At 43.6% G+C, this 144,179-nt stretch overlaps 1 protein-coding gene and 1 long non-coding RNA gene across 4 annotated transcripts; one reads left to right on the top strand and one right to left on the bottom strand.

Annotated features, from left to right (window-relative positions):
* Nucleotides 1-39,316: 39,316 nt before the first annotated feature.
* On the bottom strand, nucleotides 39,317-80,927 carry LOC105236739. Of its 3 annotated transcripts, XR_004626214.1 has the most exons (8): nucleotides 80,818-80,927; nucleotides 78,052-79,579; nucleotides 75,288-75,361; nucleotides 67,744-67,790; nucleotides 49,778-49,828; nucleotides 48,966-49,097; nucleotides 42,684-42,829; nucleotides 39,317-40,408 (listed from the first exon to the last, which is right to left on the bottom strand). It is a non-coding gene; the product is annotated as an uncharacterized LOC105236739 (long non-coding RNA). The 3 variants fall into 3 exon arrangements; XR_002142263.2 differs by lacking the exon at nucleotides 39,317-40,408 and having other exon boundaries at nucleotides 42,466-42,829; XR_004626215.1 differs by lacking the exons at nucleotides 39,317-40,408; nucleotides 78,052-79,579 and having other exon boundaries at nucleotides 42,466-42,829; nucleotides 80,818-80,909.
* Nucleotides 80,928-131,862: 50,935 nt separating this feature from the next.
* On the top strand, nucleotides 131,863-140,876 carry ANKRD1 (ankyrin repeat domain 1). The gene is made up of 9 exons (XM_019797554.2): nucleotides 131,863-132,016; nucleotides 132,677-132,856; nucleotides 133,710-133,847; nucleotides 133,975-134,082; nucleotides 135,303-135,401; nucleotides 136,810-136,908; nucleotides 137,127-137,225; nucleotides 137,362-137,460; nucleotides 140,002-140,876. The coding sequence occupies exons 1-9, from the start codon at nucleotides 131,990-131,992 to the stop codon at nucleotides 140,110-140,112; spliced, it is 960 nt and encodes a 319-aa protein (XP_019653113.1). The 5' UTR covers nucleotides 131,863-131,989; the 3' UTR covers nucleotides 140,113-140,876.
* Nucleotides 140,877-144,179: the final 3,303 nt, after the last annotated feature.

Genomic DNA, 144,179 nt, shown 5'->3' with positions numbered 1-144,179 from the left:
GGTTCCTCTTCTTGCCTGCCGATCTCTGAACACAAGAAGCCCACAGGGCTCATGTAGCAACCATAGCTTGTAAGTCAACAAGCCCCTTGTGGTGTCCCTGGTGACAGGGTATCCTCCTTGGGTATCAGGATTCCTCATCCTGCAGAGCCTAGAGATGCAGGGATGTGGAACATAAAGTCCCCCAGAGTGTCACTGGGAGAGATGGTAAGTGAAGTCATTTCTGCTGATATTCCTTGGCTCCCCAAGTCATGTATTCTTCCTAACTGGAGCTTAGTGTCATATAAAGGTCTCTGCTTTAATGTGTATAGTATATTCAGGAGGATGACACCCCATTCTCCTGGGCTATTGTTGCCTCTGGGCTGGTGTTTCACTTGTACCATCAGCAGGCAATTCCAATGCCTTATCAGAATGGCAGCTTCTGGGTGGTGGGGTATGTGATACAACCAGTGAATCCTATGGCCAAGGGCCCATTCCCACACCTTCTGTTTTATAAAGTGAGTTCCCTGGTTGGATGCCACGTTTTATGGTATTCCATGCAGTGGGTCAGACATTCTGTAAGCTCCTGGATAGTGGTACTGGCTGAAGCTCTGTGAGTAGGAAAGGCAAATCCACACTTAGAATACCTATCTGTTCCTATACAAGGAACCACTTGCACTTCCAGGAAAGAAGGGGCCAATGTAGTCAACTTGCCAACAAGTAACTTTCTGGTCTCCTCTAGGAATAGTATCATACTGGGAGCTCAGCTTTTGTTTCTGGTTGTTGGCAAATCGGACATGTACAGGCAGTAGTAGCTAGATGAGTACTGTAAGTGGGGGTCTGTGCTGTTGCGCCCATGCGCAGCTTGAGAGGCAGACTTCTAAGAAGGCTACCAACGATCCCTGCCTTCTGGTATTCATACTCTTGTATAATTCCCTGTCCTTGTGTGTGGGCTGGACCTAGTGACCCATTTCAAACAAATAGAACACAGCAAAAATGATAGGATGTCACCTCAGAAATTAGGTTATAAACGACTGTCACTTCTATCTTGATGGCATTCTCTCTCTTTATCTGGCCTCTACCTTGCTCACTCTGATGAATCCAGCTTCTGTACAGAGAGTTCCACGTGGCAAAGACCTGAGGCCTTTAGTCACACAACCTGTGAGAAACTCAATCCTGTCAATAACCATAAGAGTAAGCTTGGAAGCATGTCCTTCCCCAGTTGAGCCTTGACATGAAACCACATCCCTGACTAACAAACACCTTGGGATGGTAGCCCGTGAGAGAACCCAGATAAGCCATGCCTGGATTCTGGATGTATGGAAACTGAGATGATAAATGTTGTTTTAAGCCACTAAGCTTTAGACTACATTTTTAGTGCGCCCATTGTGCCAGGACAGGGATGGCCGCTAACAAGGCATAATTGACTAAGAGAAATTGACTGAGTCATTTTGTCTGTTTGGTTGTTTAGTGCCTCTTCTACGGTGGATGTTCTCTGGTGGGCGTTCACATGTAACGCAAAGATGTTCAGAGTTTGTGCTCACTTCCCACAACGAGCATCCACCTGCCTCCACTCTAGACATCCTGGTTCAGTTTGCCAACTTCTTTCCTCCAGTTCTGTGGCCAATAAGCCAGGCTATTTGCCACTGCCCATGAGTCCACACGTCTTCTAACCTCAGGCCCATTCTCCTTCCAGAGTGGAGGAGCAGGTGCCCTGCTTGCAGTTCTCTTTCTATTGTCATTCAAGGCTACTGCTGAGTGAGGTCGTAGAGCAGTTGCCATGCATTTTTGGTTTATACCCACATACTGAGCCAACTCATCCACACACAAAGGTCAGGCTTTTCCTTTCGCCTTCAACTGGCCTTATGGGATCAGCTACACAGCCATAGTTATAAGCTGAGGTAGGAGCATCTGTTCAACTATAACGGGTGGCATGAGTTCTGGGATACCTGTTTAAGCTTGTTTGTGCCGCTCTCCTGTGCTTGAACCCAGAGGTAGCCTGGACCTCCCGCAGAGACCTTATCTGCTCCAGGCCCTACTCAGTAATGGCCCAGTCTATGGGCTGGAACAGTATTTTCAGGTATGGAATATGTTGCCCCCAGACTCTGAAGAAACCTCCCAGGCATTGTGCTTTCTTGTTTTTAGTAGGGATGCAAGACACAGAAATTTGTCTTTTATTTTGGAAAGAATGTTTACCATAATCTGAAACTAGGATCCCTAAAAGCTTTACTGAAGTGCCTGGTTCCTGAATCTTCCAGGATTTATCTGTCACTCTTTGAAGCACATCTGTCTTACCAAGTCTTGTATTCTTCCTAACTGGAGCTTAGTGTCGTATTAAGGTCTCTGCTTTAATGTGTATAGTGTATTCAGGAGGATGACACCCCATTCTCCTGGGCTATTGTTGCCTCTGGAAGTCACCTCTTGCTTATCATGTCATCAACTTAATTGGTCAATGTGATATTGATAGTATATCAATATCAATGTGATATTCTTCATATTATCCAGATGGTCTAGATCTCTTTGGACTGTATTATTACAGAAGGCAGGAGAGTTAACATTGCCTTGGAGCAAAATGTATAATGTTGCCCATTCCATTTGAATGTGAACTGTTTCTAATGGCCTTTTTAAACTGGGAATGAAAAGCATGCATTTTCCAAGTCAGCGGTTAAATACCACAGACCTGAGGCCATATTTATTTGCTCCAGCAGTGGTACTATATCTGGTACAGCAGATGTGATCAGGGGAACTATCGGTTGCACTTGCAGTAGTCTATAGTCATTGCCTAGGATTCATTCAGCTTCTGTAGGGGCCAGACTGGGGAATTAAATGGAGATGTGATACAGCCCACCATCCCTGCTACACCTTGAGATCTTTAATCTCCACTATTCCCTCCAGGATGCAATACCATTTTTGATTTACTTATCATAACCAGAAATTTCTGAGACTTCAACTTGACCTTCTCCATTATGACAGAGACCAAGACCAAGGATCCAATGTAGGAATTACATCAACTGTCAAGTGTAATAATCCTAATTATACATTTGGGAACCGGAGAAGTGACCCCTACGTGGACCCAAGTGACCACTATATGGATCCGTGGACCAGTGTACTCACTCTAAGCCATATTTTGGTCAGGAGTCCACTTATTGCCTTATGCTCATGCTCTCCCACTGCAAACAGGGAGGGACCCATGATGGTGTTTCAATCTTTGGGCATCATTGACAATTCATATCCTGTGTCCAACAGTTTTTGGAAGGTCAGGCTATTTCTCTTTCTCCAATGCATAGTCAATCTAGTAAATGGCAATAAGACTCTTTGGGGAAGGACTTGGGTATCACTACACTGTATACTTGCCCTAGTCTTATAGAGTCCTTCTTCCCAGAGATTTAGTCATTTGTCAGACAACAGGTTTTGAATCTGAAAACCAGCTCAGGTGTGGCATCTTGGCAAGGTTGTCCTGACCTTGTATTGGTGAGATGGCCCTAGCCTTCTGCTCATTCATTCTCCCTCCCTTTGATTATATATATTTAATGAGCACTCGAGTTGGCTGCATATCTATTTTGTTCCTAGGAATGCTGACTTCTATTCGCCGTCTCCATGATGCCCTCTCTATAGTTAAGGCCCTCCAGGCTGCCACTCTGTTCTTGTCAGTTGTCATGATAATTACAACCACCTGGCTTCTGGTGGTTAAGCACCACCACCTGGCACTAATTGCTTTGGAGGAGCCCAACATCCCCACAGCTATCAGTGAGCCAAGTTCTGCGACAGACTCTCCTATTGTCAGCCCCAGAGGAGAGCCACCACTGAACCACTGAGTGATGCTGGTCATGTCCCTCTCACCAGCACATTCTCAGTGGCCTTGGTAAATGGTGTGTCTTCTGATTGGCCTTCTGGCCTCACATAATACACCCATTCCTGCAAGCCCACTTCCTGGAGCCTTCTAATTTCTTCCCCTATGTCTGCCATGGTACTCAGGCATTCCAGTCTTTCAGCATGGGCCATCACTTTCTTCAGGCTTCTAGAAATCACCCTAAGAGCAAGTTTGTATTGCTTCCTGGAGTGTTTCTTGTATCTCAAGAGAGTGACCCAAGTCCAAATACTCTCCCTTATTCAGATTTATGTTCCAGCCCCCTTGATCAAGCACCAAATCTCATGTTCTAGTGTCTTGGGGGTTATGGTCGCTTTATTCCCTTATCAGGCCTAGTCTGTCCCTGGCTGGGTTGAGCTGTGACTTAACCCTGATTGTAGCCTGATGTCCAGGACAGGAAGAGGGAGGCTACCTGTTGCCTTTTGGGAGAAAGCCCTCTGTATTGTTTTCCTGCATAAGCAACATGCTAGCTCTTGAATGATCGAGACGAGTCACCCCTACAGGCTCAGAACATTCAGAGGAGTCTAGGGAATATCCCATGTGTCGTGTCATGATCTCAAGTTTTGCCAACCAGGGCCTGACTTTGGCATAACAGCCCTGCCTTGACTGAGCATTGAATGGTCTTTGAAGTTCAGTAGCTATTAAATCCTGGGCTTCACTTTTAGCTTTTCTGCTCACCCACAGTAAGAGGGCTCCTTTGCAGGGGCTCCCTTCTTACTTAGTTTTAGTTGCTAACTGTTCTCAACTTTTCACTATGCTGAATGGAGTTAGAAGTGCAAAATATTTATTGGGAAGTAATACCTGTGAAAAGAAAAGGGGTCAACTCAAGATTATGTAGAGAAAGCCATCGGACCAGGATCAAAACACGACAAAAGCTCCACTAACCCAGCAAGAGTACCTATTAACACAGTCTGAGATTGAATGAAAATGGGGAGACCTCTGTACCACTGCCTTGCTCAGTCATTGGCTGGGGAGTAAGGTAACCAGGTATTCAGTTAAATTTACATTTCAGATAAATGAGGATTTTTTTTTTTTTAGTATATCCCATGCAATATTTGGGGAATACATATCTAAAAAAAAATAGTCACTATTTATCTGAAATACTAATTTACTTAGGTGTCCTGTGCTTTTATTTGCTAAATCTGGCAACTCTAGCTGGGGGTCACCCCAGGAAGTGCACACTCTCAGCTACCATTGTTTCACTCAGCCATGGCCTGGTAGCCACCCTGAGAATAGTGTGACCTTAGCTTGAAAGCTGAGGGGGACCTGAAGGTGCTAAGTGCTGGAGGCTGTCAGCTAACCATACTCCCAGTAGCTGGGCAGCAAGTCCTTTCTTGAAGGGAGAACAGAGCAGAAGATTTCTGCACCTGACACATTTATTTTCAGTTTAACTGTTGTCTCCCATCGCTAGAAGGAAGCCCAGTGAAGGCGAGAAAATTGTATCTCTTGTTTATTGGTGTATCTCCACGCCTAACACAGTACATGGCTCATGGTAAATGCTCGATTATGGCTTGCCAAATTGAATTGTACTTAAAGCTTCAGAGACCTGGGAGTATTTAAGGAGCACAGAAAGAAGTCCTCTTGTTCTGTTCCAGAACCACACTCCGAGTTCAGCCGACCCTTCGATCACTTCCCACGTTGTGTATGCAGTCAGCAGAGGTAACAGGTGGAAGACCGGCTTAAGCTGTAGAGTCTGAGTTCACAGCCACTGACTTCTATAGCAGAGCTAATTATTTATGGAATTAATTAAATGCTTTCTAAGTAAGTAAAGAAGGTTCTAATTGAGGAATTTCAAGAGAGACCTCATACATGAAGGTAGGTATTTGGTGCTAATGGGTTGTGCTGTGTCTCTCCACGTATATGTCCCACACAGGACCCCAACCCAACAGACCCTGAACAGAGCTGAGTATCGTTCTGGGGCTGACTCTCACCATATCTCTCCTGTCAAATAAGCCAGGAATCCTTGCACCACCCAATTCCAGCAGGCAGTTTCCAACCACTGTGTAAGTTCTGCAGATCCCACCACCTTTCCTGTCTCACAGCCATCACTTCCCCTCCGTCCTCACTGCGACCTCGAGTTTAGATCTGCATCTCTTACCAGGATAAGAGCCTGCCAATTGGCCTCCTTGTCTTTGGTGTCACCCTCTCTCCAATCCATCTTCCACACAACTGTTAGGCATTTAGCTCTAAGATTTCAAATCAATCACATCAAATCAAATCAATCAAATCATGTTATTCTCTTTCCTGAAATCTCTCCGTGGCTCCCCTCCTTTTGGGATCATGTCCAAACTTCAGCTATTACTCTGCATGCCAGCAAGGTCTCCTATTCCATTTTTAAGTGTGCAGTGGAATGATGTCACACTCTTACTTTACATACTTTTTTGACTCTCCACGGATGATAGGACAAAGTTCAGCCCTCTGTGCATGGACTGCAAGGCCCTCTGTGGTCTGGACATGCCTTCATTCACACCATACCCTCCCTCGCACTCTCCGCTGCGGCTTGCAGTCCCGTGAACATCACACTCTATCATATCTGCCAGCCTCTGTCCAAACTGGTCCCTTGGCCTGAAATTACTCTTCCTCTACCCTTCTTGCTACCTGGATCAGCACTGCTCAAACTTTCTTGTGGCATCAATCACTTGAGACGGTGTTAAAATTTGGACTCTGATTCATTAGGTCTGGAGTGTGGCCCCAGATTCTGTGTTCCTAGATGCTGATGCTGCTGGCACGGACCACCCTTTGAAGAGCAAAAGCCTAGGCCACCTGTTTTTCAAACCCCAGGCAAAGGTTATCATCTCTCTGAAGTCTTTCCTAAACATTCTAGGAAGAATTGACTGCTTTTTTTTCTTCCTGAACCTACAGTTCCCTGCGACCTTTGTCAAAGCACTGGTGACGTTGCATGCATTTTCATGCCATGTGTGTCCTCCTCTCCTGGACTGAAAGCTCTGTAAGGGCAGGAACCATGTCTTCATCCTTGGATTGCCAGCCCTCAGCACAGCACCTGGCATAGCTGGCCTTCCATAAAAGTTCGTCAAGTGAATGAGTATAGAGTCATCCTCAGAGAAATGAAAAGCGTATTTACATCTAGGATTCCCTTTCTCCTCAACTATCTGATGTAAGACTTGAGTATACGGAAATAGAATCCTTTGGCGGCAAATGCTCAACCCAAATTTGCTTTCTCAAACTGGCTCAGGTAGCTGGGAGGGAGGGACACTGCGAAGCTCACAGAACTGAAAAAGGGATTGACAACCAGTCTGCAGGAGGGCACGGTGCAGAGACACCAGCGAGCTCAGCCACAGGGACCCGGTAGCCTTTCTCTTAGGGGGGGCCATCGGTTGACTTCACCTGATCTGCCTTCTATGTGTCTTTGATTTCTGCTGGTCTCTGCTTCTTTTTGTGTTGGTCTTTTCACTTCCTACTGCAGACAGGCCTATTCCAAGCTGTCAGGCTCTGGGCCCTCGGAAGAGTCAATTTAGCCTCACTGCAAAGAAAGCTCTTGCACACACCCCATGGCCATGGTAGAGTGTGTGTGTGGGGAAGTGGAGCTGAGCGGTGAGACGTAGTGTGTGTGTCTGTGTGTCCCTGTGTGCTCGTGCATAAGGGGGAGGGAGGGTTGAGCAGCAAGGCCTGTGGACAGAAGAAATGAAATGAAAATTTTGCTACTTTACAAGGAGTATCTACTTTAGTCAACCAAATCACCTACAGTTCAGAAAAACTGTCATCAACACAGGACGGCAAATTGGGAGGGAGACAGGTAGGAAGACAGAGGTGGGGAGGCAACCCTCCTTTTCTCCCTTCTACCTCCCACTAGTGGTGAGTCCTGGTGCCACGTGTTTGGAGTGTGGAACCAAATTTCCACGCATCTGTATCCTCTCCGGGACAGCAAGCCATCACGGCCTCGGTTGTGTTCGCAAACGGCACTAACGAAGCATTTAGTAAGTAATAAGGCCTGACTTTGAATTACCTACTAGTTTTGGTTTTCTTATACATAAAGTATGACTAATAATAATACCCACCTCCCAGAGGTGTTGTGAGGTTAACATTTATTAAGTTAAAAGCAAGCATGCAAAGTAAGAACCGTGTTCCTGCTTCGAGGTTCGGAGAGGTGAAGTAACTCGCCTTAGATCACACAGCTTGTCAATCACAGAGGAGGATTTGAAACAAAGTCTGTCTGATTTCTGCACTTCTCCCACCAGATCCATAGAGACAAATCCCTGGAGTTCCAGGTAGAGAGAACTGCTGTCTCAGCCTGCCGCAGCCTGTTATTACACAGGAACACAGTGTGACCACAGCGTGACCGGGAGTCACTGGGAGGGAGGAGGGAGGTGTAGTGAAAGGTGTTTGCAAGAACCATACATAGTAATAATTCTATCAGTACAATGAAATATTTGCCCCTAAAAGAAACTACAAATGAGGGGATACTCCTGGAAGTATAATTTTTTTAATACTAGAAATAGTTTACTTCAAAGAAATGCTTCTCCATAAAAAGGAAACAATGTAGCAATATTCCACATTTAAATACAGAGATTTGCTCTGCAGTTGCTCCGTTGCCAGTTTTAAAACTCTGAGCCAACTCCCTCCCCATGTCACTATCTGATCCCACTCGCTTGGCTGGCTCAGGAAATGCAAACTAATATTAGCCAGAGCAGAAACATAGCTAGCAGGATTAACTGGTTACTAAAAAGAAATTACACGATGCACACTCAAACTAATGAGGAAAACTTGGGTGATCATCCACCCATTTACATGAGCTCCATCAGGGTGTCTGTCTGGTTCAGGTTCACACGATCTAGGGGCAAGTAACATGCTGTTCTTCCTCCCCTCACTTCCTCAGGAGGAGGACAGCATTATGGCCTGTCCACTCTGGCTAACAACTACAGCTCACCTTATTCTTGTAACTGACTTCGAGACCAAACCAGACCAAACCAAACCAAACCAGACCTACCCAGAAACAAGATGAAGAAGAAGAAAAAAACCAACCAACCAGAAATGTTTTCTTTCTTGAACCCTGAACCGGGTTCTAGGATTATTTTTACACATCTTACCTATTCTAGAACCATTTTGTCTTTGTCATTGTCTTAATCTCTGTAGCTATATAGAAAAGAAATAGTGAACGTGAACACACATATATATATCTTACACTTTTTTAGCCACCCTGAAACTATTTCTGTAAACATCTAAGTTGAGGGGTTTGTCAGTGTGACTGCCGACGGAAAGACAGATGACTGGAATAAGAAGTTGTGGTCCATATATACAATGGAATATTACTCAGCTATCAGAAAGAAGGAGTTCTCAACATTTGCTGCAACATGGATGGCACTGGAGGAGATAATGCTAAGTGAAATAAGTCAGGCAGAGAAAGACAATTATCATATGGTTTCTGTCATCTATGGAACATAAGAACTAGGAAGATCGGTAGGGGAAGAAAGGGATAAAGAAAGGGGGGGTTATCAGAAGGGGGAATGAAACATGAGAGACTGTGGACTATGAGAAACAAACTGAGGGCCTCAGAGGGGAGGGAGGTGGGGGAATGGGATAGACTGGTGATAGGTAGTAAGGAGAGCACGTATTGCATGGTGCACTGGGTGTTATACGCAACTAATGAATCATTGAACTTTACATTGGAAACCGGGGATGTACTGTATGGTGACTAACATAATATAATAAAAAAACATTAAAAAAAAGAAGAAATGATGACAGCGGTCTCCACACCCCTGGGCACACAGAGGCATCAGGCAGAGGCCACAATCTTGTTGTGTTTCAACTCAACTGATCCCCAAAGCAACCCTATAAGGTAAGGCTCTTCCTTGTGCCCATTTACAGATGGGGAAGTCAAGGCTAGGTGATCCTGCCTCAGGGCATCCAACTAGTAAGTTCCGAGCAGTGCTTTCAATTCCTCTGGCAACAATGAAAGGATAGCTAAAACTTACTAAGCCCTTATCTTCCAGGAACGCTTACAGGCTCTACCCGTATTAACTCATTTAAGTCTTAACTCATTAAAGACACTGCCTTGTGAAAAGGGCCTTTGCTGAGCCGTTTTCTGCCTGGAGAAGTAGAGGACGCCATGCTTGTTGCCGGGGTCAGGATCTCTGCGCTTGTTTCCGAGCGGAAAATCAGTACACCCCCCAGGAGCAGGGGCCTCAGGGCCCAGGAAGTTCAGTCAGTACTGGGGCAGCTCCAGCCGTCTCTGGCTGCTACAGGACGCCACTGGCCCTTGTGGATGTGAAAGGCCAGTGCATACCAGTGCTGGTTATATTTACACAACGGGCTAAAATTAGCTGGCATGCTCTCCTGGCAACCGGCAGGATATAAGTCTCCCATTTTATCTAGTGATGCTAATTCTGGCAAAACCAAAAAGGGTCCTTCTGCTGTTCTCAGTGGATAGGCATTCGACAACAATAATATCCTTTTCCTTCCTCTTCCTCTTCTCTACATTTTAGGAAATTTCAAATATAAATCCAGGCTGACTTTGGGTCAGGACAAATACCTACCAGCATAGAAACCTAATGGGGCAGGGGTCCTATAAGCAGGAGAGTTTAGGGACTCCTCTGGGATGGAACAAAAATAAAATAGAAACATGTCACTGGCTGTTTTCCACCAACATTGGAAGAGCAGTGAACTTAGAAGGGCACCAGTTGGAGCACTGGCATTGTGCGTGCAAATGGAACATTCTGGGGAGGGCTGAATGAAGGCCCTGGACTCCATGGTAAATAGCACCCAGGATGGAAGCAGACTGAGATCCACCCTGGGCTGGGATTGTGAGTGTTGCCACCTCTTTGAAGTGCCTGCACTCTCTCTTGAAGCAGAGTTAATCTCTGTGGGCTCAACATGAAAAAGTAATATGATCAAGTAGTGATGTCTACCACGCAGTAACATCAGGACGTGTGGCAGGCATTTGTGATACCTCCAAAGGATCCAGTGGCTGGGAGAGGGAATGGAGTAATAAGAAACCAGGCTGGGGAGTTAAATAGACCCAGACTCAAGCCAAATGGTGTCCCTGGGTAGCCTGTGAAGGTAGCAGGGAGTTGGCTTGAATTTGCTGCTCAACCCTAGACTTGTCCTTAAATTGTACTATTGTCTGGGGGTACCCAGGGGGCTCACTTGGTTAAGCCTCTAACTCTTGATCTCAGTGTAGGTCTTGATCTCAGGGTTGTGAGTTCAAGCCCCGTACGGGGCTCCATGTGGGGTGGGGAGCCTACTTTAAGAAAAAATTGTACTGTGGTCTCAATGTTTGTGTTCCTCCCCCAATTCATAGGTTGAAATCCCAATGCCTGATATGATGGTGTTGGGTGGTGAGCTCTGGGAAGTACTTGGGTGAGGAGGGTAGAGTGTGCCATCATCACCAGTGCCCATCTCCATAGTTCTGAATATTTGCAATATGTTGCAAGACTGAATATATTCCTACCTTTTAATGGATGATTTTAACCCATTTACAGCTGTTGATATGACCGATATGTTAGAAATTAGTTCCTTCATATTGTTTTATATTATATGTGGTAGGAAGAACAATGACTGTATGTTTTCTGTTATCAGAGCTTAAATAGAATCTTGCACCGTGTAACTGTTTTTTTTGTTGTTTTGTTTTACTCTATCTTTGTGTTAGTGCCACACTGCTTTGATTACTTTAACTTAAGAATATGTCTTTATATTTGGTAGTTTAAGTCTTCCAACTTGCTTTATTATTTTCATTTTTCATTAAATATGTGAACTGCATCTTAGTTCAAGTGACAGATATATACATGCATGTGTACACGCACACATGCACACATATATAAATGGCATCTTGAGCCCCTTCTCACAAGATCATTGTAATGGTTCTATGAGTTCATGTAGATTAGGACATTTTGCAGGAACTCACTCTATACTGATTTCCATACCTCACTTCTCTATAAGAACCTTACAACAATATACCTTCATTTCTCCTTTCCCAGACTTTATGATATAGTTGTTATACATTTTACACACATGTGTACACACACATATTATAAACCCCTATACTACATTGTTATGCTTTTTGCTTAAACAATTATTCATTAAAAGAGATTTAAATAATAAAAAACTTATATGTTGACCCATGTAGTTACCATTTCTGAAGCTCTCCTTTTTGTACATCCATATATCCATCCAGTATAATTTTCCCTAAGTTTTCTTGTAATGTGGGTGTGCTGGTAATGAATTCTTCCAGCTTTTCTATTTCTGAACAAGGTTTTATCTTACCTTTGTTTATGAAAGATATTTTTTTCTGGGTACAGAATTCTAATTCAAAAGTTTTTTTGATATTTTAAACATGTTGCTCCCTTGTCTTCTCATGCACCTTGCTTCTGATGAGAAACCTGATGTTATCCTTTCTTTGTTCTACTGATTTTCTCTGCACCACTAATTCTGAGCAATTCGATTATGATGATCCTTGGTGTACTTTAAAAGAAAATTTCTTGTGCTTAGACTTTGTTGACCTTCTTGGATTTGTGGGTTTATAATTTTCTTCAAATTTGAAATATTTTGGTTATTATTTCTCCAAATTTTTTCTGTCCCTCTCCTCCTTTGGGGACTCCAATTACACTTATATTACTTATTTGAATTGGCCCACAGTTCACTGATGCTCTGTTCACTTTTAAAATTATCTTTTCTTTTACCCTGTGCTTCATTTTGAATAGTTTCTATTGTTCTGTCTTCAAATTCACTAATCTTTTCTTTTGCAATGTCTGATCTGCCATTAATCACACTCAGAGTATTTTTTCGTTCTCACATTGCAGTTTTCTCTAGAAGTTGGAGTCCTTTTAAAAAAATCTTCTACGTCTCTATAGTTAACTTTTCAAACATATGGAATGTAGTTATAATAGCTGTTTTAATGTCCTTGTCTGCTAATTCTAACACCTGTGTGAGCTCTAGGTTGATTTTAATTGATTGTTTATTCTCCTCATTACGAGTTATGTTTTCCTGCTTCTTTTCATGCTTGGTAATTTTTTATTGGATACTAGACACTGTGAAATTTACTTTGTTGGGTGCTGGATATTTTTGTATTCCTATAAATACTCTTAAGCTTTTTTTTTTTTCTTCCTAGGATCCAGTTAAGAAATAGTTTGTGCTGGGATTCAGTTAGAAGTACTTTGGTCTTTTGGCTTGCTTTTAAGACTTATTGGGCAAGACTGGAGCAATCCTCAGTCAGGGGCTAATTTTTCCCCACTACAGGAGTAAGAATCTTCTGTGTACTTTACCCAGCATTTCATGAATCATGAAGTTTTCCATTCCGGCTTGTGGGAACAGGTTTTATGCCTATGTGTATGTGATTGTTGGGATGTTTCCTTCCTCAGCCTCATATAGTTTCTTCACATGCATGCACTGCTTATTAGCTGAATTTTCAGCGGGTACTCGCTAAAGATTTTTGGAGCTCTCTGTATGCTGCTTTCTCTTCCCCAGTATTCTGTCTGCAAACCCTAGCTGCCCTGGTCTCTCAGATTCTAAGCCCCATCCTTCAACTCAGGGAGTCTATTGCACTCTGTGTTTTCCTTACCCTTGAATTGTAACCTGTGAAGTCTCTCAAATGAGGACGCCGAGACGATCATAGTGCTTATCTTGTTTGTTTCCTGGCGCTGAGGAATCCTTTATTGCCTGATGTTCAGTCTCTTTGAAAACTTACTTCATATATTTTTGTCCTTTTTTTGTTTTATGTGGGAGACTAAATCTTATTTCTACTACTCTGTCTTGGCTAGAGTCAGAAGTTCCAATCTAATGTTAAAAGATATCCAAGACACAGTTCTCATGGAGTTTATGTAGCTATGAATTGTCTCAGGTAAAGGTCTAAAGGAGCCTTTGGCAGCATTCTTTGGGGAAGGCAACTAAGGATGGTTCTAAACCCCTCTCTCAGAAGACTCAATTCCTCTATACAAGCCATTGCTCTGTTGTACTCATTCTGAGCTGGGCTTGGATGAAACTGGTGCCTCAGCTGAGCTGCTGCTTTATTTAGAAATGGCAAGTTACTGTCAATTTATAGAGACACTCTACCACCCACCTTGGGAATTTAAAGGGAATGATAAGATTCAAAGACTATCAGCCGACTTCAATCAGCAAAGCTCCAAGCCATCTCTGATGTATTCAACTATAAGGGTTGGAAATTCATACACTTCTGAGCCAAAATGAGATTCATGTTCAATGTAAATAAGAATTAGTCTGTGATTCTGCAGTTTTGCTTCCTGACCTGGCACCTCCTGCAAAAATAGAAATGTCAGCGCCTGGCGGTGGTGGAGCATGCCAACTGATATTGTGACCCAAAGGACCAAGAAGGCATTGGCTCCACAGCCAGCTGGCAGGCTGCCATTGCCAGTGGGAAAATCATTCCTGTGTGATAAGACAGCAACAAATGCTTCCCTGTGGCTGTGATTAAAGCAGGCTGTGCATTATGACAACACTGCTTCAAGCTGCACATAGCAGTCATTTTTGCTAAATATTCATATGCTTATTTATACTCTCCCAGGCCTTGTCTGAAATCAGGGAGTTTAGAATTTCAGGCACAAACTATTTCCCTTTTTGGGAAGAAAAATTAGTGGACACAGGCATAAAGGACTTGAGAAAGGGATAGAGAAAAGGAAAGGTAGATGATTCTATAATCAATCTTCAGAAGAACCATGTATTTTTTCTGCATGCTTGGTAGAAAAGAGTTGCTCATTGTGTAGGGCATGTAACGATGTAAGCTCCAGGCCTAGGGGGCTGTACTTTTTTCCCAACCCAGCAACTCATAAATGCGTGTTGAGTGAATGAATAAATGAATGAATAATCTATAAAAATGTGCAAGGTCCTCTAGGGCAGAGACTAAAGGTTTTCTTTGTAAGCATAGCATCTAAGCAGGGTTCCCGGCACATAGAAGGAATGCAGATACATGTTTTTGGATTAGTTAATAAATGATAATAAGACAGGAAAGAAGAGAGAAAGAGAAGAAGGGAGAGAGGGAGAAAGGGAGGGAGGGGTTTAAGAACAGACAGCTGGGCTGGCCACCCTGCTTCCTGGGACCAGTGCACCTGGCTGCCAAAAAGCAACTTTGTCTTCTCCACTGTTTGTTACACCTGCCTTGGGGCCATAAAAGCTCAGGCCCTGTGGTTAGACTCTCCACAGTTTGTTAGCCCTTTGTAACTTACAAAGCATCTCAATGGTTTCCAGGTGGTACAGACCACTAGGAAATTTCAGTGTTTTACCTTGAAAGGGATCTCTTCCCTCCAGGCTGGTCTGATCCTTGTCACTTCTAGTCCTTCTTGTGCCCTTCCCTAGCTGGGGATGGTTTGTAGGTCTATGAAAGGGAGAGAGGGAGAGAAGAAGAGAGTGAGATGCTGGAAGTCAGCTTCCCTATGGGGTCTCTGGAAGTCCACCTGTCAGCATCTTTTGGCTTCCACATCCCTTCCTACATTCTTACGGAGCTCTGTTCCTGCTTATGTCAACATAAGAGCCTACGGGCTTAAAGCTTCAAGGATTGAAATGAATACTGAAAGTTTACAGTTCCTTGGCAGGATTATGGAAGGGGAGTATGGGCATTTAATTCCCCTTTATATTGCCCCAATAAAATTGACGGAAAAATTCTCTTTACATTCCTCCTATGTGTAATAAACTAAGGACTAGTTTGAGAACAAAGCCTTGGTCTCTGTCTTATTTCTGCCTCCAGCTCACATGTATACGTGGGCAAGTGGCTTCCCTGTAGGCCCTGGCTACTCATCTGACTAATGGGAGAGTTAGGCTGCAAGGTTTCTAGAGTCCTTGCCGGCTGTGGCTCTTCTGTAATTTCTAAGGAAGGCCCTGACCACCGCCACATGTCTGTGATGCTGATACCCTGGGACTCACTGCTCCAAGAGGAGCTTGAGATGGAGGACACTCTGGGTAACTACCGTTCCCAAGCTGCACTATTTGTTTGCATCAAGCTTAGCACTTGGGGAAAGAGAAGGGTAGTAACCTGGTGGACATCAGAGGCACAAGAACTAAGGAAAAGACTACTCAGCTCTAGAGCCACAGTCCCTTGAGACCATGACAGTGTCTCCTGCCCTGCCTCCTCAGTCTTTCTCACTCTGCAACTCAGGTTTACGTAGTCCTTGAGCCAAGGCAGGGATTCCCCTGGGATAAACACACTCTGGTGTGACTCTTGGATAATAATAAAAAATTATGATGTATCCAATGGAATCTACATCCACAAACTCATACACATTTCTGTATTGTCTTTAAAATGATATTATATCTATCTCAGAGTCCCCATTCAGCCAAGTTAATGGGAAATACATCTCAGTTCTTACTGAGGTTCCATCTGGATTGCCCTTGGGTAAAGTGTTCTCGGGTCTTCTGGTGGCAGAGTATTAGCATGACCACTTTGCTAATTGACTGGTTACTGCCAAGACCTTCTTTGTCCCAGTCCAAATATTTCCTCACCTCTGCATCTCTGTCGCCCAATCATGATATACTATGATGAGCTCCAGGGCCAGCAAGCCAGGGTGCAGCCCCCCAGGGCAGCACGCACTCATCTCCCTTGATACTTGCTGCCTCCCAGGACTCTGCCGGAGGGTGGGCTGAGGCTTCCCACTGTTTGTGAATCCCGAAGGCCTCAGTCCTCTTCTCCGGAAGACAGAGTTCTTTCTCCTTGTTCTCAAGCCCCTCCTCAGTCTCCTGGAAACATCTATTCAATGTGTTTAGGTACTTAAAACTAGTAAAGACTTCAAGCAATTTCTGTTTTAGGTCTTCAGGAAAAAAGTGTAGATGCTAGAGAATGTGTTTTAATTAGGGTATGGACTCAGTTATTATGATAAAAGACACAAATGTGCGATGATGACTTGAATAGCAGCATGGAGGGGAGAAGTCAGGGCAGCTTATCTCTTCCATCGGCTTCTCTCCTCCACGTGGTCTTGTAGGGATATAGGCTCCTTTTACCTGCTCCTTCCACTAATTCCCAGGATGGTGTCCTTTATCTGCATGGCCAGAGCTGGGTGAACTCCATATCTGTGACCTAGCCCACAGGAAACGGAAAGAAAGGAAGCCCAGAACCTATAACTTGTCTTTTAGGAGATCATCTAGAAGTTCTCATTCACTTGTATTCCCAATCCACTGACTGAACTAATTCATAAGACTACCTGTGGCTGCAAAAGAAAAATAGTACTGAAAGGAATTCTAGTACAAAGAAGAAGAGAATCTATATTGGGGATAATTAGGGCTATCTGCTTAAAATATAAGGGAAAATATAAGGAAAAGAAACCATAAATTTACATTTTCACAAGTTATCCTATTAGTATCATTAACAGCATTATCATTCCCTTCTCATTACTGAGGACCAGTTATACGCCTGTCGCTTTGTGAGGTTTACATGTATGTAGTATCTCTAATCCTTTACAGTCATTCTGTAAGGAAATTATAGCCCTTGAGTTATCTGGGGATCTGTGGTGTCTTTTTATTGTGTGTATTTAGAGAAGTGAAATTACTTCACCATATGATTTGAGATTAGGGTCTGCCACAAGAGAAACCTGGATGAGATTCAGAAGACAAATGACACTTCAGCCATTTCTACACCAGGCACAGTGGCCGATCCTTCATGTCGCCAATGGTCTGCTGCTCCCCTTGTTGGCACGGGGCAGCATCCAGGCTTCTAGCTCCCCCACTTACTGCTGGATTTTCTCCTTCAGCTTCTCTGAGGCATGGGCCAGGTGTGTGTGCAGCAGCTCCACGATGAAGGGTACTGGCTTTTCTCATAGATCACTCATGTTATCAAAGTCAAGGTCATTTGTCCTCATGGGTTCCATTTCAGGGGTTCTCTATGGTCCTTGCTCTCCCCATTTCCTGTCTTCCCTCCCTCCCTTCCTCCCTCCCTTCCATCCTTCCGTCTCTGCTTCCCTCTTTCCTTCCCTCCCCCCCCTTCCTTCCTTCCTTCCTTCCTTCTTTCCTTCCTTCCTTCCTTCATTCTAGCCCTGCTGATCTAGAGCTCTGGTCCAATATCAGACATAGAGGCAACAGTAAATATAAAATTGTCCAACACATCCTACCATCGTATAGTCTAAATACTCTAATAAATTCCTTACCCTATAGCACTCATGGTAGTACCTCTCTGATAAAATCCTGACTAACATAGACACTTTGGTTGCAAGCAATAAAAAAATCACCTTCACATAGCCTAAGCATGTAAAGGGTAATTTATTTTAAGGATGTGGGAATGTCTCATGGAACCCAAGGATGGGAAAGCCATTGGGTCCCTGTGAAGATCTTCGATAGTATAACCAACAACACAAAAATCCTTCCCTTATCCCGCATTCCGTCTTCGAGCCTCTACCTCATTGTTGAGCTCCCCTTCAAAAACAAGAGTTGTATACACATCTTCCTGAATTACCCCCACTTTCAGTAATTCTCCAACACTTGGAAAATCAGACTCTAACCCATGATGCCACCAAACTAACACTGTTAAGTGCAATGTACATTTCCACACCCTTGAGTTACCTGAACATTCAGCACTGCTGATGACTTGCTGTCTGGCTGGATGCTGTGATGTACTATCCAGAGTCACCTTTGGTGAAGGACTTGTTGCCCCAGCTGCTGGGAGTGACGAAGACAGAGGCTTCAGCTGTGAGCCTGTTCAGGAAGGTCCTGAGCAGTAGAGAGGTCCTGGACCAAGATCACACTTGTACTTCGGTAACTCCCGTACAGTACAATTGATATCGGGTAGCGTAAAGCCCTGGCTCCCCCAACTAGACTCTGAATAGTCATTCTAGCTCCGGAGCACCCTGTGGGATGAGCCAAGGTGCCTTTGGCTCTGCACTGCCGTTCAACTTCTCTTTCTTTCTTTTTTTTTTTAAAGATTTTATTTATTTTTTCGACAGAGATAGAGACAGCCAGCGAGAGAGGGAACACAAGCAGAGGGAGTGGGAGAGGAAGAAGCAGGCTCTCAGCAGAGGAGCCTGATGTGGGGCTCGATCCCATAACACAGGGATCACGCCCTGAGCCGAAGGCAGACGCTTTACCGCTGTGCCACCCAGGTGCCCCTCAACTTCTCTTTCTACTCACTCCTGTCTCTTTCCTTTCCTTTCTGTGGGTGTTAGACCTAGAGAGACTCCTTTGATACTGAGTTTTGTTCCAGAGTCTGCTTCCTGAGGAAATCAACCTGACACATCTTCCTCTTCAAATGCTCCTTCTTTGGCTTCTGTGATTCTACTTTTTCTTGGTCTTTCTCCTACTTCTCTGTCAGTTCATATCTGCTTTTTTTCAGACTTCCACAGTTCTCTGCCTTTAAATCAGACTTTCTCATTTCTCTTTCCAGGTAAACTTATCCATCCTGTTTTCAAAAGCCATCTATGTGTTCATGACTTCCCTCTGATTTAAGTATCCAGCCCAGACTACTCTTCTGGGCTCTAGCCTTCTAGGTCCAGTTTCCTCCTTGACATCTACACACGGATGACTTATAAGCACCTCAAATTTGATGGTTCCAAAACTAGACTATTTTTGTCCCTCTGAAACCTGTTTCTTTGCCATAGTTTTCCAACTCAGTAAACTGCATCCTTCCCATGGGTCAAGTCAACACCTGGTTCCATCCATGACTCTCCTTATCCTTTACTCCCAGCAACTGAGTTCAGCCAAGTGCTGTCTCTTATGTCTAGTTATAGCCACACAGCTGGTACCAAGGTCCCCAAATTTCTCTAGGCTTTCTGCCTCCTGGGTCCACTATAAGAACAGTATGGCAAGATCCATCTTGAGGCAGGCAGGTGTTGAACACCTGGGCAAAGCTTGGTCATGGGCATAGCCTGGGTCAGCTCCCAAAGTGCCTTACTGGGTTTCTAACAGAGGCACAGAGAAATAAAACAGGTCAGAAGATCCTTAATGCATTATTATCATTCTGAAGATAAAACTATATTCCTCATATCATTTTTATAACTGAATATATCTATATACATATATACTTTGTACTAATATAAAAAATGTACATTTCTTTGGTGGGGGGGAAAGAGGTGCTTTGCTTTGTCCACAGTCCTTAATCTCTGGGAATCAGGAATAAGAAAATATTACAGATTTACAGCACCAAACCAAACAAACAAAAATACAGTGCAAACCTTTTCTATAAACAATGTAGTCAATCAAATATTTACTGAACATCCACTTCATACCAGGCACTCTGCTAAGTGCTTTGAAGGAGCTCAGTGATGAATAAGACATGACTCCTGCATGTTCACAAAACAGTTAAGAAAACAAAGCACAACAAGTGAACAGTTAAGTAATAAGAAGGAATTAAGTATTAGGAGTTTGTTTATATAAAGCACTGCAAAGAAATTACATACTAGGATTGCTTCTAAGCAATGCTCTGTAAGTAATTATAAGTGCAAGCACTGAACGATGTGAAGAATCCTTCTATGGTTTTCAGTCCGGTTGGATATGTATCTTAGTGAACATCAGCGCCTCAGCTATTCATTTCCATGGTAACTGGAAAGTCTAGGAGAGTGATCACATTAATACTTACAAGGTAATTAGAATAAGAATAGAACTTCCTGAGGCTATGTATGTTGCAGGCCCAGGCAACACACTTAGCTAGTATTATCTCATTTAAATCCCACACCAACCCTATGAGGTAGCGACTAACAGGGAGGCTCAGAAACGGTAAATGGTCTCACCTGGTGAGAGTGGTAATGAGTAGAACTTGAATGCAGGTCTGTTCGGCCATAACTCACAGTTCAAAGTCAGGATGGGAAGCGGTCTCATCTCTCAGCACCTCCTTTTGAGAGGAAAGAATGAACAAAGACTTAAGGTGAGTTATACAGAGAAGCAGGTTGGTCGGAGACCAGGGACGCAGAGGGACTTCTCTCAGGCGCATTACACCAACAAACTTAAAGGGAGAAGGAAGAGTTTGTAGGTGCGGTGTGTGTTTACACACACGTTGCTAGAAGGACATACTTTCATCCAAAAACACTTATGAATATGGGGCTGGTGTGTGTTTCATTAAGTGGATAAAGAAGGGAACATGAAAGTTTGTTATTCCTGACTGTGGCGGGAGAGTGTATGTAAGAGTGCTCTAAATTTTAACAATGAATTTACAAACTTATGGAATGATCCAGAAAACTGAACTTTAGTTTCTAAAAAATGAGTGAACTTGGGGTGCCTAGGTGGTTCAGTCGGTTAAAGTGCTGGACTCGTGATTTCAGCTCAGGTCATGATCTCATGGGTCATGAGATCGAGCCCTGCATTGGGCTCCAGGCTCAGCCAGGAGTCTGCTTGAGATTCTTTCTCCCCGCTCCTCCTCTGCCTCTCTCCCACTCACTCTTTCTCAAATAAGTAAATAAATCTTTTTAAAAAATGAGTGAACTCTTCCACGGGAATCCATTATCCTTCTAGCAGAATGTTCTTAGGAACCCCCAGGAGCAGTGGCATGCTGCAGCTGACTTGTTCAAGCTTGCGAGAGCTGACTGTTACATTTGCGGGAACTTCTCGAGCAGGTTGACATCATGTTGGTGTTGGGAGTATTTTACACCATAGAAATCCATAAATGCTATAAATCCCCCAGAGAGCTGGTTGGCAAGAGCAGCACACCACTGCCTAGGGGCAACAAAGTTTTTAATTAGCACCCCTTCACCTCCCCAGGAACCTCGGTAGACCTAAACGGGAAAGCCTGAGCAGAGCTGGTGTAGAAAAGGAAGAGGGAGAATATAGAAAAAGAGTTGGAACAGGTGGTGAAGGTGCCACAGAGAGTGATTCCTGCATATGGCTGCATGTCAAAAGGACGTGGAGAACTTTTACAACAGAGACCTCTAGATCCAGGGAAGGTCCTAGCCCACTTGACAACTGGAGCAGATTAACACCCCCCATCATTTTATGATGAAATTATTTTAATAGTAATTATGAAATAATTGGTAGTAACTAATTATATAAGATGTATAAGTCATGTTATAAATAACGTATGTATGACATATGTTATATATAATGTATATATAATAAAACAATGGTGGCTTATAAAATAACACTTTTGATTCATTTTTATTTTATAAATAGTTAACAATTTAAAAGAAGAAATTTTAATTTAAAAATATTATTCAAGGGGCGCCTGGCTGTCTCAGTCAGTAGAGCATCTGACTCCTGATCTCAGGGTTGTGAGTTCAAGCCCCACATTAGGCACAGAGCCTACTCAAAAAAAAAAAAATTATTCAGTATTATAGTTCAATTATGGAACAAAATTTGCCCATCCCAAAATATATGTTGTACTTTATAATTTACACTATTTACCATCTTAAATTTGGAACACAAATAAAAACTCCAGGTGATTATATCAAATGGCAAATTTGTTTCGTCGCCTTGACTAAGACTATTACCATGGGTTATTCTGATTTATTTAGAATGCAGGAAAATCCAGTACTACAGGTGTTAAAGACACAAATTAAACCCCAAGCAAGCCTCTGACTTCAACTGTTAGAAACTTTCTCTGGGGGTGCCTGGGTAGTTCAGTTGGTTAAGTGTTTGCCTATGCTCAGGTCATGATCCCAGGGTGCTGGGATCGAGCCCCATGTGAGGTTCCCTGCTCAGCAGAGACTCTGCTTCTCCCTCTCCCTCTGCCCCTTCCCCAGCTCATTCTCCTCTCTCTCTCTAGCTCCGCTCTCTCTCTCAAATAAATAAAATCTTTAATATATATATACATATATATACATATACATATATACACATATATACACACATACGTATACATATATACATACATATATATAACTTAAAGCAAGTGCTTAGAACTTAGACAAAAAAAAACAAAAACAAAAACCCCACAACAACCAATCAACCAAACAAACAAACTAGATTTTGGAGAAGTATTTGATCACTGACAATGTTAAGAACTGTTAGCACATGGTGATAATAAAAAGCAGGCTGACTCTTAGTTGGTTCTATGATCGTCCTTTAAATTCTCTAAAAGACAATGCACCCACTTCTTGCCTGCACCTGGGTGTACTCCTCTGGCCACCTTGCCCTTGAGGGGTCAAGGTTGTACTGCCCTCCTGCCATCACTTAAATCCCACCTCAAGCACAAATTTTCAGAATCTTCTTGGGCGGGGAGGGCCCCAGAAGTCTCTATTTGTGAAAAGCTCTTCTATGTGATTCTAATGATCGGCCAGGTCTGGGAACCACTGATACAGGAACAAGAGAGACAGAAACACCTATGACTCAACATCAAAGGAGGAGAAGAGGGAAGGCTGGGGTGGCTGAGGCGCTGCCCTAGTCTCCAAATTCTGGAAACCCAGCAGCATTGGCTGGCAGATAGACTCTCATTGAGAGTAAACATGTTAAAAGAACCTCCAAGGGCAACTATAGAAAGTTCTTACATTGTGTCATGAAAGATATTTAGCCCACAGATATTTACAGGTTAAAACAAGAAAACATATCCTTTTATTTAATGATAAATTAGGAGTCTATTTTTTTTACTGTCTTTCTTTATAACTTAAAATTTTTCTATCAACTGTTTCCCCTTCTTAATTGTCCTCCCCTGACAATCTCAAAAAAAGCCTATTACTAAAAATGTGAGATTTTTAAAAACTTGTTCGATGTTACTCTTCTGCTGGAATACCTTTAAAGGGCTTCCCACCTTACTCAGAGTGTATGCTACACTCTGGGTATAGCTAGAAAGCCTTATACTGTGCCCCCCTCCATCCCAGCACCGCTACCTCTTCTGATTGTGTCTTCTCATTCCCTCCATTCCAGCTGCATTGGCCTCTTGCTCGTCCTGTCCTCCAATTCATTAGGCATTCCCACCTCAGGACCTTTGCACTGGCTTCCCTCTGCCTGGACCAGTCTTCCTTCAGGAATCTACATGGCTCCCTCCCTTACCTCCTTCAAGTCTGTGTTCAAATCTCTCACCTGATATAAGAAAGCTTCAATTGCACTAACATCATGTGACATACCATATATTTTATTTGTTTACTTATTTTCTGTCCCCTCTACTACATTTTTGAGGGCAGAATTTTTGTGTATTATGTTCAGTGCTAATATCTCCAGGGCCTGGATTCTGCTTTGCACATGGTTGGCAGTTAATAAAGGTTTATTGAATGAATGAATCAAAATGCACACAATCAAAATCAAATAATAATAATAATAGACTTATTTAAAAAACCCTCCTTTGCCACAACACTTTTTACTCAGTCAGATTTCCAGAGGTAACCACTTAGAACGTTTTAAGCCATGTTTTCTTTGAGTTTACTCCTAGATCTCTAAATAACATGCTTCTCTTTATATTGTCTATTGACCCCCCTGCTATGGTGGAGCTGAATTTGATTCTCTTGCACTTCCCCTTTCCTCATCTCTGTGTTTATTTAGGACAACATAGTTACTATAACTATTGTTAGCTCTTTCTTCATCGATGTATCCATTACAATGTGGTTACTATTGTTATTTTTAGTTCTTCTATTGATAATTCTTTAACCTAGTTATATTCTACCAGGTTTCCATTCAACTCACAGTCGCTTTGTCTCTTCAGGTGCTATCATGAGGACATTTAGCTCCTTCCTCTCCTCCTGGCCTTTCTCCCAGCTGCCCTTGTCTTTCCTGAGGCAGTCGTGTTCATCCCCATGATATGACTTGAATTCCGTGTCTCTTCATGGGAATCTTCAAAAGGATCTCTAGGAGGGTGTGGCTGCTTTTAACAGACAAGTTACTTCACCGGGTCTCCATTTTAAATTTGGACAGAGACAGCAGGTTGGGATTTTGCCAGGAGAGGGGGGAGGGCAGGCGATGCCTCAGGGAACTCGCAGGGCAGCCTTTGTGGTGGGTGCTCCAGTCTGGGGCTGGCCTCAGTGGGACACGCCCTGTCACCTGCTTCTAGGCACCACCCGTGTGTGGGTGGGAGGGGCATACCTCTCAGGAGAGGACTGAGTTAGCCAAGTTCTCAGGACCCCTGTGTCGATGTCCGTCTTTCCTATGAGAAACAGAACCGTTAGGCCCAAAGGGATGGGCATATTGGCAAGATTAATATCCTGCCTCCTGGAAGACAGACATAAGAAACCAAAGTATAATCAAAGGTAGCTTGGTGTGCATAGAGTCAAAACAAGGAGTTGGATGAAAAGGATGTGAAATCACAATAGACACAGAGAGCCTGCTCAACTCTCTCTCGAGGGAGAAAAGGTTCTGTTGACGTGACTATGGGTTCTCACGAGCTGTCGTCTGTGACGTCCTTCACTGCCACTGCTTCCTTTCTGCATCTCCAGCACTGATTAATCCCCTTTTGGCCAACGGATATTTTAAAATTTTCCATAATTCTCATTACAATCAAGCCCCATTGTTCTGAAAGCCATTCTCCCCAAGGTAAGTTAGCACATCTCTATTAAAATAATTTTCTGAGAGCTATCTTATTTCCCTCACTCCCAGATTCACAGCCAGTCACATCACTATTGCCTTCAGGTAAGAATATAATGTCTATTTTCTATTGATTGAAGGCATCCTGGAAATTCAGTATCTCATAAATATAACAAACTGAGCGTCGTATTTCTGTAGTAAGCACATTTCTGAAATGGATGGGGGCATTTCTGCGACAGCCGGAAGACTGGTTGGATGTCAGACCAAGTTCATGCTGGGCCTGAACATGTTTATAGCTGCTGTGACTTAATGATTTACCACCAGATGCTCTATCGGATCTTAAGGGGAACTGCACAAAGAATACCAGAGTTAATCAACCATGTACGGGGCTTAGGGTTTCTTTTGAGTTGTTTTCTGTTGTATCGAACTCCATAATAGTGTAGCTTATGATACAACAAGATGGAAGGAAGGGATTAGATGAAAAAACCTAAAGGGAAAACAAAATTAAATACATTCATTCAGTTATGGAGCATTTAATTCATATTTATTGAGCACCTACTATCTGCCAGGACCTGTACTAAATCTCGTAGACATGATAAATGATGAATAAGGCAGATTGTAATATCTGACCTCATGGAACCAACAATTCAGAGGACAAGATAAAGTTAAACAATAATTATGCAAGTAATTAAGTTATTATAACTCTGAAAAGTGCTATGAAAGAGAAGACCAAGGGCATTGGAAATGGAAAACAGGAAGAACTGATTTGATCTGGGTTAGATGGAGTGGGTTGGAGACCCCATTGCTAAGGAAGTGGTATATAAATTGAGACCTGAAGGATAGGCATGGGTAACTTGGCAAGAGATTGGGAAAAGTGTTTCATGTAGAGGGAACAGCATGTGCAAAGACTCAGAGGCAATTAGGAGCACAGCATATTGAAGGAATTGCTAGGCCAAGATGGGTAAAGAGTATCCATCAAGAGACTTATTGGGTAAGATGAGCACTGGAAAGCAAATAATAACATTCCTAGCTGGTAGCAATTATACTGTTTACTGGATGGAGGAGTTATTGTTTAGTTCATGTGTGTAGAATTTAGTTACCTTTTCAACAAGGAAAAAGTCATTATGTTAGTCTATGAGATGGTAGATCTTTTAGGTAAACTAATAATTTTCATAGCTAGCACTTAATCTATTCTACCTCATACATTTTCAATAACTTAGAAATAAATACTTGTGTAAACCAGAATGCCTAAAATTTTCTTAGTGGATGGATGTCAGTTAGACAATTAGGTCATCCCAGTTTAAGAGGGCTTCCTTCCCCTTTTCTGTCTCTGTCCTTTGGAGTTCTTCCTGGTTATCAAGGTGACCCTGACAGTTCCAGTGTGCCTTCGAAGGATATGTGTCATTTGTGAAAGTCTTTTACCAAAAGATGAAAAGATCGAAGAAAACAAAGCTTAGATTCCCAAACTGCTGGTGGTCTCATTGGATTTTTTCTTTTTTCCTATTTTCAGTGAAAAAGTATCACTTTGTATTACATCCCACCCATATCCTTCTTGCACCAGTTCTTCCTGCGTCAAATCTCCCTATACTGACTCATGCACTATTTCCAGCTTCAGTTGTCATTGCTCCCATCCTTCTGTAAGGATAGGTAAGGGTCTGTCTTGTGCAGTTGTGTCTGGTTGTATCTACAGGCATATGACTGAGGTATGAGGGTGTATAATCATGTGCAAGCACAAAACTATTTATGTAGATATGTGTACATACATCTGTCAACAAACGGACATGGACGTTAGTGTCCCGTGATTATAACACTGTAGGGTTGCACTGTCCCATACGGGTAACCTATTTAAATTCACTAAAGGAAAAATTCAGTGCCTTTGTTGAACTAGCCACATTTTAAGTGCTCAATAGCCACATGAGGCTGGTGGCTACCATGCTGAACAGAGCAGATGCAGAACATTTCCGTTCATTGGAGAGTGCTATGGTAGGCGTCTCTTTTACCCATAACACAGTTCAGATTTCTTAATATGGCTTCCAGGATCCAGACCCAGCCTCTCCTGACCTCTGTCACTGTCTCTCACCATGTCTCCCCTCAAGCGCTCTTTTCCTGTCATGCTGAACTCCCTTTAGTTCCTTACCAGGTTTCCAACACACTCTTAACCCTTGCTAGAATACCCATTCCCCCCTCTTGTCACCTGTCTCCTTCCATCCTTGGCTTATGTCACTTCCTCAGGAAGTGTTCCCTGGTTGGGAGGCTCTGCTGTGTACACCTTATTTTTGCCCTATATTAAGAGCAGTACTGGGGCATCTGGGCAGCTCAGTCAGTTGAGCATCTGACTCTTGGTTTTGGCTCAGGTCATGATTTCAGGGTCCTGGGATTGAGCCCCCTGTTGGGCTATGCTCTCAGCATGGAGTCTGCTTGAGATTCTCTCTCCCTCTCCCTCTGTCCCCCCTCTGCTTGTGCTCTCTCCTTCTCTCTCAAATAAATCAATTAATTAAAAAATAAAAACAATACTTAAAATACACAAACACACAAAACCTATTGCTTGCTTAATTACATCAGCTTCCTTGCTAGAGTGTAGGCTCCCTGAGGCCAGGGATGTGTGACCGTGACTGTGCCACTTCAGCTCTGCAGGGTCGCGCATGCAGCTGGCACTTCATGCATGTGTGTTAAATAAATGCATGTCTGGGGGTGCCTGGGTGGCTCAGTCAGTTAAGTGCCTTCGGCTTGAATCATGATCCCAGCATCCTGGGATCGAGCCCCACATCAGGCTCCTTGCTTGGTGGGAAGCCTGCTTCTTCCTCTTTCTCTGCCTGCTGTTCCCCCAGCCTGTGCTCTCCCTCTCTTTCTCCATCAAATAAATGAATTTTAAAAAATAAATAAATGCATGTCTGCTTTGTCCATAACTTTGAAGATGGGAGGGTAGGAGACTGCATCCATAGCTACAATGTACGCTGGGACAACTGTGTGTGTACACTGTGGGTGTACCAGGCCACGGCCAGTGTGCATGAAAAGCAGGAGTGAGCAGTGAGAGTCTGAAAGGAGAAGAGCAGATGGAGAAGCAGAGTGATAGATAAAGAAGAGGATTCCCTCAGAAGCAGGGCAGAGATTCTTGGCAGCCACTCCCGATGTGCCTCCCCTGTAGTCAGTGAGGAAGAGGCTATAGGTGTCAGAGGGCCCAGCGTGCACCTGCACGCAGACTGCATCTATGGCCCTCATCCCCTACAGGTGGTCTTTGCAGTTCTGCCCCGGGGAGCCCGGACGTTGGTAGCATCGCCCATACACAAGTTTTTGTTTTTAAACCTTACTCTCTCAGTGAAGCAGATATAATAACTTAGTCCTTAGAAATTCATTAAAATCTCTTGATCTCTTCAATGATTAGCACCCCCAAATTCCTTAGAGTGTCTTTCTTCTGCCCTGTGTCTGCCGCTCTATTCCCTGGGTCTCCCTTCTTTTCTATGCATGCGTAGTTCCGCACAGGCTCCCGATGAGGCACGTCCCAGTCCCACAATCCTGGAGGACTGAGGTTTGGGTGCTATCCTAATCGCTTTTCTCATGAGAGCCAGATTTTCCCCGTTGTCTTCATAGAAAGTGGGGGAGGGGGAGCCTGGGTGGCTCAGTCGTTAAGCGTCTGTCTTTGGCCCAGAGTGTGATCCCAGGGTCCTGGGATCAAGGCTGCATCGGGATCCCTGCTCCCCTGGGAGCCTGCTTCTTCCTTTCCCACTCCCCCTGCTTGTGTTCCCTCTCTCACTGGCTGTCTCTCTCTGTCAAATAAATAAATAAATAAATAAATAAATAAATAAATAAATAGAAAGAAGAAAGAAAGAAAGAAAAGAAAAGAAAGAAAGAAAGGAAAGAAAGAAAGAAAGAAAGAAAGAAAGAAAGAAAGAAAGAGAGGAATAAGGGGCTGAGTGAGCAAATGTGGAGAGAGAGAATGTTGGGAACTCCAAACATTAATTTTTATCCCCTTGCATGTAAATTGTAGTGTGTAAGTTAAAATTTACAGAGTTTATCTGCAGAATGGCTTTACTTCCAATGTTCTTATAAAGGATTGAGCTAAAGGATTCTCTTTAGATATTAGGGGAGGAGCTTAAGCAAGTTTACAAGCATTCCCCCCCCCCCATTTTTGCTGTCCTCTGACAGCACAGAGTAAATAACGAGGGTTTATAAAACTGGTTCCCTTCCAGGGTGCAGGCCAGTCCACGCAAAATGAATGAGATATGATTTTATATAAACAAATTAAGGGAAAGGACAGTGACTCCTACAATGCCTGCCACCCAGTAGGGCTCCATGAAAAAGCTCAGGAAAGAAAGAATCCAGTGCCGTGCTTTTCAATCCCAGTTGCACACTGAAAGCATGGGTGACACTTGGAAAAATATCATTCTCTGGCTCTTGCCCTCAGAAATTCTGATGTAATTGGTCTCAGGTATGGCCTGAGCACTGGCATTTTTAAAAGCCACCCAGGTACTTCTACTGCACAGCCACGGTGTGGAAATAACACTCTGGTCTAGAGAGAAACTGTGAGTCCTTCAGATCTTTACAAGGATGCCAAATCATCTTTGGCTTAGCCATGGAGTTGGGAGGTCTGGGGCCAATCAGTTTGAGATAAAAATTTCATTATGGAATTACTCTATTGGATGTGATCTGCTGTGTGTGTGTGTGTGTGTGTGTGTGTGTGTGTGTGTGTAACAAATTTCTTCTGAGCCCTTGAAGTTCCCTGTCCTCGGCAGGGTGCTTGGAAGTTTGGGAGTTTTCCCTCAAGTAACCCTGTAGTTTTACATCCACATCCAAAGTGAACGTGGCAGTAATCATTAGCATAAATCAGCAAGCAGAATGTAGCAACCGATACAGAAAGGCTGGCTTGATAGTCCTCAATGACATTTTTATTTTCATATATCCACTAGGTTCAAGATTTGTTTATTAATTCCGTAGCAGGTTAAGGGAATGGAGGCAGCTGGTATCATTTATTCATTTATATTTTCATTTAACAGCCATCTGCTGAGTGTCTTCTATGTTCCAAGCTCTGGTTAGGGTTGGGGATAAAATGGTGAATGAAATTAACACAGTCTCTGTCCTCTGTCCAGGAGGAGACAGAGACAAGTGGATGAGAACTGGCACAGAGAGAGAACGTGCAGGATGCTGTGGGAGCACGTGGTTGGGACATCCAGCCCAGACATCGTTGGAACATTGAGGGCTGGTGATGGTGAAAACCTCCTGGAAAATTACTCTGGCAGCCATGGAACAAAGCACTTGTATCCCCCTTGAAGAAGGGACTTGCTGTTCGGCTCCTGGGAGTGCAGTTATCTGACAGCTCCCAGCTGTGAGGGCTGTTGGGCTTTGCCCCAACTTTCAGGCTGAGGCCATGCTCTTCCAGGCAGGGGGGACAGCATCGTCCCCCCTCCATGCTACTGTGCATAGGGTGCAGTGAATATTAGTAGGAAGAAGAGAAGAAAGGGGTAATGGAGGGATTGTGGCCAAATCATGGAGAGTCTTGGAGGCCATTATGAGAATGCTGGCCTCTACTCAAAGTGATGGAGTGGGGGAGGGCATTAGGTGGGCAGTGATATGAGTCGATTTATGTTTTATGGTATCCTTAGCTTCTGACTTGGCTCTAACCTGCTTCCTTGCCTTGGGGCAATAATACCCACCCCAACAAGGACCTGGCATCTAGTAAAGCAGTACACCTTCTGGGTGACTCCTAGTCTGATAGCTCTCTGCAGTTAAGAGTTCCAAAGAAGTTGAAGATTTTATTTCTGACTTCAAGAATTTTATATTCTCAAGGATGATACTACGTGTGTTTTTATGCTCCAAAATTGTGGAGGTTATCAAGCATCAAGGCCAGGAAGTATGGTGGAGTATAGTCCAGTCTTTGTAGAGTGATGAGTGAAATGACTGTTTTTTTTATCCTTGGAAGAGGAACCAACATTCCTACTTATCCTCACCTTATATTTGCCTACCCTGATTTGCCCAATCTGGTGATCAGTGAGCTTGGCAGGCAGGTGGCCCTGGGAAGGTCCTGACTGGTATATAACCCTAAATTTGGAGCATGGTTGTCTATTTCCCATTCTCTGACTTCTGTAGATTTCCAGGTACACTTGAGCTGGGCCCAGAAGCAAAGAGTCAGGCAAAAAGGGAACTATATAGAAAAAAAAATTAATTCTTCCCTGGAGGAACGATTTTTCTGTTTAGAGATAATGAAGATTCCATGCTCTCCCCCCCCCCCCGCATTAATTATTCTTCCTATGATTTCACTCCCTTAGCTGATCTTAGAGCTGTGTTGAGAAAGCCCATGACTTGGTAGCTTCCTGTTTAGCTTTAGGCCCCACACCAGGCCTATATGTCCTTGCAAACTCACTTTCTAATAGATTTCTTGGCAACAGAACAACTCTTTTCGATACCACCTGTTTCCAGGGAATGCCAGTATCAGGAAGATAAATGCTGGAAGTGAGATAAAATCTGTTCTAGTATGCAGTTATCTTCTCTATCCAGGAGTCTGAGCTAACCTGGCGTTGGCCATTCTTGGCCCCAAATGTTATAATGAGGGCAACGATGGTGAATGGTACTGTTACTAGAAAAATGGCTGGAACTGACAATTCACAAATATTTATGGTGAAGAGACATGTAAAAATATTTAGCATCACTAATAATCAAAGAGGAAAGAGGAGAAGGGGTGTAGGACAGATAAAATCATTGCAAATAAGCAAAATGACTCACTATAGGCAATTGGTTAAATCCAGATACAATGGAATATCTTGAAAATTTCTGTTTATAAAAACATGTTTATGGGCATCATAAAATGTTCACAGGACACAAAACTATGTATGCAAATATGTTCTTAACTTTAAAAATAAGAGCATTTGCAAAGAGGAAAATATTAAAAACTAACAATATTTGTTTTGGGGTGGTATAATTATGGATTATTTTAATTTCCTCCAAATATTTTTCTCTAATTTCCTAATTTCTAGAATAAATATATAGCCAGGAAAACCAAATAAAAATAAATTTTAGGAAAAAATAAAGAAAAGGGATATTAAAATTGTACTACTCACATTTTTTTCCTATAGTGTCATTTTCACAGAAAAAAAATCATTTGAGAACATACTTCTAGGAAGTCATCTAATGTTGCTGTTGGCTTTTTCTTGCAAGAGTATGGTGTGATGGCAATAAAACATTTTTCATGAAGTTATGATTTAAATGGTTAGACAGTCTCAGTTAATCTCAGGCCCAGTTATAGAGTTTAATCATCCTGTCTCTTTTGGTCACCAAGGCTAGAAGAGTGGAGGTACAGCCACTGTCATTCTTTAGTTAGTGCAAGTTGACACACTAAAGGACACAAATCCACCCTCTTCCTAGCCCTCTACCATTTTCAGTGCAAATGAAAAAAAAAAAAGGGGGGGAGGAGACTGAAGAATTATTCAGTTAAGATGATAGAAAATAAGGGTGGAGAGGAAAGTAGGGTGGAGGGAGGCTTAGGAGAGCATATATGAACATGGGAAGATCTGGGAGTGAGGGAAGGGCCATGGTGAGCACTGACATTTACTAAGCTCTTCCTCTGTGCTGGGCTCAGTCCTAAGCGCTTTGCTTTGGTGACTCCATTTACTCTTTATGGAACTTCTTGAAGGAGGTGTTTTCTTCACTTCATAGATGAGAACATTGAGACTCAAAGAACTAACTTGCCCAAGGTTATACATGGTAGTAAACAGTGGAGTTGGAAGTCAAACTACCTTCATAACTCATTCTGAAAACGTGTGTGTGTGTGTGTGTGTGTGTGTGTGTGTGTGTGTATACGTGTGTGCCTGGTGAACACACCTTTGCCAACGGAGTTTTCCCCATCCAGTCACCTGAAGCTTGGAGAGGTGAAGGGACTCATCTGTGGCCATGGAGACCGTGCTAGAACACAAATGACCTGATTATCAGTCTACGTGGATAAACTGCAATTTAAACTCAAACTGTCTGGGCAAAAGCTTTGGAACACAGTGCAGGCTTTAGGTGCTGGCAGCTGTTACAGGAGAAGAGTCCTGAAAAGCAAGAGAAAATATGGAAGACAGTGCCTGTGAGGAGCTGGTCCAGGAGAGACCTCTGAGGTGTGCTGACCAACAAGCATCAACATCCATGTGGTAGCTCCTGGAGGACCCAGGATCCCCACTTTCCTAGGATCTAGGAGTAGTTCCTGAAAGGGCAGATCAGATGGTATAAGTGCCTCAGGACAAGGAGAGCTGAGAGAAAGTCTTCAGCTTTGGGAGATATGTAGCAGTAAATGAGATTGAGAAGAAAAATTCAGACTCAGGGAGCCAGACAAAAAAATATCTGGGCTAGGAAGGGCTGGACACTAAAGTTTCATTCATCCTGACCCAGGCTTCCTTGAGATTTGTCCCAATACTCCCACATTGTTGTAAAGTCACTTCTCCAAATCCATGACCTGAGTGTGAGGCTGCCCACGGTCAACTTGTAAGAAGGGAGATGGAAAATAAACAGGCCAGGGCTGCAGCCCCATGATGGTGGTCTCACAGAGGGTCATGACCGTCTTCTTTTGTATCTTTCTGATTGTTTTTTCACAAGACCTGGCCCTCTCTTCCACTTGAAAACAATCCATTTCCACTAATGACAGAAGCATCACAGAGAATGCTCTTCAGGGAGGCTATGTGGTGAGGATAAAAATCAGAACATTTGAATCCCAGATGATCGAATGAGTCATTGTCTTCTGCACTATTGCAAGATTGAGTTCGTAGAGGGCAAGGCCCATGTTTATCCATCTTTGAATCCCCCATAGGGCCTAATATGGCATCTTGCTCACAAATATGAATCGAATGAGTGATACCCAAGGTGCCTTTCCAAAGTTGGGTTGGAGAATCTACAACCAATTATCCTCCAGATACAGCCTGGTTTAATTATTCCCAGGTGATTTCTTTGGATTTGTCACATTGAAATGCCTCAGTCTTCCATTTGCCTCTTATCTGGTAAGTACCAAGAGGTTTTCCTTTGGTTGGTTTTCACCCTCTGAGGCCAAATCTAGTCATCAGAGAAAGGTCCCTGAGAAATTTAATAGGTTTTGCCATATCTGTCTGATGCAGAGTTGGAGAAGATGGCAGAGCTAGATACCTCCAATAACAAACACAACCCAATTGCAAATACATTTACAAATGGGTCACTTTTACTTTTGGCACATTGTTTTTTTCATATGCGGAGTTGACACTATTGGCCCTTCCTCAGTAAGACCTAGATTTCAAGTAGTTTTTGCACAGTGTGATAGATTGATCTGCCCAGATAGAAAAATGATGGATAGACAGGAAATTAGACCATGGACAGAATCACCACCACTTTCTGCCAGATCTTCCCCAGGGGGTGTCAAAATGGCATCCACATTCTAAGTTCCCTTATTTGTTCACTATAAGTATCAATATACATTAAAGGCCACTTATACTTATTTTTCATATTATTAGAGAGCCAAGAATTTCTTGAACACCTACCATGAGCCAGGAATTATGTGACACCCTTTACGTGTAACCCCTCACTTTTGCATTATTCTATTTTATAGTAGAGGAAGGGTTTCACAGAAATTACATAGATTGTCTGAGGCTAAACCACTCTTAATCAGCAGTTAGGGTTTGAATGCATCCATCAAAGTCCAAATTTTTGCTCTTTCTCCTAAACCACAGTCCTATAGTCACACTCCTACTGGGATAGAAGGACTTTACCATGTGAACTATCCATCCCCAAATTGCCTTCATTATGGAACCCCATCAAAGGCTTTTGCAAAAATCTAAATAAGTCATGAAGACTGTATTCCATTTTTTGAAATATTTATTTTGTTCCTCAAAGGACTTCAAGGAGCCAAAGGGATGATCAAAGGAATCTTTTGGTCATCCCATCTCAGTCTCCATTCCATTCTGAAGCAAAGGCCCCTGAGAAGGATTGAGCAGAAAGCCACTTTTCCATAAGTTTCAGATGCCAGGCCACTATTTTCCTACAGAAATTGGACAGGCTTTTCCAACGCCTCATTGAAATCACTCTGAAAATATATATCCAACAGAACAAACTAGATAAGACTGTCTATCATATGGAATGTTTATTATCTCCTTCAAACTGTTTTTCTTTTTAAAAATTATTTTGAATTTGTAAAATAATATATGGTTACTGCAAAATATTGAAACCACACAAAGGTACAGAGATATAAAAGTGAACAATTCTCATTTATAGTCCCTTTTCCTCACGCTCACCTTAGGAGGTAACCATTAGTGACATTACAGTGTCTGTGTTTTTCAGCTCGCCCCATCCCCTCCCCCCAAACACATGTGTGCACACACACAGAGCTGTGTGGCTTTTCTTTTTTACAAAAATGAGAGCATACTCTACATTTCATCTGCAATTTGCCACTTAATACATGTAGGTTTTTATGTCCATCAGTCATATTTTTGTTCGCTTATCACTCATAAATGGGAATAACACTGCTTTCCTCTCCCTTACCTTATAAGTTTGCTGTGGGGAATCATTATGCATTAAAAGGTACTCGAAGATATTTTTTTTTTGAAAAATGGTACCTGAGGTTTTGAGTTGGCCGCTGAAGTATTATTTTACAGGGAGACATTATACAGCTTAGATGGTGAGTTCCAAAGAGAGTAAGGACAAGGAAGTCATTTCTTGTTTTCCCACTCTGAATGGGACACTTCGTGATCTGCATATTATAAAAACATGAAAGTGAGGTCAGGCTTGGCAGGGAAATTGCTGGCTACAAGCTTTTAGGACAATTAAGAAACAGCAGGATCATTCTGGCACAAGCTTCAACCAGTTGGCAGAAAAATGCCTCTTCGGCTCCTATGGTGACTGGCAATTCCAAGTAAATGGCTAAAATTGCCTTTCATGTCTGTCGGCAACTTCTTTCTTGAAGTTTTTGAGTCTTGTTGAGTTCTCTTTGATAATGGGGTATCTCCTCTATTAGGGCAAACCTGATATCTACAAGGACGATTTCCACTCTAATAGGGTGAAAATTCACTTGTTTTCAGAATTAGGAATCCTTGAAACCTTGCTCAAGTCTTAGAAATGAAATTTCTCTCTCAAAGTTTTCTTCTGTAGGGCTTTGTTACCATATATAAAGACTATGTTTTACAGGAGTAGTGACATACTAACAGGCATTTTGAAGTATTAGAAACAGCTCACAGACCCCTGTTATTATCTTTGGTGAAGTCCAAGCACTTGGAACCCTAGGTAGGACATTATTAATTTAAAACGTCCTTATTCACTGAAATTACAAGCTGTCAATAAATATTATTTTTCTTCCAAATCAGTTCACTGTTCTCTCTGAAGCTACATGGCTCCTCCCACCCCCAATACCTAGCCAGGGCAGCACCAATAATTGCTTATTGGCTCGAGGCAGAAAGCCTGAAGTTGAGAAGCTGCACAGTGTCAGGGTCGAGTGTGGCCCCAGAGCTCCAGTGGCTGATCCGAAGCCAAGCTCTATCACGTGTTCACTTAAAGCCTCCGTCAAGTGGACAAGACGGTGGCACCTCCCTCATAAGCGTATTGAGAGAATGAATGAATCCACGTAATAAATCACCTAGAACACTGCCTGGACCATAAAGTTAGTTATCACCTTACTTTTATATTTAAGGCCACCCTCTTTAACTTTTGTAATTGGAATGAGGTTAGTAGTTATTTATGCTATTAGAGAAAAATGTCCTCATCTTGTTCCCTGTGTCAAAACAGAAACAAAGAGGAAGACGATAATATAAGTCTGATCATTTTCTCTCTCCCGTATACTAGGTCAGGTAAGGGTGGGGGTTTGGAGTCAGGCTGCCTGGCATGGCTACTCACCAGCTTCTACCATGAGCAAGTTTCCTAACCTTCCTGAGCCTCAGTTTCCTGATCTGCATAAGGGGATAACAGTCCCCATCCCACCCCCTATCATGGGACTGTTGGGAAGGTCAAGACAGTGTGAATAAAGTACTTATCCACAGTAAGTGCTCTATGTAATTAGCTACTGAGTTGATTCAAATGCAACAAATTTAAATGCATTTACTGAGCACCTACTATGGGTCCACTCTATGTAGGGACTCATTTATCCATAATCTTTCAAGGAACACTCATTATCTTCTCCCAACTAATGGGGAGATAAGGCTCTGAAACGTGTAGCACTTCTCAAGAGATCGAAGGCAATGGAGCTGGAATGTGATCCGGGTCTTCTGAATAGAGGGCTAGCATTCTTCTTTCCATACCCCTGGATTTCCCCATGCCCCATGAATATCTGATTAACCTAAGACTCTCAGGGTCAATAATTGATAAACGGGGTGGAGAGACTGTTAATCTCTGCCTTCCGCTTGCTGTCAGAAACTTTCTCGATGATTTTTTCATGACTGACTCATATGTAAATGCACAATATACTTTTAATGGTTAAACAATAGAACATTGTTTTTCCATAATCATACTCTTGGGTTCTTTCCCTTCAAAGTTTCATGGACTTTCTAGAATGTCTAAATGACCCTGAAAGTTTTCAACCAGGAGTTTTTCCTTTTTCATTGATTCTGCAACAGTGAGTTGACTCCTCTCCTTCCTGGAAGCCTTTTTAAGTCATTACAAATAGCATTTATCTTTATAGTTCTCAAGTGACCTTTAGCGCAAACATTTCTTTCTTCTTCCTGGGATGGGTTCTGACATCATTCTCCTGGAACACAAAGGCCTCCACTAGATTGATTTATCCTGCTGAGGCTTTGGAAGGGGTCTCCTCTTCTCTGACCATGTCTTAATTTAAACTTTGGAGGAAAATATTTAACAATGCTTCTCTTTTCCTAGTTTTCCTTGGAGTTGTGTTTGAAAAGGCAGTTATTCTAACATCTGCTTGGAAAACTTTATTGTCCCCAGTCAAAAGTATGGCTTTGTATCTTTTAGCCAATTATTTCTTATCTTTGGCTACTTCTGCTCTTTTTTAATTCAAATCAGTCAGCATCTGTTCCCAGGATTCTGTGCCAAGGTGCCACCCAGCTTAGAGAAACTAATCTTTGATCTTTTTCTTTTGCTTCGTTTTGGTACCACACATTAGTTACCATCCCAGAGTCTCCCACGTTCTCATGATTCCCTTTGCAAATTTACTTGGGATTTAAAAAAGAAAACTTTAAAAGGAGAGCTATGAAGCTTATTCCTATTTAATGCTGAACTAAGGTATCCACAAGCTGTGTGGTCGCTGGTTTTGCTCTCTTCTGCCTGGATGCTGTATGGCTTAATGGGGAGAGAATTGCCAACTTAGCACAGAGCAGCGAGGTTTTCCGTATTGGCTCCTCCCATTTCCTGGGTCCCTGATAAGTTTCCCAGGTGGCTTTTTCATATCATGGGCATAATGGTGGAGCTCACCTTCATAGGTAAAAAATAATGTCAAGAGAGAGACTCAGGTGGCACCTGCCTCACCAAGACCATCTCTGATAGTTGCAGTGACTTTTCTTAGTTTCTCAGTACAAATGGGTCCCCTCTTAAACAGAACTCACAATGGCTTCGTAGTTTCACACTGACATGGAATTTTGGTCCACTTTTGAAGAAAATTTTCTATTTATGCATGATGAGTCTTCTGAATTCTAAATTACTGTTACAGGCATTTTTAGAGTGAGTTGTATAACTCATGTAAGTTGGAGTGAAACAGTTTTGAAAAGTGCTGCAAAGGACTTTTCAATCCCTCAATCATTCAATAAACAAACATTTGTTTAATGCCTCCTCTGTGTCAGATACTACATTAGACCCCAGCAGTATACTAGCAGGGAAAGCAGACACAGGCCCTGTCTTCCTGGGGCTCAAAGCCTGGCTTTGAAAAGTGGCAGTCTGAATGTGAGTTGTGGCCTTTCTAAGTCAGGTGTAAAGCTTGTCACTTGGCCTTGAAGCTATGTTAAAAGGCGGATTCCCAGAGAAAAGATTCTATAATTTCCAGGGAGATGATATCTCCTGGGTATTTTGCTAAGGAATCAGACCTTTTTACCCAGAGCCATGAATGTGAATAAATTAATTCCCTCTTGGTATGGAGAGCAGTGATTGGTCTGAAACAAGGGATGGCAAACTCTGCTTGTGGGCCAAATTCAGCCCACCACCTGTATTTATATGGCCTGCAAACTAAAAATGGCTTTTACATTTTTAAACACTTGAAAAAATTCAAAAGAAGAATAATATTTTGTGACACATGAAAACTATATGAAAACTCAGATTTGAGTGTCCACAATAAAGTTTTATTGGTACACAGCCGTACCCGTTCCTTTGCTGTCTATGACTGCTTTTCGTGCTGTGGTGATGGAGCTGGAGGACCGCAGCAGAGACCGTAGAGTTTACAAAGCCTAAACTATGTATTACCGGGCCCTTGAAAGGAAATATTTTCTGACCTCTCGTCTAGGAGGCTTGCTGGGGCTGTCACTTCACAATGCATGGCTGTGGTCACCTCTTGAGCTGCTGAGAGACACATTAAACCCAAACTGCCCCTTCCCTCTGTAGGACGTGAAAACTGGGGACAAGTATACGAAGAGCAAGAGTATGGCCAGGTTCACATTTTCTTAAGCCACAAGCTTGGGTATCCAAGAAATAGCACATGATTTTCTGTAATGACACTTCATGGGCTTAATGTTAGAACACGCAATCTTACTCATTTCTACAAAACCTCTGTGTTTCTGTCTTTTCATCGAAGTTCAGTTGATTCTGGATTTTCTCTCTTGTTTTCCATCTCTGCTAGCATGGGGGACCTAGGTGGCAGCCTGGCAAGGGCTGCCTCTCCTGGGATGCAGCCCACCTCTGGCTTCTGGCATTCTGAAAATGTCCATGACCCTGCTTGGTCTGGCTGCTTTCTGCTGCAATGTCTCTTCATCACTTCTGTCAGATACTTCCAAGGTCGATGGGTGCTCCGCTACTCCTGAGCCCCTCTTGTGTGTGGAGAAACTTGCACTCCTCCATGTTTTTCTGGGGCTGCTGGAAATCAGTTGACCACCTAGCCTTCTCTGGCCCTGGCGGCCCAGGACTCTGGGAGGGGAACCAGGTCCGTGTGACAATGTTCTTGCACTTAATAATGGCCTCCTTCCTCTTCACACACAGCCAGCTTCTTGGACGGACACTCCCCCAGGCCTGCTACTGCTCCCTGGGCAGTGGTATTGGAGGGGCTGGATGTGCTCTCTCTCAGGGCTGCGCTCTGAGGCAGGCAGGCAGGAGGGAGGCACAGGCTTCTGCCTGATAGGCCTTTCAGAAAGAAGCCTATTTGTCTCTCCCAGTTCTGTGCGTGTTCCAGCCAGCTCAAGTCAGACCTGTTGGCTCTGCTTGATTCAGCAACTTCGGGCTCTGGTTAGGCCAGATGGAAAATCAGTCCTGGAAAAACGAAAATGTGAAAAACCAAGGCAGAGAAGGTCATTCACCCCCTCATAAATCTAAACACACTAAGTCCATTGAAGGACTTGCCAGGAAAATGCTATTTTCAGTTTTCTCTGTGGGTTCAATTTATCTTTACTGCTAAGTAGTCGAGTTGAATTAGATCCAGAAGCAGATACAATTCGACCCTTTTTCCTTGAAGGGAGTTACCCCCACCTTCCTGTCAGGGACCTGGCTATTCCATCCGAAGGACTGGCATTCCCCAAGTTAGGATTCATAGAAGATCTTCCTTTCAGATATCTGAATTAAGTGCACTTAGGTTTTCCTTTCTCAGATAAATGAGCAATTGCCTCTTTCCTGCTCTATCTCATTAAGGATGAGAAACAGTTACTCAGGAATGCACTTTACTTCACTGGGTTTTGCTTTTCGAAACGGCAATTTTTTGCATCTTATGATCTACGTTGGCCTGAAGCACAGCCACATCTATCATCCTGACCATTCAAGTTGAGAGTTTTGAAAGATACGTAATAGAACAATGGAGTTCAAAGAAGGACACACCTGTCCGGGCAACTTGGGTGGCCCACTCAATCCTAGTGTCAATGAGGTGGTTTGGAATGGGTACTGGAATGCCCATACCTCCGTAACATTACCACAGTTATGTGCAAAGATGAAATACATCATGTATTGAAGCATTTCCCCAGTTTCTATGGGCAAGAATAATAGTTCCCAACCTATAAAGATATGAGCAGAGTAGAAGAGAGCATTCGGATCTATTTCCCATCTGAATGGCAAAGTGGAAGTTGATTTCTGCTTTTCCATATGGAAACGACTGGCTTCCCCACGTTGGTTGCATAAATAAGAACTGCTGTCCCGAGGCCGATCCCTTCAGGACAGAGTGAGAGAAACTCTCCTTTCAACTCCCTGTGATAGTCTTAATATAGAATCACACATTCTTTGATATGCCTCCCTTCAAGAGGTGGGCCTTACCTCCCCTTGAGCATGAGCAGGACTTAGTAACTCACTTCTAATGAATACAGTGTGGCAGGTGTGACCTTGTGTCACTTACAAAGATTTGAACATGAAAGGTCCTACGGCTTCCTCCTTGCTCTCTCTCTTGGATCACTCACTCTGAAGAAGTCATGTCATGAGAACACTAAAGCAGTCCTATGAAGAGGCCCACATGTTGAGGAGCTGATGTCACCTGCCAAGAACCAATAAGCAACTGTGGCCTCTTGCCAACAGCCGTGTGAGTGAGCCACGCTGGAAGAAGATTCTTCAGCTTCAGTTAAGTCTTCAGATGACACAGCCCTGGCCAATGTCTGGACTGCAGCCCCACGAGAGACCCTGAGCCAGAGCCCTGAGCTAAGCCGTTCACAAATTCCTAACCCACAGAAGCCATGAGGTTGTAAGTGTTGTTTAAAAGCTACTGAGTTTTAGACTCATTTATTGTGCAGCAATAGATATTTAATGAAGTTCCCCTTTGAGAATATTTCATTTGTGGTGAAAATTTTATTAAAACTGTTATTTATGATGTATACCTTTATGCTTACCGGTCATAAAAAATAACCGGTCAGCTTTCAAGAGCAATAGAGCTGATAAAATGAATTACCATATTAGTTTAAACCTGAGCTGCAAGAACTTGACCAGACATGTTCCTAGATAATTTAATGGATACATTCAAATGCTCCTCCGTGTACATCACTTGAGTGCACAAAGAGCAAGTGGGGTCCAGGTTTATCAATTTCACTTCATTGTAACAGCAGAGTGAAGAGGATATTGTGATGGTTTTATCATATACCTGCAAATTCTTTGACACCCCTTTCATTAAGAGTACTGTATCTCTGCCCCCTCCTGTGGAATCTGAGCCAATCATAATGACTTGTTTATATCCAGAAGATGGCTCACTCAACAGCCCAGCTGAAGTCTTAGGCACCAGCCAGTATCAACTACTAGACCCGTGAGCAAAGACACCCCCCCACACCCAGTGATTTCCATTCCCAACCAACAAGTTACTTCCAGCTGTGAAGTCATCCCTTCCCCCCCGCCACCCACCCCCAGTTTAAGTCTTCTAACTTGAGGCCCCAGATATCATGGAACAAAGTTCCACGAGCCTAGTAAAACTGTTTCATGACACGAAGGTTTGGAGTAATTTGTTATGTAGCAATAGTAACTGGAACAGACATGCAGAAACAGTGTTTCTACATCTTTCAAATTAGTTGAAAACAATCCAATTTGGAGACAAGAACTAATTAGCCAACTGAGTTGAAGCAATGACCTTTAAAGGACTTAACTTCAGGGCAAAATGTAAGGTTCAGGAGGCAGGTGGCAACGGAAGAGACGCAGTATGGTTTTTGCTATGTTGTATTTTCTGTTGCAAATTGCAGCTCTCCGGGGAAAACATTAAAAAGCTCGTTAGGCAGCCTGTATAGAGATAGAAACAGTAAGCATAAATTTCATCTTTGAGTCTTTTCCCCCACTTTACAAAAATGCAATTGTGAAAACTTTCAAACACAGAGAAATACATCCAGATATTCACTACTACCACCCGGAATTCATCCGAGGTTAACGCTTTTGGACATATTTGCTTGGAATCTATTTTTAAATAAGAAATCAGCAGATACATGCGTTTAGAGCTCCCCACTCCTACCAATTTCAATTTATGTCATCCCCAGGGTTAACTGCCATCCTGAAGTTTGTGTTTCTCCCTTGCTGCCTTTTAATTATTTTAAGAACAATTAGTTCTGAAAGTTATCTTATAATTGCATGAGAGCTAGTTTTAATGATACCGTCATTAATAAATAAGTTGATTCGGTTAAGACACTACACACAAATGTTTGCTCTCTCACTTACTAACGAATTAAAAATCCTAGGATACATGCTCTCCATCTAGTGGTAAAAACTGGATAACCATAGGTGCACATAGGTTTGATGTAAAGGAATGAACGCATATAAAGCGACTTCTATGGATGGGGCACTCTTCTAGTCTCTGTGGGGAATATGAAGATGGACAAAACACAGACTCCAGCCCTCAAGGTGCTCACAATCCATAGAATATTTACCATGGGCTCAGCAATCATATAAGGAATACGGAGGCTCAGAGAGATCAGGCAACTTGCTCAAGGTCGTTCAACTCCTGAGTAGCAGAACAGTGATCTCAAACCTCTTAGGGTTCGGTTTTGTTTTGTTTTTTTTTTTGAAGCTTAAATCTGTGTTTACAAACCTACGCCACGGCATGTCATAGTGCAATTCGCAAATATTAGATCCAAGGATACAGTATTGAAAGCGGCCAGGGCAAAGAAATTTCTCACGTACCAAGGCAAAGGTATCAGGATTACGTCAGACCTGTCTACAGAGACCTGGAATGAGAGAAAGGCTTGGGGGGGCATTTTTAAAGCTCTTTCAGAGAAAAACATGCAGCCAAGGATCCTTTATCCAGCAAAGCTGTCATTCAGAATTGATGGAGAAATAAAGACGTTCCAAAATCGCCAATCATTAACCAATTTCGTAACCACGAAACCAGCCCTACAGGAGATATTAAGGGGGGCTCTATAAAGGTAAAAAGGCCCCAAGAGTGATACAGAGCAGCAAGTCACAACCGATACAAAGACTTTAAAGAGAAATGGCATCATTAAAATCATATCTGTCAATAATCTCTATCAATCTAAATGGCTTAAACTCTCCCATAAAACGCCACAGGGTTGCAGATTGGATAAAAAGACATGACCCATCCATTTGCTGTCTACAAGAGACTCATTTTGAACCCAAAGATGCATTCAGACTTAGAGTAAGGGGATGGAGTACCATCTTCCACGCAAATGGACCTCAAAAGAAAGCTGGAGTAGCAATTCTCATATCAGATAGACTGGATTTTAAACTAGAGGCCATAGAGAGAGATACAGAAGGGCACTATATTATTCTTAAAGGAAGTATTCAACAAGTGGATATGACAATTATTAATATATATGCCCCCAACAGGGGAGCAGCAAGATACACAAGCCAACTCTTAACCAAAATAAAGAGACATATAGATAAGAACACAGTAATAGTAGGGGACCTCAACACCCCACTATCAGAAATAGACAGAACACCCTGGCAAAAACTAAGCAAAGAATCAAAGGCTTTGAATGCCATACTCGACGAGTTGGACCTCATAGATATATATAGAACACTACACCCCAGAACCAAAGAATACTCATTCTATTCAAATGCCCATGGAACATTCTCAAGAATAGATCATGCTCTGGGACACAAAACAGGTCTCAGCCAATACCAAAAGATTGAAATTATCCCCTGCATATTCTCAGACCACAACGCTCTGAAATTGGAACTCAACCACAAGGAAAAACCTGGAAGAAACTCAAACACTTGGAGGCTAAGAACCATCCTGCTCAAGAATGACTCGATAAACCAGGAAATCAAAAAACAAATTAAACAATTTATGGAGACCAACGAGAATGAATACACAACGGTCCAAAACCTATGGGATACTGCAAAGGCAGTCCTAAGGGGGAAATACATAGCCATCCAAGCCTCACTCAAAAGAATAGAAAAATCTAAAATGCAGTTTCTATATTCTCACCTCAAGAAACTGGAACAGCAACAGAGGGACAGGCCTAACCCACTGACAAGGAAGGAGTTGACCAAGATTAGAGCAGAAATCAATGAATTAGAGACCAGAACCACAGTAGAGCAGATCAACAGGACTAGAAGCTGGTTCTTTGAGAGAATCCATAAAATTGATAGACCACTGGCAAAACTTGTCCAAAAACAAAGAGAAAGGACTGAGATTATTAAAATTATGACTGAAAAGGGAGAGGTCACGACCAGCACCATTGAAATTGCAAGGATTATTAGAAACTTTTATCAACAGCTATATGCCAAAAAACTAAACAATCTGGAAGAGATGGAGGCCTTCCTGGAAACCTATAAACTACCAAGACTGAAACAGGAAGAAATAGATTTCTTAAATAGGCCAATTAACTATGAAGAAATTGAGTCAGTGATAAACAACCTTCCAAATAATAAAACTCCAGGCCCAGACGGTTTTCCTGGGGAATTCTACCAAACATTCAAAGAAGAAATAATACCTATTCTCCTAAAGCTATTTCAAAAAATAGAAACAGAAGGAAAGCTACCAAACTCATTCTATGAGGCTAATATTACCTTGATCCCCAAACCAGGCAAAGACCCCCTCAAAAAGGAGAATTACAGACCGATTTCTCTAATGAATATGGATGCCAAAATCCTCAACAAGATCCTTGCTAATAGAATCCAACAGTACATTAAAAGGATTATCCATCATGACCAAGTGGGATTCATACCTGGGATGCAAGCATGGTTCAACACTCGCAAATCAATCAATGTGATACATCATATCAACAAGAAAAGACTCAAGAACCATATGATCCTCTCAATTGATGCAGAAAAAGCATTTGACAAAATACAGCATCCTTTCCTGATTAAAACCCTTCAGAGTGTAGGAATAGAGGGTACATTTCTCAATCTCATAAAAGCCATCTATGAAAAGCCTACTGCAAGCATTATTCTCAATGGGGAAAAGCTGGAAGCCTTTCCCTTAAGATCAGGAACACGACAAGGATGCCCACTCTCGCCACTATTATTCAACATAGTACTAGAAGTCCTTGCCAGCAATCAGACAACAAAAAGGGATAAAAGGTATCCAAATCAGCAAAGAAGAAGTCAAAATGTCTCTCTTCGCAGATGACTTGATACTCTATTTGGAAAACCCAAAAGAATCTACGCCCAAACTATTAGTGGTAGGTTTCTATCACTTGACGTCAACGTGACACATTGGCGAATTTTCTCATACTGACCGCTGACCTGTCCTACAGTTAGATGGCTCTTTGTGTGTGTGTTGGGGGGGGGTGGTATGTGTGTGTGTATTTGCCTCTAATCACCCATTCATCCCCTCTTTCCTCAAGGATGTCTCTGAGTCACAGCCTGTTGTATGTGACACTTAGGTGTTCAAGATTTCTTCAGGACACCACTCCCTGTGACCCAAAGTTCACCTTGGCATTCCTGTCCCCTGCTGCAGGCCATATCCTCTTCTCTCTATGTGTGGAATTCTGTGCCTCCTGGTTCAATACCTTCCCGTCCTTTTATTACATTCCCCTGCCTGTGTTGTTGCTTGGGATTTCTGGCAGATAAATTGGCAACTCTGCCCCCTCCTCCATCCAGTACTGTGAACTTTCTCTGTCCCCAAGAACTTTAATAAGCACCCTTTTGTTCCTCCTTCCCCCCGTTAGCATTACAGCCAAACCCTCGGACAATGGAAAATTATCTCCTCTTTTTAAAACCCAAGGAAGCCAGTTTTAAGGCTTCATTTTGGAACATTTGACCTTGGTTTCAATAGACTTTTAGGATCTTATTTCTGAAGTTATATACAGAGGCCCTTCATGTTCTCAGATTTAATACTCACCATCTCTCCATATGGCAGACTTTTTTTTTTTTTTTTGTCTGTAGAACATCTCAATTTCCTTCCTATGTTTGTGACATTAGTGGGAGACAGAAAGCTCCTTCTATGGGAGCTGCAAAGGTTGATACTCACTCTTCTAGTTAGAGCCCCAGCACCCAACCTAGGCATGGCCCATCCAATGCATGCATCAGGGACGGAAAAATCAGAAGCTAATTAGTCCAAGAAGGGATCATGGATTAACCATTCTGGTGGTGGCAGCAAAGACAACAACATCCAGTCTGTAGGGGCAACCATGGCTTTGGTGCCTCGAGTGGGGTCCAGTGCCCAATAGCAGGGCAGCAGTGTTCATGTTGGACAACTTCTGTGGCATTGATCTCGGCCAAGAATGGGCTGCCCAGCTCCACTTCAGCCTGTTCATTTTCTCCACATGGTTCTCCAGCCTTCCACAAGGATTCTGCAATGTCCCCAGTGCCCTCTTGTATTTAAGTTTCTCACAGCTAGAAACTATTAATGATGCACCTTCAAAGTGTTCATGATAGGCAGAAATTTATTTTTTTTCTTGCAGCATATATATGAAATATGTAGTCTGGAAGGCTACCACATATAAGATCTAGTTGATTCACTTATGAGTGAGCCTAGCTGACTTCCAGTATCCACAACTCAATTCGGCTTTATTCTCTCTTGTGAAATGGTAGCAAACAGCCTGTTTCTCTTGGGGGGTGGGGGAAGGAGGGCGAAGGGGAGACACAACTGATGAATGGAAGCTGTGGTAGAAGTGATGAAAATGCAAAGAAAGAAAGAGATGGTTTCTACCCAGAAAGTAATTTTATTCATGACTTAAGTCCTGTGCATAAAATATAATCATAGTTTTGATGTTTCTCCTATTGTATGGGGGAAATAATATTCTTAGAATTCTTATTCTTATATTTGGTTTATTGACTAAACAAGGACAATATTGACAGTGAAAAGAGATGCTGTTAATGGAAATGTTGAGACAACAGGCATAATGGTCAACCTAAGTAGTAGAGACCTGGATATTCTAAAAGATCTTGGGGTCTGCCAGGGGCTGAGTTATCTGTGGTGGTGCCTTCCCTATAGCACTCCTTCCTTCTTCCTCAACCAGATTCTAGTTCTTTTTCCTCGGGTTCAAAGCTGGAGATGGACAAGTGTCAGCATGCCTGCCACTAGCTTGCACCCCCATATTTATGCATCTGGCAACACATTCTACATTTCCACACATTCTTACAGGGGTGATTTCCATAGCAACGGTAGGAATATAAAAAAGGCACCTGACTGATGCTTTAAAGATAAATCACCCTCTTTAAGAACCCTTCCCTCTGGGGAGTGATAGGCTATAGCCTCTAATAGTTTCTTAGCTCCCTGCCACATATGTCCATTTCCAACCCCAGCTCACTGTCTTCCAGCTTAATTAATTACCAACATGTTAGCCTCCTTTTTAGGCCAGGAGATAAAGAGAGATCCTGGCTGGACAGCTGTGGTTTACAGGTGTTTTATGAACCAAGAAGGAAAAACCTTGCATGTTTGGAGTGCCTACCAGACACACAGCACGTTTACCTATTTTGTCTCATTTTCATAGTAACTCAAACAGAACAAGGATACTTTTACAGTGCAGGCCGAGAATGTGCAAACATAGCAAATTTAACATCCAGCATCTCACTCCTGTATCTCATCACCAAGAAAGCCAGAGAAGAGAAAGCATGAAGTAGTTAGAGAGGGTCTGGGTCAGGCAGGGGACATGGGTGTCAGAGGGAGAGCAGAACGCATGGGGTTCAGGCTGGCTATTCTGTTTCCAAATCCTTCTTCTCACTAGAGCAAAGGGGACGGAAGGAGGGAGTGGTATTGATTCATATTCTGAGCTGAGAGGGGATGCCCTGCAAGCAAAGGATATTAACTCATTGGGGTTTGCTTCCTTGACACTTACATGCCTGCCTGTTCAATGAGCTTTCTCCTTTTTTAAAGAAATGTGTGCACAGCATTATCTTTTAAATTAAGCCCTAGTAGTTTTTCACCTCCCTACAAGACTCTCCATTTTTTGAGACTGTGTCACCATTTTTTTAAACTTTTGCCCTTTTGAGCACGCATGGAAAAGGTTTTACTCACCTGTATTTGAAAATTCAGTTCACTCATTTGTTCATTCATTCATTCACACAGTTTCCTCCTTTGTGTCAGTCATGGTGCTTTGGGCTGAGAAATGCAAAGGGCCATGGGCCCTACCCTCACAGAGTTTGTCATCTAATTGAAAGAAAGAAATCAGTTAATTATACAATTACATAATTACAAATTGGGGTAATGGCAATGAAAATAAGTGTCACCCGATGGTGACAGAAGTGCTGTGACACGGCCCCTGTTCCCCACATTCTACCATTGAGGTCTTTCCATTTAGAGGGTGGATGAGTTAGCACATTAAGACGTCCACCGTGAGTAAGTTCGGTCACATCGCTTTCATCCAAACAGGTGTACAAAATCAGTGTCCTGAGGAAGTGGGAGGATTTAGGGACTCAACAGAGAATAAAGGAACAATTTGGGAGCGTTAGACATTGTTTGGTGAGTGAACCTGACTAGGGAGTTCCAGAAACCCTATTTGCTGCAAAAAGACACCAGATGACCAAGAGGGAAGGAGACAGACACAGAATGAGAAGCAAAAAGCACAGAAAACAGATCTGTCCTAAGGAGGGCCTTACCCAACACTGCACGTACCTAGAGAAAGGATAAATATGAGCTACAGGAATGATCTGAAATTCACTTGTCATTAGTACCTGAGCTATTCAAAGCTAATTTTCAGTGGGTTCAGATTAATAATAGCACAGGTGTTTGGCATCCTCTCTGAAACCAAGTGGCATCTTTTTATTAGAGGTTTTCCAGATGGCTGCATTCAATTCTGCCAACTACACAGATGGGAAGGGTTCCCTTACCTGGACTGGATGTGTACATCCCATCAGTTGTTACTTGTCAAACGTGGTCTCCTAAATGAGATAACATGGGATATCGTTGAGTTAAATGAACATTTTTTATTCCTGGTTATGAGTGAATCTCCAGTTATGATTGATTCCTGGTTATGTCCTTAATCCCTCATCTTATTGAATGAGATCAAACAACAGGTACACTCGAAGTCTCTCCCCCTCTTTCCCTTATTTTAATCTGAAGCCCAAGCCAGGACTAATTATGAAAACTCAGCCCCTTGCTTTGCTTTCCCCTGGGCCTCCACCTGGCCCTGCATATTTCTCTGGATGAAAACAGCTCCTAAGATGAAGCCTCAGCCAATGCTCTTTACCATTCCACAGGCAGAAGTGAAAAGAGAGAGTGTCCCCAGGATTAATCCTCATTCTGTCACACTTTTCACCAGGGTCTCCATCACCATGCCTTGGGAAGAGTGTGTGGATCCTCAGCTAAACCCATGTAAAGTCATTCCTGAGTTCAGAGTTGGGGAAGGAGATTATGCAAACACTCTTCCAACTTTCCCTGGGGACAGTTCATGCAAGGGCTGTTAGGTTCCATAAAGAGCGAATGTGAGTTTCCTCTAGTATTTCCCTTAAGTCAAACAACATCTTGAAGTTCTCTTGGAGTTTGAATTTCAGTAGGATTTTGCTTTATGTAGGTTGAAACCTTTGTATGTTTTTCAGCTTCATTTTAATTTCAGATATGTCAAGGAGCTCTTTCTCTGTGCCTAGGATGCAGCAATCCCAGAAGTGTGTCTTCCAACATTTCACCTACTATGTGGTTTGTTGGTCTGAAGTGTAGAACTCTGTCTTACAACATTTTACCTACTATGTGGCTTTTTGGTAGCCTTTGCAAAATAGAAGTTGCATTAATCAATCATTCGAGTCTAAGGCAACTTCTCTGCTTTCAGGAAATTTAGAATTGGGTGAGAGAGATAAAGGCATGCGCACCTAAAAAAAAAAAAAAAGGTAGATAAGTATGGTACAATGGGACATGTTTTAAGCTGAAAATTAAGAGCCTGATAAGAGTTGTGGTTCTGCCACTTATAGATGGTGACTCGACATTATTTCCTTGAGCCCCAGTTTCCTCATCTGCTTGAGGCAAAGTTGGACTAAATAATGTCAGATGACTCCATATAAATTCTACCTGCTGATGATATTTCAAATCTATCCTCTTGCTTCCGTGCCCACTATTACCCCTGTCCAGACTACCACCATCTTGTTCCTGTAGCATCATAAAAGCCTCTGGTCTCCCTGTTTCCAGGCTTGTCTTCCTAGATTTTGTTGTTGCAGCTAGAGTAACTTTTTGAAAATACAAATTATATCTTAACACGTGCCTCTCCCCTACCACCAAAAATCCTCCATTGGCTTCCAGCTGCATTTAGTATAAAACATAAGCCACATAGCTGGTTTTGCATGACTCTTATAGCCTGACCTCTAATTATCTCTCTGACCTTACCATCTTCTGTTCTCCCCCTCATTCACTATGTGATTACCACCTTTCCCCCCCCAAAACTTGCCCATAAACATCCTGTTCTTCCATGTAGAAAATTCACTTCCCAATGAACCCATATCTTCTGGGATTTTTGCCCCAGGCATTCCTTATTCTCTCTTTCTCCCTCAAAGTAGGACTAGGAACCAAGGGGATAGGAGCAGAAATCAAGATTGGATTCCAGTCCAATTGAGAAATTAAGTGGAGAGTAATGTAAAGTTTTCTAATTTGGGAGGCTAATGGAGGCAGGGGAATAGAAGGGGAAGAAGAGGTTTGGGACATGTTAAAGGAACTCTCAGTGGCTTGTTAATCAATCCTTGTCTTTCTTTAGACACATTCCCTTATCTCGAATACATAAGCTTTCTCTTCACAAAGAAGATGGTAAGCACATAATGGCTAAACTGGTTGCTATATTCAGTGTCTGATTTTATCAGTCAGCACCCCATTCTGATTGGTCAGTGACCAGCTGTGCAACAAGTGTTAACGTTTTTAAATATTATGGCTGCTAGTGGTCTTTCAAGTGTCCCGCTCCCATTTCTGAACCATCTCCTGCTCTACGCTAGAATGCCATCCCCAGGCAGAGCTTGTCAAAATTTTCCTTCCAGGGACCCATAAAGGTAGAAATTCCTAGATTAGAGGTTGTGGACCAAATTTATTTGAATACTTTTCTTTCAGCCTTAGAATTCATCAAAATTTGTATTCTGCTTCATAAAAAATCTGTATTTGTTTTAACATGAAAAATACATTTTAATGTACTTTTTAAGGTTTGCAGCTTAAAGAACAGGCTTAGAAGTCAGAACCCTAAGAGGTTTGAATAGGCAACAACTTCTATGACATCGGCCAGAGCAACCTTTTTCACGACACATCTCCAAAGGCAAGAGAAATAAAAGATAAAATGAACTTATGGGACTTTATCAGGATAAAGAGCTTCTGCACAGCCAAGGAAACAGTCAAAAAAACTAAGAGACAGCCCACGGAATGGGAGAATATATTTGCAAAGGACACCACAGATAAAGGACTGGTATCCAAGATCTACAAAGAACTTCTCAAACTCAATACACGAGAAACAAATAAACAAATCATAAAATGGGCAGAAGATATGAACAGACACTTTTCCAATGAAGACATACAAATGGCTAACAGACACATGAAAAAATGTTCAAAATCATTAGCCATCAGGGAAATTCAAATCAAAACCACACTGAGATACCACCTTACGCCAGTTAGAATGGCAAAGATAGACAAGGCAAGAAACAACAATTGTTGGAGAGGATGTGGAGAAAGGGGATCCCTCCTACATTGTTGGTGGGAATGCAAGTTGGTACAGCCACTCTGGAAAACAGTGTGGAGGTCCCTTAAAAAGTTAAAAATTGAACTACCCTATGACCCAGCCATTGCACTACTGGGTGTTTACCCCAAAGATACAGACGTAGTAAAGAGAAGGGCCATATGCACCCCAATGTTCATAGCTGCATTGTCCACAATAGCCAAATCATGGAAGGAGCCGAGATGCCCTTCAACAGATGACTGGATTAAGAAGCTGTGGTCCATATATACAATGGAATATTACTCAGCTATCAGAAAGAACGAATTCTCAACATTTGCTGCAACATGGACGGCACTGGAGGAGATAATGCTAAGTGAAATAAGTCAAGCAGAGAAAGACAATTATCATATGATTTCTCTCATCTATGGAACAAGAACTAGGAAGATCGGTAGGGGAAGAAAGGGATAAAGAAAGGGGGGGTAATCAGAAGGGGGAATGAAGCATGAAAGACTATGGACCCTGAGAAACAAACTGAGGGCTTCAGAGGGGAGGGGGGTGGGGGAATGGGATAGACAGGTGATGGGTAGTAAGGAGGGCACATATTGCATGGTGCACTGGGTGTTATACGCAACTAATGAATCATCGAACTTTAGATCAGAAACCAGGGATGTACTGTATGGTGACTAACATAATATAATAAAAAAAATTAAAATAATAAAAAAAAAGAAAGAAACCTACCACTAGCTCAGGAAGAAGAGAATTTATTGAAAGGATAAGGGGGTGCCTCATGTAACTGCCAACATAAGGGAGAGGGAGCAGTTGGACCCAAGATTCAAATGTCTCCAGGACTGTGTCTATGTCTGTCTCTCATCACTGCCTTGAATTGCAGACCAGCATCTTTGGCTTGGTGGAGAATAGGATCGCTCACAGGGATAAGGTCCTGCCCTGTGGCTTCTACTTCCAGAGGAGAGATGACCCCCTTTTTAGCTCCAATTCTGTAGAAATACTCCAATGAGCCTGGCTCACCCATGGCAGGTAGGCCAGTTGATATTCCTGATGATTTTAAAGGACAATTACTAGTTGTGAGCAAACTGCTAACATTTTTACTGACCCCTGCAGGCAGTGGATCGTGGCTATGAAAGTGGGGACCTGATCCATCCATCTTGGGTTGGTTTTCCCCTGGATCTGACAACTACACAAGCCACTGGGCCATGGGACACAGACATGACAGCTGTGGCCCCATCCCTGTGGGTCAGGGCTATTGTCAGAGAAGGGAGAATCATCGCAAGCTCCAGCTGGTATCTGGTATATCTGGGGATGTGCAGGAGCCCTCCCAGGCCTTGTCTCTGTCTGGTCAGTCTTACAAGGGCTGGCTTGGCTTTGGTAAATATAAAGTGAGTTTATGGCTCCTACCTCCTGCTTACTCCCCATGTACCTAAGGACACACAGTTCCCATTTGGAAAGTAAAAAAGCAGTGACTAGCCAGTCTGTCCTGATGTTCTAAGGAACTGCCCTGAGAGATTCTTGACCGAACTGACTTAATCACGTAGTTGTTTTGATGTTTTACAAACAGAGCCATCGTTTGTAGTCTGGAAGAAAGCCAGTGTGCATTTTCCAGACTGATGCCATCTGATGTCAGCTCTGTCTCCCAGCCTGACCTGGCTTTGCTGAAGCTAAACCCTACAGATAACGTTTCTGACATTCTACTTGCAGTTCTTAGCACTGATAGGATTTTCCCGATGACTTTCTGAACTGGATAATTGCAGAAGGATTGGTGACCCTGAGACACTGTGGCCGAGCTTATCCTTAATGGCTTGTGGTTGCTGAGACTGGCATCTACGAGCCAAGTTCCATGTGCTAGCGAACATTCAGTATGGAGTGAAGTTTTAGGGACCCAATTACATCCATGCTCCAGCCAACTCTCCATATGGAGTCATGGTCCAGCAGCCGTCTTCTGTGGAAACCCGAAGCCCCACAGCGGATTCAGCTGTCATTTGTTACTCAAAAGCACCTCAGGTTCATCCTTTCTCATTTCTACTTTCACTCGAGTGTCTGACTGTTGGACACATTCTTATTTTTAAAAAAAATATCAAAGTTCTGTCCCTTTAGGGATAGATGTCAACATGTCAATGACTTTGTCACTTTCTTTGCTAATGCCAATGCCATCCGAATTTAAAAAGATGAAGCAAGGAATTGTGTTTTAAAATGAAGGCCACGTGAACAGTCAAGCAGAGAGCCAGAAACTTCGAGAGAAGAGACTGAAAGTAGAACTCCGGTGGAGGGCATTTAAATTCCTTACAGTTGTGATCTTCCTCAGCCTTTCCCAGCCTCCATGGCCAACTGGAACAAAGGTGATGTCATATTCCCCTGGGAGTGTTTTGGGGGGGGGTCGCTGCCTGCGGGCACACTTTTAGTGTAAGCACCAAACTTCCACTCTTCCTGTCCCGCCTTGACAAAGCATGTGCCTCAGAATCATTTTCCTGCCACCAACTTCTCCAACTGAGAGAACATCAGGTCACACCCGAGAGACTAAACACCATGCTTCCTCATGGGCTTCCTGGCACCCACTGTCCTGTCCAGGCTGAGGGATTTCCTGTTTGGAAACCAGATGTGTTGGTCACCTCTTCATCTGTATTTTTAAATGGATTTTTCACTTAATACTATCAATAAATTCAGTGTGTAGGTCCATGAATGCAAGCGCATTCCACACGTGTGTCCTTGTTCGGGCTTCCTCTTCCGTGCCAACAACGATGGTTAAAGGTCAGAAGCTATTCACCTTGGACATTTTCACATCAGAAGCAGCACACAAATGTCTCTCCAAGCCCCACATTTCAGAACAGTTAGCAGCAGCATGTAGAAAAGTATCCAAGAAGCTATTTCATTTCCATGGCAGCCAGGACCCAGATGCCAAAGCTTTATAGATTAAAATCAATGCTGAATTGCATTCAGAAAGCCTGAATTGCCTGTCAGCCTTCAGGACCAGCAACGCAATGTGATAAATGAGGTGAAGAGCCTCATCCAGGCAAGGGAGTGCGTGCCGCATTAGCGAGCACTTCTGTGTCTTTTTCAAAGCAAATACCAAATGGAATGAATTACTGGGAAACAGCAAATGAATGTCAAGAATTTGAGATGCAGGAGTTGTAATTTATTAATTACTGGGAAAAGATGAACACAAAGTCAATGTGTGAAAGAATGTGGTGGGGGGGGAAGGGTGGAGCACGAGAGACAAAGTGAATGGCACAAGTAGAAGGCTCCTATTTTCTGGTAAAAAGAGAAGGATTTTTGAGGCATAGATACATGGTTCAACGACCAACTTGGTCATTGCCACTCCGTGTCATCAATTGCAGAGTGTTAATTAAATAAGATAAATATATAAACAACTAGGTTAGCATCTGGCACACAGTAGGCAGGCAATAAATGTGAAATCTCCCTTTCCCCAGCCCCCATTCTATTCCTTTTTCATTTAGTACAGGAATCACAGCACTGAGACAGAACTGATTTTGCTCAACAATTCAGTGTTAGAGAGTGAGCCTCACTGCCTCCCACAGCAGATCAACATTGAAAGAAAGTAAGGCAAGACGTTAAAGCATTGAGAACTTTACAGAAAAGCATTCACAAAGAATGGGTTGACTGTAAAATTGCATGAGTAATACAACTTTTGATGCTGTCTTCTGCCTGTTGGTGCAAATCTGTCCAATGGCAAAATAACAACCCACAGTTTCATTCTTCAGTGTCCTTGCCTCTCTTCTGTGACATTAATGCATTCTCTGAGCCCCGGGGGGAGCTGGGCATGTCATTCCAATCAGCCAGGTGCTCCTAACACGGCTGTAGCTTTCAGCAGCCATGATAGGGACTCCCTGGGGTGTCCTCTTGGTCATGAGGGACAGGAAGGATCCCATCTGAAGATGAACCATAAAGTAATTGAGTATGACCTGGAATGGGAGTCAAGAGATAGAGACGCCTGTCCTGGCTCACCACCAACCAGATGTGGAAAATGATGGGCTCAGACCAGAATATCATTTCCCAAACTATTTTTACTAGTTCTTTAAGACAATGTGATAGAAATAGCTTGTTTTTCCTCAATACCCACGGTTCCCTTGTTGGTAACACTACCCTTGATTTTTAGCTGTGAATACGGCCGCTCAGAATAGAGAGAACACACTTTCCAGCCTTCCTTGCATTTTTGCCTGCGAGGAAGTTCTGGCCAATGAGATGAAAGAGTAGACAGTATGTGCAACTTCTTGGAAGTGTCATTGGAAAGAAGAGTGTATGTGTCCCTCTCTTGCCCTTCCTTCTTCCTGGTGGTGTTTCTGTGTTTGTGGTGGCTGAAACTGGAGCAGCCATTGCAGACTTTGATATGAAAGCACATGCTGTGCAGAGTGGAACAGCATGACAGAAGGAAACGGGGTCTCTGACATTGCCAGGAGCCATGCCAACCCCAGACTATCTAGATTTCTTTTGTGTGGAAGAGAAAAAGTCACTGTTACTTTGGATTTCTGTTAATAGAAATTGAAGCTAATCTTAACAGAGATGTTAATAGATGTTCTACCAAAAAAGTTTCTTTGGGCAAATAAAGTCTGGAAATTCTGTATATTACAGATCCTTTCTAAAGACTTGCATGTATTCCGCACATTACAGGCTGTAAGAGGTCCTCTATAAAGAATCGTCATCTCTTATGAATTTCTCCCATGAGGCTAGCGATCTATAGAGCCTTGCAACTCTAAGCGTGGTCTGTGGACCAGCAGAATCAGCATCACCCAGGAGTTTGTTACAAATGCAGAATCGCAGGGAACCTTGGACCCACTGCGTTAGAATCTTCATTTTTAACAAGATCCCAGGTAATCTGTCTGCATATTAAAGGTTGAAAAGCATTGCTATTGATCACAGTGTGGAAAATGGTGTCCTGTGATCCTAGATTCTGGCACAAAAGTAGCCACATGTCTGGAGCCCCAGGAACAAATGAGCAGGCATGGGTGATTCTCCCAGCCTTAAACTGGCCCTGAGCTCTGCAGGTTTGAGGCTGCTACTCTCAACCCCATGAATCCTTGGGACAATTTCAGCTCCAAGCTTTGAGTCACTTTCAAGGCCACACCTTTTTTGAGTGACACTAATTGAGCCAGGAGTGGCCGACATCCTCTTCCTCTGCTCCCGGCCACCTCTGCTTCTGTAAGGGCTGCTGGGCTGGAGCTGGTCTCCTGCCAGAGCGGCCCCCTACTGCTCCACCCCTCTTTGATCAACTAGTGCTTTTCTTCACGTTATACTTGGATCTACATGAGAGTCAGAAAGGATTTCCAGCAGACCCAATGCTACCTGCCAGGGCCTACACTCACAGCCAGGGGCAGGGGGCAAAGCATCTGTCATTCCTTTTCAATCACACGCAAGCTCACACAGGGGCACCTAGTCTAGTCAATCAAGACTTCAGCTGAATTAAGTTATATTGTTTGTGAAACAGAAATCAATTGGATCAATTCCACTTGCTTCCTGTTTTACAGTTGATCTGGTGGTAGTGTGTCAGAGGCTGTGCTAGGCAGTGGTAAAGATTTTGTTTTCTGGAGCCAGGCTTACTGGGTTTGGACCCAGGCTGACCACACACTAGCTGCATGACTTTAGTCAAGTTACTTAACCTTAACTTCAACAAGCCTTGGTTTCCTCATCTGCAAAATGGGGATTAAAATTGTATCTCCTTCCCAGATTTGTTGCAAGGATTACATAAGGAATAAATGTGAAACACTTGGACTTGTTCCTGGTCTATAGGAAGTGCTAAAAAATAGTAAAAAATTTAAAAAGAGATACATTTGCAAAAGTCATAAGTAATTGCCATTATAATTTGGGGGATTAAAATCAAAATCTAAAAATGAGGAAAGAAATCTGCACATTGTATGAGTTGACATAGAGTATTTCAGCCCTGTTTCTCCCATGGGGTATCAGCTAAACGAATGATTGTCAGTTTCATGAAAACAGAACGGATCATTCTAGCAAGCGCACATTTAGCGCATGTCTACTTAACATCAAGGTAGGAAGTCTGTGCTGGGCACTGTGGGAAATGCAGTGACAGGAGTTTCCTGCTCTGTGACTCAGCAGGAGAAACGCATTGGCACAAATATCTTCCTTAAATGTTGAAAATGCTGTAATACGTTCTGTGAAAGTAGAAAAGCACATTGTAATAATAGGTTCCTGTGTCAGGAACTACCTATGCACCTTTGACATATATATAATGCCTTTGGATATGCAAAACAAGCCCGTGATGGCGGTAGAAACCATTCTCATTTTACAAATCAGTGGGCGGAGCTCCAAACACCAGAAAACTGCTAAGTTCTCATACCTGGGAAGTCAAAGAGCAGGATTCGAATTCAGGTCGGGCTGATGCCACAGTCCTTGCTTTTCTATCACATGAGACAGCGAAGAAGAGCAAAGCCTACACAGACAAGGCGACCTTTCAACTGGGCCTTGAGGAACAGTCAGGTTTTCGGGTGCAGTATGGAGTCCGAGGCGGAGGGAAGGCTGCATTAGCTGAAGAGCGCCGGGGCGCCTGCAGAGGCCGGCCGGCCAGGCAGGCGGGAGAGGAGATAGGCTGGCAGAGGTCCGAGAATTGGGAGACACAAACATGGGGAGCTTGACAGTCGTGACACGGCAGAGGACCCTGAGTCGGAGACTGAGGAGCTTGGCCGGCATTCCCTGGAGCAGCTACTACAGGGCCTGGGGGAGAGGAAGGCGTGCCCGTGGGGGATGGGCCCCAGAGGGCCAGCGAGAGGTAAGAGGGGGCACTGAGGTACGAGGCAGCAAGCACACAGGCTCCATTTAAAGGCATTCAAAACTGAAAACTCCAAAGCAAACAAAATAACCCACTGTACTTGCAAAGCCAAACAAGCCTGCAGTGAGCCCGGCCTTCCAATGACTGGTTTGCAGTTGCAAAAGGGGTGCAAAGCCGGAGTCAAGGAGACCAATTAGGAGGCTGTGTGTGGAGGATGGGGGGGGCGGGGGCACGACAGAATGAAGACATTGCCAGTGGGGCAGAATCTGACGCATCATTAAGACATTTAAAAATCCTCCTATCGATGACTAAACAGCTGGATTTTACATCTGGCCCTATCACTTCCTTAATTATCACTTGCAGTGGGAGAAAGAGACACATGGACGAAGCATTACCCATAGGTCTGCTTTTGAAGCCTCTAAAATTCAAATGGATGAAATTACTTTGTGTGATGCTTGTGATTTAACTGTGTGCCGCCTCCCAGCCTGTGAGGGTGGGGGGCAGGGGAGAGGGGAGAGAATGGTTAAATAAAAACAGTTCTATTTTGGGCATGCTTTAATGACAACCTGCTCTTCGAAATATTTTTCGTGCAATGCCTTTTCTGTGCCGTGTCATTGAAAGTGTTTTTAATTCCAAAGAGAGGCTGTGGCACAGGATGTTAATCAATGAAATTCTGGCATGCATTTCTATGAATGTGCCTCATTATTCATATTTACCACTGACAGAGACTAGTGCTGAAGCCCGGGCCGTATTATCATTCATGCCTGGTTAATAAAGGAAAAAAACAAATGCTGTAGGAAATTCATCCTGATGCTGGAGGGAAGGAGAAAGGCCTATTTTAGGTCTCTGGGATATTTCATTGTCCCCAAGGCCTTCCCTGTGAGTCACAGGACAGAAATTTGAGGCAGAGAAGGCAGAATAGCAGAGTAGTCTGGGCTGAAAACTAAGTTTTGGCTGCAATGCTGGAGAATAGTGTGGATGTATTCCTTGCTTGCGGGTTTCTGTAATAGTTTCTGTTCTGTATGCACGGGACGCAGCCAGCAATGCCAGCGTTTTTGTTCCTCTGAATTCCTGTCCTTGGACACTGCCAGGATTTAGGGTGGGGTCAGCCCGGGGCCATTTTAGCCCCAATAAAGGTCTGTTTTATTAAAGGCCTGCTTGTCCCTTGCCTGTTTACTGCTGCCTAATACAACACTTTCTTTATCTCTTTCTGGCGCTGCCCCAAAGAAAGCAGGGAGACTTGCTGCCTCTGGGATTCCAGTTTCTATCTTCAGGCTGGTCGCCTAGGGTTTAGGGGCTCAAATGGGGAAAAGCTAGAGCACAGAGTTTCGGACAGAATTTCCGATATGCCATAGTCCAATGCAGAGCAACAGCACCGGTGACAAGGAGGAGGCTTCTGATCTACACTGTTGAGCTGTTTCTTCCCCTTGCGGCTGAACCCTCCTGTGAGAGTCACACGCTCCCCTCCCCGCACCCAATGACAAGACCTGCAGCCCACGGGGTGTGAACGTGGCGGGTGTTTCCCTGGGAAAACTAGCTGGTGACTTGGGAATGCACGCCCCAATGTTATCTGGATGATTACCATGTTCTCACCCACTCATCTGGTCCGGACAGTCAGGGGCTAACAGCCCAGGGCACCTGTAAGCCGGGCAGGCTTCCGGAGCTCTGAGCCCGTGGCCTAGGCACTTTCACAGCGCTCCAGGCTGTGAAGGGCCCTCCATGTCTTATGTATGCATTTAATGTATGTAAGTGTTTCTTAAAGCTCTTAAAATAAGGGGACCCCTATTTTCATGCGGCACTGGCTGCTGCAAATTAAGCAGCGGGTCTCAACTAAAAGGTGGGATCTCTGAGCATTCCCGAGTAAGGCAACCGACTGTGGAGAAAGTTCCTTTTTTAGGTTCCCCAGTGGTATTCCAACTCTCAGGAGATTAAAGGAAGCATATGAGGCAGTGACAAGTATGAATGCCTGAGAAATCCTGAGATCTGTTCACACAGAGGAGCAGGGGGGCCCATTGATTCAGTGGAAAGGAAAAGTGTGACATAGCCTTGAAATAGCCGGCCCAGCAGAGCTAGAAAGTTCAGAGAAGAGGATGATTGGCAGTGGCAGATGAAGCTGTGAGGTCAAGGAGAGGGGAGTAGAAAGAGGCCGTTGAATAAGCCCTTGAAGAGGTAATTGGAGACCTAGAGAAGCCGTAGAAGAGAGGGGTAAAAGCTGGCTGGAATTGAGAGGAGAATCCCCAAAAGTGGAATTGGAAACCGCAAAAAAGAGAACTTGTTTGGGAGAATTGAGAGACGAGGGCTGGTAGGGCTGAAGAGGTGCGGAAGGGGGGCCTACACCTGTCTGCAGGTCACTGTGAAGGTGGGGAGGGCAGAGGAATGGAGAGCTTGGCCTGGACACTGTCAAAGGGGAGCGGAGAAGAGGCATGGCCATGGATCCAGCACATACCCGAGTCCCTGAACCCTTGCCGCCGCCCCCACCCCCCTCGACTGGCAAGCTCCGGAGCAGGATGGAGCGCAGCAGCAGGAAGAGGTTAAGCCATGCTTCTGAAAATATGGTCTGCGAACATCTGCAGCCGAACCCCTTTCTGTATTTGTTGCTAATGCATTTTCTGGATCCTACCCTGGACCTCTGCTATCAGAATCCCTCAGGGCCCTGGACACGGGAGGACAGGAGTTAGCGTTTTGTACTGAAGTTCCCAGGTGATAGAGAATCCAGATGGGTTGGGGCGGAGGGGGAACTAGGGCCAACTCTGGAGACTGGACTGTGCGGGGGCTGAGTCAGGACGGGAGCCTATGGACGATGACCTGAGCGATTGCCAGGCACATCTGTCACAAAGGGAGGTTCCTCCCAACAGCTTCCCACCGCCAGGCCCCAAAGAGCCTCCTGCCAGCCAAGTTCACGTAACTGTCTCCTGCAATCCCCAGGGAAGATTAAGAATTTCCAGTGAAGACTATGTTCCTGAAAATTGTACTCTGGTCTAGTTTTTGTTTGGAGGTAGTCCATCTAAGGAGGGTCCCAATAACACCAGCCATATGAGGGGGGTTCTTAGTATAAAAGGGAAGACCCCGTGATTTGGGTGTACAGAGCTTGCCCGGCACTTGGCTCCGCCCTCAAGCCAAGCACTACCCACTGCTCACCTCTTTCTTCTCCAGCCTTACACCTGTTCAAACTCTGCTTGCTTAAATATCCAGAAAACTTCCAGGTCTTGGCTTAGGCCAGATTCCTTATTCTGGGTTCAGCCTTTCAGCCCTAGATATATTTGATCTCTTTACGCCACTGATTCTGCCAACGTGAATAAGCTGGCTGGATTTATGTGTGGTTCTCACATTCAGCCTCTTACTCTATTTCCCTAACCTCCGGCTTCCTCTTCTAAGAATCCTTTGCAAATCTGTATTGATTAATCCCTGACTGATGTCTCACTAAACTACTGATGATTCCTTCCAGGCAGACTGGTTTGCCTCTCAGCTGTCTGATCCCCTAAGAACATCTCAAGGTACCGACCATCCCACAGTTCCTGTATGTTTTTGAAAGCAGTCTTTCTCAAACTTAAGTATGCAGACAGGTCACCTGGGAATGCACGTTCTCATTTAGAGGGTCTGGGGTGGGACCGGAGATTCTGCTTCTGGTCCCCTGGGGTGCTGATGCTGCTGGCCCATGGACCGTATCCCGAGAGGCAGGTTTTACAAATCAGTAGTTCATAATTCTCTGTCCCCCTCTACCTGCTCCAGTTTTGTTTTTTTTAATTATCTCATCATTCTACTTTAAACACAGGAATAGGAAAAGAATCTATCTGCAGTTAATTTGGATTTAATTTTCTTGCTTCTAGTCAAATTGATCTCTCCAAACCAACTTCAAATTGGCATCCCCACACAAATTTCTATCATTTTCTTTGCATTATTTTCTCTGGGCCCTACTGCAAATGTCTTGTACACAGGCATATTAGAGAGGTAGAAGGACAGTGAGTTGTAGAAAGTGGCTAGCCGGCAGGCTTCCTCCAACCACCAGGTAACATGGCAGCAGAAGTTCCCAAAGGTTGGGCTCAGAGGGGCCTAGTTCGCCATGCCCTGAGCCATTTGCCAAGTTGATCTCACACACTTCTGTCTCCATGACTTTCACATCCAAAGCCCTAGTTCCCTTCCTCCTTTGCATTAGCAGTTGCTAAGTAAAAATGAGCCAATTGCTAGCACTCCTAATTTTAGAAAAAAAAAATCATAATTTTTCTACTTGTATTTGGGATCTGAAAACATTTATTACTTTTAACATTTACATTTTAAATAAGGATTTCTTTATTTTTGCACTAGGCAAGTGAATTGAGTGAATCATCTCTCTAAAAATAAAGTTTTGGAATTGTGACAAATGTTTCACAATAGTAATATGTGAGGATGGAGAAATGGTTATTATTAAACATACACCTTAGGTCTCTCCTGTCAGTAAAACCTACCTATTCCTCAGGTTTTCCCCCTCAAACCACTGCCTGGATTTCTTTACTTTTCACAGTGGAACACTTGGAATGATCCATATCTATTCAGAGACCTCTTCATCCATACTTTCTCAGGAAACATCTGAAGTGGGCTTCTGTTTTCATCATTCTACTGAACTTGCACTACAAGGACATCAGCCATCTCTGAGTCACTGGGTCTACTGGCTCCTCAGTTTGTTTGCTCTCCCTGTCTGAGCACGTGATGCTGTCAACTCATAAGACTAGGAACAAAGCAAGGATGTCTACTTCACCATGTCTATCCAACCTTTGTATTATATGTATATAATTTGTATATAATGCAAATATATACAATGTATATAATACAAACAAACATAATTACATATAATATGTAATACATAAATGTAATATATATAATATGTATTTCTGGACATTATAATGTTTTATTATCTTTAAAAAAAAAGAGAGAGAAAAGAGAAATGATTCTGGCTGGGGAGAGACTGCCCCTTCTGGAACCAGTCAATTCTTAGCGATAACAAGGCGCTCAGCTGAAGGCATGCATCTGTATGCAAACTAGCCAATCAAGAGCCAAACCTCCTCTCTCTGGCCCAAGTTCCCCTGAAGGCAATCTTCCTCTGCCGTAATCATCCCAGGGCCAGGTGCCAGGCAACCAGAGCCCATCCTTATAGCCCAGAACCTACTGAAATTGTTCAGACTAGCCAGTCCTAAACTGTTCACCTTCCTCTGCCTTGTCTTTTCCCCAGAAACCCTCATAAAGACTCTTGCCTCAGCTTTCTCCTTGCTCCTGCTTTTCTGTCTCCTGGGGCTTCCCAGGTGGCCCTGCATGGCGTGCCATGCCTCCTGTTACTAGGACTTGGGAGTATAATAAACTTTTGTTTTTCTGAGCCTCTCCCGTGTTTTCTCTTGTGGGTGTATCTATCACATAAAAGAACCAGAACACATTGTTACTGGTGGCTCTAGACAGAGCCATAAAGCAAGAAAAAGAAATACACAGCATCTAGATAAAGAAAGGAAGAAAGAAATATTCTTAGATGATGTGATTATGTAGAAATTTCTAAAAAAAGGCTACTGGAATTAACAAATGACTTTAACAAGGTTACATGAACAATTAGACAATGAAATTCCAAAACAAAACCATTTACAATAGCAGCAAAAAATGGGATACTTAATGATAGATCTGACCAAAGATGTTCAAAGTATGTACACTGAAAACTACAAAACATTGCTGAAAATAACTAAAGAGGGCCTAAATAATAGGATCCTGGATTGGATGTGGAGCAAAAGAATCAATCTTGTTGTCAATTCTCTCCAGATTTACCTATAGATTCAAGGCAGTCCAACTGATATTACAGTTGGCTTTTATTTTTGTAGAAATTGACAAGCTGACTCTAAAATTCAACAGGGAATGCCAAAAAGTTAGAATTTTCAAACCAGCTTAAAAAAAAAAATTAAGTTGGAGGATTTACGCCACCTGACTTCAAAGCTTATTTTAATGTTGCAGCAATCAAGATATGTCGTATCAGCATAAAGATAGACAAATAATAAACAGAATAGAAAATGCAAAACTAGACCTGCATGTAATGTAGTAATTGAAGTCTGACAAAGATGCAACACATGGTGCTAGAACAGCTGGATATTTGTATATAGAAAACTAAAATTAATAAAAACTAAGACCAAAAAGCCAAAAAAACCTCTTTAGTCTATGGCTTCTACCATATAAAATTAATTTTTAAAAAATGGATTAGGGGCACCTGGGTGGCTCAGTTGGTTATGCATCTGACTTTGCCTCAGGTCATGATCTTGGGGTCCGGGGATTGAGCACCCCCCTTCCTCAGGCTTCCACACTCAGCGAGGAGCCTGCTTGTCCCTCTCCCCCTGTTCTCCTCTCTCTCTCTAATAATAAATAAAGTCTTTAAATAAAATGCATTATAGACCTAAATATAAAACATAAAACTGTAGAAATTTTAGGAAGAAACATAGGATAAAATGTCCATGACCTCAGTTTAGGTTGGGATTTCTTAGTTACAATACCAAAAGCATGACCTACCAAAGAATACATTGATAAATTGGACTTTATCAAAATGTAGAACTGCTCTTTGAATGACGTTATTAAGGCAAATGAAAAAAGGCATGGACTGGGAGAAAACATTTACAAATCACATATATGATAAATGACTTCTGTCCAGAATTTATAAAGAATTTTCAGGTCTTAATCCAGAAGTTCACTGACGTGTAAATGCATAAACAAATGGTGGTATATCCATTCATGAAACACTACTCAGCCATAAAAAAAGGATGAATCATGGATATAAGTACATAGATGGATATCAAGACAATTATGCTGAATGAAAAGAGCCAGTGAAAAGGAATTTTTAGTGTATGCTTCTATTTATGTACATACACTGCTAATAAAGTGGAAATGAATTAACAGGGACTGAAAGCAGATCAGTTAGTTGCCTAGAATGGGGACAGAGGAGGGAGGGGGGTAAAAAAGGATTGTAAAAGAGCGCAAGGACAGTTTGGGGGATGAGATACGTTCAGTCTCTTTATTATAGTCATGGCTTCAAGGCTGTATACATTTGTCAGAACATCATCTCTTAAGGTCCACCTCTGCTGCCCTCTCTCTCCCGGACCTTGAAGGAACTCCTTTGTCTATTATTATTGCCCATCATTCTAGTATAGCCAGACTTTTGTGAGGTCTGGCTTTATAAAAGAAAAGGAAGGGTAACAGCATTTCAGGCAATCATCTTTCAGGCAAAGTATGAAAAGCCTACTTACTTTTGTGCAATTACTGGGGGTTGGAGGTGGGTTAGGAAAACCTCAGCACAATGCAAATTGATATCCCCCAAATTATCCTGCCCACGTGAACAGTACCATTCTCCTTACCATCCAGACGCCAGGCCCCACATTGCTCATGCACCTTTGCATATAATTTTCATGTTCTGTCACTTCATTAAAAATGCCTTTCGTAGTCTGTGCACTTAGTCCTGTTCCACATCTTTATTTTACAGTCAGCTTCTGGCCCCCATTTCCTTCCTTTCCCGTGCCATTTTCCCCACCCCCAGTTCTCTCTGCAAATGGCCACTGGGGTGATTTTCTCAGAAGATCACCTGGAACATTCCAGTGTCCTGCTTAGAGGCTTTTCCAGGCTCCCTATTGTTAAGACAAGGTACAGACTTCGCCAGGCAGTCAAGGCCCTTTCCAGTCCAGTCCTACCTGGACTTCTCTCTTTCTCCTCCTCTCTAATGAACCCTCTGCTCCAGCCAAGCGGGTCTCCTTCCCCCTCCAAATAGCTCTATCCCTTCCAGCTGCTTCTCCTTCTTGACTGATACCTCCCTTCTTAGAGGCTTAGCCCCTGCCCTTTTGTTCCCCCACAGTCTTTCTGACTCTGAGTCACCATTACCTTTTCCTTTTTGGATCTCAGGCTCTTTGTTGCCTTCATGCCAAGCATTTGGGCAGTTAACCCCAGCTTGTGTTATGAAAGTTTTATTTTGCTGTTTAACTTTACACATATGTATTTATGTTTCTCTCTCCATTTGGGCTATTGCTTTCCTACATATGTTGCAAAAACATTAGTCCCTCCAGCTGCTCAAACCAAAAAGCTCATTGTATTCAAATAATTTTGGGGAAAAGCTGAATACCGTGCCCCTCTCTTAAAGATTCACATTGCATATCAACATATTAAAAGATCTAAAAAGTCCTGTACTGCTGAAACTTGGATTATATCTTTGATTCATTTCTTTGCTTATTCCCTGATGTTTAACTGCTGAGAAAATCTTTCTTGTCTTGAAACCCTATTAATATTCCCTAGAATTCCTCTCAGGGGAGACTTTGAGAAGTACCGAATTGGATTATGAACGCCTTCCCCATCATTGTAACGCTACCATGGTGCCTAGCCTACTGACGTAGCACTTAGTAGGTGCTTAGGAAATATTGGGGGATTTGGTGAAGAATCATTAATGTTTTACTCACTGATCTGAATTCTTCTAAGAGTTTCCTTCTGTGCAGTCTTGAGAATGCTGTAAAACAAATAAATAACCTTGCTTCCATTTCTTATTAAATTTATTGGCAGTAGGCTCTGAAACTTAATGGGATTTCTGAGTCCTCTATACACTCCCATGTCTACCTGAGAAAGATAGGCTGTGCTCCTACACCGTGGGAGCATAAAGAGTTCAGTGAATTTTCTACTTCTAGCACACCAAACCCAGGCTCAGCCTGTCATTTAAATGGCTGCCTTATCATTTCATTTCCCTCAGAGAAATGGTTCAGAGAAAAGCTTGGGAGCCCTGTGGACTCCCATGAAGGAACTACACAGAACTTCAACACAGAACAGTCATATTTCCACGTCTCGTTTTTTCACATTTGTGGGTTTGGATGTACTTTCACCAGCATGCTGGATAGAAAAGCTAATGATTTGGATGTGAATCTGAGATAGCAAAAGAAAAATAACTACAATTATTTCAATAGCCAAAGTTGTGGTAGGTTTGCTAGCACTTTGAAGCCAAAGTTTGATCTTGGGATTCTAAAGCATTAGGAATCTCTGAGAGGATTGACAGTGTTAGTGATTTTTTTTTTTTTAGTTAGTAGGACTTTTTTAAAAAATTGCTTTTAATAGATAATATATCTTATACATTATAGTATTCATATTATTACATTATTCAAAATATAATACATTAAATATAGATTTATGTATATGTATATATAAAACAAAAATTCAACATATACAAAAGAATATATAGCAAAAAGCTAATTCTCTCCCATCTCTCCATCTCTGCTTCCTGCTCAACCTGCTGTCCCCAAAGGCAACCCTTTTTAAAAGATACTTTTTGAAACTTCCAAGGACATTCTGTGCATATATGAGTTCATAGTTATAAGATGCCAAATGTTATTATACAATTTACACTACTTAACCTTGTTTCTTTCACTTAATATGCAGGAGATGTGTCCATTTCAGTACATGAAGGGCTTCAGTGTCCCATTCATGGTCCATTATTTCCATATTGATGGACATTTTGTTTATTTTTTACTTTTTGCTATTATAAATGATGCTATAATGAATATTCATATATATATCTTTTCACAAATGTGTGAATAAAACCATGTAATTAGTTAATTCTTATATTTAGAAATTGGGGGGTCAAAAGGTTTATGTATTTTTAGACTTTAATGGATCCCACTAATTTGCTCTCCTTAGCAGCTACCGTGGAATCTACAATTCCACCACCAATGTACCGTAGTGTCACTTCCCAACACCCTTATCTATACAACCTGTTATCCAACTTTCCTTTTAACTTTTTCCAGTATTATAGGTCAAAAACATTGTCATAATTTGGATTTCTTACATGAGAAATGAAGTAAAGCAAAGTATTTTTCCAGGTGAAAGACCTACAATTCCTCCTTTTCTGTGAATTGTGCATATTCTTTATCCACGTTCTGTTGCGATATTGTCTTATTATTGATTCATGGGAATTCTTTATATACTGTCTGTGATATATATTGAAATAACTGACTTTAATAGTCACTATTAAACTCCTGAGAGAGATGTGAGACCATGATCTCTTCCAAAGTGTCATTCTCTTTAATTCTGATTTTTTTTAAAAGGTGTGTAGAAACTGCTTTATAGATTACTGATGTCCTTCCTTCTACCTTAGCGTCATAACATTCCTACCCAAACAAGACCACAGTTACATATCAGCACATTCTGTATCAGCTTTCCAAAATTAGCCAGTAGATTTAATAGATTTTTTTTTTTTTTGGAAACGCTGTAGGCTCATGACTTGTTTATGTTCTAGGCTGTGTATCTGCCATGGCTGGTGGGATTTATTCAAAGAACAACCCTGCCATTCCCTCTAGATCAGAGGTTACAAATTGGCCACCCAAGGGCCAAATGCAGTCATGATGTGTTTTACTTGGCCAGCATGGTGTTTAGAAAAAAATGTGAATTAGTTGCCCACATTAAAGACAGTGGGTAATTTTACAGGAATATCTAGACTTCTGGCTTCTGCTGACAAATCACAAGATCTGGCAACACTGCATTTGCACATGACAACAATTGGCTGGAGCCTGTGGGTATCTGCCCTTTGCATGGACCATGTGCCTCTATGTTCTTCACCCAAGCCTGCCTCATTTACATCACCTGCCAAGTTCCTAGGGGTGTTTGCCTTTGTAACACCTGACCATTTGTTCCCAGAGTTTCCTCTCTCTCCCTCGTCAGTCGGAAGAAGAAAAAAGTCTCCCAGGTGTCTTGTCTCAGACTCAGGTCTGTTCCTCTTCTCCACCCCAGCCTTCCTCCCTTTCCTTCTTTGGAATGTGGTTTCCCTACATCCCAGGAGTGTTTACTTGTACTTGCCTGGGTCCTCACGTTTCCCCTTGCAGCCTTTCCCTACTCCCCAGGATGCCTTCCAAAAGAATTTGGAAAGATAAAAAAAACTGCTCTGCTAGGGCATGAATTTTAAAACACCGTTAAACAGACTTTAGAAAAGTTTTGAGAAAGATGAATAAAAGCAGATTTCTGAGGCTTCCTTTGGGAATGAACGGAGGCTTTCACAGGAAAATGTTTTTGAGGGTGGAGCACAGTGACCTAGGACTGGTTTGCTCCTCTCCACCCCTACCTGCTTCTCGTGGGTCACATTTTCGTCAGCTTTCCCCTGATCCTCTGCCTCAGCTTTGTCACCGTTCTCCCTGCTGCTGCCGGTCTCTACTCTTCAATCCTGTTCTCCAGAAACAATTTTCTAAATTATGAATCTATTTTATCAACCCCTACCCATCTTCAAAGCCTTCAGTCAGTCCCTGTTGCCTAAATGTGTTCTTGTCAACAAGGCTCCCGAGGTCCTTTATAATTGGCCTGAAGGACCTCATTTCCAACCCATCCCTTTCCCTGGTACCCTAGGGGTGTCGGCTCCTGGCCTCATCCCTGAGCATGCACCAGGAACGCTGTGTCTCCATGCTGAGGCACATGGCACTCCCTTTATCGAAACACTGGATTCTGATCTTTTACATCACATGCTCCTATTCATCCTTCAAGATCCAAGGCAACGTCACTTCTTCTGTGAGGCCTTCCATTTTCTCCCACTTGGTCTCTACCTCTTCTGTATTTCTACAATACTATGAAGGCAGGACAGCCTGGGGAAGGCTTCCTCAGTCTCCCCAGCCTTGGATGAGGTTAGCACCCCCTCCCTGGCCCTGGGGTTCCCACAATACTTATTCTGCCATCTCAGTCACTTCAAATGTCCCGGCCCCACTCCCATGCTCAGCCCCTCTAGAACAATAACTGTCTCTTTCCTCTTTTTACCAATGGTGGAAGCATAGGCTCTGGTACAAACTAGATGCTCAATCAGTGTGTGATGAACAGAAAAATTAATGAGAAAGGGAAAATAATGTGATGGAGAGAACTCACGCGACTATATGAATGCTTAACTCTCATTTGTATTTGAAGAGATGGTTTTTGAACAAATATTTTAACAGCATAATCAGGAAGATAGAAACCATGCTAGGTGTTGCAACCGGAGGAGATTTAATACAGGGAATTGTCTCACAGCCGTGGGAAGCAAGTCTGGAAGAGCAAAATGGGAGGGAAGTGGAGACAACCTAGTTATTAATGATTGTGGGAAGAAGCTGCTGACCCCAGAGCAGAGGTGAATGAGCCGCCACCCTCAGGACACAGGTGCTAATGGTTGAGGAGGCAGCAGCAAACAATAGGGACACAATCTGCCTCCTTGTGTTTTCAGCCTATCTGGGAGGAAAGACATTAAGGGGGTATTAACGATAATGCCTTTTGATAAACTGTATAGAGAAAGCTCAAGAACCACAAAGCTGGGGGATTCAATTTAGCCTGGGGCTAGTGGTTCCCAAAGTGTGGTCTGCAGAATCAGAATCACCTGGGGACTTGTTTAAATCACCCCCATCCCAGACCTACCCAGGTAGAATTTGGCGGAGGGGGCAGAGAACAGGAGAAGGAGTCTCTTTTTAAAAAGTTCTCCAGGTGATTCTCAGGCAGACCAAAGTCTGAGAAGCCCTGCCAGAGGGGGCTGCATGACCTCGGTAAGGACATATTTACACTGAGATGGGAAGGCTGAGCAGGAGTAAGTCAGAAGCAGGAGGGGTGGGAAAAGATTATTCCGGGCCAAAAGGACAGCATGTGTCAAGATCTGGAAGCCCAAGAATGCCAGATCTATCACAAGAACCAGTAGATAAGGGAAACCAAGTGGTTAGAGATGAAGAATCGTAGGAGGAACAAAGACAAATCAGAAGGTGGGAAAACCGGACCCTGTGAACTCTGATAAAAAATGAAGTAAAGTAGAAATAATAAGATTAACTGTGAGTGACTAATCTCACATTGATCTTACAGTGACCCAGCTGGAGGAGCAACTGCATCATTTAAAGCAGACTGAAACCAGTGAAGCTCCTCTAAAGAAAATGAGGACCCGAGTTAAGTCCTGGTGAACATTTGTTGCCTGTGTAATGGGAAAAACTGCCAACCAAACTCACTCCATTCCCTTTCCCCTAAAGGAGACAGGTTGAACCTAAGTAATTTAATCCAGTAGTCTGGAGTTCTTCCTGGCCTCTGTTAATGAGCGGCCTTGTTCCTTTCTCCATGCTGTTTGGCTCCTGGTGGGAAGTCTGTTCTGCACAATAATGGGGCTCCCTTGTCTTGCCAGTGAGAAAACAGGTCTTTCTCAATGAGGATTCAGATCACATTATCCCTGAGATAGTATACGTGCCCAATTTAACATGGCCATGATTAAAAGGCCTGGTATGCCTGTAGCTCATACTGGGAAATGAAATGGAATTGTGACCAGAGGGATCCATATCTCCCCAGGATGATGATGGGATTTTTTAAAAATTTTCCTCCCTTCCCTCCCTCTCTCACTCCCTCCCTTACTTCCTCCCTCCCTTTCTCTCCCTCCTTTCTCCCCCTTCCTTCCTTCCAGATTTGGATGGCCATCTCTGAACATCCAGCACTGCTACTTTAGACCGAAAAAGGGACTTGGAATCTTGCATGGGAAGGAAAGAAGAACCTAGGGAGGGAGGCCTCTTACTGTAGATTTGGGTGGGGTTTTTGTAAGGGAGATGGGTAAAGATTCAGACAAGAGCTAACGAAGAAAGTACTTGGGAGGGCCTAAAACCCGAGGGTGAGCTAAGGCAGCAGTGGGAGAGAAGGGGGCAGAGGACCTCATCCTAGAGAGAGGCCTAAGTCTTCAGGTACCTCCTTGGCAAACTCAGGAAACTTATAGCTGGTGAGACCTTTGACCTTACTGGATGCAGGGCTCAATGCCAGAAGGGAATTAGAATGAAGGAGAGGATCCTTACCTGTAATTCCCTTCTGAGACTGACTCACTGTTCAGTACATTCGTTTGTTTAGGTCTGCAAAGTGTGGTGTGGAGACCAAAAAGGCAGAAAATGGAGCACTGCCCACCTACAACCTCATGGACCCTGAGGAGAAGGTGCATATCTTTACATTTCTTTGTCAGGTGGATTCTGAGTAAGCCAGATGTTGGGACAATAGAAGCCAGACAGAGCTGGTGAAAGGAGCACTGCCGAGTGGGCAAACTCAAGAAAAGGAGGCCAAGTTTTTTCCTTATCTCATGGTCTGGACACTCTGCCTCCTGAGACAGTAGGGGAGCTGGACATCCTGGTAAAAACCAACTGCCTTGTCTCTAAGAAGAGAACTCACAGTATCTTGGACCAACACAGACCCACGCCTGAAAGTGCACAACACACAGTCTCGGAGACATGGAGCTTGAGTAGGCACCACATGCCTCCTCCTCAGTGGTCATTGGCTAGCCAGTTGTTCAGTGTCCCTAACTCAGCTCTCAATACACCCAGAGCAGCAGGGCATCCAAGACGTTGTAAAGGTACCTCACAAGGGGACATGAGGAGCTGCTCTGGGAAACCTGCCCACAGGCCCAGTGGTTTGCGGCTGTTTTGTTTTTAATCAGTGACATTCCCTGGGGCAGTCCCCTTGATAGATTCTAGAATCTGCTCATTTTTTACTGCTCTCCCCTGGCCTCCCACCAGGAACAGATTCTTTACCCCCAAGTAGGATTGCCAGATAAAATTCAGAACACTCAATTAACTCTGAATTTCAGATAAACACTGAATAACATTTTAGTATGAGTGTGTCCCAAAGATTGCACCAAGAATTCTAATTTAACAGGGCATCCTGTATGTTTATTTGCACAAGCCAACCCCTGGGGGACTCCCTAAGGGGGCAGACACCCGATTCTGTGCCTGGGAGCGAGCTGGGGGTTTCAGTCCTTTTTCCTACTTAGAGATTGCTCAACGATCTCTGATTTTATTACATATGAAGACTTTCTACATGGTCTAGGAGAAGGAGGAGAACAAAGTAAATATTTCTCAACGCTATAGACACATTTTTTGTTTGATCGAACTGAACACCGCAGCCCAGTAAGGAAACTGAGAAGAGAAATGCAGTGTTAATAGTTCTCCAGTGAAACTCCAGTGAAACTCCCTGCAGTAATGGGGTGTAAGCTGGAGGTAGACTAGGACAGTGCAGAGATAGCAAGGTGATGTGATCTGAAACCATCAGAAGAGGTTTGTTTCGCAACCACCCCTCACACCACAGAGTCCTTTGTTGGTTAGTTTTGAGCGGGTTTTTTATAGCACTAGGACTGTACTTTCATTTTGAGAAAGCAACTTGCCCTTAGCCAGAGTGAGAATTAGATAAATGACTCTCCTCCCATCAGATTATTAATGACTAAAACGCTCTGCCTGGAGATTTTTGAAACTTCCATGAGTGTAAACTGGAAAAAAAAAAAAAGTCACTTAAGTCCTGCAGGCAATTTTCCACCTCCTAGGAAGTAGAGATTGAATAATCCTTTAGGCTAGAATCTTCCTTTATTAGAACTGCCAGCTGGTGGTTAATAAATCACCTTTCTATACACAAATGTAAAGCAAGTGTCTACCCATTGCTTCTTGTTGAAAAGTGTAAAGTTATCATTAACCTGAACGGTGTTTAGACTAGAAGTTCCTTGTTCCGCTTGGAAGTAGAAATTGTTAGGTTTGCCTGAGTCCGACCTGCTTCTCTGTTTTGGTTCTAGGGCTTGCTTATAGAAGCTGAGGATCTGGGCAGGGAAAACAGGAAAAACATGAGATCCAAATCTCATGTTAGAGGAATTGGACAGAGTTCGGCCCAGCTCAGCCCAAACTAGGCCATAGCTGTCACATGCACACTGTTAAGACGGAATTATACAGAATGGTACTGATTTTGGACTCTTTTATCTGTAATTGTTAGGTTGAGGCATATAGGGCAAGGCCACCCTCTAGTGGTAGGGGTTGGGATTGCTCCTTAAGGAAGGAGAAATTCCCATGCCAATCATCCCAAGAAAAACCTATTATATCAAGATTAGGTTAAACCCCAAATAAGGGTGGGTTAAACACATAAGTAGTTATTTCTCTTTCTGAAACAAAGTCTTGAAGTTGGCAGTCAGAACTGTTAGGGTAGCTCCTCGGTCCCCACGGACTCAGACTTCCTTCTATTTTTCTGCTTAATTTACCTTAATGAACAGCTTCTGTTCTTGGGGTTACAGGATGGCTGCCGGAGCTCCGGCCATCATATTCACATCAGAGCCTAGAAAGAAGAAAAATGGAAAAGGAAGAAAAAAGTGTGTGTGTCAGTGTATGTGTTTTAAGGAAAGACCTCCCAGCCGATTCTCTTTTAAATAGTCTTCCTGAAGTTCCCCAAGCAGTTCCAAATCTGGCTGAAGGGCTGAGAAAATCTCTTGCCTGGGAACTTTGCCACCCTATATGAATGGGGGTGCTATACTACGGAGGCAGGAGAGTGGCTATTGGGGCCCGCAGGAGTGTCCCCCTGTCTGGGAAGCAGGCCTGAAGCTGGAGGGGCGGAGAAGTGCTTTCCCACTCAAAGCCACTCGGCAGCTGGGCCTGAACTTTCTAGTGGCAGGTGTGAGCTGGACTCTGCCTCATGGAGCCAAGGTCAGGTACCAGGTGAGAATAGCTCTGTGAGGTGTGCTTTAGGGAGCTGCCTCTGCCAACAGTTGAGATTACTCTTAAAGCTGAACTTGACCTCTATTATCCCTACACCTTCTGTGAAGTTTTGTCACTCCTCTGTTGGGCTGTGAGAAATTCAGGTGTGGGGTGGGGAGGTATTCATGCCTGGAACTGACCAGTAGGAGGAGGGCTATTTCCTCTTTCCCAAAGCTGGAAAGGTGGTATCTGGCAACAAAGGTTGGCTGCCCAGAGCTGCCACAGGCCATCAGAGCATCCCGAGGTGTCTGGCTGAGATTCTAGCTTATGGCTTGGCAGCCTGAGGAGGGACCTGAGCAGACAAACATGAGCAGGTCAGACACATTCCTAAACGCTCTTTAGGATTGCCAGCCTGGTTTGACCTGGACTGAGGGCTTTCCTGGGCTGTAGGACCTTCGGTGCTAAAACCAAGAAAGTTCTGGGGAAACTGGGATGAGCTAATCATCTAAGAATACAGGTAAGAAAGCATCTTGTCTGGAACCTTAGAATTTGCCTGGGAACACCTGGAGCCCAGGGCTGAGTGCCTGCGTTGTGGCAGCTGGAAGGCTCCGAGTCGCTGGGGTCATTTCTTTTATTAATATAGTTTATTTCTTGGAGCAGTTTTAGGTACACAGCAAAATTGAGAGGAAGATACAGAGATTGCCCATATACCTCCTAATGCCACACATGCATAGCCTCCCCATTATTAACCCTCCAACCAGATAGAACATTCATTACTATTGATGAATCTACATTGACACGTCATAATCAGCCAAAGTCCATAGTTTACATTAGGGATCACTTTGGGCGGTGTACATTCTGTGGGTTTGGACCAATGTATCCACCATTATAGTATCATATGGAGTAGTTTCACTGCCCTAAAATCCTAGTCATCCCTCCCCCCTCCAGCCCCTGGCAACCACTGATATTTTTGCTGTCTCCATAGTTCTGCCTTTTCCAGAATGTCATGTAGTCAGAATCATATGGTATGTAGTCTTTTCAGACTGGCTTCTTTCACTTAGTAATATGCATTTAAGTTTCCTCCATGTCTTTTCCTGGTTTGATAGCTCATTTCTTTTTAGCACTGAATAATATTCCACTGTCTGGATGTACTGCTGGGATCTTGTTTTTACTGGTATGAACCATGGGAAATCAGTTTTAATGATGCCTGAAGATTATGATTCCACAAACTCTACCCCTCAGAATAAAATTGTGTCTGCATTAGAGCCCAGAAGAGCAACAGTTAAGCAGGTCAAACAAACTTGGCAATAAATGAAAGAATAAATGGAAAAGTCCAAATCCCACAGCATCACATTTCCACCTCCCAGAACCTGGCCTGTGCTTTCTCTCCGATCTCGTCTCCTGCCTGCTATGCCCCTGTTGCACCCACCAAGTCAACTCTCTAGGTCGGTTGAGTCCCAGATGCATCTCACTGTTTCTATTGTCTCTGTCCGGAATTCCTCCCCCTGCCTCACTTCATGTGCCTGGTGAACCCCAATTCTTCAATCAAGTTGTAGCTTAAGAGTCAGCCGTGCGTTTGCTGCCTTCCCTGGCCCTCCACAGGCAGAGCTGAGTACCCCCTCCCTCCCTCTGGCCACCAGTGCACCCTGACTCGTCCTTACTGCGCTGAATCCCAAAGGCCGCTGAGCACAAGTCTGCCTCTCCCACGGACCAATAAGCTCCTTGAGACGAGGAAGCCCTTGCCATGTAGCAAACCTCCAAGCCCATGAGACACCTACTAGGTGCTTAGTTAATGCTGGTTAAGAGAATCCATCCGTGTGTGTGCATATATTTATTTACATTTACATTGACTTGATTTTTCTATTTTGGGCATCAGAATATTGACTAATTCCCAGTTGGAGGCACTCTGGTCAAATTTATCTGTCAAAATGCCTAAATGGTTTATTTAGCTTAGGACCTTGTAAATACACACACACACAAAAGGATTCACCGGAAATATTGCCACTGAGAATAACCAAAATTCATAAACACAACGAAAGCATTCATTAGCGATATTATTATTGAGAATAGCTAAATCTACAACGCGGGACCAATTATATTATGCTTCTCTAACAGTTAACTTAAGCAGACATAAAACAAGCAACAAATATTTCATAGTCTGTTCAGATATTAACTTGTGGTTCCTTCTCTCTCTGGAATTAGAACAGTTTCTGAAGAACGGCGGATACGTTAGCCAAGACAGGGTAAGACAGGCTTTGTTAAGAGAGCAAATACTTCCACAAAAACCAATCCCAAATGTCAGAGCTTTACGCCACCAAGGCTTATTCACCACACCTGCAAGTCTCCTCCACGCAGCGCGGGCGCCACCTCAGACGAGCGGCCTCTGAGGGCCCGGGAGGCCCCTGAGACTTCCCTTCCACCGGAAGCGTCACGTGACGCCGACAGGCTAGGCGACGCGGGAGCGCGTGGCTCCTGAGGCGAGGATCAGGGCCGCGCAGGAAGCAGACTCTGAGGCGGCGGTTACCGTGGGGGGCACGTCTGGGGGAGTGCTCTTGGGGTCCCCCTCCGCGGCGGAGAGCGGGATCGGACGGGGTGACCGGTTAAGCCTCAGCGCAGTCTTCTCAGGAGCCTTAGCTGCCTTTGCGGGGTGGGGGTGCGGTTCCGAAGACGGATAACTCAGGGCTGTCCGGAGCTGGGGCAAAGCGGCTGGACCTTGGTACCTCTGCGAGGGCTGGGGCCCGGATCAGGCTGTCCTGGGAAGGGGTGTGACCCCGAGCGACGCAGCTCAGCCGAGGTGATTCCAGAGAACCCACCTCTGAGCGCTGTGTGCCGGCAGCTGGGGAGTTAAGTCCTGCTCACTCTCCTGCCGGGGGGCTGGGGGGCTTCGCCCCGCGCCCCTGTGGTGAGCATGGGAGCCTCTTCCAAGCAGATGTCTCTGCACTGACCATGTTCGAATCCTCTGTCCTCATCCTGGCTCTAAACCAACCACCGTCTTGACCTGGGAACCACACCACTTGTCTGCCAGCCCTTCCACTAAGCTCGCTCATAAAGCACATTCCTCGTCCCCAACTGCTCTAGCTGTCCCTGCGGGCTACTGCACAGATTTGAGCCCTGCCAAACGCCCAAAGAACATTCTGTAAAATTCCTGCTGTCCACTTCACCAAGGGACTGGGTCTTTGCTGGGCCCACTGTATCTCCTCGAACTGCCTCTGGCTAAGTGGGCCAGGACCCTTCCAAGGTAAATCGCCTCTTTCAGGTTGGACTTGCTATTCAGCGTTAGCAAATATCCACTCCTCCAATAGCCAAGGCGTACTTGGTTTTCCTGCGGAACCCTATCATGCCCACTGTACACTGGTTACACCGCGCACAGTGTGACCCTGTGAGGCGCACCTGTGCAAATCTCGCATTTGTTCGTTGGGTCTCCTGGGACCCAACTCTTACTTGATCTAACAACGTTCTGTCTGTGGAGGCAGTAATAATGGCTAGCATTTATTGTAAAGCACTTTACACATGATAGCTTACTTACTTGTCACAATTATCCTCTGCAGAAGTACTATCACTTTTCCTAATTTACATATAAGAAAACCAAGGACACTTTCCCAAGGTCACATGAAGAATAAATGGTGGGACCAGTGTTGAAGCCCAGGGAGTCTGACTGTGGAGTTCAGGCTCTTAGTCACTATGTCAGACCGCTTGTCAACGTCCAGGATTTCTTGAAACCCAGGTTTCCGGGAGGCAGGCCCATAAATCAGCAAGGCATATTTTCCTGGAACTTCTCATGAGGGTCATTTAATGTACTCCAATATTGTGCATGAAAAGCCCAATAAGGAATGAAGACTGAGCTGGGAACTCTCGTCACAATCTAGAAAGATGAATTAAGTGAGTGAACTTAGGGAGGGGGATTCCCTTAAAAAAATTGGAACCAGTATTAAAGTATAAATGCGTGGACTTTGATCTTTGATGTATGGGACAACTTATGAGTAGTTTTTGTGAATATAGATTGTGGTACCATGAAGCAAAAAGTGAGTCAACTATGTTTAGATTAGGAGGAGAGAGAGCAACCAGTATTTGTGGGTGCAGTAGGGGAGAGTGGGGCAGCCCCCTCCCCGCACGGAGCCTCCTGGTGTCTCTCCCCACAGAGAGGCAGAGACAGGGCTGCAGTCCCTACTGCCCTCACCCACCTCGTCTCCGAGTTACGAGGTCGTGTCTTCCTTATCACACTACCTGGTGGGAGCTGGGGGATACCTTATAAACCTGATCCGAATGCTGGGCAAATGGCCCCTTTATCTGCAGGCATGATAAGGGGATGGTCTTTCTCCACAGCCCGTTACCTGGGAAATGGGGCTGGAAGGAACTTGGTGCCACGCTCCTTTGACAGGAACTCTAACCTGTCATGTCGGCTCCCCTGTTTGGATACAAATAGCTATAACTCAGCCATCAACCAAGCTTCCCAAGTCCCGCCCAGTGATGAAATGTGCTTTCAATAGGCAGGGTCTGGAGGTGATTTGGGTCTGACAGCTCAGCCTCCAAACCACATTTTCCATGTGTCAGGAAAATGAACACCATGTCCACTGCACATGGTTTTAGCAATTAGACCTTTATTAATACCGTGGAGCAGCTGGAACTAGAAATAGTCTCAAGTGCTCACATGCCTTCAACATACAAATTTCCAGAGTGGTGGCAGCTGCTGAGGCCAGGTTTATTCATCTTGGGCCAAAATTCTCATACCCTTGACCCCATGTTTTGGGCCTGGACTTTGTGGCTCCGAGAAAATATGGCTGCAAAGTGGTACTCTGGCGAGTCCGACCTTCCCCACTGGAGTAAGTGTCTTCTCCCCCAGCTCCCATTGTCCCCCCACTGTCTCTGGTTCAGGTTTTAGAAAAGAGCTTTCCTTCTTGTGTCTGGGGTCTCATTTCTCCCCCAGAAGGAGTGTTATCATTTGTAACTCCTGCCCCTTCCCGCCCCACTCACAGGTTTCTCCCTGCACACCTATGCTGGGCTGGACTTCAGAGGAAGACTAGAGTTGGTTTAATCCAGCTGCCTACCCAGTAAGAACCCTTCTGTGGCTTCCACCTCAATTTCCCCCAGGCATGCCCTCACCTGTGGAGTGGCCCATTTCCATTACAGGACAACTCTGGCTACTTCCAAGTTCTTCCTTGTGCTCCACTTAGCTCTACTCCCTTACTGTGGCCTCATCAGTTCAATCCCAGTTTACGTTCACTGTGTGGAATGAAACACTTATTTCTAGGCATATGGACCTCATGAATATCCTGCTCATTTGTCATCCTCATTCCCAACATTCATTTTCCCATCTTGTTCCAGCGAAAGAGGGGAGGAGAGTGTGAAATCCACTCTTTCTCCCTATCAAAGGATGGAGGATGATTTATCCTTCAAGAATGAGGTCCAATGTCACCTCCCGCAGAAAGTGTCTCCATTTACTTTATTTATTTTCTCCACTTCTGTGAATTCCTATCATATTAAGTACTATTATGGGTTCAGTTATGTCCCCACCCCCCGGCAAAAGATGTGTTGGAGTCCTAACCTCTAGTACCTCTCAGAACATGACCTCATTTGGAGACAGAGTCTCTGCAGAGATAATCAAGTTAAGTGAGGTATTTCCAGGTGGGCCCTAATCCAATGTGACTAATGAACTTACTAAAAGGGGAAATTTGGGTACAGAGACACACATAGAAGAAGACAGTGTGAAGAGGCATGAGATGAAGACAGCCATCCACAGGCCAAGGAGAGGGGCCTAGAGCAGACCCTTCCTGCCGAGCCAACCCTGGTAGCACACTTCCAGCCTCTAGAAGTGTAAGACACTCAATTTCTGGCATTTGAGCCATCCAATTTGTGGCGCTTTGTGAGGGCAGCCCTAGCAAGCTGGTACAGGTATAATATGAGGCCTTTTGTTCTCTACATTTTTTTTCCTTTAAGTTTTGTCAGCAGAAAAGTATAAAGAAGAAAATAAGCCAGAAAGAATGGTAGTATATGGTCTTCCTGCTCAGAAAGTTGCTGCTGTTTATGTGTATATATGTATGTACACACACAGACACACACAAATATATGTATCTTAATTATATATTTTATACATATATATTATATATGTAACAGCAGTTTTCTGAACTCCTATTGTATGTAATATATATTATCATATAATATATAATTTTCTGTTATATATAATATGTAATGCATAATATATATTACATATATGATCTCAACATATATAATCTCAATATAGTATATACAGTGTATGTATCATGTATATATACTCAAACATACACATATAATCATAAATATACAACATACAAATATGTGTATGATATAATATCTGCTGAGTTACATGATTTAAATACTTCAAAAAAGTACAAAAGAAAGAGAGGTCTTCCACTACCTAGTTTCTCTTTCCGAAACTATTTAACACCATGAACAGTTAACCACTGATTCTCCTCACCTCAGAATTGTTCATATTATACTACCAACTATCTATCTTCTTAAAAAAATTTATACAAAAGGAATCACATTTTACACATGTTTCTTCCCCTTGTTGTTTTTTTAAATGATATGTTGGAAATCCATGAAGATTAGCACTTTGACTCATGGAACCGCATCACTGAAAGGCCTGGATTTTCTGCTGGCCACGTCAAGGGTGGATTAGGAATGTGTCAGAGCCCCTCAGGGGCTGGGAGGACTAGAGGGGGGGCGCAGGGAATGGAAGTGTTTTGCCTGAAATGACACAGAAAGCTAGCAAAAGTGGTTCCAGCTGTTCGGGATGTCAAGACATTTCCTATAATTAGGTGATTTTTTTGTCACCAAAACAACGCAAGAGTGTCACCTCTGAAGAGAAAAACATCTCATAGCTGCACATTTACAAAAAAGAACAAAAACAAAATTTGGAAACAGAAATTTCAGACCTGTTTACAGCTCTTCCAAATGAAGAATTTTAACAGGATGAACATATGCGTTAAATATGTAAAAATGCAACAGATTCCAAATAGGTCGTAAGAATAATTGATTGACATCAGGGGAAATAAAAATACAATAGTTGAATTTAAACAAAACGTGTGTAATTGAAAAGTGAGGTTGAAAATGAGTATCATCACTTAGTCAGTGTTCCTCCAGTTGTTCTCATTTACATCCTTGTGTCTTTGTGAAGTATCCAGAATTTTTGTTCTTGCTATTATTACTTAAACTGCTAGCTAATTTCTTAATAGCATAACAGACACTGGTAATGGAACAATAACTTCAGAGAAAATAATGGGCACTTTAGAATTCTATTCTCAGCTAAAGTAAAATTCAAAAGTGAAAGCAAGCTAAAGACATCAATAGACAAGCAAAGATTGAGATAATCTACTATTCACAGCCCCCCACTGAAAGAATTCCAGAAGCTCTACCTCTCTGGGAGAGGCCATGGGAAGCAAGAAGCAAAGGCAAGTGGAGAGACAGACAAAAAAAAGACATGGGCAAATCTAAATGAGCATTGATCACAAAACCATATAATGATGATTTGTTTGGGGTTAGAAGCCAAGGAGTAATTAAAATACTAGGCAAGGAGAGCACGTGGTAAAAGAAAGAGTGATCAAAACGGATATGGATAAGGTAATTTTCATGAGACAAATAAAGACGTTGATTAACCTTAGGTTTCATTATGTAAAAATTCCAGCGTGAAGATGGCAGTAAAAATTGGGATTGCCTGGAAAGCATCCAAAAGCAACAAGAGGAATGGAAAATAAAATTCAATCTTCAATTTTAGCAACACGAGGAGACAGCTAAAAGTTGAATCATAAAATAAGGGGAAATGCTCCCCCAAAGCAGTTGACATCAGGAAAGGAGGTGGAGGGGTGGACGCTTAGAGAGGATCTTGTGAGGGCTGCAAATCTCAGAAAAAGTTAGGAAAATCTGCGTCTCAAAGGGAGGGTATAAATCTTAATGCAAGAGCACTGGGGTTGTGGTATGGGCAATGATGGCAAAATGCCCTGTCTCTGTTTTAGTTCTAAGAGGAAGAAATGGAGCAAAGGAGGAATTATCATACAGACAGGCCAGAAACTATTCATCAAAAAGACTTAAAAATTCTGAAATTGTCAACTTTTACGAATATAGTCTTAAGATATATGAAGGAAAATGACCAGAATCACAAAAAAATCAAGAAATTCCCAATCATAGGGAGCTAGTTTAACACAATGCTCAATATTAAGTAGGTTAAGCCACCAAAATAACTAGTAAACATATAAATGATTGAAGCAACACATTTAATAACTTGAGTATAGTATTTCCTGTATCTAACAATTAGCAAATACACACTGCACTTATTTTTGAATGACCACATACTTGGCAACAAAGCAAGAATCTAAAAGTAACAAATGAATCAATATCATACAGACCACAGCCCCTTCCAAAAGGCCATTAAATTGGAAGCAAATTACAAAATGTAACTACAGAAAAGGAACCATATGTTTGGAAATATAAAAACATTTCTGAATTATTAACGAGTCCAAATAGAAATCATAATGGAAATTTAAAAATATCTAGAGCTGAATGATGAGGGAAAAAGTGCGTATCACGATTGTGAGATGTAGCTAATGCAGTGCCTCGGAGACGAGATTACAGGTAGGCATACACACATACGCATACAGGCAAAAAGAAGAAATTTTGAGGATGAATGAACGCGTCTAATTAAAGAAGCTAGAAGAAAAATACCAGTGTGAACTCAAGAAAAGACAAAGGAAAAAAAGATACAGACAACAGCAAAATGAATGAAATAGAAGGCAAACAACCGAAGTGATTAACAAAGGCAAAAGAGGGGCACCTGGGTGGCTCAGTTAAGCTGTTGACTCTTGATTTCGGCTCAGGTCATGATCTCAGGGTCCTGGGATTGAGCCCCTCGAGGGGTTCTGTGCTTAACAAGGATTCTGCTTGAGGATTCTCTCCCTCCCCCTCTGCTCCTCCCTCTGTTTGCTCTCTCTCACTCTCGAATAAATAAATAAATCTTAAAAAAAAAAAAGACAAAGGCAAAAGAGAAGGAGAAAAAAAAAGATGGTACAAATGAACTGCACTGGAAAAGAAAGAGAAGATGTAATTATAGATATAGTATAAATTCACAAAGTCATGAGATGATGACTATGTATGACTTTGTTGCAGTAACATTGAAATTTTAGATAAAATGGAAACATTCCAAGAAACTATAGCTCAAAAGAAATAGAAAAGCTGAATAGACTTATGGCCATTAAAATATTTAACCAGGGACAACTGGGTGGCCCAGTTGGTTAAGTGCCTTCTGCTTGGGTCATGATCCCAGAGTCCTGGGATCGAGCCTCTCATCGGGCTCCTTGCTCAGCAGGGAAGCCTGCTTCTCCCTCTCCTTCTGCCGGCCGTTCTGCCTGCTTCTGCTCTCTCCCTCTCTCTCTCTCTGTCAAATAAATAAATAAAAATAAAAACCTTTTAAAAAATAAAATATTTAATCAGTAACTTAAAATCTATCCACAGAAAGAGTGCAGACCTCAGAGAGACTTACAGGTAGGTTTTTATCAACTCTCAAGGGAAATTCAATTCCTATCTTATGCAATCTGTTCCAGAAGCAAGAAAAAGGGAGAATGCTTTCCAACTCATTATATGATATTAATATAACCTTGACAACAAAAACTGGAAAGGACATTACAAAAAAGGAAATTATGGATGAATTTCATTTATGAAGAAATACATAAAATTTTGAAATAAACATTGGCAAACTGAATCTAGTAGTGTTGCAAATAATACATTTTTTTAAAAGACTTTATTTATTTATTCGACAGAGATAGAGACAGCCAGCGAGAGAGGGAACACAAGCAGGGGGAGTGGGAGAGGAAGAAGCAGGCTCATAGTGGAGGAGCCTGATGTGGGGCTCGATCCCATAATGCCAGGATCACACCCTGAGCCGAAGGCAGATGCTTAACCGCTGTGCCACCCAGGCGCCCCAATACATTTTAACCAAGTTGGGTTACTAAAGAAACCAGAGCTTAACAATAGAAAACAATATTAATGTAATTTGCCACATACACGGTAAAGAAGAAAAAACGTGATCACCTCAGAAGATGCAGAAAATGCATTTCATAAAATTTGATCCCCACTCATAACCAGAATCACTTAGCATACCAGAAGTAAGAAGAACAACCCAATAAAATTTGTCTACTATCAGTCTACAGTGAAAGTCATACTTTCACTTCTCTAAAATAATTTCACTGAAGTTCAGGAACAAGGCAAGGATGGCTACTATAAAAAGCCCTTACTCAACATTGCTCTGTTAGTCTTAGCAAGTGAAGTAACGACAAGAAAAGGAAATAAAATGAATATTCAAATTTAAAGAATAAAAGTATCATTATTTATGGATGCTATGATTATCTATTTTTAAAAATCCAAGAGAAGTAATCAGCAACTATTAGAAGAAATAAGGAAATATACAAGTTGCCTCATTTAAAACTGATTTTTAAAAATGGTTCCTGAACACCTGCAACAAATTATTAGAAAATATAATTTTTTAAAAAGACACTGTTTACAGTTATAGCAAGCGTTATGGAAACTTCGTAAGATAGCTAATAAAAACGTGTAAAATCTTTACAGGGAAAAGTATAAATCTATATTAAATAATAGAAGTGTATAATTTAGCAAGAAAGCCTTGGTAAAAAGATGTATCACATTTCTTGTCAGGAAGATTCAATATTTTACAAGTGGCAAAAAGTTACCAAATTATTCCATTAGACACATTTCCTTTATCAATCCGGTAGCATTTTTTACAAGAAATCAATTAGCTAAGCCTAAAATATTGGAAGGGTAAGAACAAAGAACGTCAGAATAAATTTGAATCTGTAGATAACAATACTTTATTGCATACTTGGAATTTGCTAAGAGGAAATCTTAAATATCTTTCACACACACACACACACACACACACACACAGAGTAACTGTTGAGGTGACAGATGTGTTATCATTATTGAGGTAATCGTTCACAGCATATGCATATATCAAATCATCACATTGTACACTTTAAACTTAGAAGTTGTATTTGTCAATTATATCTCATTAATACTGGAAAACAAATAAATAAACGTGAGAACAAAGAATGAGGTGACCCACTGCACCAACCGCTAAATATCGCCATTAGCTATACAATGTTCAAGTTACAGTATGGTACGGGGACAGACACGGGCCAGCAGAATGGTTTGGAGACTCAAAGGAGTGATCCACTTGTACATGGAAATTTGTATTTAACAGAAATGGCATTTCAAATACTGGGAAAAGCTGGACTATCCTTACGAGGTGCTGAAACATTTAGCTTTCTATTTGGAAAAGACAAAATTAGATTTCTACTTCACCACATAAGCAAAAGTAAATTCCAGATGGACAAAAATTTAAATGTGAAGAGCAGAAATTTAGAATTTTTAGAAAACAATATGGGAGACTATGTAGAGTTATGAGCAGATTCATTAAGGAACAGATACCCCCAAATCTAAAGAAGATTTATGAATTTGACTATGTTAAATTTATAAAGCGATTTATAACAGAGGGTAACATAAACAAAATTTTAAAAGCTTATGCAGTTTAGCAGAAGATATTTGCAATTTAAACACTTCAGAATAAATGCAGAATAGTTACAAATGTATAAGCGAAGGGTAAACCAGTTTTTTGAAAGGAGCAAAGGATTCAAACTGGTCTCCCTCCTTTCCCCCTTACATTCCTCCTTCCCTCTTTCCCATGGGGCTCTCCCCCCCTTTCCGTCTCTCTCCCTCTCCTTCTCTTTTCCTCCCTTCCCCCTCTCTCACACACATCCACACAGACACATAAACAAAACTGGCCTGTAAACATATAGAAAGGCTTAAGATTATGAGTAATCAAGGAAACGTAAATTAAGTCAACAAAATGCCTTTCGTGCCTATCATGTTGGAAAATTTTGGAAGCGTCACAGGTGACGGTGAGGATGCAGGAAAACAGGAGTTTCTGACCTGGGAGGAATGTGAACTGGTACAACCACTTGGGAGAGCAAACTGTCAATACTGGGGAGTGTGAAGGAGTCCATCCCCTGCCACTTAGCACTTCTGCTTCCAGGTGCCTATGCTCCACGAGCTGCACACACGTACACAAAGACACGGGCAACAACCAAAGCAAACCATTAACTGTCCTTCTATAGGGAAACGAAGAAACCGTGGTGTACTGGGCTGCAGTTAAATACATGCACGAGGCCTATATTGTGTTCGAACAACATAAATGAGTTCCTAAAATAGATTGTATGGGACGATAAGCCAATCTCAAAATCATATATACAATATGACGCCATTTCAGTCAATTCTGAAGGCACATCAAATGCTAGTAAATGTTTTGGACACACAAATGTTTAGGGAGAGTACAGAAGCATGCATGGGAATCACACGGTGCAACTTCAGGCAGAGATGCCCCTGCAGGGGAAAGAAGAGGGGAGTAAGAGTAGGGGTGGGGGGCTAGCTGTAGCTTTCTTTTCTTTTGTTACGAGGGACCACAAGTAAAAATGAGAAAATGTTAACAGCTATTTAATGTGGATGGAAGGCAGATTGGTTGTGTATTTTACTTTCTGCTCCCTTCCACAGGTTTGAAATATTTTTTATTTCTTTTTTTTAAGATTTTATTTATTTATTTGAGATATATATGTATATATCTCAAATAATAAAATATATATGTATATATAAAAAATTATATATAAAATATATAAATAAATAAATACGTGTGTGTGTATATATATATATATATATACATAGAGAGAGTGAGAGCACGAGCTGGGGACAGAGGGAGAGGGACAACCCTGGTTCCCCACTGAGCAGAGAGCCCAATGTGGGGCTCAATCCCAGAACCCTGGCATCACGACCCGAGCCAAAGGCAGATGCTTAACCAACTGAGCCACCCAGGCGAGCCTTGAGGTATTTCTTAATTTAAAAAAAATGAAAACATAGAAACATTATTTAAAAGCTATAGAACCAGGGGCACCTGGGTGGCACAGTGGTTAAGCGTCTGCCTTTGGCTCAGGGCAAAGATCGAGCCCCACATCAGGCTCTTCTGCTATGAGCCTGCTTCTTCCTCTCCCACTCCCCCTGCTTGTGTTCCCTCTCTCGCTGGCTGTCTCTATCTCTGTCGAATAAATTAAAAAAAAAAAAAAAGCTATAGAACCAGAATTCCAGTCCTTTCCTTCTGAATGTCCTTTGATACCATAAACATGGGTGTACATCTCACGGGCCAGGCATGGGAAAGCTGGTTGTCGGGGATGTGGTCCCAAATTTGAGCAGTGACCACATGTCCCACAGGGAAGAAAGGTCACAATTATTCCTTATTCGTTTTGGTTATTGGTTGGTGCCTGTCCCTGAGGAAAACAACTGCAGTTTTGCATTTGAGCTAAATATAAATGCAGCAAGGAAAGACCCATGTGAAGGGCTATCCCCGGGGACCACATGCTTGGCTGTCATGCCTACCGATGGCAGTCACAAGTTCCCTTTGACTGCCAAAAAGTCATTGGATGGTGGCGCCTGTCTTTGTGCCTGTGGCATAAGGCAGGGCTGCCATAACTCTAGGCCACTTCACAGACTGCAGGGTCCTTCTGCGATGGCCGCGTTCTCCCAGAATGACCTTGGGTAGTTGGTTTATTGGGATGAAAAGATGAGAAAGGAGCCGACTGTGGAGACAATGGAAAGATCAGTGGCGGCCAGTGAGCAAGGGGGAGGTAGCACACAGAGGCAAAGCAGAGGATTTTAGGGCAGTGAAACTACCCTGTACGAAACTGTGCTGATGGATGGACACGTGTCATTGTACGTTGGTCCAAACCCGCAGCACGCACCACGCCAAGCCTGAGCCCTGCTGCCACTGTGGAATTTGGATGACAGCGGGTCAGGGCAGGTTCATCCCTGGGAACAAATACAGCGCCGTGGTGGGGATGCCCTGAGGAGCACCATCACACCGGGGCTCAGGCTGCGGGCCTGGACAGAGGACGAAGCTACACTTTGATGGGACAGCACAGAGGCCGCAGCTCATCGCACCGAGAGCTGTGGAGCTGGGGTGGTCCCTGCAAAGATGTTTTGAGTGAAGCAAGGGGTCAATCCTTGGCAACCCCACATGGACCCGTCATCAGACGCAGGGTTTTTCTGGGGAAGGAGCTGTAATCTAATGGGAGGCCACAACCTGTATCCAAAGGCAATCCCAGAGGAGGGACTCAGCTAGGGGCTAGGAGATGGGAGCACTGCAGGCGCCGGAGGCAGTGGGCTTTGGGGCCCGAGGGGTGGGAGCAGCACATGCAACCTCTGCCCCACCAGGGTGGCAGCCCCTCCCGGAATTTTGTCTGATTAAGTCCCTTGCAGGGAGACCTGAGGGAAAGTTTCTGATTGACCCCCGTGTCAGGCCATTCCTTCAGAGGCACAGTCCAAGCACCGAGTCTCCGGGATTCTTTTAGAAGCCTGCTGAAAGCAGCTCAGGGACACCTTGGGCGAAGAGGCTGACATAACTGTAAGTGGTTTGGTCTTGGACTGAGGTTTGAAAATAAACCTCCCGATGGAATATTTGGAAAGTCTTCTGAGAAAGCCCCTGAATAAATACCATAGCCCTTTGCACCATTGGTCAGGATTGTTTTGGCGTGGTTTTCTGGGCCTCACACCATGCCCTGGCTGATAACTGAAGCCATGTGGAAAGCACAGGGGAGCCCAGAGCCAAACCCTTGTCCCCGCCATCACACCACACCAGGCAGCCGGTAATCCTGGCTTCACGCTCCAAGGCTGAGGCTCAAGGGCGAAGCAGAGTTGAAGTCGACTTCCAGGGAGTCCACACTCTGGAGAGACCCACTGTCAGAAGAACAGCCTTAAACAAGCCGCAAGCCTTTGACTCCAGCCTGTTGTTGCTCTAAATCCTGCTAAGAGGCTTTACTGTGCTCATCTGCTTAAATCCTGCACGGAGCATAATTTAGTGGTGCTTTCATGACTTGGAACCGTCCAGAGGCTCAGAAGCGTCTCTCTGAACTGACTGTGGTGTCTGAAGGTCTGGAGTCTGACACCTTTAACAGTGTGATGTTGGGCAGGGCACTGCTCTCTGAACCTGCTTTCCTCCCCTGGAAAATGGGGTTGATAAAATTACCTCTGAGGCTCCATGCGGTCTTCCTGCTCAAGGAATCTGTGGTCCTCCTCTGTGCATGGAGGTTGCGGAGAATGACACGCATTTGTACAGATGCTGGCACATTCTGGAATCTGCTTTGTTGGAGCAAATTCTTGCCATCAGATTTCTTTCAAATGGATGAATATATGAATATATCATGCTTATTTGCATTGGCTGCTTTTGCTCAAAATCAGCAGCTCGATATTCACTTGCATCACCAAAATAGACCCCTTTCATCAGCCTGGGAATTTTCTGGGGCTTGCATATGAGTGGCGATTATATATTTTTTAAATCCATAGGATTATTTTAGAAGTTTAGTGGAACGGTAGAACAGAAAGCCTACTGACTTGTCAGAACGTCTGCATTGCAATTTGTGCCAACTACTCCCCTTGTGACATTGGCAAGCCATTTAATGCCACTGTGCATCTGATAGGGATGCCGGTCAAGGTCAGCCCTGCCTACTTCATGTGGTAACTGCAAATATCAAATGAAATGCAACTCTTGAGAGAACTCTGGAATCTGTAAAGCTTATCAAAATGAAAGCAGTTATTATTATTACGTTAGCACCTTCAAAGCCACGCAGGGGGAATCTATCCCCTCAGTTGCATTTGCTTGGGAAAGCTTCCCTTTTCAAAGCAGAGGTTTTTCATGCTGTCAGAATATAAACAGAGTGAATACAAAGATTTATTTTGCCAGCTTCTGAGGCTCCCAAGAGAATGATTCGCAGCAGTAAAAGTTGCTAAAACAGTTTGTGAGGTCACCTGCTCATAGCAACCACGATTGGTCGAGAAGGAACTAGCCCAGAGCCCACTAGAGATTGATGCTCACACGGGCCCTGCAACAGGCGAGGGGCAATTGCTCACGCAGCCTGCAGAGCGCTGAGCCCCTGTTTCTGCATTAGAATAGACAGTTCTGTTAGCGCCTTCAGAGCACACACGAGTCACGTGATCCTTCTGGTTACAAGGACAACTGCAAATGTGAATCCAGTCACAACACAAAATCACAATCCTTACGACTCTTGCGTTTCTACTGTGCAAACCTTATTCTTTCCAGATTGCAGCAAGCCCACAGAGTGGCACCTCACCCATCCTCTCCCCCTTATTTGGTCTCTAGAAAAAAACCTCTACAAATGAAAGACTAACCTCCCCGCCCAGAGAGTATCATGGCCATAAACGCAGCATGCTTCTGCTTCCAGATTTAAAACAATCTTGAATTCCACTGCTCTTCCAAAAGATTGAGAAAACATCCTAGTCAGCCAATTGAGAGCTGATTTCCTATTCTTGCTACAGTCTTAAAAGAACCTAGGTGAAGCACAGAATTCAGTGTGTCCAGATCAGAATGGCTGACAAAAGCTCTGCTTTTATTTATTTCTTTACCGAATCTCCATTTCCTCTGTGCACTTTTGGCAGCTACTGACGCTCAGCGCTGGTGGCTGGGTGGGAACCGGCACGGCGGGTCTAGAGGGGCCAGGCGCACGGCTGGGCTAAGTCAGCACGCGGCCTCCGCAGGCAGCAAGGAGACTCCAGAGGGATGGGGTCTGTTGTTATAGAAACCGGAGCCTTCCTGGGTGCACACAGGTAGGGGCAACAAGTCATTCGGAACACAGTGCAGATAGTAAGACCTGGAACGGTGCCGTCGGATTCAGCACCGGCTGACAGGCAGACCCGCGCACGGTGCAACTGAGCGTGACAGCTGAGCAGAGAAGAGGGGCCGGCGCTCTTCTGCGCAGGGTGGAAGCCCTGTCTTTCCTTCCTCCAGGCAGATGTTGGCTGGCAGGTGTACCTTGCTCGCTCCTCAGCAGCGAGAGCTTTGCAGGTGCTTGTGATTACACAGCCGGCGAGAGTTAGGTCTTCTGGGAGCTCCTTAACAGTCCTAATGTCAGTTACCTGTGGGTTCCCGTTTCTCCTCAGCCAAAGCACTGCAGTTTCACACACTGGAAGGTAAAACGTGGATTTACTTGAGTGGCCTTCCTCTGTCTTGCTCTGAATGTCACACGCAGGGTAACACAGGTACCTACGATAACCTAGGTCTTCTGGGATACCTACGATAACCTCGACACACTCTAACACAGACACATCCTCTGAACCCGCCCTCATGGGCCCTCCGGAGTAGATACTCACATTTCTGAGGTTGAAAAGGCTTAGCCTTCAGCTAAGAGAGTTTAGCTATGTTTTTAAACATTATAGCTGGTGAAGGGATGTTCGTTTTAGAGTAAGGTGGTTGCCAAGCTCGCAGGAATTTGGGTTTGAAGTAATGAAGCCCCAGCTCTTTTCAACATAGCTAGGCTGCCTTGGTTATGATTGTTTTGTTTTTTTAACTTCCTTGAGATTTGTCATGGTGTGTGGTTTCAAAAAAGCCCTGCCAGGGACCCTGATGTCGACACTGGCTCCTTCGCTTGTTTTTCCAGGCTGTAAGAGAAATGTGTACCACACCAGTCAGGAACAAGCTGGTCCAGGGTGGCCATTCTTAAGGTGAACGCCTTCGTGCCCTGTGCCCCTACACAAAGAATCTTGACCTCAACTGTCAGTAAGACTCCCCCCGCCCAGACATCTCATGTTAGAAATACCCCGTAAGGTTCTTTAACCCATGGCTTTATAAAGACAGCAAAAAAAGGCCAAGTGGGAATGATTGATTCTAGCTATGAAATGAGAATTATGTACAGTTTGTTACACAGTTAACCTTAACATATTTCTATGCTCCATAAGCCGTAAGTAATAGCATAGTTCTAGAATCTGTGTCCACATCCTTTTGTACCGAAGACTTGTCTAGATGCAAATGTCTCTATCTGGTCCTGTTCAAATCGTTTCTCCTTTCACTGTCCCGGTTATCATATATTTGCCGCTCTCTTCTGTGTCCCTTACCATTCAGGTTCTGAGCCTGTTTATGTTGATGGAGCAGAGAGACTCCCGTATGTTCACACAGACCCTTCTTTCTCTCCTGAGCATGGAGGCAGACTCACTTCCCAACCTCCCAAGCAGTAGGAATCCTCTGAGTCCCGGCCTGTGCACTTTGGGCAGCGGTGACAGATGCCATGTCTGTGACTACATAGAACACAGCACCCCTTGCCCCTTCCCCATACCCCCACCTCGTGATCATGACACAGGTAAGAAACAGACCTTCATTGTCTTCCGCCAGTGATATTTGGGGGGAGTTTGTTATAGCACTCAAGACTGACTCTCCCATTGATCAAGGTTGGAAGTGACTAGCTTCCAAGGATTCTTGGTTTCTTTGTCTACTGTGGCTCCCAGTCCAGGCTTTGAGTAAATGTCTTGTTGACTGTACATATAACCAGGGTCGCGCTCATCAGCACCATGGCTGTTGCCTGCTCTTCCCAGAGTGGCTTCCGTGTGCAATGCTCGAGTGCTCTGTCCTGTTCTATGCCACCCTGAGTGGCATTTCATGGGAGGGGTTTTTAAAGAGTTCATAGCATATTGGTGCCCACAATATGAAAAAGTGTTCCCCATTGTACAAAATCCATTCCTCCCTGGTTCTTCCTGGGGAGCAGTATCAGTCTTAAAGCTCAGACTTAACCTCTTCCCATCTTGACATGTGAGCCACATACGGCTGTAGGCAAGCCTGGGAGTCGTCAGCCTTCCTGGATCTCCCTTGTTTGAAGGTATTTTTAACGCCTGAGAAACCCCCTCTGTTTATCCTCGACATCTGTGGAGCTTCAGGACAAATTCCAAGTAGTGAGGCAGTCATTGGCTGTCCACAAACTGCGACCTCTCCTGGACCCGGTAGATTTAGGAATAGTTCATGTATTTTTGAGAACTGGAGAGAAAGGACCATTTAGATTAGTGGGAAAAGCACAAGATTAGGTTATTGATCTGGATCTTATTCCAGACTCTTCCACTAACTTGCTGGTCAAACAAGCTGCAACTTCTCATGGCCTTTGTTCCCATTTCCTCGCCTGTCATATGTAGGTAATATCACTTTCTCTGGCTAACCTGCTGGGGTTCTTTAGTTGTTCCATTATAAAAAAAAAGATATGTAGAAACATGGGAAAATTATGTTGGGGAAAATATAAGGATTATGCAAAGAAAATTCCTTATAGCCAGGGAGTTATGCATTATGGACTGACCAGACCTCTGCCAGAAAGGGTCACTCTTTGAAAATGGACGTTATTTTCTTGGGGTTCATTCAATGGTTTTCCTCCTTTAGTACACATACCAAAGTGTGACACGATGGTTTATGAGTGGGATACATTATCACTTTTCTGGCTAGCTTGTCAGATTAGAGATCTTGCTCATTTCCAATGTCTACTCAACAGTATTAGGGCTAATGATGGCTGTGTTGAAAACTATTGGAATGATGGTTAGAGAATTTTGCATTTGGGAATTTATCCTATGAGTAGGTAGATATGAGAAGTGACACATACTCAAAGCTATTCACCATTTGGAGGAGCAAAGATTGGAAACATCTAGATTTGCACCACAAGGAGGACTGGTTAAGTCAACTGTGGACCACCCATGGACTAACAGAATAGGTAGATAGGAATGCTAGAACTCTGACATACTGATATGGAACATTCCCCCAAGAAATTTCATTAAGCTAAAAAAGCAAATTGCAGAAAAGCGTGTAAAATTTGGTACTGTTTGTGTCAAAAAATTTTTAAATGTATTTGCTTGTGTATGCATGAACTATCTACCAAAACATTGGTGTTATTGTTTGCCTTTAGAAAAGAATGTAGATTGACTTGGGGATAGACTGGGGGGGGAGGTCATTGTGTTTGAAAAATTTTAAACCACGTGCATATATTAGTTCTTCAAAACCAAGGAAAGTAAAACCCAAAACAAGATTAGATCCAGTTTGTTTTTCGTGGTAGTAAACACAAACACATGTCCAACAGAAAATGTATCATTTTAACCATTTTTAAGTCGCATCAAGCACATTCACACGGTTGAGGAACTACCGCCATCACTCGCCAGGAAGGTAGGTGCAGTTCTTTCATGCTCCGGACCTGCCATGCATTTCCATAAAGGACAAGAAACTTGTGTTTCCCTCCTGAGGAGGGAAAAATATCAGTGGAGGGTTTTTCTGAAGCTCCTCAACGCTTCACTCCTCCTCCCCAAGTGCAGGTGAATAACGAAGCTGACTGGTGATTCGGGAGGAGGTCTGAAGTTGAGTTTTTCTGGGTTTTCTCTTTTGTAGCATCCTACCTCAGGACACACACATTTTCTGCTCCTCCCACTGATAAACCCGAGCAGACCCTGCTCCTGCATGGGAAGGCCTATAACTCTAGGAGAGTGAGGTCAGCTTGGAAAGAAGGAGTAGGAAGCTCTTTTGGGTGAGGCTCAGAGAGGTAGGCCTTCATTTGTCCAAGACTGACTCTTATCATCAGCCTTCTAGAAAAGACATTGGCTGCAAAGCTCTAAGGAAGTGGATTACAGCTCAGGGTTGAAGGCAGCCAATCCAGGTTAATCTCTAGGCTTGACCCAGCCCCTGAAACAGGCCAGGAGAAAGGCAGTACTTCCCCAATTATGAATGGGGATGAGGGGTGGGGGATGGTGCTGTGTATGCAGCTGCAAAGGCTAGGCTTGGGCCTATCTCCTGCATAGGCAAAGAGGAGGGGACAGCAATCCCTCCCCCCCCAGCCTCCACCCCACCCAACCCCCAGCAGCCACAAACCAAGAGCAGGTGGGACAGGGCTGGAGCCAAGGTTCTGCCATGCCACAATTTGTACTGTGCTCTGACGGTAATTACTACAGTGGAAGGCTGGGTGATTCTTTAACAATGTAGCTTTAAAACGTCCCAGCCCAAAGGTCAGGGCTTATTTCCTAGAATCTGATGTCTGGCCCCACTGATCACTTTGTTCTGCCCCAGACAGGTGGGGAGTGAGGCCCACATAGCTGCTACTGTTCCTGTCTTTGCCCCAGCAGAGCCAGCGTGTGTGCCGTCTGGTCATTTGCTGTATCTGATGACCATGTCCAAGCCAATGCTACTGGTAATGAAACTGATATGTTCATCTTTAGACTCCAGTGTCGAAATCTCTATCAGTTCCAAATTCAGAGGGGAGATAGGGATTGATTTACCATAACCTGCTTAAACCCCCAAATTTCTCATTAAATTGCCAAACTATGACTTTGGCCAACCACCGCCCCCCCCCAGCTCTTAGAGAATTTCTTCCAGTTGCTTCAGAGAATCCCCTATGAGGATAACTAATGTCTTGTGTCTCATAACAGTATTTCCTGGTAAAGCCATCATGCATCTGTCACTACTGCCCATGGTCTGGACGGATTGCTACACTGGGTGCACTGGCAGTTTGTATGATGCTTTCACCACTCTGGCCTCAGGAAGAGGCTCTGCTCTGCCCTTCTTCACCAGGACCCAAATCTGTCCCAGGAACATTCTTTCCCCCCACAACCTTGCCCAGGTTGAACTTGACTCAAGGCTCAGGGAAGCACAGACAGAGAACTTAGAGCTCGTATGAGATGCAGTTTCTCTGAATCTACAGGCTAGTATACTGTCTTACAGTTGCTTGAATATTGACCTGCCCACAAAGAAGTCACTCATGCTCACCCCAGAGGTACTCAAAGCATAGCCAGTCTCATCACCCAAGGCCCACAGAAAGAAAGGAAGGAGTTTCTCCTCCTCTCTAGTCTGAGGTCTACCTTCTCAATCCTTCTTTCCTGCCCTAGTATCTACTTCTTCCCAGTGTGATTGACAGTGGGTACTACCTGGCAACAACATCATGATACAATTAGTCTAACAATGCTACTTTCTAGGCTAACTGATTTCCAATAATACTATGGGCAGGATATCAGCAGAGAGGCAACTTCTGAATCCAGATGAAATTTTTAACAATAAGAACGTTATAGTCACAAGAAGAAAAAGAATTAATTTCAATTTACAAAAGTATATTTGCTCAAGGTAAATATCCATAAAGGACTTTCAAATATAAAAACGTGTTATATTAGAATGAAATTCTATGGAAGAAATGGAATAGAAATACTAGTCGACGGAGGGAAGGAGTACATGAAAACTTGTGACTTTTAGAGATGAACTTGTTCATCATTTTTAAAATGGATAATGGCCATATAAATAAAACGAATTGGTTCGACATACAAAATGCTAGAAACCTAGCTTCCCAGATTACATCCAGAGAGAGAGTGTTATTAAGGAATTTATAGACTTCTCCATCTTGATCGGAACGGAAAACCTTTACCAGACATGCTTCCAGTGTGCAATTATCCCACATTCAACTCACATGTGTTTAGAACCACCTTCTGTGAGCACGTGGGGACCGTCTGAATGCCATATAACTCCACCGTGCCTCCTTCAGAGCTGAAATTTATTAGATTAAAAAACCAACCAAAAAATCCCAACCTCATGTCTTTGTCAGATCGCGGGCAGGAAGGCTCCTTTAATGCAGAAAGGGAGTCCTTCTAGGAAAACCAGGTTGGCATCTCCACTCACCCGGCCCTCATAAAGAGGAGAAAGATAAACACTCTCTTCTTTGCATATGACATGGTTTCATGGAACCAGTAAAAATAACTTTAATGGACAATGATTCGTCTGTCTTGTGAGCATAGAATAAAAGGCTTAGATTAGCTTCCCAAAGCAAAGGATTTTTAACTGTTTTATAGCCGCAAGCCATTCACTTAGGGGTACAGTTTTTAGCTTGTTCATTCTGGTGGGGTCGTGACTAAGCCATTCCAGTGGAGAGCTGCATGGGGGACTCGCACCATTTCCCCCACTTTAAAGCTGCTCTCATGGGATTGTGCTTGGTGTTAGGTCAGAGACCACTTTGCAGGATATTATAAGAAACAGTCCTATGAAATTCAGTAATTCGTTATTGTACTTCTTGTAAGGATATTATTGAGGGTGTGAGTCACTGTTTTATGCAGCTTTTTTTATAAGGAGCTCAAGGTAGAAATCCCTTTCGATTTTAAAAATCAGGAATAGCAATATTTCTCCTGAGCGTCTTGCTTAGTTCGAATCTTCTGGGTCCTCTAATTAAGTAACTGAGCAGTTTTCACCCTGAGTTGACTGCTGTGAGGTTTGAGTTGAGTTTGTGGCCCAGTGCTAGCAAGTGTACTGAATTCATTGCAAGCATTTGGCGGGGGGCGGGGGGCGGGCAGTGGTGGTGCTCACCTTACTACTAGTCTCATTTTTTCCTTCTCTATGCTTACTTTTTCTCTCTCTCCACTTTTCTTATATGCTGAATTTTAATTAGGACCCTCTGCTGAGACTGGCCAGAAACTCAATTGAGAAAGAAAGAATATATTATGACTATTGAAACACAGTCCATAGGTCTAGCTTCAGCCACACCTGTGTCTAGGAACTCCAAATGCCCCATCCATGCTCAGTATCCCTCCATCCCTCAGCTTTGCTCTCTTGTCTGTGGCCTCCATTCTCAGGTTCCTGCCTCCCCACCTGGCAGCTCGTGGTAGCACGAGGCTTAGGGCATCCTACAGAGAGCAGTACCAGTGGAAGAAGAGCCGCTCTTTCCTCATAGTTCCGCTGAAGTTCCCAGGATTGGATATCCATGGACGACTTGACCAAGCCCCTGAGACCAGGTGGCTGGAATTCTCAGATTGGCTAAGGGTGGGCCACACACCATCTCAAACCTGTGATGAGATGGTGCCAGTTGCCCCCAAGGGGCAGCTCGTTCCCCCCCAAAAATGGGAAATAATACAGGTAAAATGGATATGAAACAGGCCCAAACTAAAAACCCACTGTATGCATTTATACCAAATTTTATCTTTTAAATCAAAGCATGTGCATCTTTGTAAGACCCCTTATGTCCTTTTTAGAACAAAGTGGGGTATTAACAAATACATGGGCGATCAAATTGTAATTTGTCAGTTGCTTAGCGAGCATGAAATCAGAACAAGCGGAATCACATGTATGATACAAATATTTTATGGCTCTAGCCTCTGAGAGCTGAGTCATCTGTCTGCACAGCCAGGAACAGACAGGTCACTGTCTGGAGACACATTACAGGTGCTTTCTTCCTTGTCTCCTTTTCTAGAGCTACCATTGTTCAACCATCCTGAACCTTCTTGGTTATGGTAATACCATGCCCTCCATGCAGCTTTAGACAAGTCAATGGATCCAGAATTCCTGGCCTTCCTGCTTTAGTCATGGAACCCATCTGCCTTCTGTCTGTCTATTTCTCTGAATTATGAGTGGACTTTATAGCATAACTCTCAGAACTTGGGGGGATGCTGACTTGACTAGATATTTACATGGGCGGCAAAAGATTCCCTCTTTCCTTTGCACAAAACGCTGTGTGCAAGGGGTGGTGGCGGAGGAGGCAGGTGGCATGCCCTTGGTTGTTGGGGGGTGCAGGCAGACTTTGCTGTCAAGTGGCTCACAGCCTACTGTGGAGAGTGGTAGAAATGATTAAAAAATATTACACTGAGTTGTGTACAGTACTCTAGTACACAGGAAAGCTTACCTCCAGCAGTTTCTCTAGAAATCATGGAGCAGGCAGTGCCGTTTTTCAGGGGACCATCACTACCTTGGACTCCTTCAGAAGGTTCCGCTTGAATTGACATTAGTGCTCGTATTTCATTTTTGTGAGGTTGGCTGAACCTCTTATTCTCCTACCCAGGAAGGGGGGAAATCAGGGATAGCAGGCATTCATCGTTGCCAATAAATGCCCGGAACTTCTCAGTTACCCAGAATATGGAGGGGACAAGCACTCCTTCAGCTTGGTAAGGCCAGAATTGTTATTTCGCCAGAAACAGGACCAAAGTTCTGTTCAGAGGAGAAATAGGAACTCCTCACACAGGCTGCATGAGGCTGGCTATCATCAGAAGAAAGTTTGCCCTTTGGCAGCAAATAGTGAGTGGCTTTAGATTTTAGATTATTAAAGAGGAAATTAATGGCAACTTGAAAAAGCCCACCTTTCCTTTTCTCCACTTCCACCTGGTCCTGTTCTGCTGAGTCCCCCTTTGTTCAGCCGTGGGAACAAAACTCATGCTCCTCCAACAGCCACCTCCCATCCAAGGAAGATCAGAGAGAACTGGCAGAGGAGAAACAGCTGAGGAGGAGGGGGAATCTACAGGAGAAGTCCTGGCCTCAGTTAACTAAAACTTCCCTGAGGCAATTGATGGAACCTTCTGGAAAAGAATTGTATTGCTTCTCCAATGTCTGCTATGTATTTGTTTTAGGAAAGAGGGGCACCTACTGAGCAGCAGCTCTCTGTCTGTGTCTCTGTGGCCACCAAAAAAGGGCTGTCCATCAAGCATGGGTGATGAGCATGGGTGCTCAGCTCAGCGTCCTGCCAGCAGGGGCACAGGGGATAGCACAAAGTGTTACAGAGGAGAGACACTGCCTTGGAAGAGAGAAAAATAGAACGACATGACAAATCACAAGAAAGCTAACAACTCAATTCTTTATGAGCAAAACTTAGAGAGGGTAAGTGCATTCCCAAGGACACATAGCTGATAAGTGATGGAACCAGCATTCTAGCCCTTTCTAAGATGTCAAAGTGTTTAGCCACTGAAGGCAGCAGGGAAGGAATTCAGTGCCATTCATCAAACTCCAGGCTCCAGGAAAACAGTTTCTGAAAAATTAGTGTCAAAGCCTGGATTAGGATCTGGGACTCTAACTTTTGGCTCAAATTATTGTGAGGTCTGGAAATTATTTCCAAAAAGAAAAAAAAAGACCAAAGATGTCTGATGTCTGAGTAATAAGCAAAGGTTCACTTTTTCTTATCGAAAGTAACTCTTTGTCAGATCCTAATGTGGAGAACAGCTTCTGACACTGTCACTATTTCTAGCCGATGCTTTTTAATGATATCTCTAAGTCAACAGGTCAACTGTCTCCAGAATCATGAACCAGGGACATGGGAGGCTTCATGCCTTGTTTAGATCTTTCAGGGAGTTGACAGTTTTCAATCAACTCTCCCTCTTTTGTTATCCCTTGCTTTATTGCTTTTTTCTCCCTACTAGAGATCCTAAAGCCCCCCAACTCTAAGCTCCTTGGGCACCCCAGCAACGAAGACCATTAAAACTAAGTGCACAGTAACTGAAGACTCAGTTTTATTAGAAAAATGTCTCACTGAGATATTTGCACTTTGAAACAGGCTTTTTCATCCATTTGTCAACCCTGTCCATACCTCCTCCTCAGTAAGGGGGAGGTAGATATGCAGAGAGAAGCCAAGATAAGAGACCATGTGCCTGGAGAGCTGGTGAGAAGGGGTCCGTCCCTGTGGAGCCTGCTGCCCTGCCTGCCTGTGGATCCCAGGAGACCGCACGTGTCCTTCCAACAAACCCACCTCTTAGTCTTCAGATCATTGTAATTGTCCCGGAAAAACACACCCTCACTTGTTCCTTATCCATTTGTCACCAGACGGCTTCAACACATGCTGTGAATGCTAGATGACATCTTTGCCATGCCTTTCTAGTTTTATGAGTTTACTCACTGGCTTGAAGTAGTTACTTGATTTTGCTTTTATTTAATCAGGACAAAATATATGTGGCTTAACTCACAATGGAATATAACAGTAAGCCAGAGAGTAAATTGGGGATATTTGAGATAGGAAAGGATTATCTTAGGTTATAAATCTGAATTCTATCTCTAGTCACAAGTTGCACAGGGGATTTCCAAATAGCTAAAAACAAAACAAAACAAAACTTGCCTCTTTTATTTATACAACACCAGCACATTCCATCATCTTAACTCTTAAAAATCCGAGCTAGGAAAACCATGCAGCCTAGTTCAACTCTAATTTTACAGGTCAGGAAACTGAGTCTTGGAGAAATTTAATGTCCCATTAAGATGGTTGGCCCAGAAAAGGTTGTTTTAGGCCAGAATTTCCATCCCTGGCCTTAACGTGAATGGGAAACAGATATTTCCACATCTCTCCTGTTGGTAGGAATTTCCCTAGTTGCCCTGGGCAGTGCCCTCATCTGTGATGCAAGTCCTCAGGACAGACAGTGGACTGTCTATTGCAACAACTCATCCTGTATGTAATGGGGTGCTGCGAAGAATCGATGGGGGGCTTTTTCTTGCTCCTTTGCTTTGTGGCACAGATGTAACACACTACTGACACATTAATAAGTTCTCAGAGCTGCTGGAATTCAAAGAAACCCCACTCTAGCTATAGGACCCCCCCCCCTCACCGGCCACCACCCACCACCTGTGCAGGAGAGGCCACCCGGGGTCCTTGGAGAGAAGAGATATAAGAGGCAACAGGAATCTGCAGGGAGATTGTCTTTGAGGAAATCCATCATCTTCAAAGAGAGGCTACCCTTCTTTCAGGGAGAAGGCCACCAGCTAGTCCCTCCCTAGAACTATGGTAGTGAGGCCCAAGAGAACTGTCTTGTAAATTCTGGTGAGTAGACTGACATTTTGATCCCTACTCGAATGTCTACTCAGCTTCCTGACTTGCAGATCCACTCCAGGGGTATCTGGGCCCTGGGGAGAGAACAGAGGTAGGTGGGGAGGCAAAGAAGGATAATGGCATCACCCTCAAGTTCTCATTTTCCTAAAGGCACATAAAATGAGTTTTTGTTCCCCAAATCTCCAAAGGGCAGATAAGATTAGGCGGGGACGGAGAGCAGGGTTGTGCTCTTTGCCAGGGACCACGACAGTCAAGGGCACAGAGGGGCTTGCCCCAGAGAAACCGGGCCAGCGGTCTCTAGCTGGTGGAGGAAATGGATTTTTGCAAGGGACTACTCATGCCTGCTGTTGCTCCTTGGGACTGAATCACTGCCCGTGGTGGTGGTGGGGGGTGTCCTCGTGCCCACTGCTCCTCTAGCTCGCGGAGAAAGAGCCCAGATCTAGGAAGGATGTTGCCGGAGCAGGCACAGCTGAAGGGTCTTGCAGCTCCCCGTGCCACGTCCCAAAACCAGAGAAGCAGGTGCAGAGAAGTTAGGAGGGCAGATCACCCTCTCACTGCACTACCCGCCCCATTCCAGCAACCAGAGCTCCCGGAGGAGCCTGTGCAGAGCGGCAGGTTTGGGAGGAAGAGAGCTTTGAACTGAAAATGGACGGATGTTTTAAAATAAGCAGGCCCAAGTTTCAAGGACCAGCCTAACGAGGTTGTTTGAATAACAGAACGTGATGGAAAGGTTTAGAATCAAACTGTGCTAGTCTTACCTGGCTGGGAAGGAGGGATGAAAGGAGCTGTCATTTCCTTAGGGCTCTTCATGGGCTTTGTGCTATGTTAAGTATTTTATGGGCTGCAGTGGGTTACGGATTGGTGGGCAAAGAAAACATAGGTTCAAACCCACTAACTGCTTCTAGCACGTACCTGATTTATTGAGTCAAGGATCCAGAAACCTTGAGAAGCAGGTGGCTCCACAGGGGAGGAGGGGATGCAGTTTCTGCAGGTAGCCTTGCTCCCACCCCGCCCCCAGCAAGGGGTTTGAGCTTCTGGTGATGGTATCTACACAAAGCAAAGTCTTAACAGATCTGAGAAGCTCACTGCTTGCTCTGCCATTGCCCTTCTGAGCCTCGGATTGCATTACTATTCTGGAAAAACTGGTACTTACATCTGTATGTTTATATTTAAGGAAATGTTTACAAATATTGGGTTCTTCTGGTTCTTGGACTAAACTTGCTGGCAGCCAGGCCACATGGGAAAAAACCAAGAGTGTGATATCATGATTTATAATAAGAAATATATATTTGGTCTTCATCCCATTCCTGGCACAGAGCTCCTAAAATCCTTGCAATTTCCTAAGTGATAAGAGCAATAAAAGTGTCTTGATTTACCAAAAACCCCATTTCAACCACACCTGAGTTTATGTTAATGAGGTGATGTTTGGAAAGAACCTAAGGATGAGAGCTGGTTGCCAGGGCAACCAACTGTGTGGTTGGAGGGTTAGAACTTCCAGTCCCATTCCCCTGACCTCCGGGGAGGGGATACAGGCTGGAGGTTGAATAAATCGCCAGTGGATGATGGTTTAATCAATCATGCCTATATAATGAAGCTTCCATAAAAACTTATAAGGGTGGGGCTCAGGGAGTGACTGAGGTGAACACACAGAGATGCTGGGTGGGTGGTATGCTCAGAATGGGCATGGAAGCTCTGTGTCCTTTCCCCTTATCTAGGTATCTCTTCCATCTGGCTATTCTTGACTTACATTCTTTGACAATAAATGAGTAATCTAGCAAAAGTTTTTCTGAGTTCTGTGAGTCACTCTAGCAAAGTAATCAAACCCCAGTAAGGGGTGATTGAAAACTCCAGTTTATAGCCAGCGTTCAGAAGCACAGACAACAACCCAGACTGAAGTATTGGAAGTGGCAGGGGGTAGAAGGGGGTGTGTCTTGTAGGACTGAGCCCTTAACCTGTGGGATCTGATGCTCTCTCCAGGTGGACAGTGTCAGAATTAACTGCCTGTTGGTGGTGAAAACCCCACATACTGCACAGAGTTAATGCCCAAGTGTCCCTGATCATTACCTCTTGCTCCTGCCCTTCGTTCCCTGACATGAGTGCCATGCACAGAAGCTCATTGTCCCAAGCAGCTATCATCTTAGTAGTGCCTACCACAGACTCGTGAAGTTGGGCAAAGTTGAGGCTCAAGACATTACGTAAGTTGCCCAAAGTCATACCAGCTAGTAAGTGACCACGTCAAATTTTGTTTTTTATTTTTATCTATTTTTAATAATTTTTTATTATGTTATGTTAGTCACCATACAGTACGTCCTTAGTTTTTGATGTACTGTTCCATGATTCATTGTTTGCGTATAACACCCAGTGCACCATGCAATACGTGCCCTCCTTACTACCCATCACCAGCCTATCCCATTCCCCCACCCCCTCCCTTCTGAAGCCCTCAGTTTGTTTCCCAGAGCCCATAGTCTTTCGTGGTTCATTCCCCCTTCTGTTTACCCCCCCTTCATTCTTCCCTCTCTTCTCCCACCGATCTCCCTGCTATTTCTTATGTTCCACAAATGAGTGAAACCATATGATAATTGTCTTTCTCAGCTTGACTTATTTTGAACCCTAGTCTAATTATTGGCAAATGCTCATCCTGCCTTCGGAAGGTGGCTCAAAGCTTTCCCCCATCTTCTCCATCTGGTGACTGGGTCAGAGTGGAGTCAGTGAATTAGAGAATATTGCATCTGAGGGGTGTGGGAAGGTACGGTCCCCAAGGTCCTGTAAGACACTAGATGTGGCCAGTGTGGGTCCTCAAAAGCCAGCCCCCTAGACCAAGTGGTCAGGGAGAGACCTTAGCTTTGGGTTACCTTGGGGTCATCCCCAGACCATTCTGAGCTCCAGGTAGCAAAAGGCCTATCCACCCAGATACCTCTCTTCATAACCGGAGGCACCATTTTTTTTAAGTCCTGCCAGTTCCAAGCACTGTACTAGGCATCTTACATAGATCTTCTCTTTGTTTTTTTAAAGATTTTATTTATTTATGTGACAGAGATAGACAGCCAGTGAGAGAGGGAACACAAGCAGGGGGAGTGGGAGAGGAAGAAGCAGGCTCCCAGCGGAGGAGCCTGATGTGGGACTCGGTCCTGGAATGCCAGGATCACGCCCTGAGCCGAAGGCAGACGCTTAACGACTGCGCTACCCAGGCGCCCCCTACATAGNGTCCTGGAATGCCAGGATCACGCCCTGAGCCGAAGGCAGACGCTTAACGACTGCGCTACCCAGGCGCCCCCTTATATCTTATTTGATCTTTATAACAGCCTTTGAGATAGATGCTATGGTTCAGACTATACTTTGTAGTTAGAGAAACTAGGATGTCATTAAGCTAGTAAAGTTTGCGGTGGCTTATTACACAGCGATACTGTGTTGCGGTCCTAACTGCAAACCTGTGTTTTTTTTCTCCCCACTCTCCTAAACTTGTAACCTTATATTGAAGACTGTTGAAGAGGGACTTCATGTGTCAGGTAAAAGGCTGGGTGAGATGACTTCCAAACCACCCTTCTAAAGTTTCTTAACCCTGTAGAGCTCCAGTTTCTTCATCTATAAAATCAAAACAAGGCTTCGACTAGCTTTTGCCATTCATCTGGCAAAAAGATGTTTTTCTTCAATTAACATCAATAAAGATGATAAAATATAGTTTGCATTCATTTGTGCTGGAGAGCAGTACACATCCGCTGCTTTATTCTAAGACTGTGTCCCAGGAATCCCTCCTATTCTCTGTCACAATACGGTTTAAAGAGTCTTGATCACCTTGACATCCCACAGAACATCCCCCCGGCCCACTGTTATTGACTGAATTCGATGAGTAGGATGCGGCAAGTAGTTTGGAGGCTGTTACAAAATATCTATATGTCAGAGAGAGGGAGCTACACCCTGTGAAAACTTAGCTACTCTCCATATCAGTCAAAGTGTGGGGTCCAACAGTCTAGATTATGCTGGGACATTCCCTCCAAGATAAAGGGCAAGTTGTTATACTTTGCATTCCTTTCCACTAATGACAGGCACAGCACAAGTGGGGTTTTTTGGACCCTGGAGGTAACATAAACTCCAATTGACAATACTTCTCCAACACATTTATTGAATGACTCAGAAGGCTGCCATTTTGAGTGGGACACAGGGCAAGGGAGTTTCAGGAGATTCAGGCTGTAATAGAAGTGTCCTGCCATTTGGGCTCTATGACTCATTAAACTCAGTTGTGCTAGAGACAGATATGGTAGATATCAATGTCGTGTGGAGTCTCTGCCAGGGTCCACTAGGAGAGTCACAGCCCAGGGTTCTAGAGCAAAACCACATCACCTATGGCAAAAAACGAATTACCAGTTGCAAAGCAGTGTCTGGCGTAGGGTTGAGCCCTCCTAGAGATCAAGCACCTGAGCATGGGACATAAAATTACTAATGATGAAATAGGTATTATCAGATTCACCAAGTCACCAAGCCAGGCAATCTACCATTTGATGGAAGAGTACATTCAGTCTTGGATCCAAGCAGACCCCAAAGCTACAAGTCAGTTTCCATAAACAGGTAACAAAGATTTTCACGTTACCTCCATCTGTTGTACCAATGCCTTGACTTCAGCTCTCACCTTTGGTCTCATGGGGAGGCCCCTGCAACCAAGTAGCAGAGGAGACAGAAAATCCAGTGTGTTTCACAGGTGGGTGCTAAGTGAACATGTACGGCTATTACATTTTAGAGCCACCACACAGAGGTAGTCCTCAAAGACAGTCTGAAGGAAAATCCTCCCAGTCAGCAAGACTTCCGGCCACGCCGTTTATGAATAGCTGGAGGTACAGCTGTACACAGAGAAGTGGAAAATGGTGTGGCTGAATGGTCGGGACCCAGAACAAGAAGGGTTAGAAGTCAGAGAAAAGGAAGTTTGGGAAGGAGTCATGTGACAATGACTTTTATCTTTGAAGAGGAGGCACCAAACAGGTAGGGAGGATAAGTTGCGTACGGATGTTAGCCACCTTCTCCTCTCAGTCACTGTAGGGCTGAGACACTGTGGCCATAAGTGGCCTTTGTGGCAGGGATGGGGCTGTAAATGGGCCTAAGATGATGGGATTCCTCTCACTGAGGCTCTTCTTTTAGCCACTGGCACTTACGAATTCCCATCGTGACAGCTGAAGAGACTGACCCTGAACCCTTGGTATTGCACTAGCTGGAGGAAACAGCCTAGCCACGCAGGGGCATTGATTACGGAGCACTAGATTGCTTAAAGGGGTTAGGTTGGTCTCTACCAACCTACTCCTTCTGGGCATGGGTTTGCCTTCGGTGCCTGCAATGCCTCTTCCTGCACCACCTCCAAGGTCGTATAAAATGTCTGATTTACTGACATGAGATTCCTACAGAACTTTGTATCAGATCAATACATCTATTTTACAGTGAAGAGGAGGTGACATTTGGCATATAACTATGGAACTCATTTTTCCTACAATATATCAAATCACCTGGAAGGCACCAGCATGATACAATGATGGAATGGTCAATTAAAGACTCAGCTATGGCCTCATCTCAGGGAAAACACCCTGCAGAATTAGGGGACTATCCTGCCATATAAGCATTGCACCAATCGCAGTTTTTGGTGCTGTGTCCTCGACAGATAGAGTGCGTGATTCCAGGAACCAACAGGATGGAAGGAGGATTATCCCCTCTCATCATAATTCCCAAGGACCCGGTTGTAAAATTTGTCCTTCCCCTCCCTTGAATCTTAGGTTGTGTTGGATTAGAAGTCTTTCCTATCTTACTCCCCACCTGGGTGACAGGGGAAGAATATTTTCACAGGAGGACTCACTAAGTGTCCCCCTGAACCTGAAGCTTTCATGGGCATCTAGTTATTTTGGTTTCTTAAGCCAGTTAACCAAAAGGCAGAGGCAGGAATTGCCATATTAACTCATTTCCCTGATTATCACGAGGCTCTGGGATTACTGTTACAACATCAGGGCAAGATGGAGTGATCAGAGGTGTTTCTTAGTGTCTCCATGTTCAATGATAGGCATAAATGGGCAACTGCAGGATTCATGATCCAACCAGGATAAAGCTACTTTTATGAGTTTTAGTCCCTCAGACATGAAGTTCTGGGTGACACTGCCAGGCAAACATCCTATGCCTACAGAAGCGCAGCCCAAGGCGAGAGACACGTGAAAGCACGGTGGAGGAGCAACAGGGTAACTATCCATCCTAGCGGAGGGCCAGTGGCCGCAGCAGAGACTGTAGCTTGCTCTGTTTAATCTGGATTGAGTGGAGACTGCTCCCCCCATGCAGGCTCTCTGATGGGCTGGACTCAGCATAGGCCACAAACAGATCCCAGCAGTGGGAAGGGGGGACTGTACTAGTCCAGATTTGCTCCTTGTCTCACATCCTCTTGGTCCACCTTTATACTCCAGTCATCGGTACCACAATCTGCAGATATAACCCCCAAATACTATTCTCTGCCACTCTGTTCATTTCCTCTGGCTGCCATCACAAATTACTACAAATCCGTATGCTTGTCCTTTCCAGCTCTAGACCAGTGTTCTTTGTATTCCTTGGCTCACAGCCCCTTCCTCCAACTTCAAAGCCAGCCATGCAGCCCCTCCTATGATCCTGTGTGCCTTCGTGGCTCTTTTCCAGTGTGTAGTCAAGTGTCCCTCTTCGAAGGACTCTGTGCTTGCACTTAAGGCCCACCTAGACAATTCAGGATAATCTCCCCATCTCAAGATCCTTAACTTAATCACATCTGCAAAGTCCCATTTTGCCATATAAGGCACATTTGCAGGTTCCAGAGATAAGGACTTGAAAATCTTTGGGGACCATCGTTTAACCTACTATACCCACCATCATACTGTAATGCCTAAGGGAATCTGTTCCAACATTCTGGTACACACACAAATCTGGAAGTTTGGGGGAGTCAACACCCCATGGAGCACCTGAGATCTAGGGGCTTCTCTTCTATCCCACGTCTCGGACAATTCTGAGGCATATTCTACATAGCTCCTGAAAGTACCTTCAGCATGATCGGATCTCAATTGCCTGCAGTCATAACCAGCTCAACATTGCAGACAATATTATGACTTTAAATACAATCTCTATCCTGATAACTCTCACGTGCCATCTCCAGGATGGCGACTACTCTGAACTCCATATGTCTTAGGTCTTCTGATAACCGTGTGGGAACTGGGCTGCTGTGGTCAAGGCAGGAGCTCTAGTTTAAGTGGGAAGATTCAGACCCAGGTTTTCCCAGATCTCACGGGTCCCAGCTTTCATTGTTAGAGGCCGGAAACTGCACGTTTCTGTGGTTAGGCGATGGCTGTGTCTCCTGTACAGGAAGTCAGCTAACCGTGGCAGAACTCGGAGAGCACAGACACGATGCGTTCCTTCCGGGTTCGGCTAGCAGCAGTTCAAGTCCATTGGCAGTGGTGAGTACACAGAGGCAGGGCTGAGCTTTTGTCTGCTGTTTCCGGGCACTTTTGCCAGAATCATAGGCTACTAGTCAGATAGCATGAAATTCAGAAAATTGGTTTAGGGTAAAATCCAATGTACATTGAGGACATTTAATATAGTTTTGTCAAGAGTTTTGTTTCGACTAATTATTTGCTCCCTGCACCGTTGGTTAAAAAAATAATTACCTGAAAAATTACAACCAGGCGTGTGAAGAAAAAAAAAAAAGGTTTGGGAGGTTTGGTTCAGGTTCCCAATGTATTCAGAGACTGTTTTTTGTTGTTGTTTTTGCAAAGACAGACATGCTTTGTTTTGGGTTCGTATTAAAATTGTTTTCCACTTAACTGGAAGTCTGATACATAAGTATGTTGGTTATCTATTGCTGCATAACTACCCACTCTCAAACTCCGTGGTTTAAAACAAGGATTTGTTCTCCTGATCCCTCTGGGTAGGCTGGACAGACCTTCTGCTCGCTTCGTTGGGCTCACTCACGCAGCTGGATTTGGCTGGAAACTCAGCTGCACTGAAGACAGGGCTCAGAAAACTTTTTCTATAAAGGGCCAGATATTAAATATTTCAGACTTCAGTGGTCATATGGCCTCTGTCACAAATACTTGAGTCTGCCATTAGAGCACAAAAGCAACCACAGGCAATATATAAACAAGTGAGTGTGGCTATGTCTCAACAAAGCTTTATTTGTGGACTCTAAACTTTGGATTTCACATAATTTGCATGTGCCATAAAATAGTACTCCTCTTTCGGTATTTTCCAGCCATTAAAATGGCTAAAACCATTCTGAGTTCATAGGCTATATAAGTATAGCTGGACTGGATTTAGCCCATGGGCTGAACTTTGCCAACTCCTATTTAAACGGTCTGGGATGGTCTCACTCAAGGTCTGGCAGTTGTTGCTGGCTGTTGTCAGGGGCACCTTGGTTTCCCTCCATAAGGCTTCTTATCCTTTAGGAAGTTGGTCCAACTTCTGGTATGGCAGTCTCAGGGGAGCAGTGCAAGTGGCAGAAGGCGGAGGCTGCAAGGACTCTTGAGGCCTAAGCTCCACACTTTACACAGTGTCATTACTGTTACATTCTCTTAGAGTAAGTCACTGTGCTATCTACACTCAAGGAACGAGAGAAGAAACTTCACTTCTTGATGGGAGGACCTATAAAATATTGTGATCATGTTTTTCAATCTACCACAAAAAGTAACTGTTACTTGTTGAACTGTGTCCCTCCCCCCACAGATTTACAAGTTGAAATCTTAAACCCGGTACCTTAGAATGTGACCTTCCTTGGATATAGGGTTGCAGCAGATGTGATTAGTTAAGATGAGGTCACGATGGAGCAGGGAATGGGCCCTAATCCAATATAACTGCTGTCCTTTATCAAAAAGGGAAATTTGGAGACAGACAGACAGACACACACACACACACACGTGAAGTATGCCATGTGAACATAAAGACAGAGATCAGAGTGTTGCATCTACAAGCCAAAGAATGGCAAAATTATGAGTTTATTAGTTTCCTAGCTACCCTAACAAAGTACCACACACTGGGTGGCTTCCACAAAAGAAATGTATTGTCTCAAAGTCCTGGAGGATGGAAGTCCTAGATTAACGTGTTGGCAAGTTTGGTTCTTTCTGAGGGCTGCGAGGGAAAGTTCTGTTCCAGGCCTCTCTCCTTGGCTTGGAAACAGACATCTTCCCCCTGAGTCTTCACACCGCCTTCTGTCCATAGGAATCTGTGTCAAAACCTCCCCTTCTTATAAAAATGCTGGCTGTATTGGGTAGGATGCACCCTAATGACCTCCTTTATTTTGATTAAAGACTCTATCTCTAAATAAGGCCACAGTCAGAGAACTGAGTGTTAAGACCTCAATATACAAATTTGGGGGGAACATAATTCAACCCATACCAGCCAGAAAATGACCAGAAGCTAGGAGAGAGGCATGAAACAGATTCTTCCTCAGATCCCTCAGAAAGAGACAACTCTGTTGCGTGTACCACCCTGTCTGTGGACCTTTGTTATGGCAGCCCTAGGAAATGAGTATGGGAACCATAAGTAAAAGGCAATTTTCCAAGAGCTAAAACTGCAACTGGAAATCAATGAGAGGTTATAACACATTGAAGATCTGAAGTTCAGCACTCGGATGCCTCTATCCAAATCTGCTGACAGATAAAAATATTCCAAAAGTCACTGTGAGTGATTTTACATGTGTTAGTTACAAATACCAAGGTTTGGAAATCTTCACATTTCACACTTTTTCAAAATAGAAATCCAGGCAATAATATTCCTGATCCTAGTTTATATTCCTACACAAATATGGAAACATAAATTGAAGCAAACCAACAATCAAAAATAAAAATATTTAGGGATAAAAAGGAGCATTTAACTAATTTCAGTTAATAGTTGAGAAAAATTAAGGGTTTTTTGAGAAAAATTAAGTTTTTAAAAAAATATATGATTTATCTAAATTCACGAAGTTAGAGTGCTAGGTCGCTCACTCAGACCCGCTATGTACATACTGTGATCTCTTTATTCTTAACCAAATGCTCTTTCAGCCAGCCAGCTACTTCCCTTCTCTTGAATTCAACACAGAAATATCATACTGTATAATTTCAATTTAGGGTTTTTAAAGTTATATCACACACACACACACGCACGCACATACACACTCATTTTTGTCCTAAATGGCAGGATTTGTTATATCAGTTTCATAGATGACAGAATGGGAGCTCAAGATCGCTCAAGGTAACTAATTTAGGCAGACAAAACCTGAACCCTGGTTTTCAGATTCCAAATTCAATCCACTTTCCACAACACTTCAGCTGTTGCCCCAGTACTAAAAGGCATCGGAACTCAAAGTCAATTGGTTCACATAATCGAGGAAATCAGATCTTTTGCCTTAAGTGGTGAAATGAAAGCTTCACTATAAAAGTTTCTATGAGTCACTGTTTTTTTTTTAAAGATTTTATTTTATTTATTTGACAGAGACAGCCAGCGAGAGAGGGAACACAAGAAGGGGGAGTGGGAGAGGAAGAAGCAGGCTCCTAGCGGAGGAGCCTGATGTGGGGCTCGATCCCAGAATGCCGGGATCACACCCTGAACTGAAGGCAGATGCTTAACGACTGAGCCACCCAGGCACCCCAAATGTTTTTTAAAACCAATATTGTGCTTTGGCCAAAAAAAAATACATACACATTTTTCCAACTCCTGCCCTAAATATGGTGAGAATGGCGTGGGTTTGCATTTTGTGTTATGAAAGACTAACTGTTGTTGAGCAAAAGCCCTGCCAGGTGGGGTTTTCAAACACTGTTAACCATTGTTGCCTTTCCAAAACTACGGGATGCCACCAGTGTGGCCACGCCTCAGCTAAGCAGAGTGCCCCCATCCTTGGGCACTCGGGTGAAGACAGCACTGTCAGCATTCTCTCATTTCTCATAACAGCACTAGAATTTGGGTTTAGTGAAGAGTGTGGGCCTAGAAACCAGCAGACTTGACTTCACGCCCTGGCTCTGCCACTTGCTAGCTGGGTCGGCGCTGTTTGCTTACTCGATCTCTACATGCCTCAGGGTCTCGATCTCTACATGCCTCAGGGTCTCCGTCTATAAATTGGGCATGATGACTAGCAGGCTAGCACTGCGCTGATACATAGCGGTTCTCAATTTCAGTCATCAGTAGTGTTAATCTAAACCACCTCGTTAATTGGAAGGCATATCTAAGCCATCAAGGGAACAGAGGACAGAACGCTGGACAGTGGCAGTCATTGGTGTTCATTCTTCGATCAGACTGTGCACTTCCCAGCGTCTTTTTATTCAGGAAATTGTTAGCATATTTTATCCCTGTTCTCATTCAATGGATCATGTTCCCCTTTCTGCTTTAGCTGTTGGAAGATCAGATCCAAATTATGGCTCAACCCTAATGACAGTGTACAGCAAGAAGCCCAATGAATCTTTGACCTGATGCTTCCTTTTCTTGACTAGCATTCTATTCAGTTTATATTTTTTCTTATCCTAGTTTTCATTTCCCATTGTATTTAAATGGCTTCTTATAAATTATTTTAAATCTTTTGTGGGACAAAGTCAGGTATGTCACTAGGTTACTGAGGACCTGCAACCTGTTGGAGAATAAACATGAGACATTTTGATTTCTTTCAATAGTTGCTCCCAAGTCCCAGTACTCTCCTATCAAATCATTCTGTATGGTTGCACAGCCTCTTAGATAGAGTCCATAGCCTTCTCTTCACTTTCAGTTGTAAAAATTTTGTCTAGTACAATATAAACTCCAATCTCCTATGCAGTTCAAAGCTCTGTACCTTTCCTCTGCACTCATCATGGTCCTAGCTTCTGCACTGGGTTGGGATGGTATATTAGTGAGGGCTCTCCAGAGAAAAAGAAGAACCAACAGGATATTATATTCAATATATAGATATAGTCATAGAGACAAATAGATAGAGATTTATTATAAGGAACTGGCTCATGTGATTACAGACCCTGAGAAATTCCAAGATCTGCAGTTGGAAGCTGGAAACCCAAGAGAGCTGATGTTCTCAGTTCCAGTCCAAGTCCAAAGGCCTGACAACCAGGAGAGCCAATGATGCTAGTTTCAGTCTGAGTCTGAGTCTGAAAGCGAGAGACCAATGCTCCATCTCAGAGACAATAAGGCAGAGTTCAATTTCTCTCTTATTCAGCCTTTTATTCTATTCAGACCATCAACAAATGAACTGAATGAGGCCCACCCACACTCGGGAGGGCAGTCTGCTCTACTCAAGTCCACTGACTCAAATGTTAACCTCATCCAGAAATACCCTCACAGATATACCCAGAAAAATGTTTCACCAAATATCTGGGTACACTGTCTGTTACAATTGACATATAAAATTGACCATCACAAGTGGAGAAGAGGGAAGGAGAAATGGCAAACTTGTTTTGAACTTAACTGGTAGAGGTCTTCCTGTGCTGTATTGCTAATTACCTAGCTCATGGCAGTCAATGACCACACCTCCAGTGTGACAGATGTTCATGCAGAGGTTCTTTGAGGCTCCTGAAGGCCCCTCTCTCCTCCTACTGTATAAATACCGGACTGGAAGATGTGGCTCCAGCCCCACTTCTACTCCTGGGCTCTCCTTCCACTTCAGTTCCCACCCAGCGTGGCTTATGCAATATCCACGCGTTGCTGGGTATCTGTGCAATAGACAACCTTCATCGGTGGGATAACAGCAAGATGGCTCAAGCCCAACTACCTGAAATTCACTGTGTCCAGCTTCCCCATGGGAAACGCAAGCTCTTTGCCAGGCCCAGTGGCTGAGAGCATGCAGCCACTCCAAGTGGAGGACAATCTCCCTCTGCCCTCCACATCTCTCCAACTCTCCTTGACATAGATGAGGAAGAGCTAATCTGCTGTGAATATTCAACCAGGGGAAGGAGATGCCAGTGTCTTTTTCATGGTGGAAGCCCCAATCTCTATACCCAATTCTCTTGATGATGCCCCACCTCCCCTTACTTGGCTTGGGGGGGAAGCTGCTCCCTCAATCTCGTCCAGGCAAATGGAATCATAGCCATGCCTGATGACACTCTCTTAGACTTTCATTCCTTTTTTGGTCTTCTCTATAGAGGACAATGTCTGCAACATCTCCTAGGGGCACTTTAGAAATATGTGAAGCTATTATTGGTTGACACAGTGAATGGGAGACTGCACTGACACTTATTGGACAAGGCCAGGGATTCCAGACTGTCAGGAATGCATGGGACGATGCCACACCAAGAATGATTTCATATCCAGCATGTCTTTCCGGTGCCCTGCAAGACATTTTATAATTATCTGAGCCTAGAACCTAATTCCATTGTACATAAAAAATACAAGGTATTTTTATATAGCTTTAACAGACCTTGAATTTTCCAGAAACATAACTACCATGTGAATCAAGGAAAGAGTATATGGTGCTTATCTTTTTTTTTTTTTTGGAACTTTATCAAGAACTGTTGATAATTTTGGACAGCCGCATCAGTGGTGGCAAGGCCAACTGTACTGCTTAAGCGGCCAATCTATTGATCCACATTTTATCCGTTCCACTGATAATAAATCTATAGGTAAAAATGAATTTACTTATTTAGGCCTTATTTCAATACGTTAAATATAAAGACAAGGTGTTAACAATATTAAACTTTAAAGTGGCTTCTTTTTAAAGTCCAAACTTATTCATTATATGCAGGCCAAGCGATCGACTACTCCGTTATGTCTTCTAGTGTCATTGTGCCCCAGAAAATGACTACTAAAGCAGATATAACTTTAATTACAAATTACTTCCCCTTTATTTATATTAAACATTAGTTTTTCACTTCAATTCATTCAATTCTGTTTCAGCTCAGCTGGAATTGACTTAATTCAAATTCTGAGTATTCTCAGAATTTCTGAGAACAGACTTCATTCCTTCTTCTTGAAAATTTGAGATTGCACAAAATATATCAGAGATGACATTGTTGTGGCAAGTGTGCTGCCATTCCTCATTCTGGTGTCCATGCAGACATGGCTAATCAATCATGACCCTTTCTCTCACTAAGTCTTGATCCATCCTGAGACTATTTTTCAAAACATATCAGAGTAGTCATGATCAATGGATTGGAGTTGGCCCAGGAGAAGCAGATCAAAGGTCACTGGACAAAGAGTTACCAGATATGGGGCCTTGAGCAGGTACTTAACCTCATTGGGTCTTAGTCTTTTTTTCTGTTAAAATGGGAACAGCAAACCCTAAGTAAAAGCGTTCTAGAAAAGATCATCTGAGATAATAGATTCCAGGCTTTGCAAATGGTGTAGGGCTTGATGAACCTGAGAAGTTCTTCCTACAATGATCTCCATAACATTCTGGGATTTGCTGACTAGGCCCAGGGGAGGGTTAGCAGGCTTCCCATCTGGGAAACTTGTTACCACTGGTGCTCAGAGCCAAGTTACTCTCTGTATCTGGTCTCCTAGGTGGTGAGTCTGGCCATGAGACAGGTATTTGAAAACATAGACTGTAAGGTCAGCAGTTGTGGGTTTGAATCTCAGATCTCTTCCTTCTTAGCTGTGTAAACAAATTGTTTTAACCCATCAAGTTCCGTTGGTCCATCAGTGAGAAAGGGAAAATATTCATACCTGTATTAAAAAATGACTATGAGATTTATATAAACTAATTAAACATTTATCCTAGGGGGTGGCATATGGTGAGTGCTCAGTAAATAGTAATAAGTAGGTTAAGTTGAGAGAGAGTCCCATTACAGTTTGGAATTTGTCCTAGGTGGAAAATTTCACACCCTACATAGCCCTTCCACAAGACTTTAAAAGCCTTTTCTAATCAATTTCATGAACCATGAATTTAAGGGATAGGCTTCCCAGCCTTTCTGATTTGGACTCCCCTAAAAAAAAAAAATCACAAAAGGGAATATAGAAAAACGGAGCTATACCCTTTACATTCTTTACAATTGCCTGTCTCCCCTGACCTTCACTGCAGCTGTTTTCTGCAGTTGAAATTGGTGCCGTCCATTTTGAAGATTTCCTACGGGTTCTAGAAGGATTCAGTAAAAATAAAATCCCTAAAATGCCGTGGAGGAATGCTTGATTAAACAAAGCTCTTTAATAAAAAAGATATTTTCCCATTGATTGGTTTGAAAGGTTTTCAGCCAGCCTTTAGCTCAAGGAGCACCTGGGGAAAAGAGGTGGGTCGATCTCCCGCAAACAAAATCATCCTCTATCCTTCATTCTAAGGAATGAGCAATTACAGTGTTCTACAATGTCCCTGGCATTAACCACAGCAAGAAATGAGAGGAATTCTTGACATTTCAGAACTCTGATGCGGCAATTTCTTTGAATATTCTTTTAAAAGGAGGACGAATTTAAAAAAAAAATCTTTCAATAGTTGCATTGTTGTATCTGAGCATTCCTTATCCAGTGAATTTACTCTAATTATCTAAATGATTCTAGGGAAGATGGTTTCCCCTCCAGTAAGGGCAGAGCAAAGTGATCGTAACAGAGACACGAATGTAAATTGCTTTGGGATGGAAAATTGACTGGATTGTAACAAGTGGCAGCTGCCAACAGAGAGCCTCTGCTGCCTTTTATAAACCAGGGTCTGGCTACATCACTCTGTTTCCTCTGATCTCTGGAGGCTGGATATAAGGTGGGCCAGGGTTTGTGATAGTCCTGTGTTTCCTGAGCACTGTGCAGGGTGTGAGCATTGCCTGGCTACCATGATCTCAACCCTGACTGAAACCCTTACCATATTTGGGCATCCTTAATGCTCACTCCATCAATAGAAAATGCATCATAGCAGCAGGGGCAGCAGCCACAGGCAGAGCACAAGGCAGGAGTAAGAAAGGGAGGGGGACAGAGACAGGAAGAGAGAGGGGCAGGCAGCCAACGACTGAGAGAAATACACTGAGCCCCACGGAGAGACACGCAGAGACAAGACCCACCTACGGGCAGACACACAGGGAATGCAGCAGAGTGTTAGACGGGGAGGAGAAAGAGAAAAGAAAATACAAGGAATGAAGAAGAGGCAGAAATAGACCCAAGTTAATCTCTCTCTCTCCAGTTATATATGCATATATTCATGTGTTTCATACATGTATATGTGTGTGTGTGTGTGTGTGTGTGTGTGTGTGTGTGTGTGTGTGACTAACCCTTTCACACACCAGCCTACCCTGCTGGTCGATGACCTTGTAGGGTCTCCAGTCCATGTTCCCACAGAGTTTGGAGGCAGAACGTAAGGTACTAGTGACCTCAACTACATCAAATCCCCTTCAGGTGTAAGAATCTCATCTAGGTGCCTGACACAGAATCCGGAAGAAGAAGTCCTCTTCTCTTGGAAAACCATCAGCATGTCTAACCAATTCCTTGTCTGATTTACACTGGACAGAATAAATACACTCTAGGTGAGCACGTGCTAGTTCTTAGGTTTTCCTTCGATACCAACTCAATTTTCATCCCTTCACAAGATATCATTTAGAATCCTAGATGCCCAAGGTTTTCCGTGGACAACCTCATTAGCTTCTTGGCCCCCCACACCCTGCTGGAGAAGAGGAGACTTGTTTAAGAATTGACCGCTTTACTTCCACACTTTTGCTAGGAATTTCATCTCACCTGTGAGAAGCTATAAGCGAATCGTCACTCTCTTGCCCAAGATGTGGTAGATATGAATTGAAGTGAAGTAACTGGTTTTCTTTCCATCTTTCTTTCCATTTTTGGCAGGAAGGGGTTCAATATTCTGGCATAAATTCCTTTCCTGGATTCATGCCCACAGCCCTGGAAGAGTTTAGCTATCAATCCTCTAAAGTTTGATTGATTTGTCATTTTCTGATGCTGGAATGAGTTTGTTAGGGGAAATTTATGAACACATTACCCTAACTGGCAAGAGGCTTGAGTGCTTGAGGATTTCCTGAAGAGACACTCCAAGAATCTTCTGTGGCTTTTTGTTTTTCCTTAGGATGTGGTGTGATTTTCACGGCCTATTTGTCATAATGCTTCCCTGACGTAAAATACTCATACAGCATAAATACGCTCTCCCGAAATACTTCGAATCTTTCCAATCTGGAAGTCTGAGCTTAAGCTTCCTGCCTTAAATACACTGCAGACAAATTAGCCGTTGGAAGAGACAGCAAGTTTGTATCTGGTCCAAACAGTACTTTTTATTATGTGTACCTGTTTTTAGCATGCCTGAGTACACAGATTTGGTCTTTTGATATTTCCAATGCTGTGTTGTTGACTGCATAACATTCATTATCCGTAGAACTTCCTCTTGGATGTTGTTCATCTCTCTCCCATTTGGTGCTTTTTGCTGCAAATTTATTGTGTCTGGTATGAATATTGCGCCTTTACATGGGATCCCTTTGTCCATCCCTTTATTTTCATCCTCTCAATTTCGTTCTGGCAGAAGTGTGTCTCTTGTAAATAGCGGACAGCTTGCTTTGTATTGTTTCACCCCATTTAAGAGTATTTGTCTTTTAAAAGAGGCGTTTAGCTCATTCATATTTATCCATTTGGATGTATGTCCTGCCACTTTGTTTCAGATTTATATCCATTCATTTGCTGATGTGTTTAGCAAATATTTTCTCTGTTTTCTTGTTGTTTCTCAGATATAGAGACTTTGTCAACGGCATTTGAGTTGTGGTTGTAACCACAGTGATGTTGATGAATAATGGAAAGGAACCTTTAATACCATGCCTTGAATAAGGAATACTTGTCTTGAAGTTTAATGATACCCGAACTCGGCAAATCATCTCGACAGTGACTGTCATCAGGGACACGCTTAGTTCTGATAGGATTTAACTACAATAAAGGTGCTCTGGACTTGGAGTCAGCCTGGGCTTTGAATTTGCATGCTCCCAACCCCTCAACACACACACACACAGACACACACACACACACACACACACACACACATGTGCTTGCTATGTGACTGTGGATATTTAATTAACCTCTGCAGCCACTAATTCCCCCATCTGTAAAAATCTTACGGTGACTGAGGAGATACGCTGGAGCCACATGTGCAAGCACTTTCCATAATTCTAGGCTTACTGCAATGTCTTCACAATGGCTCTATAAAAATAAAACTCCGTCTCTCTTGGTTTGTGGTGCGTTTCCTTTTCAGAGCTGGGGTCTGGTTGGTATGCAGGAAACGGCGAAGGCACGTGAGCTATGTTATCTGCTTGTCAGCGCAAGAGGAGCCAAGTGGCAGGCCATGGGTTGAAGCACATCCGGAGCATTGGGGTGGGCCTCAGAATTCCACAGTGAAGATTGAGATAAGACAGTGCCAGGGTGGGGGCCGCTGAATGGCTGGGGCTTCTGCTGACCAGGGCCGGGTCCTGGTGGGAAGACAGATGAAGAAGGAGGTGGCTTCTAGAGCCACCAAATAAGGAAGGACATCATCTCTCTCTGCTTCATTCAAGTGTAGATGTCAGCCACCGGAATGACTCACCCCACACCATGTAGGGCCCCCAACACGGGTTTGAGAAGACCTAGGTCAAGCTCTGAGCTAAGTAGGGAACACGTACACCAACAGGTCAAACATTGCTTTTACGTCTCCCTATGTGATTTCTAACCTTTCATTTTTTCCCCTTTTCCTTCATTTGGGGTACATAAGCTTACAGAGAAAAGAGGACAGTTGTCCTTTGAAGGCAGGTGTTGCTTTAAGCATCACGAAGCTCCCGTAAGCCTCAGCCCCTTCCCTTGCCCCACCCAGTAGGCCTTTGTCCAGGTTGGTGGTTCTGATCTGTTACTAACCCAAACTGAGTCCCCAGGGAGCAACTGGGTTGTGCCTCCAGGGGTCATTTCCTTGCCAAACATTCCTTTTCAGTGAGAGGATGTTTTCATCCCCTGGTAAACAATCCCCAGCCCGCACGAAGTAGAGAAGGTTGCCTAGCCCTCTTCATGGCTCTCCACTTAGCCCTGAGCTGATTCCAACCCCAGAGGCGTCAGTCTGCTCTATAAATTCCTTTGTGAAACCTGAGAGCCTGGGCTCCGAAGGAGAGCAAAGATCTTGGAGGGGTTACAGTTTCCCTCCTCCCTGAAAGGTCTGCTTGTGTTGGCAGCAGAAGACTGTGTTTTTCCAAACAGGCTCTTCCCTTTCTTATGAGAATTCAGTTCAGAAAACCCTGCCAGGCTCCTTCTAAGTGGGAGAGGTACCATCACCTCCCTTGCAGGTCGACACAGTGAAGAGATGACATGCCTGGGGGGTGGGTTTCTAGTTAAAAGGGTCTCAACCTCTTTCTGAAATCGTCACTTACGAGGAGGGGCATGGCCCCACCTACCAGTGGCAGGGAGGATGGAGGCTGGGGTCAGCGGACCTTCACCTGCCTTTAGTTTCAGCCCCTGTGGTTTTGGAGGTGGCTAGGGGAGAGAGAAAAGGGGAAAGGAGGAAGGGGAAGGAGGGATGAAGGAAGGAAAGAAAGAAACCTTTAGGTGCCGCCCTTGGGCTGAGCCACTCACTATGTCTACTCACTACGTCTGTCTCACACCTGAGTCCCTCACCACCCCCAGGGACTCTCCTGCTCCATTCACCTCCCGGGCCGTTTTTGCTTTATTCATATTTTAGCCATTAGTACACACTCAACCCCAGAATTGGGAAATGAAGTAAGAAGTCATCAGCCGGTCGAATGTGAGAAAACTCATCTTTTGAAAGCAATACACGATTTAGGTGACCGGAAAGGAGATTAAACGGAGAAAGAAGTCAGCTGCCACCTTCCTGTAAGACTTTCAATTTCACCGTTTGCGTGGGGGGAGGCTCTCGGACCTCGCGACCCCGGGCGTTCCACAAACGTTCACGTTTCCCCTCGGATCCGTGGGGTGTGCCTGAGCAGGTGTGTGCTGACGGACACCACATTTTTATCCTCTCACCAGAAACATCTCCTTGCCATTTCCAGCTCAACGGTGCCGGGTGGCGGGAAAGCGGGTCACGGGTAAGCCGTTCTGGCTGAGTGACTCCTGCCCCAACCTGCTGCCCAGCTGGCAGCTCAGAAGCAGACGCAGGCAGAGGGCTCCACCCGCGGGGGCCCGGTGCGGGCGCTCCTGTACCCGACTGCTGTAAACCGCACAGAGCCGGGCGCGGTGCCCGCAGGCAGCTGGCTCCTGGCTTCCGTCCACTCCCTCCGACCCCAAGTCCACCGCCTTCTTCGAGTTCACTTTGCATTAGACACAGGTTTCCTGAGCGCCTACTATGTGCCGCGTCGGCTCTAAGTGCCTGGCGTCGATCAGTGAGACAAACTGGCAAACAAACCTCCCTTGCTTCGTGGAGCTTATGTTCTGGGGTTCCTGTTTTACTAAGAAGTTGTATTTATTTTAAAATTTGAAAAGGTACAGAAAAATGGAAAGAACAGCAGCGAGAGCCCCTATACTCTTCACCTAGAGTTAATTGTTAATATTTTACAGTTGTGCGCTTTTATTCTTAATCAGCCTTTTCTCTCTAGATACATATACACACACACGGAGTTTTTTTGTTGAACCATTTGAAAGCGGATATCATGACATCTCACCCCTGAATAATTCAGGGACATCCTCCTCCATTACCTCAAAACCATTACGACACCTGAGAAAACTATAATTAATAGTGTTTAAAATACAAGCTCTATTCAAATTTAATTGTTCCCAAAATGTATTTTATGGTTTTTGTTTTTTACATTACAGGATCCAACCAAAGTTCACCCATTTTATTTGATTGTTATATCTCTTTAAGTTTCTTTTAATCTAGAGAAGCCGATTCTTTTTTTGTTTGGCTTTTCAAGTCATTGACCTGTTTGAAGAGCCCAACTGGTTGTTTTGTTGAAGGTCTGACATTCTGGATTTGCCTGAATGTTGCCTCATAATTGGAATCAGGTTAATCATTTTTGGTAAAAATATTGCATAAGTGATGGTGTGCACTTCTTATGGCAACACTTTAGGAAATATGTAATTTCAGGTTGTCCTGCAGGAACAGGCTAAACATTGAATGAATAATTTGAATATAAGATGCATTTTCCCCAAATCTTACAGTCTGAGACTCTGACAAGGATGGCCTAATTGTTCACTACAACCTCAAAAATACATATATATGTATATTTACATACATATTCACGTAAATCTCAATCCTAGGATGGTATTCTCGACTCTAGATGGAAAATAGAATCAGCCGGAAAGTTTTAAAAATTACTGAGACCTGAGCCCTAGCGATTTTGTGATAATAAGTTTGGTCACTCATGAAAATGATGCCTGCTGGTTCTCTCCATTTTAAAGGCACTTTTTCCTCCCTATTATTTAATAGATAATCTCTGTGTGATCTTTGGTACTATGAGACTATCCTGATGCCCAGAGACCTTTCATAAAATAGTTTTAGCATTCATTGATGATTTTTGCTTGAGTCAATTATTTTACTGGGATGAGCTTTCTAATTTTACCCTTCTCTCTACATTAATTAGCTGGCATTCTTCTATAAAGAAGAGCTGCCCTTTCCCTTCCCTTCTTTATTTACTTGTTTATATATTAATATTTATTTTCTTATGAACTTTATAAGTTTTTTAAAAAGACTTGTTTTAGAGAGAGAGAAAGAGAGAGAGAAAGAGAGTGCACACACGTAAGAGTGAGTGTGAGGGGAGGGGCAGAGGGAGAGAATCTTCCAGCAGACTCCCTGCTGAGCATGGAGCAGGATCCCACCACTCAAGGCATCATGCATGACCTGAGCAGAAAACAAGAGTCAGAGGCTCAACCACCTGAGCCACTCGGGCACCCCATATTTATATTATTTATTTATTGAATAACACTATGGACCCAATAGATTGTTTCACTCATAAGTTCCCATCATTATCTGATTTGACACTCAACATATCCCAAATTCGGATAGCAGGAGCCCCTTACAGCTGCGCCTTTGGCAAATCCTACATTAGTCACAAGCACCTGCTTGCTTTCTGGCCCAGAATATTCTAAGCTCATCTTGCACCTTCCTTGTCTCAAACCTGGAATCAGCAATTTCTCCCAGGAATGAGAGCCTATATATACTTTTTAAAGTGACAGAGCTATGACCGTCTGTATAAGAGGAGACAGAAAACATGAAATAGTGCCCACGCGGGCATTTACTTTGAAGGGAATGGAGCACCAGCTATCAGCCGGCAAAACTTTGTGAAGAAAAATACTTCTAATCCGGGGATGGAGCATGTGCCTAGAAGTAGGGAGGCCTGGGTCTGTGCCCTGGCCCTCTATGCAATTTGGGACGAGCCACTTGACCTCTGCAGGTGTCACTTGCTCCAAGGTGTTTAATTAGGAGCCTGGGCTAGACAATTTTGAAGGCTTTTCTACACTCCAAAATTCAGTATTCAAAAGAGCTTGAAAATACCTAGTTAAAAGAAGGGTTTTGAACCAGTGGAAGAGGGGTAGTTCCAAAAGATTTCAGTGGCAGGGACGTCATCTTTTCGCTCTGTCCCCCTTGCTCTAGTAAGACTTATTGTAAAATGTGCTAAATGCATGTTTTTGTTGGTGATGGTCTTTTCTGAAGCTAGAATGAGGTAAACAGACTAATCTACCAAGATTTAGGTGAGCCATAAGAAATGATGTTGCAGTGAGATTTTAAGTATCGGGATGTTTACAAAGGGAGGTTTTAGTCCTTAAAGTAAGAACGGTCCTGCCTGCCTCAGCCTGGCCCTTCTTAATGGCCAGACAATGGACTCAGTGATGGCTCAGTGCTTTTACTGAGTTTTACTAAATTTCTCTGCTTCCCAAAGAACCCATACCTATGATGTCTTGCAGCACTTTCTTTTTTATTAGGAAACTCCAAACCATACCAAGACATTTTTTCCCCATACTCCTTACCTGCAGTCAGAAATTGCATTTAAAAAATAATTCTTCCCTGCTTTAATAAATTGGTTAAAAAGGTTAAATGGATTTTCCTTCTGTGTTTGCAGTCATAGAAGCACTTATCTCTCACCCCAAGTAGATGTCCTATGTAATTGGATGTGAAGTAATTCCAAAGTTGCATCAAAATCTTTTCAGAGCGTTACTATGACAATCGGATTTTTTTTTTTCAAAACTGCTTCAATGCAAACTCTCCACCATCCTGCTGTCCATTCAGTGAAATTTCATCTTATGAAGTAAGTTTAGCTTTTCAGAAACTTTAGGGGCAGTGAGGGGAATCGTTATACATTCACATTAGCTGATTCTCCCCCACCCCCACTCTTCCCTTCCCGTAGTAAGAGACAGTCCCCTCATCCTTATCACCGGCTCAGGATATTGATTGTTAAAGGCTCTGCCTTACTAAGACTATGGAAGTTAATGCAGAGGCCTCAAAAAGAACCCACTGCTTAGAGAAATAAGACTTTTATTATAAAGTCTCCAATAGCCCTTCCTGTCCATTTATCAGTCCTTTTTCTACATGGATCCCAGCGAAGGCAAGAACTTGGGCAGAGATTCTCAGACGGGAAGGAGGAAGGTAGAAGCTTTATCAGGATCTCTAGGGTCTGGGGGAGTTTGGAAAAGCATATTTAAAATGACTATTGCTTTGATTTGGTTTTGGCCCAAGTTCATCCTGACATTTCTATTCATGTTAACAGAAGGTGTGAGATTTTCATGTTTATCAAATTGGGGTGTGTCTTGAAAACATCTGGGCCAGCAGAGGCTTTAGGGACCATTTGCTCCTGCAAGGGCTCTGGAGAATCAGCTCTGCCCCCTGCACACAAGGCTGTCATCAGGAATGTTTATTTCTGCCTTTTGATTCAGTGGTTTGAAGACCTCAATACAATTTTAGGGCCTCAGAGATCATTTCGTTCAAAACTTTCCTTTGGTAACTGAAGGATTTGAGATCCTAAAAGGTCAGAGGACTTGCTCAATGAGACACAGGGCAGGGCCAGGATTAAAAGCCAGGCTCCCTGTTTCCTCATCCCATGCCCTTTGTACTTACACGCCTCCGGACCCTCCTTGGCTTTGTGGCAGAAGCAGCTGTTCTACTGTCTGCAGTTTCCTTTTATACTTCGGTGAAACTGTAAAAACTCCATGAGGGCAGGAGAATTTGTCTGCTGTGAGCTTTGGTATATCTCAGCACTATAAAAATGCCTGACACATAATAGGGCCAATTAAATATTGAAATAAAAAAAGTGCACGCGTGCACGTGTGTGTGTGTGTGTGTGTGTGTATTCCATAATATTAGTAGAGGCAAAATCTTTAACAGCCAAAATTCAGAAACTGGGATAAGGATAGCTTGACTGCCTCCTATATTTCAAGAATACATGTACATTTATTTACATACATACTTAAACCTATATCCTGTGCTGGTAGTCTCAGTGTTGGGTGGAAATTAGAATTGGAGAATATAGCCTTCTGAATAAGAGGAGACAGAAAACATGAAATAGTGCCTATGCAGGCATTTACTTTAAGGGAATGGAGCACCAGATATCAGCTGGAGAATTTTTTCAAATGCCAATACCTGGAACTTAGAGCAAGGATTCAGATTTCATTTACCTAGGGTGAGGCTGGAATATTAGCATCTCCTAGAAGCCTCATAGCCAATTCTAAGATGTGCCCAGCCTTGAGAACCACTGCCCTGGGGAATGTTAATTCGCACCCGAGGTGCCCTCCCTGGTCCAGTACACTTGTTGTGGTTAGTCAGGATTTATGAGAAGCCAATCAGCCATGCATGTTCCAGAAGAGGCAACCACAAGCCCTTTAATCATCCTTATCTCTTATTAGTACTAAATAATTCTTTGTCAGTTAGCATTAGCAATATTACAAATTATTTGTCATTGAAAGGAGGATTCAAGGTATGTGGTGCGGCCAAGAAAGCACATGATGATACAGCCAAGTGTTAGCTACATATTTAGCCCTACTGTGTCTCAGACATTTTGTTATGCCCTTTGGAGTCCCGGTTTCATTGAGTTTATAGAACAGTCCATGTGGCCGCGTGTGCCTGTTGGCTGACATGGGTTCATATGTGTGGCAGAATTTGGGTTGAGACATGTAATTTACTATAACAAGGGACCTGGTGTAAGGTGTGGAGGTGAGACCCACAGCCCTCACCTACCTCTCCCTCCGGGGGCCACCGATACCTGCAAAGAGGAAGCTTGTGCCCTGTTGCTTACGAGCAGTGCGCATGCACTTTGTATCCAGAGCCCTGGGTAGAAGAGGACTTTTGTCCTACCTTTGTCCTTTGAGAGGAGATAAAGGCAGATACCACCATCCCGCTCAAATAGGTCCCCAGTGTGTTCAGCTTTTCAAATACAGGTGATTCCATTCCTGGTTGGTGGGGGTGGGGAAACAACCTTGAACCTTGTTTGCTTCATTTTATGACCTGCCTTTGGTATTTTCAAGTGTGTAACTGAGCCATGGCTTGGCCGTAAGGATTCTTGGATTCCTAGTCAGGCAAAGTCAGCCGCTTCTAGGAGCCAAGGGAGGTGAGTAGCAGCTGGCTCTGGGAAGGCTATTAAGAGGGATGGCAAAATGAGCAATTAGAAGTGCAACAGTGGAACAAGGTGTCTTCTGAGTCAGAATCTGGCTACAGTCCTCAGAGTCATTCCTTTTAGTATGGAGGTGGGTGTTCTAAGGACAAGGGTGTTAATAACAATAAAATTTTATGTGCTATAAAATGTCTTTGATTGTAGCAAATAAAAGTGACTGTTTTGAAAAACAGCCTAAATATCGATAGATGGGAGAGTGGCTAAATAAGCAATGGTCTGTCCACACACATGGAAATCCACGCGGTTGATTAAAATAATGAAATAGATTTGTTTGTGCCGGTAGAACACGAGTGCTAACGCACGTTACCAGGTGAAATAAATCAAATATCAAATCAACACTTGGTAAGATTGCAAATAAGCAACATTCTGTGTCGTTTTAATTTTTAATGATGACACGTGTAGATAACTTATAGAGTTAAAATATAATAAGAAAGAAATAGTTTAGTAGAAGTACAATGAGGAACAATAGAAGTACAATGTCCCAAAATGTGGAAAGACGAGATTGCCCTTGGAGCGGAGCCGCGGCGCAATTACTGGGGTGCTGTCTGGGTATGTCTTTGGAACTCGGGGTGACAGGAGTTAAGTGTCATGGGCTCTGCTCCTCTGCCTCTCACCCTCTCCAGCTGTAAACAGGGTTCTAATTCTGGTCCCACTGAAATGCATAAATCCTGTGGAAACTGGGTGAAAGACTCCTGGGGTAACTCCGACAAAGCCCAGGAACCATTTCCCTGCTCGTTCTGTCCACGGATGGCTGACGCTGGGTTGCTAAATAATGGTGGAACCAACTGGGAGCTTTTTTCTCTTAATTCATGTTGGGAAGGAAGGGTTGCGCCTGGTTTGATGGTAAGATCCAGCCAAATATACACATTTCAGAACTTCTCCCACGAGGTGAACATTTACAGGAAGGAAGTTTTTTTTGTTTTTGTTTTTTTTTTTTTTAAACAGGAGTCAGAGAACTTGCCTCTAGTTGAGATGTTCTGTTCTCAATTTTGATAAGAATGATTTGAAAATACAGTTTTGTCTTATGTGTTGTTAGGGAGCTAAATGTATCTAGAATTGCTTTTTGAAGAGCAAGTCCTGTCCTGTGTTATCATGCCAATCGGCCCAACATGGGGACAGTGGAGCGGAGAGGCCCAGCAGGGATTGTGCTGACCCAACAATAATGGACGACCTGCCCAGCTTGCTCCTTTCTCTCAGTTCAGCCTATTCCATGAACTGTCCTCAACTGTCATCCTCTGCAAAGTTCCCTTCAAGACTTCCTGGAGGGGCATCGGGGTGGCTCAGTCAGTTGGGCATCTAACTCTTGATTTCTGCTCAGGTCTTGATTTTGGGGTCATGAGATTGAGCCCCGCATGGGGCTCGGAACTGGGTGTAGAGTCTGCTTGAGATCTTGAGATTCTCTCTCCCCCCTTCCCTCTGCCCCCTCTCCCTACTTGTTCTGTCTCTCTCTCTCTCCATAAAAACAAAAAAGAAAAGAAAAAAAGACTTCCTGGAGCCTCCCATACAGAATCAGCCAGGTTTGAGGGGAAAACTCAGGGACTAGAGGAAGACTAGGGCTTGATGCACCATTCTACCCACTTCTGCTTGCATTTTTTTGAGGTGATCTGAACACATATCAATTTTGGTTAGGGCCCGAGTGGGTCTATCTGTGAACTGCCCTTCAAAATGTGCTCTGTGCCCAGTGACCCTCTGCTTCTGTTGGATGGAATCAAAACTCTTTTCACCTAGTATCCACCAACCAGCTGTGTATCTGCAGCAAGTGACTTAATGTTTCTGTGCCTCACCACCCTCCGTAAAATGAAAGCATTGGTCTTGCTTGAACTTTGAGGGCACTGACGGCTGTGGGATTCCATATTCAAGACCTTTAACCCATGACCCCTCCCCAAACATATCTCCTAACGCTATCCTCAGTTTGGGTCCAGCCTGGAACAAAAAGCCCTGAGAAATTTTAGGAAAAGCTAAAATGTGTCCACCTCAAAGAAAACACCAGATTTCCTTTAAGTAAAACCCCTTTTAGGAAAGAACAGTAGGAGACCAGGACACACACAGGACTTACTAGGAGGGTTCTTCCTACCGATGTTTTCTCTTTGGCCATCAATGTCTCATTCTGATGGTTCTAGAAGATGTCCATGGGCTGATCAGTTCAAGGGCAGAAGAGGATGGCAGCTATGTTGGTGGGGCAGGTGAGTCTGAGGGGTTACAGATACAGAAATTCAACATAACACCCTAACAATCCCCTCCATAAATACTCCCTTTCTCTCATTCTCCCCTTGTTTCTCTTACTGAAAAGACTAAGGTTTTAAATGGCTTTGAAGGTACAACCCCAGTGCCTTCCTGAACTGTAAAAAGACCTAAATATTTTTACATAATTTAACACTTTAGAATGAGAAACCAGAAACAGGGGTATTCTTCACCCCTCCCCAGAGCAAAAAGCTCTCTGCCCCTCTAGCAATGTGTCCCAAACCTCGATGCCTCAGAATTATGTGGGTGCTTTGAAAAATACAGATTCCTAGGACCTACCATAAATGGATTCAGAATGCCCTGGAGTGGGGCCAGGGGATCTGCATTTTCGACAAGCTCCCACAGCTCAGTGTTTTACCGATAGCATCTGAGAACCTTGGCTCTATGACCCAATCGACAACATGCCGTTGCTAATAACTGATCTCCTCTAATCTTGCTGGGGGCCATTTGCATCAAAAAAGGCCCTAGTAAGTATGCCCTTTTAGATGACAGTAGGCATGTCATGCGCTAATTATGGCCAGTGACACCATAAAATAAAAGTGCATTACTGAATGCTTTCAATTTCTTATAATGATGGTAAGGTGGCATGTCATGGGGCCTTTTTAGCCCTAGACATCACTCCAGAGAATTCCAAACAGATATAGACAAGGGCCATTAGGACCCGGATCCTTTCCTCTCAGACTGTTTACCGATGGGAATAGGATGTCCTGAAGCAACACTTCCCCCAAGTGAAGTGATGATAAGTCTGGTTATCAGCAAGATATTATTGGCAGGATGCTATGCAGGGCATTTCCATTTTCTTGATAGGGTTAGTCATGTGAAAGCTGACAAAGAAGGAAAAGGAGCAGCGCTGTGGTGCAATATCAGCAGACAGCTGTCCCCTGGCTTCTCGATAAATAGGATGACTTGCATTGCTGAGCGGTGCAGTCACCGCCAAAGGAATGGCCCTCTCACATTTCTTCCTGATTCACATATTTGGGGGGGTTACTTGTCAGCCCCTCCCTCCTCTGCTTCCCAGACACTGAGTCTGGAATGAAAATTCACCTGCCTCTGAGTTGGCCGCGGGTGGGGGCAGGGGTGTTACTTGGGTTCCCAGGTTGGGAGATTACCTCACCGGGCCCTAGCTATATAAGCCAACCTGTGTGGAGGGGCTCCGCAGGGCTGACTCGAGGCACTCATTCCACGGGAGAAAACACACAGACGAACCAACCTCAGGCCAACATGATGGTGATGAAGGTGGAGGAGTTGGTATGTAGGACGCCTTGTTGTTTCACCGTGAAAACCGGTTTAGTCTTGATTTTTATTTGAACCCCGAAATGTCCTTGTCTTTGGGCATAATGTGCAGGTACTCTGTTGTTGTATGTGGAACCCAGTTGGCCTGAGTGATGAAATAAGTGAAATTGGAAAAATGAAGCTGGCTGTAATGAATTTTCTCTATTTCCTATTTATTATCTTCTCCTTTGGTTTTCTTACTAAAGTGTGGATTCACATGTGGTTACGAGGATGCCTTAGGGAAGAAGTTCTATGGCAAGAATAGACGTCTGGAAACTTTTACAACTCAAGGCCAGGAGTTATCAAATTCCCTGAAATGGAAGAATTTTAAATAATCATGGAGAGGTGGCAGTTTTCCTAGGCGAAATGTGGTTAGGTGGGTTAAAAGTGCATTTAAACATACCAACCTAACCTAAGCCTTGCTTTACCAAGAGTGGAGGACCACTGTCTGATGGTAATCCTGGAATACTTGGAACACTGCAGCAGCATGCCCCAGCCTGAGATCTGAGAGTACAGTGCACGGAGGTGGCTGTCATCAGGCAGGGAGGACCAGGGCCCTCCTGCAGCATCCTCTGTGGAGAACGACCCCAGGACAGGCTCTGCTACGTCTAACCCTACAATTTTTTTTCCTCCTAGGTTACAGGGAAGAAGAATGGCAGTGGGGAGACTGGGGAGTTCCTACCTGAGGATTTCAGAGATGGGCAGTATGAAGCCGCTGTTACTTTAGAGAAGCAAGAGGACCTGAAGACACTTCCAGCCCACTCCCTGAGTCTGGGGGAGCAACAGTGGAAAATTGAGAAAGAGCGAGAGGCAGAGGTAAGGACCTTCCATGGAACCCACTTAGTGGGAAGTCGGAGATGGGGTAGGAGAATGAAGTGCCAGGCAGGGAGGAGAAAAGAGAAAAACAAATGCAACCATTCCAAAGGTGTCTCTTTGCCAAATTCAAACCCATAAAGAGGCAACTTCTATAGGACAGGTTGAAGGAACTAATTCTTTAGCAAGACCATGACCTCTGGATTCTGAATCAATGACTGAATGTTCTATGACTGTGTTCTGATTTAAAGACTTGGAAAGAGACACATGACCAGTGAATTTCTGATGTCATACACGGTCTAGTTAATCCAAAGCAAGAGAGACCTCTTTTTCTCAATAACGTGGCTTTGGCTGTGTTCACTATCTGAGTTGACAAATTCCCTGGAGCTGTGTGAATTTTCATTCCTTACTAATCACAGATAAAACATGCATTAGTTAGCAGTAGTCCCAGGAAAGTCTGCTTCATGGGTCCTGCTTTGTAGGCTGCCCGAAAGAGATTGGCATTGATATTTCAGAGCTTAATGCTTATTGTTGGATTCTTTTGAGTTAAATAAAAAATTCAGCAGAAATCCAGGGTTTGTTTATGGCAATGATTACATGATAGTCACTTATAGACTACATCCTAACTCCAATGAGTCAAAAAGCTGATGCTACAAGCAAGAGAAGTGAAGATGAAGGCAATTAGCCCAAAAATTAGACCCCCAAATACTTGAATAAGAAGTCACTAAGTCAAAATCAAAGTTTTTTTTTTTTTTGGCTCCAACTGTTCACATACTTATCTCAGACCTTGCAGATTTTGTTTAGACACAACCAGAATGCCTGTCACCATATTTTGAAATGAGGATTTCTTTTTTAGCTCAAGAAGAAAAAGCTAGAACAAAGATCAAAGCTTGAAAATTTAGAAGACCTTGAAGTCATCATTCAACTGAAGAAAAGGAAAAAGTACAGGAAGACTAAAGTTCCAGCTGTAAAGGAACCTGAGCCTGAAATCATTGTAAGGACTGTTTGCTTGTGCGGTATTACACGTCCGGCATTACGCTGCCGGGGAATAAATACCCGCGAGGGTTGGATCGGATGTCGGGAAGCTCACGGTAACTCTTGCGCTGCTCTTTTGGCTTTAGACGGAACCTGTGGATGTGCCTCAGTTCCTGAAGGCTGCCCTGGAGAATAAACTGCCAGTAGTAGAAAAATTCTTGTCAGACAAGAACAATCCAGATGTCTGTGATGAGGTAAGGCTTCTACAAAGCCCTGCAAAATCCAGCTCCATTAATTTTGTGTTTCTTATGCTTAACTTCAGCCTTGCTAACATGGTGCCAAAAAGCAATCCACCTGAAACAGTCTCTCCAGCTGTTGTCGCATATGCCACTAGCATATTGGGATAGCGCAGCGGTCCAGAAAAAAAGAGGCTGGATTCATGCTGTGGACTGCATCATTTTTTGCACTCTCGTATTCTTCTGGCTGGTTTTTCATTTGTCTTCAACTTTTTATATTCTTAGGATAGACTTTTAATAAGGCAGGACCAACAAGTCCCTTTGGGAGAGATACATAATAACATCACCCTTTTTAAAAAAATTTTTTTTTATTTGAGACAGAGTGAGCGAGAGTGAGCACAAGCAGGGGGAGGGGCTGAGCAGGGAGTTCAACGTGGGGCTCAGTCCCAGGACCCTGGGATCATGGCCTGAACCGAAGGCAGACACTTAACCAACTAAGCCACCCAGGTGCCCCAATAGCACCTTCCTTGATTGGACCCAAACACATCAGCGCTACATAGGGACTCTGGACTGGAGTTCAAGTGCTGGTTCTATCACTACTTGGCTATTTGATTTTAGCAGCTAATTTGCATTTTCTAGACCTCTGTTTCCTTGTTTGTAAATAGAGGGCACTGGAGTGAATAATGCCAACAGTTGTTTTAGGCCAAATAGTCTATTAATTCATTCATATGAAGCCTCTTACCAGAAACGCTAATCCTTTTTTGTATCCTTTCCCCCCAGAACTGAATAGAGAATCATTTCTGAAGGTGAACTAAAAATGAGTCCCCCATTCTCTTAAAAAGAGAATTGAATACTTTTTGATATTCAACCTAGCAACAGTCCCAGATGGGATAAAACTGTCTGATCTGCATGGCAAATTCTACACAAAAAACGAAGGCACAAAATTCAAGAAAGGGAAATGTCAGCATTGAGGTAGTTGTGAACGTGAAGTTCACATCCGTCCGTGTAGACCTCTGAGCACTTAGAAATGTACCTGCAGGAAACTCAAACCTCAGTTGTAGGATCACCGTTCTAGTTCTGCAATTTTAGTAAATTTGACACTTCTAATTCAAAAAGAAGCACTCGAGTTTCTATCACTGAGGTGATCGGAGTTCTCAGCTTCATACTTCTTAGAAAGGATTTCTCATCATTTTTATGTGCATCACTCTCTCTCTCTTTTTAAATCTCTCTTCTGACAGTATAAACGGACAGCTCTTCACAGAGCATGCTTAGAAGGACATTTGGCAATTGCGGAGAAGTTAATGGAAGCTGGAGCCCAGATCGAATTCCGTGATATGGTAAATATATTTCTTTGTTTGGAAATGAGCCAAAATAAGTAGACTATATGAAGCTTGAGAAAACCTACAATGAAAAATGGGGCTGATTGGATTGAAAATTGATCTGAGAGAACTAGGCCAAAGCTCATTTCTCCATACAAAGGGAAGTTAGGAGATGGGGCTAGGTCATGTGGAAAGTATTTTCCATACATACTGAAGAGGAGAGGAGTGTTTCAGGGAAAAGAAGGAAGTGAAGGCTGCAATTCAATATCCTCATCAGAGAGTTGGGTCAGTATCAAGTCAGTAGCATTACTGAGAAATAATACACTCAGCACTTACCTCTTAGCATCCCTGTCCTTCCATTACACACGGCAGTCTGCTCGTGGCCCCTTGGCTGCTAGCGATGTGTCAGAATTCTCTAGCTGTACACCTTATATGATAGATGCCATCAGTGAGATCAGGGGCTAAACTGCATGTGGAATGAACTGCATCTATGGAAAGTAGCTGCTATTCAGGCCTCAATAATTCAACTACTGTGAGTTCTATAAAGACCAGCATACAGCATATTTTATGGACTGAAAATTGAACTGGGAAAATGCTTTATTTATTTAAATGCGGCTCAATTTGACTTTATAGCAAAGCAGAAGAGGGATATTAAAAAAGTCCAAAGAATTTGAACAAAATTGAACCCTGAAGACAAACACACAGGAAAGCAATAAAAAAAACAAAACAAAGTTTGCATGAAAAAGACACTAACAATTCATGAGTGTATGATTTGGAAGGCCAGGAGTATGTCAGAGTGTGGAAGAGGGGATCTCCTAAGAGCCAGGGAAATGTGCAGTGACCACGAGTGTGGACACTTGAGGGACAGAGGCTGTGCCAGCACAAATGATGGCAGAGAACCAGCAAGAGATGGGCAAAAAACAACAGGGACACAGGAAGAGGGGCAGATCCAGATTAAAATCTCTTGGAAGGGACAACTTTTATTCTGCCAGAATTTTAGAAAGCATTTGTCTAGAACTTCTGAGTATATTTGGCAAAAGTGGCTTAAAGTTCCAGGCAGATGTGGGTTTGAATATCTAGTCTGATACTTACTAGCTGTGCTTCCTTGGGCAAGAAACTCTCCAAAATAGGAGACCTGTTTTTCTCATCTGCAAAACGAGTGTAGTCTCCCCTACCACATAATGTTGCTAGGAGGACCAATCGATCGAAAGTATGTAGCACCTTGTCGGCATGCTGAAATTCTCAATAAATTGTAGTTCTCAATAAATTGTAGTTCTCAGTCATTGCAGTTGTAGTCCGGAGGGCGACAGCCCACTGCTGCCATGGATGTCCTAGCAAATCGTGTTCCCGGGCCTCAGAAACCAAGTACTAACTCCTCTTGGCCAGTTCTTCACGTTAAATCATGTCCTTTTACCTTCTGGTATAGCTTGAATCCACAGCCCTTCACTGGGCAAGCCGTGGAGGAAACCTGGATGTCTTAAAATTGCTATTGAATAAAGGAGCAAAAATCAGTGCTCGGGATAAGGTATTTCTCCCTTTCTCTCTTCTCCCCTTCTTCCCTCCTCCCCTGCTTCCTCTCCTCTTTTCCTCCGCCTCCTCCTCCCCTCCACCCTCCTCTCCCATTTGAGCTCATGCTGTGTGGGGCACCATAGTGGCCACATGTCCCCCTCGCACATGCCTTGGGGTCTGGGACAGTCTCTGTCCCCGAGCCCCACAAATCAGTTGCATTCTTAAATTTCCCAGTTGCTCAGCACAGCGCTGCACGTGGCCGTGAGGACCGGCCACTACGAGTGCGCAGAGCACCTCATCGCTTGTGAGGCCGACCTCAACGCCAAAGACCGAGTGAGTACCTGGGCAAAGTTCCACCTCCCGCAGCTCCAGCCCTCATTCATCTGGAATCACTCCCAAGCCCGGGCTCTTGTGGGACGCACTTCCAGGCCTCAGGCCCCACTTTAGCCTGTGGTCTTGGCTTCTCTAGGAAGGAGATACCCCTCTGCATGACGCCGTGAGGCTGAACCGTTACAAGATGATCAGACTCCTGATTATGTATGGGGCTGACCTCAACATCAAGAATTGCGTAAGTAACCAAAACAAACAGCCCCTGCTTGTGGGCTTTCTGATTCACAAAAGCATATCTCCTGTACTTCACAATGGTCCCATAGTGGTAGGATTTCAAGGTTGTGGGTGGTCTTGTGATGCTAGTCCTTGGCAAGGACTCCTATCACCTGGTCAGAGATGGGTGGAGCCATCATGACTGCGATGGCTTCAGTGCCAGCATAGTGTCTGGTGATTCTTTTAAGATTTGGTCTCGAAAATACGAGATGGTCAAAATTGCTCACCTTCACAAACCCAAGCACAATCTTCCCTGGCCACCCCTGGCTGAGCAAGGCCTGGGGTTTTCAGGAATAAAGACAGGCATCCTTCCTGCAGTGATAACATTCCACAGAGGTCAGTGGGGCCAAGAGCCAATGAACTGAAATTAATCAATATCGAATCCGAGGAATTCTGAGTAGTCCTCCCCTCCTTACAACAGCAGGACATGCTACCACTTTCTTCCAGGGCTAGCCATGCTTTTGCCTATATTTTTGAGATAATTTCTATCCATTCTCCATTTTGGTTTATCTGCATATCCCTCAAAATAATTTCCTATATTTAGGCCCTGAAAATGCTTGTCCCTTCTACAAGTATGTGTTAATTTAGCTTCATCTGCAAGCCAGGGAAGAGAGCCAACTTTTCCTCATGGTCCCAATTCCCAAACATCATCTAATATAAGCTTTAAAAATATTGCTGGAAGGAATGGATATAAATTCCCAAAGAAATAATTTGAAAGATTTGGTAGAAAATCACTTTACAAAGAAGGAAAAGAAAACCCCAGTCCTCTTCTGTTGTGAATAATTTCTTCCCCTTATTGTGTTACTATGAAACTGAGAGGAATATTTTATCATAAAAACCCCCACAAAACTGTCTTGGTGATAGGAACAAAGGATAGAAGCAATAAATAGAGGCTGCCTGGATGGGAAAGTGTTAATAGTAGGTCCCCACATCCTGCATATTGGGATTGGTCTTGTCTAACAATTTAAATTAGCAGAAAAAGAGTAGATTTAATGAAATCTCCAAAACTGCAGAAAATATGACAATTGTTTTCAGGCAGTGAGACATTACCAGCAGAGAGAAATAGCATACAGATTTGGGGAGCCTATGTAAGTAGCCAGAAAATCAGGAGATAAATTCTAATAGAGAGAAGTTGAAGGAATTCATGGAAGAATAGCCCAAAATATACCAAGAGGGCTCATGTCTTTGAATTATCAGTTAGACCCCAGCATAAGGGTCCTGGAACTATTAATGTCATGGATCTGATGGCTGGATATTCCCCAAAAGACCATTAAACCATTGGACACCATCTTGAAGGGAACTGGAAACAATACACAGTACATTATTCTACTGTTGTCCAAAGGTCTGTCATCATGTGTACTGATGAGCGTTTCTTGAGGAATATGCTACAGAGGTGGGAACTTCTAAAATGAAGGTTACAGGGCCACTAATTCAAATAAGCACAGGGGCCAGGCAGATCACCTAAATTATGTAAACGGTCACCACGGGAGTCTGTACACATAACTTTTAAGGGTGGTGGCTCTTCCCCAACCCAGTCCATTGTTGCTCTGTGAAGCCACAGGTATCATGCTGGCCAACTCTTCTGATTTTTTCAGAGTTCACAAATTCAGTTGGGAAATCTAATTTCCAACTGTTGCCAATTAATTCCAACTTTTAAAAAAATCTAAGCTGTGTTTGGGCCCAAACAAAACAGGTCTCTAGACTGATTTGCATCTCAAAGCTGCCAGTTCTCAGTCTCTGAGTTAAAGAGACTTCCAAATGATTAGGGGTGGAAAAATTTAAGATCTCTCATATTTAAAGACAAGAATTGAGAGGTGACATGGTATTAAAATTGTAAATGTCTTGAGACCTATGCATAAGGGGAAAAGCATTTTGGTCTCAAAAATTATTTACACATCGTTGATGTCTCCTCCAAGAAAAAGGAAACTTTCCAGGAGATCCCAGTGTGAAAACCCCACCCCTCAGAGCAGTAATAGTTCTGCACAGCACCTGAGGACTTCAGCCAAGGCGTCCACACAGCTCGTTTACCAACAGGTTTTATCAATCAGGAATCATTTTCCAAATTGATAGGAACTGCTTCTTGACCACTATCTCCCCACGCCCCTTCTGCAGGATACCTGAGATGTATTGAGGCGTTTTTTGAATTTCAAAATGACTTGGCATGCTCTTGCCATTTACTGTCTAGGGACTAGGGATTTTTTTTTTTTTTTTTTTTTTTTTTACCAATACCTGGGACAGTCCCACAGAGCACGGCGGGGGGCGGGGGGCAAAAATATTGCTAATCTGAAATGCCAAAAGCATTCCTGTGAGAAACAGTGAAGGGCTGATTTGAATATAAACTGCGAATCACTTATAGTGGAAAGCATAAAACAGTTCAATAACATACACCTACCCACTACCTCATTATACACACACACACACACACACACACACACACACACAGGATGTGTGGGATTTATAGATGCCTCCCAGGTGGAAGTCACATTTCCTCCCGTATTTTGATTAGGCTGGGAAGACCCCCATGGATCTGGTGCTGCACTGGCAGAATGGAACCAAAGCAATATTTGACAGCCTCAAGGAGAACTCCTACAAAACCTCTCGCATAGCCTCCTTCTGAGGGAAGCCATGCCACTCGCACCCGTTGTTCTCCACCGGCATTTTGCAGGCACGGCTCCAAAGTAGAGGAACGAGTCCTAACAGCCAGCTCCTACCCCCCGGTTGTAAGGCTGCACCTAATGAAGTTCTGAGAAAGCACAGGGATGTAGGTACGGGCGTTTCCCTTAGAGAAACTCACTCTATTTATTTTTATTTATTCCTGTTTATTTATTTATTTATTTCCTTGGATGCCCCTGGTATTCGGATCCTTCATGATGATCCATTTGATGAGCAAAGCTTAATTTGTATATAACACTTCCGAGCCCTCCTCTAGATTGTTCTTAAACCATGTTCACAAGCAGTGCTGTTGGTGCCTACTCGTGCACCTCGTTGGTGGAAGATATTTCAAGGTGTTTTTAAAGGACAAGGGTGATTATCACAGCCCTCTTTTCTCCTGAGTTTTTAATGCTGAAGTTTGGGGCAGTGGGAGGCACATAGCGACAGGAGAGGAAACTGTAGAATGAAAGGATTCTCTGAGAAGGACAGTAAAGCCAAGCCGTCTGACGCCTGGGCCTGGTATTTCTTACCAAGTCACATGTTGTACCAAGGTGAAGAGAATGTCATGAGTGTAAGTGGCGTGTCGTGGCAGGTGCGGGCCGCTGGGCCATGCAGAAGTAAATTTGCCCAAAAAAGATGAAAGTGACTGCAAAGTGTAAATTGTGTAAATGTATATTATGTTGTATGTCTATTTTATATTCATAATAAAAGCAAATCCTAAACCTCTAAGTGCTTCTGTTAAGTATGGTGGGAAAGAGCCATGTGAAAAAGGCCATTTGGATGGACCTTTTGGCTTCCAAGTTTTTGGGATTAGAAATGTCCTATAAAATAGTACCTCTCAGTATTTACTGTGTACACAGACCACCTGGGGATTTGCTAAAACGCGGATTCTGATCGATCCCTCCTGTTGCGGGGGGGAGGGGCTGGGACTCTGCATTTCTGACCAGCTCCCTGGCGATGCAGAGGTGGTGGTACACTACAAGCACACAACGTGCACAAGGCTGGGAAAACCTCAAGATAGAGAGTTCAAGTTCTTTTGGCCCCAGTGGTGGGGAGAAAGAGACCCCTGGTGGGCAGAATGATTACTGCAAGTTAAACAAGCGCTCTTTGGGACGTTCCCATCAGGGCTAATCTGAGGTTTAACGATTATTGTGGACACCAGCTGTTGGTATCAAAGGCTACCCACGAGAAAACACACCTGGTCAATGATTTCTGACCTCCAAGGGGAGCCATTTTGTTGCCAGGTGCTAGACCAGGTGCTAAGGCCTGTGATGAGAAAACCAGATTGTCCCTGCCCTGCATTCCTGTAACAGATGAATATTAAAGAAATGATCCCAGAAATAAATACGTAGTAATGATCTGTGGTAAGTCCGATGAAGTAAAAAAACAGAGTGCTGTGAGAGTTCCGGATGCAAAGGCACATTACTAGATGGGGAGGGGTGAGGTGGGGAATTCTACAAAGACTTCACTGAGGGGGTGACTTTTTGGGGGAGTCCGAAGGATAAGCTGGAGCCATTCAAGCACAACATTCCAGACAGCAGAGAGGCCACCGGAAAGGACAAGGTCATGAGAAAAGTTTGGCACTTTAGAAGATGTAGGAAGACCAATGTGAAACACTGGCACTAGGGTTCCTCCCCTCAAAACTCACTTCAGATGGAAGAACACACATGGCCTCGTAGCTATGCCTCTGACACTGACCAGGTGTTCCAGTCAGCTGCTCACGGACACATAAGTTGTGAGGATGGTTGAAATAGTTTTGAGTCTTTTGTATCTCGTCTCCTAACCTCCCAAGGGCATCAGGAATCTTCAGTCCCTCCACTGTCTCCCTCCCGCTAGGGTCCTGGCCCTAACCAGTCACGTCCTTAAGGCTCAGGGTCCTCCTATTTCTTCCTCTTAAAGCGCCCATGACACAAGTCACATTTCTCTTGCTGGTACTGGTGTCTCCCACAGCATAACTTGCTGGGTTACGATGTGACCAAGTTCTCTTTATGCTGCCTTCCTCGAATCCCCGTCCCCACAACAGCGGGGAGCGTAAAGAAGAGAGTAAGCGGTTAAAACACTTTCGAGTCACCACAGAAGATTGCCACTAGCACAGAGGTAGAGGGCATGAGAGACAAAATGGGATAAGTCCCATTTGAGCAAGGCCAACTCCATCACCTCTGCTAATGGAGGAGCTAAACACTGCCTCACAGGTGGTCGACTATTAAGCCCTGTCTTGCCACCTGAGCCAGCTCTTTGCCCACAGTCTCTCACCTTGTTTCTTCCTCCGTGAAGAGAACGTCCCATGAACCAAAAGACGCCTGGGAGTTGTTCTTGCTTCTCTCTTCCTCACTCCTTTCTTCCAGTCGACCTCCAAGTCTTCTTACAGAGCGTGCTCCCTAAGCAGCTCCACAGTCTGTCCGCTCCCGCCATCCCAGGGGCTGGCGCCCTAGCTCAGATGGCCACAGCGCCCCCCCCCCCAATTGCTCAGATGCTCCTTGTCGGGCTCCCGGCCTCTGGTTCTCTCTCCCCCATCTGCTCAGTTGCAGCTGGAGGGATATTTTTAAAATGCAAATCTGGCCAAGTCACTCACCTCTTTAAAATTCTTCAGTGGCTTCCCATTTCCCACAGGATGAAATGAAAACTCCTTAACATTTTTAAAAAATCCTTGCAATCTGACTGCCTGTAACTCTCTATTCTCACCTATTTCTCACCACTCTCCTCACTAAACTCTGAATTTCAACTCTGTGGACTTTTCAGTTCCTTAAAAAATCTGGTATTTAGCTGTTTTCATATACTGTGTCAGCTCCTTGGAGATTTCTTCCTCCCACCCCACCCCCCTGCAAAATTTCTCCTTCCTCCCCTTCAGGTGGAGGAAGGGAAGCCATCCTTGACCCATACTTATACTGTTAGTGCTGCTCCCCCGGCCAACTGTGTTCCTGTTGTACTTTTAGTCCAAAGGTATCTATGATACCGCCTTTCCCCCGCCACGGAAAAAAATCCCTCTCTCCCCTTGAGCACGAGTAATACCTACTTACTCAGTATTAAGCCAGTCACAGGAATGAATAAGGAAGGAAGCAAACATCCCCAATAATCATCTCATGGTACTGATTATTTCTGTGAACATTACATATAGGCACTGTACATTTAGTTCTGTTAACTTTGTTTTCATTTGAACAACTTACTCTAGACATCTTTATGAATGGTATTCTTATGTTTCAATCTACAGTGGATCATTTAGTCCTAGTATTGGGCATCTGGGTTGTTTCCATTTTCCCATTATCTTAGACATTGTTGTAATGAGTATCCTTATCCTCGTACCCTTTACACCTAACCAGCTATTTCTGAAGAAACACATTCACAAAAGAATCTGTAAGCTGGTATCAAATTATACCTTCCATTATGTTACTGTCTTTCCCCTAAACCATGAGACTTCTCATTTTATAAATCTTGTATCTTTCAACCTGATCAGCAAAAGATATATTTTTGGTGGATTTTCCCTAATTACTAAAAAAGTGCAGTTTACTGAGCATTTTTCTAGATCAATCTTCATTGCCCAATTTTCTATTAAGTCAGGTTCCTTGGAAGCGGCACTTGAAATGAGGGTTCTTGTGTAAGTGATTTATTGAGTGTGCTCTCTAAGGCACTAAGGGAAACAGCACATGGCAGAAGAAACAGGCGAAGATGTGCTTTCAGGAGGAGTCTGGGAGCATAAATCATGCCATAAAGGCCAGAAGGCTGGGTGATAATGCCCTGCATCAGGCACTGGCCACAGGCCGAACTCAAGGGGTGGGGATAAAACTTCCCAGGCATCTTTGGGTAAGGTGACTTCCAGCAGCCTGGACAAAGCTCTGGGGAAGAGTGAAGAGAAACCATTAGTGCCCAAATCTGAAGCAGCTGGAGGAAGGGCACACCAGCCTGGTCAAAGGGATCTGATGGACACTAACAGCATTTATCCAACTGCATCTGTTTTGTTTTGTTTTTTAGAAAGGGGGGGCAAAGTGGGAGGGAGAGAAAGAATCTCAAGCAGGCTCCATGCCCAGTACGGAGTCT

This window comes from Ailuropoda melanoleuca, chromosome 6 (genome assembly GCF_002007445.2).
Source record: "Ailuropoda melanoleuca isolate Jingjing chromosome 6, ASM200744v2, whole genome shotgun sequence".
NCBI classification, from domain to species: Eukaryota; Metazoa; Chordata; class Mammalia; order Carnivora; family Ursidae; genus Ailuropoda; species Ailuropoda melanoleuca.
Note: the sequence above shows the minus strand (reverse complement) of the source record. Positions and strands in the feature narration are given on the sequence as shown.

Coding starts and splice junctions, on each gene's coding strand:
- ANKRD1 (XM_019797554.2), top strand. CDS start 131,990: ATGATGGTGATGAAGGTGGAGGAGTTG. Junction 132,857..133,709: donor AGAAAGAGCGAGAGGCAGAG/GTAAGGACCTTC, acceptor TTTCTTTTTTAG/CTCAAGAAGAAAAAGCTAGA. Junction 137,226..137,361: donor ACCTCAACGCCAAAGACCGA/GTGAGTACCTGG, acceptor TGGCTTCTCTAG/GAAGGAGATACCCCTCTGCA.